General features: G+C 33.0%; 10 protein-coding genes and 4 long non-coding RNA genes across 28 annotated transcripts; 9 read left to right on the top strand and 5 right to left on the bottom strand.

Annotated features, from left to right (window-relative positions):
• Positions 1-18,846: 18,846 nt before the first annotated feature.
• On the top strand, positions 18,847-21,916 carry LOC146907316 (transcription factor PRE6-like). Its single transcript, XM_085725252.1, has 2 exons — positions 18,847-19,035; positions 21,581-21,916. The coding sequence occupies exons 1-2, from the start codon at positions 18,922-18,924 to the stop codon at positions 21,734-21,736; spliced, it is 270 nt and encodes an 89-aa protein (XP_085581378.1). The 5' UTR covers positions 18,847-18,921; the 3' UTR covers positions 21,737-21,916.
• Positions 21,917-36,834: 14,918 nt separating this feature from the next.
• On the bottom strand, positions 36,835-42,669 carry LOC146907315 (Pectin lyase-like superfamily protein). Its single transcript, XM_085724105.1, has 7 exons — positions 42,481-42,669; positions 42,268-42,330; positions 41,933-42,001; positions 38,462-39,104; positions 38,198-38,301; positions 37,758-37,896; positions 36,835-37,657 (listed from the first exon to the last, which is right to left on the bottom strand). The coding sequence occupies exons 1-7, from the start codon at positions 42,573-42,575 to the stop codon at positions 37,436-37,438; spliced, it is 1,335 nt and encodes a 444-aa protein (XP_085580231.1). The 5' UTR covers positions 42,576-42,669; the 3' UTR covers positions 36,835-37,435.
• Positions 42,670-62,612: 19,943 nt separating this feature from the next.
• Positions 62,613-63,425, top strand: LOC146907314 (uncharacterized). Its single transcript, XM_085729075.1, has one exon. The coding sequence runs from the start codon at positions 62,613-62,615 to the stop codon at positions 63,423-63,425; it is 813 nt and encodes a 270-aa protein (XP_085585201.1).
• Positions 63,426-64,395: 970 nt separating this feature from the next.
• Positions 64,396-65,606, top strand: LOC146907313 (uncharacterized). Its single transcript, XM_085726537.1, has one exon. It carries the CDS (start codon positions 64,627-64,629, stop codon positions 65,578-65,580), a length of 954 nt encoding a protein of 317 aa, XP_085582663.1. The 5' UTR covers positions 64,396-64,626; the 3' UTR covers positions 65,581-65,606.
• A 10,876-nt stretch (positions 65,607-76,482) lies between these two features.
• Positions 76,483-81,765, bottom strand: LOC146907312 (uncharacterized). Of its 3 annotated transcripts, XR_015017931.1 has the most exons (10): positions 81,237-81,765; positions 80,935-81,114; positions 80,680-80,812; positions 79,056-79,165; positions 78,804-78,969; positions 78,627-78,682; positions 78,282-78,440; positions 76,986-78,200; positions 76,837-76,876; positions 76,483-76,750 (listed from the first exon to the last, which is right to left on the bottom strand). It is a non-coding gene; the product is annotated as an uncharacterized LOC146907312 (long non-coding RNA). The 3 variants fall into 3 exon arrangements; XR_015017929.1 differs by having other exon boundaries at positions 76,986-78,440; XR_015017930.1 differs by lacking the exon at positions 78,627-78,682 and having other exon boundaries at positions 76,986-78,440.
• Positions 81,766-82,531: 766 nt separating this feature from the next.
• Positions 82,532-87,356, top strand: LOC146907311 (uncharacterized). The gene is made up of 6 exons (XM_085724104.1): positions 82,532-82,920; positions 84,123-84,302; positions 84,557-84,683; positions 85,185-85,298; positions 86,065-86,308; positions 87,017-87,356. The coding sequence occupies exons 1-5, from the start codon at positions 82,633-82,635 to the stop codon at positions 86,178-86,180; spliced, it is 825 nt and encodes a 274-aa protein (XP_085580230.1). The 5' UTR covers positions 82,532-82,632; the 3' UTR covers positions 86,181-86,308; positions 87,017-87,356.
• A 1,553-nt stretch (positions 87,357-88,909) lies between these two features.
• On the top strand, positions 88,910-97,379 carry LOC146907310 (uncharacterized). 5 transcript variants are annotated; one of them, XM_085724099.1, is made up of 16 exons: positions 88,910-88,965; positions 89,163-89,437; positions 90,714-90,860; positions 90,955-91,246; positions 91,360-91,452; positions 91,536-91,626; positions 92,110-92,176; positions 92,348-92,394; positions 93,029-93,199; positions 93,295-93,393; positions 94,398-94,466; positions 94,754-94,892; positions 95,271-95,469; positions 95,798-95,898; positions 96,011-96,047; positions 96,882-97,379. In XM_085724099.1, the coding sequence occupies exons 3-16, from the start codon at positions 90,726-90,728 to the stop codon at positions 97,025-97,027; spliced, it is 1,686 nt and encodes a 561-aa protein (XP_085580225.1). In that variant the 5' UTR covers positions 88,910-88,965; positions 89,163-89,437; positions 90,714-90,725; the 3' UTR covers positions 97,028-97,379. The 5 variants fall into 5 exon arrangements, with proteins under 5 accessions (XP_085580225.1, XP_085580224.1, XP_085580229.1 ...); XM_085724098.1 differs by lacking the exon at positions 89,163-89,437; XM_085724103.1 differs by lacking the exon at positions 89,163-89,437 and having other exon boundaries at positions 92,348-92,397; positions 93,032-93,199.
• Positions 97,380-98,799: 1,420 nt separating this feature from the next.
• LOC146907309 (large ribosomal subunit protein uL30z-like) lies at positions 98,800-101,833 on the top strand. The gene is made up of 6 exons (XM_085724097.1): positions 98,800-98,843; positions 99,644-99,844; positions 99,989-100,086; positions 100,175-100,312; positions 101,147-101,249; positions 101,341-101,833. The coding sequence occupies exons 2-6, from the start codon at positions 99,659-99,661 to the stop codon at positions 101,554-101,556; spliced, it is 741 nt and encodes a 246-aa protein (XP_085580223.1). The 5' UTR covers positions 98,800-98,843; positions 99,644-99,658; the 3' UTR covers positions 101,557-101,833.
• Positions 101,834-108,703: 6,870 nt separating this feature from the next.
• On the top strand, positions 108,704-113,084 carry LOC146907308 (cellulose synthase, putative (DUF1644)). Of its 6 annotated transcripts, none has more exons than XM_085724096.1 (5): positions 108,704-108,781; positions 109,843-110,061; positions 111,386-111,675; positions 111,787-112,603; positions 112,692-113,084. In XM_085724096.1, the coding sequence occupies exons 3-4, from the start codon at positions 111,405-111,407 to the stop codon at positions 112,581-112,583; spliced, it is 1,068 nt and encodes a 355-aa protein (XP_085580222.1). In that variant the 5' UTR covers positions 108,704-108,781; positions 109,843-110,061; positions 111,386-111,404; the 3' UTR covers positions 112,584-112,603; positions 112,692-113,084. The 6 variants fall into 6 exon arrangements, with proteins under 6 accessions (XP_085580222.1, XP_085580221.1, XP_085580218.1 ...); XM_085724095.1 differs by having other exon boundaries at positions 108,704-108,826; XM_085724092.1 differs by having other exon boundaries at positions 111,386-112,603.
• Positions 113,085-117,879: 4,795 nt separating this feature from the next.
• Positions 117,880-119,369, bottom strand: LOC146907307 (uncharacterized). The gene is made up of 2 exons (XR_015017928.1): positions 118,631-119,369; positions 117,880-118,544 (listed from the first exon to the last, which is right to left on the bottom strand). It is a non-coding gene; the product is annotated as an uncharacterized LOC146907307 (long non-coding RNA).
• A 150-nt stretch (positions 119,370-119,519) lies between these two features.
• LOC146907306 (uncharacterized) lies at positions 119,520-126,252 on the top strand. Of its 3 annotated transcripts, none has more exons than XR_015017925.1 (7): positions 119,520-119,858; positions 120,226-120,324; positions 121,051-121,128; positions 122,388-123,528; positions 124,072-124,154; positions 124,559-124,639; positions 125,909-126,252. It is a non-coding gene; the product is annotated as an uncharacterized LOC146907306 (long non-coding RNA). The 3 variants fall into 3 exon arrangements; XR_015017926.1 differs by having other exon boundaries at positions 119,558-119,858; positions 120,301-120,324; XR_015017924.1 differs by lacking the exon at positions 120,226-120,324 and having other exon boundaries at positions 119,558-119,858.
• LOC146907305 (uncharacterized) lies at positions 124,866-126,407 on the bottom strand. Its single transcript, XR_015017927.1, has 3 exons — positions 126,340-126,407; positions 125,748-125,902; positions 124,866-125,003 (listed from the first exon to the last, which is right to left on the bottom strand). It is a non-coding gene; the product is annotated as an uncharacterized LOC146907305 (long non-coding RNA).
• A 3,712-nt stretch (positions 126,408-130,119) lies between these two features.
• LOC146907304 (uncharacterized) lies at positions 130,120-135,234 on the top strand. 2 transcript variants are annotated; one of them, XM_085724088.1, is made up of 5 exons: positions 130,120-130,366; positions 130,501-130,588; positions 130,844-131,316; positions 132,061-132,322; positions 132,839-133,243. In XM_085724088.1, the coding sequence occupies exons 1-5, from the start codon at positions 130,361-130,363 to the stop codon at positions 132,856-132,858; spliced, it is 849 nt and encodes a 282-aa protein (XP_085580214.1). In that variant the 5' UTR covers positions 130,120-130,360; the 3' UTR covers positions 132,859-133,243. The 2 variants fall into 2 exon arrangements, with proteins under 2 accessions (XP_085580214.1, XP_085580213.1); XM_085724087.1 differs by lacking the exon at positions 132,839-133,243 and adding an exon at positions 134,015-135,234 and having other exon boundaries at positions 130,123-130,366.
• Positions 135,235-138,830: 3,596 nt separating this feature from the next.
• Positions 138,831-139,575, bottom strand: LOC146907303 (histone H3.2). Its single transcript, XM_085724090.1, has one exon. It carries the CDS (start codon positions 139,477-139,479, stop codon positions 139,069-139,071), a length of 411 nt encoding a protein of 136 aa, XP_085580216.1. The 5' UTR covers positions 139,480-139,575; the 3' UTR covers positions 138,831-139,068.
• Between the last annotated feature and the right edge of the window lie 4,604 nt (positions 139,576-144,179).

Raw genomic sequence — 144,179 nt, 5'->3', positions numbered from 1 at the left:
CTTGAAGAAAAGCAGCAAAAGAGCCTCTGGAGGGTGGCACGGCCGTGCCAATGTTGGCACTGCCCGTGCCAAGCTTCTGACTTGTGGGAGACATAATTTTGTCTCCGTATCTTCGTATTTTTGCACCGTATTTGCTCCAGTCCTCTTTCTTTTGCTCCAAGACACCTTCCACCATATATTCATTCCTGAAATAAAATAAAATGCAATTTAAAGTAAAAGATTCAAAAAGGAAATAAATTTGCAATAAAATAAAATAAAATCTAAATAAAACTAAACTAAATAATGCATTAAAATAGACTAATTTATGACTCATCATTTATCTTAATTTCGTTATGAATTTATTTTATAAATTTGATTATCATGTTAGATTATTTTATAATGTTTTAGATTTATTGAATATTTAACTCGAATAATTAATCTTGTGTATTATTTATTTTGTTGCAGGGATGGATTTTGGAGCATTTGCCAGGTCCTTACCCAAGGAAGCCTAACCCGGGGTGGGAGCCTCAGAGACCATGTGCTGGGAAATGGCTTACTAGCAGAGGGCATAAAGATGTGCACCATTACCGCCTGCACCTGGATCGCTTGGAGATGGATGACGTCCGGTTTTCTACTTATGGTGATCACAGAGACGTGCACCCATTTCAGCTCATGTGCACTTACTCGGGATGGCTCATGTGCGGGAAGGAGAGGGTGTACCGTCATTTACCTGAGCGGCTAAAGAGGCAGTTATTCTTTGTACAGGACGTTCCCAGACATCTGTCAGATGTCCCTCAGGTGCCTACGCAGTTGCTGACTGTAACACCCCGTTTTCCAACATAAATAAATATAATGAATATCAGAGTTTATCATCATAAACGGAGCATCACATTCATCTTTGATCATTTTCCACAATCGAAATAGAACAAAATATTATTTATTAAACAAACAGTCGTTATAAAAATCCAACACGGAATTAGTTTTACATCATCTTATAAAAATCCTTGGCACTGAAAAGCCACAACATTAACATCTTAAATAATCCTCTTGAAAATAGTTCAACAATAATGAAAGAAAATACATAACAAGGAAAACATGCATCAGACAATCCCCATCCCGTTACGTATCAGAGCATCCTAGACGACACGATGGAGATTACTCACAACTGCACTATTCTTGGTTACCTGCAAGTTACTCATATGGAGAGCAACATTTTCAAGCAGAAGGGGTGAGATTTAACATTCATTAATAGCAAATAACAATTCATAAAGAGTAATCAACCTATATATGTTCAACATTAAATAAACATCAGTTAACATCATCTATTAATGTCAGAACAACATTATCATCATCAAGAGCAACAAAAACATCTCAATCATCATTTATATCATGTTATGATGACTCTACAATGTAACAACGACTCCTCATCCTAAACAACAACATCTTAGACAACTTCAACATGCATGTGGTACCACCAGGGCATTAATCCCCCATCTCTAAGGTCAAAAGTGGACCTATCGAATATTAAGCCCCCATCTCTAAGGTGATAAAGGACCTGTCGGGCATTAAGCCCCCATCTCTGACTATGCAACGACACAACTCTAATGCAACAACTTCATCTTTAATGTTAATTTCATAATAAATTATTCACAAGATGTCATCATATCAAACAGCACTACGGGAACATCAATCTAATCAGCAACATCTTTCATATATACAACAAAACCTAACTCAACATGGAAACAGGTGAAAGACACGAATTCACGAAACAGCAGGTCTGTACTGCACTAACTCGCGAGGCGAGCCATACAACTCGCAATGGCGAGCTCAACTGGGAAACTCACAAGGCGCACAAGGGTACTCGCAATGGCGAGCGGGAAGTTTGCTCGCGAGGCGAGTGGATTCACTCGCAATGGCGAGCGATGACAGAACAGTCTGTCGCAGCCTCTCTGTTCTCACTCACAGGCATCCAAATTCACTACCCAAGTCCCAAATTCGACAGGAAATCAACATCTTAATGTTTTCTATGACTGATTGACATGTTCCTATAACAACTTATGCAAATTTTCACTTAAATCCTTCTTTTTCAATGATTCTTTACCTAATTCTCAAGTCCCTAAAACTACAACAATTGATTAAATTTCATGAATTGAAACTTGATACTAATGAGAGTCAGTCTCACCCTTACCTTAGATTATTTTTCTGAAAATCCGAAGCTGCGTTCTTCGTTCTTAGGGTTCTCTCTGGTTTCTCTTCTTTCTCCTCATTTCTCCTCATTTTTCTGAAAATCCGAAGTTGCGTTCTTCCTTCTTGCTGACTCTTAACCTTTTTATAAATGCTCTTCTCACCACAAACTGCTCTCTTCCCTTATATCTTATTTATTTCCAATAATTATGTTCCTCTCCTACATAATAATAATATTTATACATATAATATCAAATAATAATATATAATCTATTTATTATATATTATAATAAATCACATAATATACTACTAAAATGCAACAAATCAACTAAATAAATAATATTAAAAGTAGGGCGTTATAACTCTCCCCCACTTAGAATATTTACGTCCTCGTAAATGTACCTTATTCAAACAATTCTGGGTAAGATTCCCGCATCTTACTCTCCAACTCCCACGTCAAACTTTCACCAGCTGCTCCTTCCCAAACGACATTCACAAGGGGTATTTCTTTGCCTCTAAGCCTCTTCACTTCACGACCTTCTATTCTCACCGGTAAGGTCTCGATCGTAAGGTTGTCCCTTACTTGCACATCATCTCTTGGGATCACATGGGATGGATCCGTCACGTACTTCATGCAAGTTCAAAAGATGTGGTGGCAAACCCACCCTATAAGCAACCGTCCCAATCCTTTCTGAAATCTGATATGGGCCAATAAACCTCGGAGTCAACTTCTTTGACTTCAATGCACGTCCAACACCTGTCACATGAGTGACTCTCAAAAACACATGGTCTCCTTCTTGAAACTCAAGATCTTTCCTGCGCTTATCATGATAGCTCTTCTGCCTATCTTGCGACTCCTTCATCTTTTCTCTAATTAGTTTCACCTTCTCGGTAGTCTGTTGAACAATTTCTGGTCCCAACACCACACTCTCACCGGACTCAAACCGACACAACGGAGTTCTGCATCTCCGACCATACAATGCTTCGAAAGGTGCCATTCCAATGCTAGAATGGTAGCTGTTGTTGTACGTGAACTCTATCAGCGGTAGATGACTATCCCAAGTTCCACCTTGCTCAAGTACACAAACTCTCAATAAATCCTCCAGCGACTGAATTGTTCTCTCCGACTGCCCATCTGTCTGCGGATGGTATGTTGAACTCAACTTCAAATTAGTACCCAAGGCCTCATGCAAGCTCTTCCAGAACCTAGACGTGAACCTCGGATCTCTGTCCGACACAATACTTGAAGGGACACCGTGTAGCTTCACAACATCTCTAATATAAATCTCTGCTAACTGGGACACAGGAAAAGTAATATTAATCAGAATGAAGTGAGCTGACTTCGTCAATCTGTCAACAATCACCCAAATTGCATCATGTCCTCTTGGAGTATTCGGCAGACTTGTCACAAAGTCCATGGATATACTATCCCACTTCCACTCTAGAATATCTAGCGGTGTCAACAACCCAGCAGGTTTTTGATGCTCAACCTTCGACTTCTGACAAGTCAAACATGCATACACAAATTGTGCCACGTAGCGTTTCAAACCAGACCACCAAAACATCTTCTTCAAATCCTGATACATTTTCGTAGCTCCTGGATGAATACTCAAACTACTTCTATGGCCTTCTTCAAGGATCATCTTTTTCATCTCATCATTATCAGGAATACAGATTCTTCCTCGAAACCTCAACACACCTTGATCATCAACCTTAAAGTCACTGTCTACAGCAGGATCGTTTGCAACCATTAAATCTACCAACTTCACATCTAATTTCTGAGCCTCTCTGATACTATTTAGAAATTCACTATCGATTTTCAACATCCCCAACTTCACACTCTGAGGCGACACTTCACAAACCAAACTCAAGTCTCTGAACTGTTCAAGCAATTCCATCTCTTTAACCATTAATGCCGACAAGTGTAAAGTCTTTCTACTCAAAGCATCTGCAACAACATTAGCCTTCCCCGGATGATAATTCAACCCAAAATCATAGTCCTTTAGTAACTCAAGCCATCTTCTCTGCCTCATGTTCAACTCCTTCTGATCAAACAAATATTTTAAACTCTTATGATCACTAAACACCTCGAATCTAGCACCATACAGGTAATGCCTCCAAATTTTAAGTACAAAAACAACTGCAGCCAACTCAAGATCATGAGTAGGGTAATTACGTTCATGAATCTTCAACTGCCTTGATGCATACGCTACTACCTTACCATCTTGCATAAGTACACCACCTAAACCCAGCTTGGATGCATCGCAATAAATAACAAAAGGTTTGTCGGACTTTGGCAAGATCAAAACTGGAGCCGTCGTCAATTTCCGCTTTAATTCATTAAAGCTACTTTCACACTGACCATCCCACACAAAAGCTCTACCCTTACAGGTCAACCGAGTTAACGGAAGTGCTAACTTGGAAAACCCCTCAATAAACCTTTGATAGTAACCTGCTAAACCCAAAAAGCTCCTAACTTCGGTAACTGACTTTGGAGTCTCCCATCGTGATACTGCATCAACTTTAGATGGATCCACTGCAATACCACTACTAGAGATAATATGACCAAGAAAACTTACTTCTTTCAACCAGAATTCACACTTAGACAACTTGGCATATAACTTCTTTTCTTTCAATACTTGCAAGACAATCTTCAAATGCTCAGCATGTTCTTCTTCAGACTTTGAATATATCAAAATATCATCTATAAATACAACCACAAAACGATCCAAATAGTCTTAAAAGATACGATTCATGTACTCCATAAACACACCCGGTGCGTTAGAAACTCCGAAAGGCATTATAGAATATTCATAATGTCCGTATTGTGTTCTAAAGGCCGTCTTCTGAATATCTTCGTCTTTCACTTTAATCTGGTGATAACCTAACCTCAGATCAATCTTGCTAAATACACGTGCACCTACTAGCTGATCCATCAAATCATCAATTCTTGGGAGGGGATACTTATTCTTTATTGTTACTTTATTCAACTGACGATAGTCAATACACAATCTCATGCTTCCGTCTTTCTTCTTAACTAGCAACACCGGCGCTCCCCAAGGTGACACACTTGGCCTTATAAACTTCTTATCAAGCAAATCTTTTAACTGCTTCTTTAACTCTGCTAACTCCGAAGCTGACATACGATAAGGCGTCATAGACACAGGCTTCGTTCCTAGAACAAGATCAATGGAAAACTCGACCTCTCTCTCCGGTGGCATGTCAGGAATATCATCAGGAAAAACTTCTGGAAACTCACACACAACTTGCAACTTATCAATCTTTGCCTGGTTCTCAACGGACAAGGACGCCATCAAGGAAAACAATTGACTTTCGTCAAGCATCATCTGCTTCAACTACTTAGTAGTTACGAATTCAGTCTCTGCTTCTTCTTCTGGAGAAGAAAATCGCACCGTCTTGTTGAAACAATTTATGTGAGCGTAATTATACTCCAACCAGTTCATACTAAGAATCACATCCATTCCTCTCAATGGTAAACAAATTAGATCCATAGCAAAATCTCTATCGTACATAGACAAAGGACAACTCAAACACACTCGAGAGGTAGTTACCGATCCATTAGATGGGGTTTCGACAACCCTCTCTCCATTCATTGGTGACATATCAAGACTCAACCTCAAGGCACAATCAGCATCAATAAAACAATGTGTAGCACCAGTATCTATGATAGCAATTAAAGGAATAATATTAATGAAACAAGTACCTTGGATCAAACGGTCCTCACTAGCTGTCTGAGTACCAGCTAAAGCAAACACCTTACCCCTAGCCGGGGCCTTCTTTGGTTCTGTACACTGAGCAATAACATGGCCCTTTCCACCGCAATTAAAACAAATAATGTCGTCATGCTTGCATTCCGAAATTGTATGCCTTTTGACGCCACAACGGAAACACCGCTTCACTTCATTCTCACCACAAGCATTACTCTTGTGACCTTTTTCTCCACATTTGAAGCAAACAATCTCAGCAGGAGTCTCATTCTTCTTAGGCCTTCTCTCATCATTCATCCTTTGCTTGCCCTTATCAGTTGGAGCACTATAAGGTTTCCCACGATTTTGTTTTTGCTTGCTTCTCCTCTCATTCATAATCTTATAGTGAGCCTTTGAATCATCTTCATATATCCTACAGCTACTCACCAATAAAGAAAAATTACGGATCCTCTGATAACCAATAGCCTTCTTGATCTCGCGACGCAGACCATTCTCAAACTTGATGCATTTAGAAAACTCAGCATTCTCAGCAGTGTAGTGTGGATAGAATTTAGCTAGCTCTACGAACTTAGCAGCATACTCAGTCACAGACATATCACCCTGCTTCAGCTCTAAAAACTCAATTTCCTTCTTTCCGCGAACATCTTCTGGAAAGTATCGGTTCAGGAATTCTCTCCTAAACACAGCCCAAGTAATAGCAACACCTCCATCCTCTAACACAGGTCGAACACTCTCCCACCAGTCATCAGCTTCTTCTGTCAGCATGTGAGTACCAAAACGCACCATCTGAATGTCCGTACATTGCATGACTTTGAAAATCCTCTCAACCTCCTTGAGCCACGTCTGAGCTCCATCAGGGTCATACCTTCCCTTGAAGGTAGGTGGATGATTCCTCAGAAAGGTCTCCAGCATCCTTACTCCGTCATTACCACCAGCCTGTTGTTGTTGGTTCCCCACAACTTGAGCCATTGCTTGCAATGCAGCAGCAAGAGCAGCATCATTCCTTCCAGCCATCTTAGTTCTCTTCACAACACACAACAATCAGAATACACAATAATGATATTCCAACTGTTAGACGACACTACTGGACTCAACTACTTGGCCGGACGGACCGACCTGCTCTGATACCAATTGTAACACCCCGTTTTCCCAACATAAATAAATATAAAGAATATCAGAGTTTATCATCATAAACGGAGCATCACATTCATCTTTGATCATTTTCCACAATCGAAATAGAACAAAATATTATTTATTAAACAACCAGTCATTATAAGAATCCAACAATCATGCAGCGGAATTAGTTTTACATCATCTTATAAAAATCCTTGGCACTGAAAAGCCACAACATTAACATCTTAAATAATCCTCTTGTAAATAGTTCAACAGTAATGAAAGAAAATACGTAACAAGGAAATCATGCATCAGACAATCCCCATCTCGTTACGTATCAGAGCATCCTAGACGACACGGCAGAGATTACTCACAACTGCACTATTCTTGGTTACCTACAAGTTACTCATACGAAGAGCAACATTTTCAAGCAGAAGAGGTAAGATTTCACATTCATTAATAGAAAATAAAAATTCATAAAGAGTAATCAACCTATATATGTTCAACATTAAATAAACATCAGTTAATATCATCTATTAATGTCAGAACATCATTATCATCATCAAGAGCAGCAACAACATCTCAATTAATCATCATTTATATCATGTTATGACGACTCTACAATGCAACAACGACTCCTCATCCTAAACAACAACATCTTAGACAACTTCAACATGCATGTGGTACCACCAGGGCATTAACCCCCCATCTCTAAGGTCAAAAGTGGACCTGTCGGGCATTAAGCCCCCATCTCTGACTATGCAACGACACAACTCTAATGCAAAAACTTCATCTTTAATGTTAATTTCATAATAAATTATTCACAAGATGTCATCATATCAAACAGCACTACGGGAACATCAATCTAATCAGCAACATCTTTCATATATACAACAGAACCTAACTCAACATGGAAACAGGTGAAAGTCACGAATTCACAAAACAGCAGGTCTGTACTGCACTAACTCGCGAGGCGAGCCATACAACTCGCAATGGCGAGCTCAACTGGGAAGCTCGCGAGGCGCACAAGGGTACTCGCAATGGCGAGCGGGAAGTTTGCTCGCGAGGCGAGTGGATTCACTCGCAATGGCGAGCGATGACAGAACAGTCTGTCGCAGCCTCTCTGTTCTCACTCACAGGCATCCAAATTCACTACCCAAGTCCCAAATTCGACAGGAAATCAACATCTTAACGTTTTCTATGACTGATTGTCATGTTCCTATAACAACTTATGCAAATTTTCACTTAGATCCTTCTTTTTCAATGATTCTTTACCTAATTCCCAAATCCCTAAAACTACAACAATTGATTAAATTTCATGATTCGAAACTTGATACTAATGAGAGTTAGTCTTACCCTTACCTTAGATTATTTTTCTGAAAATCTGAAGTTGCGTTCTTCGTTCTTAGGGTTCTCTCTTGTTTCTCTTCTTTCTCCTCTTTTCTCCCAATTGTACGTATTCTGTTTTCTTTCTCAACTCTTGCTGACTTTTAACCTATTTTATAAATGCTCTTCTCACCACAAACTACTCTCTTCCCTTATATCTTATTTATTTCCAATAATTATGTTCCTCTCCCACATAATAATAATAATATTTATACATATAATATCAAATAATAATATATATTCTATTTATTATATATTATAATAAATCACATAATATACTACTAAAATGCAACAAATCAACTAAATAAATAATATTAAAAGTAGGGCGTTACACTGACCACTATGTTGATGGATGCTCAGGCGTGGTTATTCACTGCTTGGGGAGATGGGTGTGAGAGACCATGATCATGCTCCTGGCTACATGGCTTGGTATGCCAAAGTCTCTCACCCTCGTATTCTCCCACCTGATGAAGGATCTCCTCTCAGGCCGGCGAATGTGGAGCAGATCATAGAGGAGGAGCATGACAGGGAGATGCCTGACACACTGACAATCGTCCGGGATGTGCTGCATATAGCTGATGATATTGTGGCCAGGCAAGCCGAGATGACTAAAGAGGAGATTGTCCAGGAGATGATGTGGATAGCTAGTACTAGTCGTCATGCCCCTACTTATCAGATTACCAGGCGGCGCAGGGGCAGAGGCAGGGTAGGCAGCAGGGCTGATTATTATTAGGCTTTTTTTATGTATTTTTTGACTATGATGATGATGATGTATTATTATGACATGTTCCGTACATTTTCGTATTTCTATGACATTTACGTACGTACGTTTTATATTATTTCTTGCGTTTTAATTTTACCATGTTCCTGTTAAATATTGGATGAATATGTTTAGGTATCAATTGGTTATTAGATGAAAATTTGATGACATTTACGTACGTACGTTTTAGATGAATTTTCAATTGGTTATTTGATGAAAATCTTAGATGAATTTGTTTAGGTACCAAAGGATTTGGTTAGGAAAGACACCAGAAAATGAAAATGAGTCTCTGGAAAATGATCCAGACACGTAGCGGCAGTTAACAACCGCTGGCTTCAGCTTCAGCGGCTGTTAACTACCGGCGTATCATGGAGCAGTTGTTAACTGCCGCTGGGGGCATTTAGGTATTTTACTTGTGTCAATGTGAACTTATCAATGTCAGAAAAGCAATTTTCATACAAATATTGTAGTTTATTGGACTCTTTTTCAACATTATCATGAATACAATAAGATCCAACAGCAGCCTCCAGTTCCATCCAAACACGGTAGCCATGTTCGGCCGGTGGACGGTTCAACCATCAATCGATTCAACTTATGGAAATAATACTTATACTTCAACTGTATATGGCCAATACTTAGGGATGACAATTGGACCCAGACCCGAAGGGTAGCCGCAAAAAATACCCACAATGGGTAGGGTGAAACCCCACTTTCATGGGTCCGAGTAATACCCACAAATTTAAATGGGTATGGACACGGGTAAGGGTATTGTACTGCGCAGCCCCGCAACCCCGTATATACGTATTTATATAATATCATAAATAATTTATTTATTTATGGTGTATAATTAATTTATTTATTTAGCTATTTAAGCTTAAACCTAAACCTAAACCAAAAAACTACTTATAACAAAAAAAAAAACCAAAAACTACTTAATACAATAACGGCTCCATAGTGCCGGTGTACAATTTTTTAAGGATATTTTGGATGTTCTTTATTTGACTAAGTATTACGATTCGTACTATTTTATTAGTTAATTTTAAAAAAATTGGATCATAGTTTTATTTCAATTGTGATATTTTTATTGTCTTTGCAAGTTAAAGTACAGGTAATGAGTGCAGGTATTAGCACTTAGGTACCCACAGGGATATGAGGAATGATACTAAAGTTGTTGCCTACAAGGATAAGAACACGTGTACAAGTATTTTTTACAAATACGGGTATGTGGAAGGGCACTGTAGTACCCTACCTATAGGTACCCATTGCCATCCTACCGATACTGATCGTACCATCTTTTTTTATTTTTATTCAAAGAGACTCGCATGGATTTATAATAATCTTTTCGTATGAAATCTTGAAAACATTAGTTCATTGAGTGAAAAAAAAATTGATGAAAAATTACATTCAGTGTATCAAGGTAACCAACATTATGTTGGTTTGAGTGGAAATAAATTTTATTTCATTTGTCTTCATGAGTTTAGCTCAGTTGATAGGAACAATGTATAATATATGCAAGGTCCAAGGTTCAAACTATCTCATTGTCGAACCATGTCAAGGAAAAAAACATGTGGTCGAGAGAAAAGACTCACTAAAAGTGACTAGCAAAGGTTCTCCAACAGAAATTAATCATAAAAAAAAAAATTAATGAAAACATCACAGCAATACCATAAAAAGTAATGTCAATATAAAAGTATAAAAGTGCACGGGGCTATCATTCTTTCCGTTAATCGTCTAATTTATATTACTCCCTCCGTCCCAATTTATTTGACCCCTTGGCTCATTTCACACAGATTAAGAAAAATGTATAAATAAAGGGGAAAGTGGAATATATTGTATTGGGAATGATAAAAGTAGTATTATTTAGTGTTATATTGTATTGGGAATGATGAAAGTTGTATTGAAAATTGAAATGGGTCAGTTATTTTGGGACACTTTTTTTTAGAAAATGGGTCAGTTATTCCGGAACGGAGGGAGGACATGAAAAGTGCATGACTATTAGCTTGAGTTGGCTCTCACTTATGTCTCAGCTAACGTTGGCAATGAATGTTTATCATGTGATCGAGTGACTTGATTGTAAAGATTACGATAATGTGATGTGATGTGATGTGATGTGATGTATCAATTTATGCAATTGAAACAGTGTACCAATTAATATTGTCAATTGTGATACTTGGAGGATTAAAATTACAATTAAGCGTTTTTTAGAGTAATGATATTTTGACATCCATTTGATGAAAACTTTATTGACAATCTTGTTTTTCTTACTTCTTATTGGTCAAAAACAATGGAGAGAGAAAAAGGAAGAGAGAGGATAACAACATCATGTGAGTATGAGAGTGAAAGTTGTCCAAAAATTGTCAAAAAGTGGTTGTCAAAATATCATTTCTCTTTTTTTTAACTAAGCTTTTCCTATATTGACAATAAATTCTTCCTTTTTTTGTCATAGTCCTCCAATCTTATCCGCGAAAGGTCGTAGTACGTTTTATATGTGTATTGAGAACAACTCACGTTCAACAATGAAAATAGATATGCATAATATATATATATATATATATATATATATATATATATATATATATATATATATATATATATATATATATATATATATATATATATATATAAAGTGGTTTTGTAAAATTGAGTTAGATAATATATAAAAGTCTAATGTGATATTTAAGTCTATGTAAAGAGTACTACCCTCACTTGATTATTTAAGGATCAACTAGATAAATATATAAAGGGATTTGCTAGAACACACTCCCTAATTATTATTTGAGAGTGTTTTAGCAAACTACACCTTAGAGTGTATTTAAACACTTTTTAGCTATTACTTGCTAAAATACTCATTCTAAAAAATAAGTGAGTGTATTCTAACAAATGCATATAGGAGTTGCTAACATACACTCACTTATTATTTTTTCTAAGACGTGTTATATTAATATACACATCAAGGTGTATTTATCAACTTTTTAGTTATAACTTGCTAAAACACTCCCACATAAAAATTAGTGGGTGTGTTATAACAAACCCCATATATAAAAACCTTTGTATAAGCCTTTTCTGCGAGTGAAATTCAAACTCATTTACTTCTTCCGTATTTTATTATAAGATACGTCATTCGTATTTTGTTATAAGTCGTTTAGCTATTAAATTAGAAAATGTAGTTAAATTTATGCTTGAAAGAGAAATTATGAGTGATTTTACAATATTATCTCTTATTATATACATGGAAAAAGAGATTAAAAGAATAGAAAGAAGCTAATACATGATAATGGGATCGGGTAGAAAAAAAAAATCATTGATGATGCATTTCTCTTGTAAAGTGACATATAACAACATGCAAATATTTCTTTTCAAAGTGGCATATAATAAAATGATAGATTAAAAGTGGCATATAATAAAATGATAGATTTTTAGATACCTTGAAGTTTGGGTGAGTATTGTTTTCCTTTAAAAATATTTGTTTAACATTAGTATTTATTTTAAAAATAAATTAATATAAAATTATGATTTTTTATTTAATGATTGGATGATGAATACATACCTAAAAATATTTTCATTTACCCAAGTGCGTTTAAATGAGATGACACATGTCTCTTCTAGCTTAACCAAGGTCCTGGTTCGAATTCAGATTTGGGCATGCAACAACGTTAAAACTTTTAGGGAGAGTTTGCCGTCAGTTTGAGTCTCACAAGGCTCGAGGGATTAGCATCCACAATTGCGCCCCCTGAGAATTCCCAATTAACCAAAAAAAAAAAAAGAGGGATATTATTATTTTCATCATATAAAATTAGGAAATGCTAACAACTAACAAATGTCTCTGGAACACTCTTTAAGAACCATAAATGGTAAGTATAAATAAAAATGTATGTATTTAATATATTAAAAATTGAAATAAAAATTGTATAAATTGGAATATATTAAATATTCCAATGTTTGGCATAAGCTAGTCCCTTCTAAAGTTTCTATTTTTGCTTGGCGACTACTTCAAGATAGAGTTCCAACCAGAGTTAATTTGGTAAGAAGACATGCTTTACACCCAAACGGCAACCTGTGTATCGGTGGGTGTGGAAACTCAGAGACGGCGGATCATCTTTTCATCGGCTGCAATATTTTTGGGAGTGCTTGGTACTTAATTTGTAATTGGCTTGCCATTTCTTATGTTCCCGCAGGTTTGGTAACCATTTTCTACAGTTTACGAATTTGGCGGGTATGTCGAGATCTTCCCATATTTACTTTAAGGTAATTTGGCTCGCTACTGCTTGGGCAATTTGGAAAGAACGAAACAACTGTGTCTTCAAAAATGCGGTATTAGATCCCCAAAGCATCCTTGATAAAGTGAAGTTTAATTCCTTTCTTTGGCTATCTTCGAATCGCATTCCGTTAGCTTTTACTTTTCATGATTGGTGGAGGCATCCGCTCCTTCGTATGGATGTCATGTAGTTTTTGTCTTTTTGTTTTGAGTTGGTGGCGGCATTCCTTTTGCTAGGGGCCTTGTATTTGTAACAGATTGTGTGATTCATTACTTTTAGTACACCTTATGCGGGGTGAATCACTCCTCGTTTGAGCAATATAATCCATTTTGATTTGTTCAAAAAAAATTGAAATATTTAACTTCTTGAAAAAGCAAATGTATATTGTAGAATGATGAAAGAACGTCCCAAAACACATGTTGGACAGACACAAATACGAAGAGTATTAAATTCATGTTTGTGCGAATCTCAAGTCGTGTATCACATACCCTTGCAGTTTGGTCAATCATCAAAGGCCACGTATAAATTGCTACCGGAAAATTAGGGGCCAAATAGATGTTTGGTAAATGATGCCAAAACTCCAATAATTGGTTTTTGTCTTTCCCATTTTAGTCATCTAACATGACTCAACCAGAACCCTTGTTGTCACATTCATACACATGTTTGAGTAGTTTAGTCATTCATCTTGTTCTACATGGTTCGTCACATCAACCTTCCATCCTCAGATTTTTCATAAAATAAATTAAAAAGACAGGAAATAATTTCATGCGACAGTGTTACAGTTTCTCGATCGTTTGTCCATTGAAATTTAGCCCCCATAACGGAATAGGATGTCTCCATGGAAAACAACAACATTAAAAAAATGCCAAGTTGAGAAAAGGAACTTACCACGCAATGTGTGTGAAAATTGTAGGGAAATTAGGGGTGTCAAACCGGCTGTCTTGCCTCTATTTAAGTAGTATATTAAAGTTCCACATCGTCTAAGATTCTCAGGTTGTTGGATGTATGTATACGTGGAATTGAGTCCAAAATTTACACTAAACATGAGGTTGAATATTGAATTTATATTGACTTTTAGGTACTCTCATCCTTTGAGATGGCTTTTGAGAGTGAGATTCAAATTAATTTAAAATGGTATTAGAGTCGAATTAAGGATGACAATATGAAAATATGACCTAGGTTCAACATGAGAGTGAGTATAGAAATTTTATTTGAGTCTCACGTCGTTAACTTCCGAGCTGTTATTTATCTTAATTTGAATCAAGACCCACATCATTGATCATTTGAACTAGTTTTTTTTATCAAGCCCTATAAATAAAGAGCATTGCTATTTATCTAGAGAATTTTTATCAAGAATTTATCAAGAAAAGATCTCAACCAATTAAATTTATTATTTGGCAGAAATAAACCACTCCTGAAAAATTTATTTTAAAAGTGGAGAGTGGTTAAATGGTGTGTTTCATTGACGTATAGTGATAACCGAGATGCAAGTGCGTGATGATGAAAAATTTTGTTTGAAGGAGAACATACCTAAATGAATGGATGAATCCACACTAGAGAAGATTGTTGGTACATCGTTTGTGAGTAGGAGTCTCACATTGAATAAAAAATGGACATTGAATAATATATGTATCTATATAAATGAAATAATTGATATATTTAGTGCCTTACAATTTTCAGTTGAAAAAATATTTATAAACTTAACATCTATCGCAAGTACTTTTCAATTCAAAGATTAAGTTTATAAATATTTTACAAATGAAAAACTAACTGAAATTTTTTAACAGATAATATACATTTGAAATGAATTTAAATATCAAATATTTGATATATGTCCAATTATTTAAATTTTACATAAAGAATAATATGACATAAGCCAATGATTGAATTTCTTGATTAATAACACATTCATTCCTTTTTAAATGTCCCTTTAGTTGAATAAAAAAAAATGTTCATGTTTATTTTTCGTTTTCAATGTTTAATGCAACACTGGTTATTGTTACGCCAACAATACTCTTAGGGTACGTTTGATTTGCTAAACAGTATGTATTGATCATAACAACAAAAGCCAGAACCAACACAACATTAGGCAGAATAACACATAACAAACTTTTATAATATTGAATAGTTTTTGATCTTATACGATTTTTAGTAGACAAAAAGCTATTTTTGTATTTTGAATACTTGTACATGAGACAAAAAGTTGTGTTGTGATTTAGTATTTTGAATAACTTGTTCCTGAGACACAAAATTGTGTTGTGGTTTAGTGAAGTACAAAAATTTATGTTTGTGTCATGTCCCTTGCCTCCAGCTTATGTTGTCTCATAAACAGTTTTACAAATCAAACATTGTACAACTGAATTTGTCATGTCATGTCCTTGATTTTTTAGCAGATCAAATGCACCTTTAGGGAGTGTGTGATATGTTAAACACTAATTACTTGACAAAACAACACAAGACAAAACATGACAACAACATATGATAAACTTTTATGATATTGAATAATTTTTGTCTTACACGATTTTTGTTAGACAAAAGGTTATTTTCGTATTTTAATCAACTTGTACGTAGGGCAAAAAGTTGTGTCGCAATTTAACAATAAATATTTATATACAATTCTTTACTTTTTGAAAGGAACCGCCGATATAGTACAAACCAAATTAAGGTGATAACCATATATTAAAATTTATTAAAATTATTTTCAATAGGTAATGGTATTACTTGTTTGTTCCCTGCCTATGTATCCACTGACAATTCTTTTAGATTTTGTGTGTTCCCACCAATGCGATTAAGATTGCATCAAAATTGCTATGTGGCCACTTAATGCTTGAATAATGCCAAAACTAGAAAAATATTTTAAGCTAAAAGAAGGAAAGCTTCTTTGTTGTTTGTTCGAGTTACAATTTTACATTAATTAAAACATAGCAAACGTGGGCCATGTATTCTTTAATCATGTTAACTCCTATACATTGGGTTAGATTTTGATAGCTCAACCAAAGAAAATATCAAACATTAAGAATTGTGAGGAGTACTTCTCAACCAACTATGTCAAAGAATATAATGAGCATGCAATATCAAATAACAAAGATATTTGTTTAACAAAGTCGGTGAATATTTCACAATGATAATATGGTTACAAAAAAACACACACACACCTCGAAGCTGGATTTTATTACAAAACAAATAATAAACTACGTCTTGGTATGGACTTCGATGCCTCACATTGAATTCGAAATAGAGATTATTTCGAAGATCTCAACAGTAAAATTTATTGAGATCTTCATTATAACCTTGCATATAATAAATCTCAAACATTAGAGTGCTCTCCTTTTATATGTACTAAAATAAGTGTTTAATGTTTAGTTTTAGGTGAAGGTAAATCAGAAAAGTTTCCTCTGCACTACACATTTCTGTTTTGGTGATTCTTTTATTTATTTGTAGGTTCCGTTTCTGTCATTTACTGTTGGAATCTAGTTGTTGCTACATATCTTACTGTCATTGTGCAGTTGTTTTCATGTTATGTTTGCTATACTTTTTTAATAGAGTTTTTTTATTATGAAAAATATATGAGAACCTCTTGAGTGTTTTTGCATGACGTAGTCATCATGTCTAGGCTATGTCAAATTTATTTATTAACCAAATTAAGATAAAAAAAACTTCAAATCAACTAAAAGCCTATAGACCTTTCTCATATATACTAATCGATTTATTTAATTGCATATAAATAATATACTAATATGATGTTTCTAAAGTATTCTATACAAATAAATAGTATACTTTAAACATATCAGCTTTCCCCTTGAAAAAAATAATAAATATATCATCTTTCAAAAGACCTTATTACATATTTGAATTAGACTTTATAGGGCATTTTCTTTCCAAAAAAATAAAAAAAAAATACTTTAGGGCATTTGGGCTTTTAAAAATAAGTAGCCAAATCTTAAAAATAAGTAGCCAAATCTTAAAAGAAAATGTCTATACTGCTAAGTAAAGAAAAGTATCATCAATTTTAAACCTTGATTTCGTAATAGGGTAGAACGTAACTCTTTGTTTGGTTGTTTAGTGTTTCCGCCAATTCTAGTCTTGTGTCAGAGAAATCAAGACTAAATGTAGAGATGAAAATAGGATCCATATTTCATGGGTACGTGCAAAAAATATCCATTATGGGTAGGGTAAAAATCCACATAATAGATATGGAGATGGGTTCCTTTAAAAAAATATATATAAAGATGGGTATGGATGTAGATACGAAGACCTTAGTAGCCACCATGCCCCATACATACATATTTGTATTGTTATATAAAAATATATGTATACCAATTTTGAAAAGAATACATCCTCTAAACAAACAATTTTTTAAAATATATACATGTTAAACTATGATATATTAAAAATGTTTATTTATAATATAATACAAACGCAATGTTAATATATCAACAAAGATATGAAATCATGTATGGTGAATACATCCGTTTTTTACTTGATAAAAATATTTCATAACTAAGTTATAATCTTTGAAAAAAAATTAATTATGTTAATATGATATGATAATTTAGTAAAAATGTGGGTAATAGGAATGAGTACTTAGATACCTGGAGGGCACAGGAAAGGATCCACGTGAGTATGAGTCCGTATACGAGTATTTTTTTTTAAGTGCAGGTATGGGACGGGTATTATAATACTATCCCTAGACCCTACCCATTGTCATCCCTAACTAAATAGATGAATTGCATTTTCCTTATTTTACCTATGCATTTTCATATATCAAGAAGGGTAACATGTGTACTGATAAGCTTTCTAATGTTGATTTTTTCCGTTTAGCGTTATGCTTGATGTGATCTTTCACCTCATGCTTGAGATGATTTTTGCCTTAACCGGTTTAATCTCCTTTTCTTTTGTTTTTGTTGATGTTTTCCTTGAATTTTGGCGTCGTCAACCCATGTTGCATTTTTTTCTATTTATAATAATAGTTTGACATTGTCTCACTAAAGTGGCAAAGTAGTTGGAATGTCATTAACGCCGTTGCATTTCTAATTTTGTGAGAAAAAAAGGCAAATTTTTTTTTATAAAAGTACAACTCAAACATATAAGACACAAATAAGACACATACCAAATAACACATCATAACTTGTTAAAATGTTTAAGCCAAAACAATATTAATGTTTTCCTTAAGGATGCATGCATCAAGAAATAAGTTAAGCTCATAGTATCATATTCCAAAGGTTTTTGTTAGGCAACAACTATAAAATCCACAGTAATAGTGGGCCATATATGTGTACTACAGAAATGTGTGATAAAGAGAGCTTGATTCAAACAACTCAAAATTCAAATTAATAATGTTTGTCAGTAGTGTCTTATTCCAACTAATCAGTGCCTTCATTCCAAACAGTAACCTCCCACTCACAAATCTTCCTCTATTTAAACCCCACCTCCTTTTGGTGCAACACAACACACTACAAAAAATATTATAAAAGGCCAAATATTGTAAGCAAAAGAAAATTAAGAAAAGAGAGTCATGTCTAGCCAGAGAAACTCAAGAGATTCAAAGTTGAAAGAGAAACAGATTAATGATCTTGTGTCAAGGTTACAACTACTATTGCCTCAGCTGAACCAAAGAAACAACTCAAGGGTATGATTAATTTGATCATGTCCAAGAAACTAGTGAATTTCAAATTTGCATGCTCTACATAATTACATACATTGTTTCCAATAGTTAATTCCATAACCAATTTTACTTTGTATATATAGCTAGATTATAGACATATGGTGGTTGCAATAGTAATGACATATTTATCTTAATTTATTTTAAAAAAATACTTAGGTTATTTTCACCAGCTTAAAGTTTATTTTTCATCCTATATATGTTACTATAATATGATTTTTTTTTTTGGCTCTATGTTTTAATGTGTGTGTGTGTGTCTATATATATATATATATATATATATATATATATATATATATATATATATATATATATATATATATATATATATATATATATATAAGAAAATAAATTTACCTTTGGTTTGTATTACATGACAAAGTTGGAAGTAAAAGACGACAATTTGCACCTGCACTAAAGTTTTGGCTTGGAACCATGAATGTTACAAAACCATAAATTGTATGATTCATATATATGAGTAATTACTTCATATTCCACAATTTACAACCTATTTATCACGTTTATCACCTTTGAATTGTGTTCTAATTAAAGACAAGTTTAGATTGCAATTGGATTTCGCTTGCAAGTTAGTACGTAATTAGCTTATAATTGATAAAGAGATTGTTTCTACAAACTGATTTTGGAAGCATTTGAAAATGTTGACCAATTTTTTTCACAATGCTACCAATTGTTTGGCTTATACGACTTCTTTCACATGAAAAAATCAAAGTAGTATATAGTTAACTTGTGTTTGATAAAATCAAATATTTATGGCTTAATTAATGATTTGGTCCCTTAAGTTATTTGTTGGTTACATTTTGGTCCCATAAGTTATTAACGTTACAATTTGGTCCATTAAGTTACTTTTTGGTTTCGTTTTGGTCCCTTAACTATTAAAAGTTTCGTTTTGGTCCCTTAACTTATTTTTTGGTTTCGTTCTGGTCCCTTAACTTATTTTTTGCTTTCGTTTTGGTCCCTTAACTCTTCCTCCGTCAACCACTTTGGTCCTTTACGTTAGGATGAATGTATTAGAGTTAAGGGACCAAAACGAAACCAAAAAATAAGTTAAGGGGACCAAAACAAAACCAAAAAATAAGTTAAGGGACCAAATCAAAACAAAAAAAATAAGTTAAGGGACCAAAACGAAACTTTTAATAGTTAAGGGACCAAAACGAAACCAAAAAGTAAGTTAAGGGACCAAATTGTAACGTTAATAACTTAAGGGACCAAAACGAAACCAAAAAATAAGTTAAGGTACCAAAAGAGTAATTAAGCCAATATTTATTAGGGTTAATTATGTTTCTAGTCCCTATAAAATAGCGACCTTTGTAAGTTTAGTCCCTACTTAATTTTAATAGCATTTTTAGTCCCTAATTTTGTTTTTCTGCACTGAGTATTAGTCCCTACTCAATTCAAATTTGTTTAATTTATGCTTAAACTCTTAAATTTTTGAAAATTTTTTTGCAGACATGTTTAGAACATTACTAAAAGTTCGTCCGCAAAAAATTATTGCAAAGTTTGATTTCTACATCCAGATTTTATTACTTTTTATCTTTAACTTTTGTCGTTTTAAAAAATTCATATTTAATTCATTTCATGTCAGAAAATTCTAAATTTTAGTAAACGAACCTTTCATAGTGTTCTAATCTTGTCTCAAAAAAATCGTTCAAAAATTTAAGAGTTTAAGGATAATTAATCAAACTAATTTGTTTTAGCAGGGACTAAAATTATAAGTAAATTTTTTTTTATAGGGACTAAAAATGCTATTAAAATTAAGTAGGGACTAAACTTACAAGGTCGCTATTTTATAGGGACTAGAAACATAATTAACCCTATTTATTAAGCACCAAAGAAGACCTCTCTAGAGACGGAAGAATTACGCTAACAACACACTATATATCAGACTCTTTTTTACACTATTATTAGTTGAAATTTGTATGCATTTTAATAAATCTATGTGTGGAATGCATAATTTACTAAATTATGTTTAAATTTCAACCAATAAAAAGATATGTTTCGAAAAAGTGCGTTATTAACACTCTTCATAGAACGAAAACAACAAAAAATAGACCTTTTCCTTCAAAAAAAACACAAAAACATAGACCCGAAAGTATAAAGGGTACTGAGTTGAAATCGTCTCTCAAATTGATAAACAATATAAAGTTTTATCTTAAAAAAAAAAATCAAGTTTTTAAATAAAACTTTTTAAAAATATATTTAACTTAGATACACTACTATAAGCAACATTCTTACATTACGTTCATCTCACAAAGAGATAATTTTTGTTCATATCCCTTTAAAATTGTTAGTGTGACCTATACTATATATCTTTTTCTGTCAAAGATATAGTAGGAACAGTACCTATATAATAGCACTTTATCTATATTTTATCTTTCTTTGTTTTTTTAAATGCCAAATTTTAATCTAAACATAGATAAACTACCCTTTTTTCTAGAGTTATATACTTGTCTTTTTTTTTTCTTTTCAACAAGTAGTTTTTGTTGTGTTGCAGCAATCAGCCTCCAAGATCTTGCAGGAAACATTGGATCATATTAGGAGGCTTCAGAAAGAGGTGGAAGATCTCAGTGAGAGGCTAACACAATTGATGGATTCTGCAGATATCAATGATAATGACAGAAGAACTTTAGAGAACTTTTTTCAATATTAATAACAAATTAGTCCTTTTAATTCTACAATCTATTGTCTACCTATTGCTTTTTGTCCCTTATGTTTCCTTCCCTTATTGATTGTGATGTGGCTACACACCCATCATGTATATGTATGTATATTGTTCAATAATATTTAATAATTAAGAACAAGGATTTAGTTTATCCTTTAAAAAAAACAAGGATTTAGTTTATATGCATTGTGATAGTAAAAAAATACATTCATTCAATGGTATCTCATCATATAAATTATATCAAAAATATGTGTTTAAAGAACATTGATTATAAATGAATCTTTTACAATAAAAAATGCAAGAAGAAAGTTATTCAAATAATTAAAAAGGCACAATCTTATGAACTCGCCTAGGGCACTAAAAATCTTAAGACCAATCATGCATGAAATGATCTTCTAGTATTTATGAAAAGTCGTTCTTTTTTAGGCTATGGAAATTAAGGACAAGACTCTCTAAAATGAACAATTATGGTTTGTATTTGATCTTATAGTATTTGATTTTCATTTTAAAGAGTAGTTAATTGTTGATAAATAAATTAATGGTTTCCCCTAAAAAAAAAAAATTAATGGTTTGTATCATACATAATGAATTATGCCCGGTTAAAATATCGACTCTTAATTTATTTTTCACTTTAAAGAAGTCGAATCCAGAAAATAAGTTTTTCCTACGTGAGTTAACTTTTAAAAGAATAAAAAAAATATAGAAGTATGTAGTGTATATTTTTTTCCTATAAGATATATGGAATTAACAGAAGTGCAAGGGGGGGTACTTTCAACCTTTTATACTCCCTAAAAAAAAAAAAAAACCTTTTATATAACGGTTTAGCTAATCAATTTGTAAAAATGTCAAAGGACTTTATTTTTTGTGAGGAATGTCAAATGACTATTCCACCTATTCGGAAAAAAGAAAAAAAAAAGTAAAATGGTTCATATTTTCTTGCTAACGAAACAAGACCAAGAAATGGTTTTTTTTGCTAGTGACATCTTTTTTTTTTGGTAGTGAGACCAAGAAATGGTTTTGATATTGTTCACCACCATCTTAATATTATGAACTTCTCCTTTAAAAAATAACATTGTTCCTCAGGTTCCATATACTCCAAGTAGAAGCTACCAAATCAAATCCTTCACTCTCAGTTTTTTTTTTTGGGTGGTGTTACTTGTTGGAACAAAATGTGTTTAACAATGAACCTTAAAGAGTTTTGATGATAACAAGGTATTAAAAATTGTAAATTGGACTAGCTAATATTTGTTCAAGTGTACATGACCATAGTTAAAAATTTACATCATAAAAAGGTTCTGAAGAACAAAAAGAGAGCTAAGGTATCAAGAAAAAGAAGCTTGAAAGCATCTAAAGAGTGCATCTGAAGGGAAGTGCTCCTGAAGAATGATGACGTCATCAGAAGCTGAAAGTCATCAGAAGCTGAAAGTCATCAGAAGCTGATAGTCATCAGAAGTGGATAGTTCATAAGCGACTTCATCAGAAGCTGAAGCTCATCAGAAGCTGATTATCACCACAAGCTGAAGATTCAAGGATCAACACTTCAAAAGCTGTCTATTGGATTCGAAAACACTGCAGAAGACTAGTGGAAATTTGCAACGGTCATTTTGGTGAAGATTTGAAGGCAGTGGAAGCTTATCTTCAAAAAGCGTTGACATTGTACCTTGTACGAACTGTACAACCACCTTCTCCACTACTCTGTTTTGTGTCCACGCTACAAGACAAGAAAACAACTCCAAAATAATAGCTATGCCTGCAAAGATGTTCCTTCACAATGGGAATGGATTTCAAATTGGTTCTTCATAGGACAACAACCAAATCAGGCAAAAGATCATTGGTGAAAGATCAAGCTTCAACAACGACTCTTTTGATGTGCTGGCAATTTCACAACGTCTCTTTCACACCTCTATATAAAGGAGTGAAGACTTAGAGATTTGGCAATGTTGAACGAAAGACTCTCAACATTTTTACAAGTGCCAAACCTCTGCTGAAATTGTTCTGCATTCACTTAGAATTTTTGTTTCTCAAGTTTTATCTTAGAAATTCTTAAGTCTTAGAGTCTGTATCTGATTTGTTTTGTGAGCACCTCTGATTGTATATCAAGTGTTCAATCTCAAACATTATTCTTTGTAATCTTTTTTGTTTAGAAGTCTCTTGCAGTTGTGCTTGAGCATAGAAGTCTCTTGATTGTGTTCTTGAGCATAGGAAGACTCTTGCAAAGTGTGCTTGAGCAAAGGAAGTCTCTTGCTGTGTGCTTGAGCAATTGTAATCAGATATTACATTCTACTGAAATCTCCTTGGAAGTGCAAGGGGGACTGGACTACTTCCGGATTGTGGAAGGAACCAGTATAATTGCTTTGTGTCTTTCTTCTTCTCTCTCTGTTTTATTCCGCATCGTTTAGATTCTGTTTATCACTTCAGAAGTTGTATCACTTAGCTTCTGACCAGTGTGTTCAGTTTTTAGGAGAAACGAAGAACTTTTCAAAACACAATTCAACCCCCTTCTTGTGTTTTTCTCACCTTCAATTGGTATCAGAGTCTTGGTTCTGTTGATAACACCTAACAGTGTAACAGTCCAAGATCTGAGAAAAACATGTCTGGTGAATCTCCTATTCCTACTACTGGTCATACTAGCTATAATAATGTCGCACATGATTATAGTGATAGTAAGAAATCCAGTGTTGGAAAGATTCCAAAGTTCAACGGAGACCCTGAAGAATTCTCTTGGTGGAAAACCAACTTTTATAGTTATGTCATGAGTTTAGACGAAGAACTCTGGGACATACTAGAAGAAGGTGTTGGTGATGACTTGGTTCTTGATGAAGAATGAGTTGTTATTGATAGAAAGAAACATACTCCTGCTTAGAAGAAGATCTACAAGAAGCATCATATCATCAGAGGAGCACTTGTCACTGCTATTCCTAAAGCAGAGTACATGAAGATGAGTGACAAGTCAACTGCTAAAGCAATGTTTGCTTCTCTTTGTGCTAACTATGAAGGCAGCAAGAAGGTCAGAGAAGCAAAGGCTCTTATGCTTGTACATCAGTATGAGTTGTTCAAGATGAAGGATGATGAAACTATTGAGGAGATGTACTCAAGGTTTCAAACCTTAGTCTCTAGACTGCAGATATTGAAAAAGAGTTATGTTGCTTCTGATCATGTGAGCAAGATACTCAGAAGTTTGCCTGCTAGATGGAGACCAAAGGTGACTGCCATTGAGGAAGCTAAAGATTTAAACACTTTAAGTGTCGAAGATCTTGTTAGTTCTCTCAAAGTTCATGAGTTAAGTCTTAATGAACATGAGTCTACTAAGAAGAGTAAATCAATAGCTCTTCCATCCAAAGGCAAGTCATCAAAAGCTCTCAAAGTGGTTGAATCTGAAGAAGAAGAACCATCATGTTCAGATTCTGAACCAGATGTTGCTGAGATGGCTATGCTCTCCAACAGACTTCAGTATCTGGCTAAGAAGAATAGGAAGTTTCTGACCAGAAGGAGTAACTCCAGAAGCTCAAGGAAAGAAGATCAGAAGGGATGCTTCAACTGTAAGAAGCCTGGACATTTCATTGTTGATTGCGATGATCTTCAGAAGGAAAAGTCAAAGGACAAGTCAAAGAAGTCATCATTCAAACCAAGCAAATTCAAGAAGCAGATTAAGCAGAGTTTAATGGCAACCTGGGATGATTTGGGAAGTGAATCTGGATCTGATAAAGAGGAAGCTAATGAAGATGCAAAGATAGTTGTTGGGTTACTAGCAACAGAAACTTCAGAAGCTGGATCAGATTCAGACTCTGAAGATGAAAACGAGGTATATTCCAAAATTCCCAGAAATGAACTTGTTGAGTCACTTAAAGAACTTCTTACACATTTTGAAGTAAGAACCAATGAGTTGAAGGATTTAAAAGAAAAATATGTTGATTTAATGAAACAACAAAAATCAACTCTATTGGATCTAAAAGCTTCTGAAGAGGACTTAGGGGCTTTGACTTCATTTGTAAAACGTATGAAGACAAGATCAGTTTCTTATGTCAGAAGCTACAAGAAAAGTGTAATGAAAAACCTTTAAGCAACCATGAAATTGCTCTTGAGGATTTTATCATGTCTGGTATTGACAGAAGCAGAGTTGCTTCAATGATATACAACATTTACAGAAACAATGGCAAAGGGATTGGCTTTTCAGGAGGGAAACCTAATGAAATCAGTCTCAAAGCATGTTGTGAATGCATCAAGGAAGGATTGAAAACCTTCTTTGTACATGAAGGTGTTGAGCTGGAAACTGTTGTTCAATCAGAACCTGGAGCTTATAGCTCTAAGGCTAAGATTACTTCAAAGCCAAAGAACTCCAAGCTAAAGGCTATGATCAACTCTGATTCCAAGACTTCAAAGATCAGAATTCTGAAGAGATCAGAACCTGTTCATCAGAGTCTGGTGAAACCAAAATCTGAGGGTCTGAAGTCTAAGTCTCAGAAGAAGACAGTTACTGCTCCTAAAATACCAAAACCAAAGGTGGTAAAATCTAAGGTGATGGTTAATCAGAAGCAACCCAACACACAACACAAGGTGCAAGAAGTGAAGAGTAAAACTTCTAGTACTAACCTGAGAGGACCCATAAGACAATGGGTACCTAAATCTGAAAATGTCAATGTTGCAGATATGTCTAAGAGCAAAGGAGAAACAAAGATCATGGTACCTAGACAGCGGTTGCTCAAGACACATGACAGGAGAGAAGTCAATGTTCCTCAACCTAACAATGAAAGAAGGAGGAAGTGTGAGATTTGGAGGCAACCAGTCTGGCAAGATCATAGGTACATGAACTATTGGTAATTCCTCTACCTCAATTAATAATGTATGGTTGGTAGATGGTCTTGAACATAACCTTTTGAGCATTAGTCAATTGTGACAATGGTTATGATGTGTTATTTGAGAAAGCCAACTGTACTGTAATCAACAAGGAAGACAAATCCATTGTGTTCAAGGGAAATAGGGTAGAAAATATCTACAAAATCAATTTTTCTGAACTGGCTGACCAAAAGGTGATTTGCCTTCTATCAGTGAATGATAAGAAATGGATGTGGCACAGAAGGTTGGGACATGCTAACTGGAGATTAATCTCTAAGCTTAGTAAGTTACAACTTGTCAAAGGCCTTCCAGACATTGACTATCATTCAGATGCACTTTGTGGTGCCTGTCAGAAAGGGAAAATTGTGAAATCATCTTTTAAAACAAAGGACATTGTCTCAACCTCCAGACCCTTAGAACTACTCCATATTGATTTATTTGGACCAGTCAGTACTGCATCCTTATATGGAAGTAAATATGGATTAGTCATTGTTGATGATTACAGCAGATGAACTTGGGTAAAATTCCTAAAGAGTAAAGATGTTGCTTGTGATGTATTCAGTAGTTTCTGCACTCAAATTCAATCTGAAAAAGAAACAAAGATTTTGAAAATCAGAAGTGATCATGGTGGAGAGTTTGAAAATGAGCCATTTGAAGCTTTTTGTGAAAAACATGGAATTGACCATGAATTCTCTTCTCCTAGAACTCCACAACAAAATGGGGTTGTAGAAAGAAAGAATAGAACTTTACAAGAAATGGCCAGAACCATGATCCATGAAAACAATTTAGCAAAACATTTTTGCGCAGAAGCAGTGAATACAGCATGTTATGTCCAAAACAGGATCTATATCAGACCTATTTTGGAGAAAACAGCATATGAACTCTTTAAAGGAAGAAAACCCAATATCTCTTACTTTCATCAATTTGGATGTACATGTTACATTCTGAATAACAAGCTCTACCTAAAGAAATTTGATGCCAAGGCCCAAAGAGGAATCTTCTTAGGTTACTCTGAAAGGTCAAAGGCATACAGAGTGTATAATTCAGAAACACTTTGTGTTGAAGAATCTATGCACGTTAAATTTGATGACAAAGAGCTTGAAGATAAAACTTCAAAGCAAGGTGAAAGTTATGCAGAGATACAGGTTCCTGAAGATACTCCAGAACCTGATCAGATAGCTGAATCTGAAGAAAGTCCAGAAGCTGAACCCACATCAGAAGCACAAGATGAAGCCGCTTCTGATGAAGCACAAGACGGCTCACATTAAGCAGATCCTCCCAGAAACACATTCAAGCACAAGTCTTCACATCCAGAGGAGTTAATCATTGGAAACAAAGATAGTCCAAGAAGAATAAGATCATACTTCAGACAAGAAGGTTCAATGATTGGACTGATCTCAATGATTGAACCTACAACAGTTGATGAAGCACTTTCAGATGATGGATGGATCTTAGCTATGCAAGAAGAGTTGAATCAATTTCAAAGAAATGATGTGTGGGATCTGGTACCCAAACCTCAGCATAAGAACATTATTGGAACAAAATGGGTATTCAGAAACAAGTTAAATGAGCAAGGAGAAGTAACAAGAAACAAAGCAAGACTTGTTGCACAAGCGTATAGTCAAGAAGAAGGCATTGATTACACTGAAACATTTGCTCCAGTTGCAAGATTGGAAGCAATCAGGTTACTTCTTTCCTGTGCAGTTAATCATGGCATAATATTATATCAAATGGATGTCAAGAGTGTATTTCTTAATGGTGTCATAGAAGAAGAAGTGTATGTCAAGCAACCTCCTGGTTTTGAGGATATTAAATATCCTGATCATGTTTTTAAACTGAAGAAATCACTATATGGCTTGAAACAAACTCCCAGTGATTGGTATGATAGACTAAGTAATTTCTTAATCAGAAATGATTTTAAAAGAGGACAGGTTGACAAAACACTCTTCAGAAGGACCCTTGAGAAAGATATTCTTGTTGTGCAGATATATGTTGATGATATAATATTTGGTTTTACTAATGCATCTCTTTGCAAGGAATTCTCTAAGTTAATGCAGGATGAATTTGAAATGAGCATGATGGGAGAGCTGAAGTTCTTCCTGGCCATTTAAATCAAGGGTCATGTTAACTTGTGCCCTTAGGGCACAAGATAAGAAACTTAAAATAGAATTAAATAATAAATTTTTCATTGAGAAGATAACCTTTTAAACTTTTAAGGTATTGAATGCACAATTTTCAAGAAAAAATTTCCACATTTGGTTTCTTAACTTATGCCCCAAGGGCACAAGTTAACATTTCCCTTAAATCAATCAATGTAAAGATGGAGTCTATGTTCATCAATCAAAATATACAAAGGACCTTCTGAAGAAGTTCAAGCTTGAAGATTGTAAAGTGATGAACACTCCAATGCATCCTACGTGCACCTTAAGCAAAGAAGATGAAGGAGCTAAAGTAGATCAGAAGCTGTACAGAGGTATGATTGGTTCTTTGTTATACCTCACTGCATCTAGGCCAGATATTTTATTCAGTGTATGCTTGTGTGCAAGGTTCCAATCATATCCTAGAGAATCTCATATGACTGCTGTCAAGAGAATCTTCAGGTATTTGAAGGGAACAACTAATCTTGGACTCCTTTATAGGAAATCCTTAGATTATAAGCTAATTGGATTCTGTGATGCTGATTATGCTGGTGATAGGATTGAAAGAAAGTCAACCAGTGGCAATTGTCAATTTCTGGGTGATAATCTTATATATTGGGCTAGCAAAAGACAAACAACTATTGCTATGTCTACAGCAGAAGCAGAATACATTTCAGCTGCAAGTTGTTGTACACAACTACTTTGGATGAAACATCAGTTGGAAGACTATCAGATTATTGCTAACAGTATTCCCATTTATTGTGATAATACTGCTGTTATTTGTTTGTCTAAAAATATAATTTTGCATTCAAGAGCTAAGCATATTGAAATCAAACACCATTTTATCAAAGACTATGTTCAAAAAGGAATTTTAGATATACAATTCATTGATACAGAGAATCAATGGGCTGATATATTTACTAAACCTTTAACTGTTGAAAGATTTGATTTTATAAAGAAAAATTTGAACATGCACTTTGTGTCTGATTAAAAGCTTGCTTGCTCCTGAATAGGATTTTAGGTTCTGAAGTTAGTTCAGAAGCTATGGTCCATCAGAAGCTCTTTATTGAGGTTCTGAGGAAAATAAGCTTCTGATGATGACGTCAGCATCTGAAGTCCAAAAGCTGGATTTTATGCTTCTGAATAGTTGAGTTAGTGGAAACGTTGGAAGTTACTTTTTATGGTAATTTCTGGCCCACTAACTTGGTAGTTACTCTGAGAAATTCTGACGTGGCTTATCTGTATTGGTGTATAACTTAAAAGGGCAATGATGATTTAAAAGCTTTGAAAGTACTTTCACGCGCCCCCAATGTCATTAATGTTATGTTTGTTTGTCTCTTTTGAATTGCAATCGTTTTTACTTTTAACACTTTGTCAATTCACACATTACTCAATTCATAACAAACACTTTGCTTTCAAACCTCTTGCGAAGTAAGCGCAATTTCAACCCTAGAAACTCTTCTTCATCATCATCAAATGGCATCATCAAGCTCACATCAGAACATTCCAGAATTCTCTGCACAAGAGGTCCCTGCCTATGATATCAAAGAAAGAACCATGAAACTTGAAGAATGGGAGTTAATGGTTCAAATAGAGAATCATGTGGATTTTGAATCTTTAGCTTTCCATGGATGTTGGATCAGAAGCTACTATGAAGCGCAAGGTCTCGAACCATACTTCAGAATGTTGAATGGACCAACATACGAAGCTTTGGTTAGTCACTTCTGGGTAAGAGCATCAATTTATGCCTAAGCTGCGTCATTAGCTAAAGAAAGGGAGAAGGTTTTGCTTTATCCAAGTCTGAAGGGGAAGACTAGAAAAGAAATGGGACTTGAACCATTTACTTGCACAGAAATCAGGTCAAGTATCTGTGGAATTCCAGTTGTCATTATTGAATGGCAGATAGCTTCTGTTCTCGGAATAGAAGCTTCAGGGAAATATTCTGGGATTGATATTTCAAGTTCTGAAGAAGGCTTCTGGAAAGAAAAAGTGAACATGGTTATGTACAACTCAACACAGGCAGGAAAGTATGCTGACTTAAGCATTGATAAGAAGCTGCTTCTGAAGATTCAGAATGAGAATTTGCTTCCAAAAGGTGGAGGTGATAAACCTACATTGGCTAAGAAAGTTCTTCTTCAGCACTTCATCAAGGGAGAAAAGGTGAATGTGCCCAAATACATGTTCAAGCATTTTATTGACAACCTGAGAAAGAGCCAATTGGAAAATAGACCCTGGGTACCTTATGGAAGGCTCTTATCAGAGATTTTCTATCAAGGAGATATTTTGGATCGTCTCAGTAGTGTTGGAACCTACTCAGATGAGCTACTTGACACTAAAACTGGAAAGTTCATTAATGCTCATACACTCAAGCAGATGAAGCTGATCAGATCTATCACCAAGCTTGATACTGATTTGAGTGAATCCAGAGCTAAGTCTGATCTTATGAAAGACTTTTCACCCATCTGCAAGAAAGATCCTCTTGATGTGCAGATGTATTTCATCAAGGATCACTTTGAGGCAACTAACAAGGTCATCAGGTTGCAGGATGTACCTGAAGAAATGTATGGTGGTGCTCTGCCACTTGCTAAAGGCAGAAAATCAAAGAGGAAGTTGATTGCAGAAGAGTACTTGGAAGCTGAAAAACCTACAAAGAAAGCAAAAGTCGCTTCTGACAAGCTTAAGATTGGTGGGTCTGTAATGCCATCAATTAAAGAAGTTGCTACTTCTTTGGTTGCTCCTGATCAACCTACAATACCAAAGAAGAAGAGGAAGCCAGCAAAAAGGAGGATTTTTAAGGAAGCAGAAGCTACTGCTGCTGCACAGGTTCTTCAGCAGGCTCTTAAGCTATCAAAAGAGATTGAAGTTCCAGCTCAGTAAAGATGATGCTGTTGTTGCTACAAAAGCCATTCAAGCTGCTAAGGATCTTCAAAATCAAGTCATCTCAAAAGCAGAGGATTTATTGCTAATTGCAAACTGTGCTGAAGGTATTCAGAAGGACTCGGATGATAAGCCAGCAGATGTAGTCAATGTATCCTCAGATTCCTCATCCTTATCCTTATCATTAACCTTATCATCATCCTCTGATTCTGATGATGATAAACCCTTAGGACAACGCTACCCAAAACTAGTAAAAAGCCATCCAACATCAACCAAAACATACAAAAAGCCCTCTCAGACAAGCTCTTATGAGCCTGTTGGTCATGTGATTGATCAAAAGATAGAAGAAATGTCTGAAAGAAGAAACCAATACTTTGAAAGAATCCTCATCCATCACCCTCATCCTCTTAACATCAAACCTCTCAACACGATTGTACCTGATGAGGCTAACCTTAACTCAGAAAAAGCCTTTGAAACAGCTTCTGAAGCAGTTGCTTCTGATAAAGTTGTTTCAGAAAGCCCCCAACAACATACACCAGAACCACAACAGACTTCATCACCCCAACAACAACCAACCAACACGCATATTGACCCTCATCCAGAGCAAACATCACCCCAACCTACAGATGTCATCAAACCAACTTCCCCAAACAACCCCCCTACTGTCACTTTAATGGATGTTGACAATGATCCTTTAGTCAATTCCCAAGCCTCAACTTCAACTGCACAAATTAACCCTGACTAACCATCCTCATCAACTCAACCTGATCAAAATCTCACCATTCCAAAGTCTGAACCTGTTCAAGACCTTTCCATTAGTGTTTCTGACCAACCCTCAGACCTAGAAATCCTTGAACAACCACCCCAAGACATCTTGGAATCTGAATACATTGAATCTGAGCTACTCAAAATCAGTTCAGAGATGCAAAATTTGGTTCAACTCAGAAGATTGATTGACCTGCCTATTGCTTATGTGGAACAATGGTCATCCTTGAAGAAGAAAGTTACTGATCTGATAGAAGTTGTGAGCAGAAAGTGCATCAAGATTAAAGCTGCTACTGTTAGAAGATTTTTGGAGAATCTGACATCAGATGAGCAACCTAATACACCAATGCTGCTTCTGACAAATGTTCCCTTCTACTCAGAATCTGAATATACTTCAAGGGATGAAAAGATCTTTAAGAAGCTGAAACAGAAGCTGGCAAGGCAGCAAGAGGAATCCAAAGCAAGGGAAGATGCTCTTCTTCAGAGACAACTAGCTCTTGAATAAGTGGTGAAGAAGCAAGCTGAGCAGATGGAGAAAATGATGGCTTTGATTCAACAACAACAACAACAATCCAAACCTTAGTTGCACACCCTAGTGTTTATCTTTGATTGTTTTGAGTTGTTTGAGTTTTTGCTTCTGAACATCTTTTGTCCTGCTTCTATTACTGCTTCTGAATGTTGTTGAACTGATATTTTTCTCTGATATACTTTGCTCTGATTTCCTCTATTATTTGTGCTTTGATAAGTTTATAGGTTCTGATTATATTTATACTCTCTCCATATTTGAGTTTTTCTCAATATCTTTTTGTCTTTAATGCTTGATTTGTTTTTGCTAATGACAAAAGGGGGAGTATATGTGATAGTATTTAAAGGCTCTGAGCCCCATTAATGATATTTGAAAAATATTTTGAAAAACTTCTATCATTTTTACCTGAGAGGTAAAAGCTATGAAGGAAAGAAGGAGTATCAAATTTCAAATAAAATTAAATGGACCATTCTTCTTATCTATAATCTACTTCTTTTCATTTTATTTAAGCTCTGATATTACTATTGCGCGCTCAATAAATTTAATTAACCTGGATAGAACTTAGGGGGAGCTTACAAACCTCACCTTAAAGACTATCAAACTCAGGGGGAGTTAGAGCTTACAAACCTCAGACTTTGAGCTTACAAACCTCAGAACCCCAAAGTCAACTTGTTAATTAGATTAACAACAATTGATCAATTTTAAATACTATTGTTTGTCATCATCAAAAAGGGGGAGATTGTTGGAACAAAATGTGTTTAACAATGAACCTTAAAGAGTTTTGATGATAACAAGGTATTAAAAATTGTAAATTGGACTAGCTAATATTTGTTCACGTGTACAGGACCATAGTTAAAAATTTACATCATAAAAAGGTTCTGAAGAACAAAAAGAGAGCTAAGGTATCAAGAAAAATAAGCTTGAAAGCATCTGAAGAGTGCATCTGAAGGGAAGTGCTCCTGAAGAATATGACATCATCAGAAGCTGAAAGTCATCAGAAGTGGATAGTTCAGAAGCGACTTCATCAGAAGCTGAAGCTCATCAGAAGCTGATTATCACCACATGCTGAAGATTCAAGGATCAACACTTCAAAAGCTGTTTATTGGATTCGAAAACACTATAGAAGACTAGTGGAAATTTGCAACGGTCATTTTGGTGAAGATTTGAAGGCAATGGAAGCTTATCTTCAAAAAGCGTTGACATTGTACCTTGTACGAACTGTACAACCACCTTCTCCACTACTCTGTTTTGTGTCCACGCTAGAAGACAAGAAAACAACTCCAGAATAACAGTTATGCCTGCAAAGATGTTCCTTCACAATGGAAATGGATTTCAAATTGGTTCTTCATAGGACAATAACCAAATCAGGCAAAAGATCATTGGAGAAAGATCAAGCTTCAACAACGACTCTTTTGATATGCTGGCAATTTCACAACGTCTCTTTCACACCTCTATATAAAGGAGTGAAGACTTAGAGATTTGGCAATGATGAACGAAAGACTCTCAACATTTTTACAAGTGTCAAACCTCTGCTGAAATTGTTCTGCATTCACTTAGAATTTCTGTTTCTCAAGTTTTATCTTAGAAATTCTTAAGTCTTAGAGTCTGTATCTGATTTGTTTTGTGAGCACCTCTGATTGTATATCAAGTGTTCAATCTCAAACATTATTCTTTGTAATCTTGTTTGTTTAGAAGTCTCTTGCAGTTGTGCTTGAGCATAGAAGTCTCTTGATTGTGTTCTTGAGCATATGAAGACTCTTGCAAAGTGTGCTTGAGCAAAGGAAGTCTCTTGCTGTGTGCTTGAGCAATTGTAATCAGATATTACATTCTAGTGAAATCTCCTTGGAAGTGCAAGGGGGACTGGACTACTTCCGGGTTGTGGAAAGAACCAGTATAATTGTTTTGTGTCTTTCTTCCTCTCTCTCTGTTTTATTCCGCTACGTTCAGATTCTGTTTATCACTTCAGAAGCTGTATCACTTAGCTTCTGACCAGTGTGTTCAGTTTTAGGAGAAACGAAGAATTTTTCAAAACACAATTCAACCCCCCCCCCCCCCCCCCTCCCCCCCCCCCCTCTTGTGTTTTTCTCACCTTCATCACTTTCTTAGTTTTCTTTCCTCTAACCAATTTCTAAAAAATTAAGAACCCACTCAAAAATATGTTTCCAAATCAAAATAACAAATGATTGCATATCTTATCCTTCTAAAACAGAGGATACAAGCATAGTTGTATTGGTCTAACAAACCACCTCTCTTAATCAAGAACCCAACGTCAATAGTTAGATAAAAATTAAAATGAGAGGAATTACTTGTTTCTAATCAACATGTTTTATAATGCTTAGCTATCATGTAATTAAATCAACATAAACATGTTATCAAAACCAAAATACTTACTCCCTTAAAAACAAAATACTTGTTGTATCATACCATGTTAATGCAAGATGATGAATGCAGAAGCGTATGTGAAGAATCCACGAAGTCTTGATTAAAATGATATTCCAAATTATGAAGTTGTGATCTTCCAATTGTAGATTCATTAGTTTTGTCTCATTTTCTTTTCTAATAAGACTTTACAATATTAGTAGATTCATTAGTTTTGTCATAGTATTGTGAAGCCATATGGTGAATTCGAAGAAATATCATAATGAAGATTTTAATATATTGTTTCTTAATGGTTTGAACGATGATTATACAATGAAGAGATCCACAATCTTGATGATGGGGTCATTTCCAGATAGAAATCAAGCCTTGTCGCTCATTATCCAGCATGAAATTCAAAACATGTTGGAAAAACTGGTAATTGCTGGAGAACTTTCTCCAATCTCTACAAATGTTGTTGATCATAGAAAATTGAGGGTGGATATAGACCTGGAAAGGGTCCTTACAAAAGCATAGTTTGTACTTTGTGTGGAAAACTAGGTCACATTGTTGAAGTGTGCTACAAGAAACATAGTTACCCTCCAGGGCTCAGGACCAATTCAGTCAACTTCACAATAATCTGCTGATCATAAGCAACTAGCAACATTCGGTCTTGAGGAATATAAAGCTCTCAGTGCAATCCTAAGGAAAACCAATGTCAAGAACTCTGTAGATAAGAGTGTGAATCAAGCTACTAATTTCCGAGTTCATTAATCTTGATATATGAACACTTGACAGTGGGGCAACATATCACATATGTTTTTATATGGATGTGTTTCATTCTTACAAAAGAATTAAAGGAACACAAGTTAAGTTGCCTAATGGTAGTTATGCAATAGCAGAAATTGTTGGAATTGTGCATATCATTAGCTCCATAGTTCTACATGATGACTTGCCATTTTTTAATGTCAATTTGATGTCCATCGACAAGGTAGCAAAGGAACTGTCTTGTTCTCTGATGCAACTTGTTTGATACAGATCACCAAGCACTTGAAGATAATTGGTTTGGGTAGATTACACAATGTGCTTTACTACTTGGAAGATGGTAGAGATGTAAATAACCATGCATGCAGTTACATGTACAACTAAAAATGGAGTTCTAAATAAACCTGCTACTATATGCATAACTATAGTTGTAATCTGCTTTCTATTTCTGATTCTTCTCTATGGCACTTTCGTTTTGGACATGCCTCATTAGCTCGTTTGGAAGTCGCAAATAAGATGTATCTTGTTATTACTTTTACTTAGATTTTTTTGTGTGATGTATGTCATATGGCCAAGCAAAGGAAAATTACTTATCATTCTAACACCAGCTTCAAAATGGTCTAGAAACTTATATTGGAAGATTGGTGTTTCATGTTTGATTGGTTTGGTAGGTTCGAAGGATTAAATCTTTTGTTTCTTGGCCATTGCCATGATCGAAAGCAGATTAAAAAAGTATAAGTAATTTGATATCATCTTATCCACACATTAAATGGAAAAGCATAATTTGCATAAGAAAAAAAAAAGGAAAAGCATAAACAAGGAAGGAGTATAAGATGATAAATTCTGATTTGAACACCAACTATTTGATCAATACATTCCTATTGCCCATTTCATTTGGGACAGATCAAGTGTTTTCTAAATAAATGGCACACATACACAATCGAGATTCGAGAGGGGTACACTATTCCACAGGGTCAAAAGACCATACAGCAGAGGATACATATAGGAAGACAAAAAGAAACTAAGGGGAAGGGAGTAAAATAAATTTTGAATCCCTTGGAAAATTAGAGGGAAATCTATTGCAATAACCAATAATCTCCAAAAGTGAGAGATGGCTTCTAAGTAATCATTGTTATCAATCCAATAACAACAACAGTTCTCATAAATGTACAATTTTTACGCCCAAAATCTAACTGTTGACAAGATAAACAGTGGGTGTAATAACAGTTGCTTCAACTGCAAGTGCATACTCATCCAATCCAAATCTACTATAACAATGCAATAATAAGAGGAAAAAGAATGAAAACTTTTCTTTCTTCCATTCCTTTATGCTTTTCTTTCTCTCCTCTTCTTTTCTTTTTTAATTCTTTTTTTCAGTTTGCTTGGGTTCTTTCCCTTTACTCGTTTGGTTGTTGATACTGTTTTGTATTAACACATGCCACCCCGGCGACATTTAATAACACCAGCACCTGCAGTTAAAGTACCAACTAAAGAAGATGATTTGGCCCCTAAACTTGAGGCTCTAGCATAGCTTGCTGCAGCTCCTCTTCCTGATGGAGTGAAAAAAGCTCCATTTAGCAAAAGGTCTCCCTCGGACCTCCAATTCCAACCCTTCCATACTCCGGACCCTGTATCCACCCTCTTTGTCACCTGTCCACATCAAATTTTCCAATATTTAGTAAAGTTCATCATTGTCAACATTAATCACATATTTCATTAGCTAAGAGCATTAGACTCGTAAGAATGTTACCTCTTTGGCAAAAGGGTTCTGAGGGGCAAGGTATCTGTTGCCTTGGCTGTTAATTGTGGGTTCAGCGCTGCCTCCAATAGCATACATCACCCAGTGTGTATAGTCATTGTTTACCACGTGGAAATACCCGTGTCTACATCTGCAATATTCGTAAACAATCCATTGTTAGTGCAAGAAATAGACAGAGAATTTATGGAGCAATATATTTCTAACACTCTTTAGAAGAACAGAGGTCCCTCTGAGACACTAGGAAGTTGGAATGGACCATAGAGAGGTCTAGTTGTCATTTTTACCCAATTTTAGTAGACTTCTCATGTCAAATAGAGAGGCTCAGCTTAGGAGATCATGTACTGATGTACCCAAAATAAATACTAGTACTAAAACTGGACGCTCCTTCAAAAAGGAAAAAAAATAAACTAAACAATGTTACTGCTAGTTACCTTGGCATCCTTTGGATAAGACCCTCCCCAAAATGGTTGTATGCAATGGTTACTTGCATCTGCTTGTCACGTACATATGAGTCACTGTGACCCAATAGCATAACCTGTATCATTTTGAACTCAATTAATATCAAGACTTTAATTATCTATTTAATCTTATCACTTGATATAAAATTAATTAAAAAGGTAGTATTAGAAAAGGCAAAAGTATATAGAATTAATGTTGTTACTTAAGATAATGAAGGAGGGATAGTCTCAATTTACCTCGTTGTGGTGGGTGAAGTAGTTATTGGAAACGGTAATGGCGGTGGATCCCATAATAGCATCAACAAGACCATCAGCGCAATTAGACAGAGAGTTGTGATCAATCCAAATATGACTGGAACCAAAGATGGAAATGCCATCACCATCAGCCATTGTCCTCCATCCAAAATGGGAAGGGGAGCTACGAACCATAGCATTCCCAGTCGGCTTACAATCATGGATATGGACACCATGGATGATGACATTGGTGATAAATTGAATAGTAATGCATGCTCCAAAGGCAATATGAACATTGGCACCACGACCATCTATGGTCTTGAAACTGTTCATGATCAATTCTTGCTTCAGGGTGATCACCATGTCTCTCTTGAACACAATCCACAATGGCCTATCTTGAATGACGGCGTGACGGAGAGTGCCAGGTCTTGGGTTCACGGGGTCGTCGTCTCTTGGGTTATTCACAACGTAGTACCTTCCGTCACGGCCACCGATAGCATTGCGACCAAAACCAATGGCACAATCAGCCAACCGCTTTCTGCGGCGGTACCAAAGCTTGTCACAGCGCCAGCAGTCATCCATTGGATTTCCAGTCCCACATGAGAAAAAACTCAGACTCCTTCTCTCCGTGTGATTGCGTATAGTCCTGTTTAAAATTTAACAAGTATTTTCTATTCAATTCAACATTGATAGAATTTGATGATCATAAAACACTACAGTACATTAATGTAAATAATTCGTACCAATAATTTTAGGGACAATTTTACTTTATTTCTTTGACTTCTACTGTTAAATTACCCGTTTGTCTTAAAGGACTGAATTAAAACTTGAACGTAATCAATGATAAACAGTTTGATATGTAAGACAATGTGAAATTATTATTGATGTCTGTTGAGGGATGAGACTGGTGGGTCGGTCATGTGGGTCAACAATTAAGGATACGGATAGAATGATACGGTGTATACGGAATAACGAGGGTTGGCATCATCCATCATATTTCAATTTTCTCTACTACAATAAATGCCAAGTTAGGGGAGAGCTAGTTTTGGGGTGTCGGTGGTGAATGCGTTATTATTGTCATTCATAATTATTAACTTCCTGAATCTTGGTCATTTAATAAGTTCATGGGGGTCTCATAGATGTGTCAGATAGCAGCTGCTATACCAGCCAAAATATATCTAGAAAATGTTATGGTTAAACCAGAGATGCATTGTGCTTGTAGACAGGCTGTAGAAACTACAAAGGTAGCACATTCATGTGGCTTACCCCACCTTGTTGGGTGATGTAGGACAGAGAACTGCATGAATTCCTAATAGTCTGGGTTTATGAACTCTGTTTTTGGTTCTTTCAGGTAAGTGATTCAAGAGACCCAAAGTAATCAGTAACACACAATTTTGTTTTTCACCTACTAAAAATTTTAGAAGTTATACTTCTAATGAAAATATTTATTGTACGTCTTTAACTATTACTCTTAAATTGCCCTTTTGACTACTGAAGAGTGATTTACTAATTTTGGTTTTCATCAAGCAGTAAACACCCTCTAACGTGTAACGGTGTAAGATTTATGGATGCAATTGAAATGAAGTTAAAGTCTAATCAGAAATTTATGTGGGAGGTATAAAAAGACAAACAAGGGATAACCAGCATAATTCTAAAAACATCATGAGGATCTTGAAGTTCATGCAAAAACAACTACCCTGAATACTGAAATGTGTCCCCTAGCCATAATTAAGTTTAGATTGAGTAGAAAGGGTAGCTCATATTAAAAAATTAGAAAAGGTGATACTCCATAAACAAAGACCCAATAATTATAATTTATTGTATAAATTTCGTAAACCAGAGAGACCTAGGAGAAAGTAACTTTCACCAAATCTCCGCCAAGACATGTGTTTAAGAGGGGACCACTATACAAGAAACGAAAGGGAAGAAGTTTAAATCAAACTATACATAAAACAATCTAAATCTATCAATAAAAAGTAAAAAACGTATACATAAAACAAAATAACGTGATTGAAGTCATGAAGATTGGATTTTAGGCACATAAAGATAAAGATGTTTGTACTTGTAAAAGCAATTTTTTCAGATAAGGAAAATCAAATAATAAAGACAAGAAATTTATTATGGCCGAAATGGTCGGATCTCAGAACATTAGCATGTGGTTAAGCTGGCAAATAAAATATTCTGGCTTCAATATTTAAATGATCCCATATGCAAAGAACATGGCGATTGATTCATTAAGCACCATGGAAGGAAACTTCAGAACGTGAAGAATTAATTGAAGCATGATTATATTTATTAATTATATAAAACCAGAGGAGAATTAAATTATTCTGAAGATTTAAAATGACTCTAGTAAAAGGAATACAAATGCATCAGAGTGTGAAAAGCATCAAAGAATATAAAGGTCATCAAATAGGGAATTTTAAATACTACTGCAGTCTGGTAATAAATGGTGGGTCCTACCCATGCAATTACTCATACAATTTCTAACTTTCTTGACGGTGCCGTTTTTCCATGGTGATATTTATTTTGAAAAGAAATTTTCCTATAAATGTCATTAATTATAATTTTAATGAAATGGATCTATCAGTCAGTCATATCTGATCCTTGTATCAAGGATGCATAAATTTTGGTGTAAGCTCTGCTCAACAATAGAAAGACTTAATGCATGTACTACAGTACTAATATGAAAGTAATTGAGATAAAATCACAATAAAACAGTAATTTTTATTCAAGTTAGTACTGTGATTTTGATACTGTGATTGTCCAACTCATTTTTTCATCAAAATTAATCAGGCAAACACAAGAACAGTGGCATTGTTATTTTTGATAAAACTCAAATAATTAACCACTTTCACCATAAAAAAACATTTGGAAATGGCATCTAATATATCATTCCAAAAAGAGGATTCACAACAAATTATAAATGGTGTTTTCTCTCTTTTGTCACAGTGATCACAATGCAACCGCTAATGGGACCATATTAAGCACATCTAATTGTGATTTTTCGCAACATTAAAAATCTTAATTATTCCTACTATTTAAAACTTGTTTACTACAAATACAAACTAAAGCCAAGTGGGTCAGACTGTGCTGAATCTACTGATCTAGATATAATGTTCATGATCATGTGACTCCTCTTCTCAAAAGCCAAAAACAGAGGAAGAAAATACTATAAACTAATCTACCATGCACATGATCAATTAAATGAGATCACATTATAACTATTAATACATCACTAAAAAACAAACCAAAAAAATAATCCAACTCAATTTTTTTTATTTGTAATAAGATAAATCGATAAATATCATCTGCAACTCACATACACAAACAACTTTAACGTTCCAGATTCAAATCCGGATAAAAATATGCAGCTTAACAATATCGACATTGTTTGATGAAATAGGTTTATAGATAAAATTAACACAATTTTAATAAATAATTAAATTAAAGGAGGAGAGATAGAATTATTACGTATCAACCATGGAAGCAATCTCCTCTGGATTATCAACTGCATGCTCGTTGATAGCACCATTACTTAAGCTGAAAATGCATACACAAAATCAAAATTAACTGAACGGCTCAGATTTTTCAGATCCGATCTGACCGACGGCAAATAGTACTGTTTGCACTTTGCAACATTATTCAGTTTTCATTCTGAGCTATCTCATGCAGATAATTCTAATCCAACGGTTATCAACACCTTTATGCCACGTGTACGCTCCGATTTTAATCATTACAAAATACTACAAAAATCGCACTCGTAAAAAAGAACAGTAGTAGTAGTTTAAGCAATAATTAACACTAACCTTTCCGCCATTGATGAATTATTCAAGCTCTGCATCTTCAACTTCTCTTCTCCATTCACAACACTATCATCATGTTACAAACACATTCTCAAAGTCACATTCTAATTATGAAAAATCATATAAAAACTGAAATCTTAAAAAATATTTGAAAATTGAGTGAATTTTCTAGCACGTGAAACAGAGATGAAGAAGCTAGAAGCTTCGAAAAATCACCTTGAGTCGTTATGATCAATAGCATTGGTGAAAGCAAAAAGAAGCGTGATAGCGAGAATGGTGAAAACGAACTGTGATGAAAACCGTAACTCCATTGTTGCTTAACTCTGTTTTCTTTCGTTTTCTGTGTTTTGGTGTCGTGTGAGAAAAGGAGAAGAAGATGAGAAGAAAATGGAGCGAAAGAGAAATGGGAGAGAAATGAGAGGGAGAGGGGGTTTAAATAGGAAAAAGAAAGATGAAATTGGAGAGAAGTTAACCATGGTTAAGTTAATAAGTGACCGTGTTTAACTAACTCATCACCGCTCTAACTGCCATTAACTGCTTCTTCTTTGATTTTCTTCTTTTCTTCTCTGTTTTTCCACGTGGCGGTATGGTGGGCATTCTCTTTTTCTGCAAAAATTCTTTTGTTTTATAGTTTCTAGGCAAAATGGGTCAAAATGACTTCTTGTTCTTTTTTTCAAATTTTCGTTTGATTTTACTCCCTCCGTTTCAAAATGAGTGTCGCTTTAGCCAAAAAAATTTGTTTCAAAATGAGTGTCGCTTTCAGTTTCCAATGCAATAATAACTTTTTCTTTTCAATTGTACCCTCCAATTAATATTCTGCACACTACTTCCAAAGTATTACTTTTAAAACTAACCAATAGTTAATAAGGATAATTTGGTAAAATAACCATTCTCTTTCTCTTAATCATTGTATTTCTTAATATGTGTGTAAACACCTAAAACGACACTCATTTTGAAACGGAGGGAGTACTTCTTTATCAATAATTTGTTTTCAAGAGCACAATTAAAAGATGGAAAATGCTACTAATGGACATTAGTTAAGAAAGTAAGTATAATAATGGTATATTGGAATTTGTGCGGTCAAACTCTTAAAAAGAAATACACAAATTAATCTACTCCCTCCGGTCACTATTATAAGCAAATTTCTACTATTAATCTACATCTTCCAATAAATGATGTATGTAGTCTACAATATAGACCACATACATCATTTATTGAATGAACCTAAAAAGTCAAAATTTGCTTATAATAGTGACCGGGTGGAGTATTTATGTTAAATTATACTCTCTCCGTCTCATATTATAAGCAACAAAAAAAAATCACACTTATTAAGAAAACTATAACATAGTAATTTGTAACATAGTTTTTTGTGTTATCTTTGAAATAAGTTTTATAGGAAGATGTAAAAACAATTTTCATTGATTGTTGATTATAGAGAAAATGAAAGGGAGAGCAAATTGAATGCATTTTGCATTTAATTTTCCTTTGGAAAAGATGATTTTTTGAAATAACATAATTAAATATGATAAAAGTTGGTTTTTTTTCTTATAATTTGAGATAAAGAATATGAGTTTTTTTTGCTTATAATTTAGGACGAATGAAGTACTATAATTACTAGTTTTGTATATGAAAAAGATATTATGAGTTGTTTTACAAAATTATCTTTAATAAATGTTATAAAAATGATAAATTTAAGAATCGAAAAAAGAAAGTGTGATAAATAAAATAGTTAAAGGTACAACAAAAAATGTAACATTTTATAAAACGACTTATAATTTGGGACAAATTTTTTTCCAAAATGATTTATAATCTTGGACGAAGGAAATGTTAATATGCCATTATTTTTAAACAATTACATCTGGTTATTATTATAAGCAAAAAATTTGAATAATTTATTATCGTCTATAATATTGATCTAATACATTAATTAATCAATGAATCTAATAAAAATATATAATAATAATAATAATAATAATAATAATAACAACAACAACAACAACAACAACAACAACAACAACAACAACAACAACAACAACAACAACAACCAGAAGGTATTATTTTACAAATGTGACACTTCAGTAAAATAATAGTATCAATTCAGTAGAATATGACTGAATCGGACATATGAACATTAATGCTATAAATCACAATACGATGTATCTTGAGTAATGTAGTATAAGGTTTATTGTTCTCAGATGGTATGGTGTAAGGTGTATCCCATTAAGAAGGTACATGATGTAATTGAATGATATGGATATATAAATGTATGCTTTTATGTGAAATATAAATGTATGATTTTTTTCATAATCATATCATAAATATAAAGTATGGAAAATGTTAACCGAGTTGTTTGGGCTTCAGTGGCAAGGAGTTCCTTCCAAGGACGTACCTGGAGAATACCCGGTTCGATTTCTAGGGGGAACAACAATTGGCCAGTGCGCATGCTTCCACACATGAGCCGGATTAGTCGCTCACCTTTAATAGGTTGGAAACCGGTGCGAAAGCCAAAAAAAAGTATGGGCAATGTTTGTGCCAAAAAAATATGAAAAATGCTAGCATTTGTCCTTGTGACCTTAAAAACATGTGTTAACATGACCCATAAAGTATTCACTATGGTTTAAGAGTGATAAATTTATGTTGAAAAACTTAATGGACACATGAGATTGAATTCTCTCATCCCAATGAACAGGTTGTTTTCCATACGACCATATACATAAGTTAAAGATCAAATTTATAACCACATGTTTAAGATGTTTAAGTAATTTCTTGCCATTTGGACCAACCTCATGTTTATGGTGATATAAATCTATGATTTTGTGACATTTTTTTTACAAGGTGACTTATAGTTTGGGATTAATGAAGAATTATTACATTTAGAGATGGCAAAAATACTCTTATATGTGGATATTTCGCAAATAAAATCAGCCATGGATATTAGTGGGGTAGCTTAACGATTATCCACATGTATAAAAATGAAAATTTCAACTAATTAATGGATACAAGTATGGATTTAATGGTATTTGTGCCCTGCAACGACAGCTGTTATGATCAGGTCTTCGTTGCTAGTCCATTCGGAGCACACTCTAGATGTTTAGTCCTTGCTAGTCCACTCAGAGCACACTCTAGATGTATATATAAGTGGAGGCAATTCTCCCTTAAAACCATTATTTTAAAGTTGAGTTGGTCTCGTGTAAAATAAAACGTTGAATGTGAGTTTGGAGGCTGAGACGCAAAACCAAACACATACTTAATTGTTTTGAATTAATGTACATCTAAGTAACTAAGCCAACTTAAACTAAGATCAAATGGGAAAAGAATGAGATTGCGGTTTTTCCGTACTGTGATTGAACCAAGTTGGCACATGGATTGCGCGAGAAGAAAATGGTGTCTAAAATTTTTAGGTAAGTGTACGAAATATCCCATTATTAAGCAACGTGCAATGTTCCATTTTTATTTCAAAAAATATTAATTAATAAAGTCAAATAACAATCTGTCACCGACACGTGTCCTTTATTGCAGTACGGTGATTCTCTTATGCGTTGGTTCTCCTTTCTTTCCGGTAGCTTACAAAATTCTTTTTCCTAAATAATAGAATCGAAAGAACAATAAAAATAATATTTTGATGTTAGTTTTCTAACATCATTCAAAGTCTTCTTTGTTTAAAAAATAAGTGCAACTGTTTTTTGTTTTAAATATCTGTTGGTAACATTGATATGTTTTTTACTCAAAACTTTCATTGATATTTGTTCTAACTCATTGTCCACTTTTGATTTGAATCCTCACTATTTTGATTTTATTTAAGGAAATTCTCATTTGCGCTTTTATAATGTGTCTCGTATGGTAAAGAAATACTAACTTGTGAGTGTTATTTGTAAACTATATTTAAGCTCAATTTCCAAACAACTAGAGACTTTATAATGTATTGAAACCGTAGCTCATCAATCGAAGGTTGAAGGGCTAAAACCTAAACGATATGTCACTTACATCACTACTTTTTGAGTTGATACTCAAATCTCAAGTTTGTTGCACGATATTTTTAAGGTTATTAGAAACATTGTTATAATGCGTGTTGTAAGATTGCCGACGTTCTCAAGATTCATATTTATAGTAAAGCTTTTGAAATTAAATAATATAATTAGGGTTTGGCAACAAGACCCAAATAACATAATTATATGTTCATGTGGCGCACAGACTCAATTTAATCGATCAAACCACCGGCTTAAATCAATTAACATATAAAAAAAACTGAAGGAAACTAAGTGGATACGATTGAGTTGATTAACTAATGACTTCTTAATCGATTAACATATATCAAGATACATTATCATATCTAAGAATTGGATCCATGCGGTCACACACATCTCGATCGTTAGATCAAGATCAGACAGTCAAGATTTTAAACTCGATATCTTATGGTAAAGAAATCAAAATTTGCTTCAAAATCTTGGTCGTTCGATCTTAATTTGACGGCTTAAATGTGTGAACTTAATACAAATCCCTAAACATATAGCTATCTAGGGAACGAACTTAATCCAAATCCCTAAACATATAGATATCTAACCAACAACAAATTCTGGTGTGATGGAGAACCATCGTACGTGTTACACGAGTTTGGCGACTGAAATCTTATAATCAAAGATACACAAAACATGTTTGCTACACAAGCTACTAAAAGGAACATGCTCAACAAAGGTAATCCAAATTTACTTCCATTAAAGATCAGTGACAGCTAGCACTACATGTATGAGTAAACACAATCAGGACAAAGACAATGGCTAGTGACTACACGGTTTTGGTAAATTATAAAATATATTGAACTTTTTTATTTTTAGAGGAAAATGTTGAAAATTGTTATGGTATAATTAATTAACTTCAAAATCAACTGAATACATATCACATGCATTCTTTTTTATAGTTGTCCATAGGGGTGGATCTAGGATTTTATCTCGATAGCGTGAGTGTGAGAGAGAGAGTAATTAAACGAGTAATTTCATATAAAGTTATTTTTTTGGTTTTAGAAGATAATTCTTTATTGAATTTTACTTACAACCGATCAAACTCTGAACCGTTAGGATTTCATTCTCCTAAAAACCGAAGCGTTAATAAAAAAAAAACAATCTTGATGGTTTGATGCATGCATCTTAATCCTTCCTTACAGGGTTCAAAACTTGGCATCATGAAGAAACATGATAATACAAGTCATTATGAATAGTTAATTTTTAGTATTGTTTCTTAATCATATTTTAAGTAGGTTTTTTAATCATGTCATTTGAAGTGGAGTATCACTAATTTTGTTGATGATCACTAGTCTCCATTCATTGGAAATTTGGTTGGTTGGGCAACTTTAATCAGACCCCTCATCTTAACTATAAATTTTCATCCACAAGGTTTGATTAGTGTATCATTGAAATTAAAACCATTCAATCATATTAGGCCTTCTGATACTATCATTTTTTTTTTTGCATGGAATAATATAATGAGTTAGCGTAAGTTGGTCCAGTTTGTAAGGTTTCAATTCAGATCTTACAAGGATTTAAATTCAAATTTTATTGTTGATGTGAGTACTGGTTGGTGGATATAATATGTATAATAAGTACCTACGTCTGATTCTAAAATGAGCTTCGAAACTTAACTCGCCAAAAATAATCTCATATAATAACTAATAATATATGTTCAAAAACTTTAAATTTCACAAATCATTTAAACTTTTTTTGGTCAAAAAATATAAAAAATGAAAATTAGACATAAATTGTTTGTTTCCAAAATTAGATAGACAAAGTTAATAAATATTAGTCTTAAGACTAATATCAAAAAAAGAAATTGTAGAAGTCAATGTCATTGTCTAACCTTTGTCAAAAAAAAAAAAATGTCATTGTAACCATCGATGTGAAAATGTTCTTATTGCTTTGTGTTAGGTAATAAAGAAACATATAATTTAAGCTGACTTTTAATAAGTACAAGAAAAGCATCATGTTAAAGGAGTCATGATCACGATCATACAAAGTTTAAAAAGTACTATTAATTAGAAAAACTTACATCCTTCGTAAAACCTTCATACCCATAATTATATAAAAATTTGCAGCAAATTTATACCTTACAAATAGAATAAAGTATTATTTTGATGTCTCGCAATTTTTTTGTCAAATTTAGCCTCTAACAAAACTAATATTCAAATTAGTCCTTGAAGTTTTCATAAGAGGCTAAATTCAATCATTGCCTCATTGTAACAAATAAACTAATTTGTCCATTGTATAAAAACGTCTTAAAATAATTGGTACTATTTTCTGTTAAATGAGTCGTTGGTCTTACAAATATATATAGGAAAATGTTAATAAGATCCATATATATATATATATATATATATATATATATATATATATATATATATATATATATATATATATATAAGTTTGTGTTTGTTATAGCATTAAATTGGACGTAGTCGTGCGTTTGAAGAAAAGCTTGAATTTCTAGCTTCACAAAATCGTGATAATAGTTGCATTGGGACGCAGGAATGTTAACTTGAACGCAACCAAACAAGTCATAAGTCTTTCTCACTTAAAAAAGAAAAGTACATTACAAAATAAGGTAATTTCTACTGAGGCTGACCTAAAGTAAAGTCACTATGACAAGCGTCTTAGATCTCAACAAATATATATTGTTTAGTTTTTATAGAACTAAAATTAGCGACTTTAATTTTTCACTTTTGATTTTTGCTAGCTTGCAATTCATATCAAGGGGAAGGAGGTAGGCCATCCACATCTCCTTTGCATAGTATCTATTTCAGTCCCACAAAATGGTTAATGTTGCAAGTTACTTTTGTATTAGTTACATTAAGAATGATGAGATAATAATGCAGGAGTATTAATCCAACGTTGCAATTTATATTTATGCTTATCCTTACCAGTTCATTTTTTAAAGACAAATGCAATATACTGAAAAAACGAGTCCCAATCAAGCACAAGATGTGTTTAAAAGAAAAACAAGGTCACAATACACCAAATCTAAAAATAAAATAAAAAATCAAACGCCACATTACATGGTGACATAAACAATACAAATCGAATGGTTATTCCACTAAGAATGGAGATCATTAAAAGATAGTGGTTTTTGGGATTTCAGTCACAACCAAGAGACAAGTTTATGTGATCTGATAATTGATCAAGATTCTGCTCCTATTACAAAAAAATTGCGAGTTATGCACCTTTCAAATGACTCATAAAGAAGTCAACCAAATCACTTAAAAGCGATAACGAATATCCTTCTGATACAACGAGGATTGCTCCGGGGAAGAGGATCAAAGGGAGTTCTCTTACGATGTCTTAGTTGGAGTGGCGCGACTCCGAGAAAGACGGCACCAAACATCAGAGAAAGGATGTACGGTGGAGAATATTTAGATAGATGGTGGTCGGGGTTTAACTCACGAGGAAGATGAAGAAGTGAGAGAAAAAAACAAAACTACATTTTTACCCCCAAATTTATTTATTTATAATTTAAAAACAATGGTGTTTTTGTCCAACTAAAAAAGGTGCACCTTGTAAATGCACACCTTCATAAAAATGAGTACGTGTGTATTAGCAAAACATATTATATATATATATATATATATATATATATATATATATATATATATATATGTATGTATGTATGTATGTGTGTGTGTGTGTGTCTATATATATAAGTCTTACAATGACGGTGCATGAAAATTATGCCAATGAAAAAGTAGAATACGTTCAATATATAAATTTCAAATGAAAGAGCCAAACTTGGCCTCTTTTTCTGCTTATACCTTTCCACGATTGACGCCATGTGTTTGTGAGTTCATTGTTTAAATCCAAATCTCTATGTTATATATTCTCATGCCATATTTTTTAGAAGCACATGCATGATTTCATCCACGACAACGATGCGAACAATATATACGTGTCCGGTATGTAATTTGTTTATGCAATGTTGAACTTAAGATTGCTTAATTAAGATGATTTTTTTGGTGGTGATCATTGTCTGAGTGGAGCATTTTGATGTAAATGGTGCATATAATGCATTGAATTAGTTGCCAAATTTCGGTTCTCCACGAGTGAGAAGATGCATCATCAAGTATTGATCAAAGTTGTGATTTCAAATGTAACCAAGTACATTGTGGTTTAAACTTTAAAAGTCTTAAAAATATCCCTTCAAAAAATATAATTTAGAATAAATAAGTAATTTGATCCTCAAAAATGCGATTGAGGATCATCATAATATAATTTACAAATCGACTCATATAATTAACTTTGAAATTGCAACACGATAACCAAAATATACGACACTACAAATTTACTCTAATATTAATAATAACTTTAATTTATAATTATAATTGATTTACAATGTAAAAAGTTTTCACTCAAACCAATTAAATATATTTAATATATATTAAAATTTTAGTTTCATATGCAACTTTATCATCTATTTTGTCTAAAAACAAGTCTCTTTACATTAGTGAAGGTTGACTTGATAGTTACAACACTTAAATAAGGACAAGATATCATTTGAAAATACTAATAGATGAGAAAGTGATGTTCTCATTCTTATATTGACCTTGAATGTAGGTAGCATCCAGTTCCATCTTCACAAATGTATCATGTAGTGGTCCACTATAGCACACTTCAATGGGTTAGAAAAGAGAAATGATATTCTAACAACCATTTTGTGACAACCTATGTGACAACTTTATCTCTCATACTCACATTATCTTTTTACTTTCTCTCTCTATTGCTTTGGTTTCCGTGTCACTATCTACTTTTCCTTTGAAAATTGGTGGTTGTCACAAAAGTTGTTGATTTTTGGTTGTTAGAATATCATTGCTCGTTAGAAAATGGTGTTTGACTCCTTTACCGTGATTGTTGTTTGCATCAATTAGGTTTTAGACATTGCGTAGGCATTAGAAATCTCAAGAAAATTGACTTTTCGTACCGTATTGTTGAATGTTGGGTTATCCTTTGGGACGAGTTAAAATTAATTTTAGAAGAATATAATTGGTTTTGATATATTTAATTGGTTTTTTGGAGTGGAATGTCTTCATAATTGATTTTACATGAAACTAAACATTGTAGTTTTTTATTTTACAATTGACTTTAGCAGATAAATTTATCATATCAGTCTGAAGTGGTCAACTGACTCAGTTAAACTGAGACGGAGGGAGTACTTTAAGAAAAAATCAGCACATACTTGATTGTAAAGTGAGTTATTGTAAGAAAAAAGGCAGCACATTACTTGAGAATGTTGTTTCTCTTCTGGAAAAGAGAGAATGTTACTTCTCATCCTCGTAACAAAATATATCAGAAGAGCTAACTCTAATTTAGAATACAACAATTTAGAGATTTTAGAGGTTCGAATCCGAAAGTGAAAGGGGCCATACATGGCATTAAACCTCTTCTTTTTCTAATACCCTAAGATAGGATGTTTTCTTTTCGTGGGGTGAATACCCCTTATACTTTTCCCGGGGGGAAAGTACACTTCATACTTCTCTCTTTTCCATTAATAAGTTTGGCTGCAAAAATAATAGGGTTAATATGTCTTTACCCCCAGTAATTTGGGCGAGTTCCGGTTTTCCCCCCTGTAAAAAAGATTCTTTCGATTCCAACCCTAAAATATGAAGATTCCGTCGAAAACCCCCCTGATCCCAAAATATTAAAAAATTCTGGAAAAAATATAAAATATTATTAAAAAAAATTTAAAAACGAAAATCATTTTAAAAAAACATTAAAAACTGAAAATCTTTTAAAAATAACAAAAAATTAGATTATTTTTTAAAAAAATAAAAGATTGTTTTTTTTAATTTTAAAAATAACAAAAAATAAGATTATTTTTTTCGAATAATAAAAGAAAAAAGCAGAAAAGACATTTAGATTTTTTTCGAAATTTTAAAAATTAGAAAAAAGTTCGGATTTTTTTCGAAATTTAGAAGATATTTAAAAATACTGGAATTTAATTTCAAAATACTGAATTAAATGCCAGTGGAAAAAAATCTGAATTAAATTAAAATTATAAAAAATTGAAAATATATTATTATATAATTATTTTGATTTTGAAAATTAATTTCTAGAATTTTATTTTATTCAAAAATATAATCTAGATGAATAACAGGATACAATGGATATTGATTGACACCAGTATATAAGTCATGTTATACAATGGATATTGATTGACACCGGTATACAATTAATTTCATGATCTAATGTTATGTTTTTTTAATTATGAAAATACTTTCCAATATTTTGATTTTTTGTATAAAAAATAAAAAAAACAAACTTTTAAATTTCGAAAGAAAAATCTGAACTTTCATTTTTAATTATATTCTTATTATATATATAAATTTCAAAATATTTTAAGTTCCTGCATTTTTCATTTTTTTATAAAATAAAACTTCTTACTTTCGAAAAAAAATATATGAATTTTTTTCATTTTTCCAGAATTTTTTAATTATTCCGCTATTGAAAATAATATGGAAATATGAATTTTTTGAAATATATTAATTTTTAAGTTTTTTTAATTTTTCCAGATTTTATTTTATTAAATTTTCTAGATTTTTTTTCATTTTATCAGATTTTTTTCATTTTTCCAGATTTTTTTACTAAATTTTCTAGATTTTTTCATTTTTTATTAATTTTTCCATAATTATTTTCGTTTTTTTAATCATTTTTATTAATATTTTTATTTTTCAAGAATTTATTTCATTTTTTTTGTAATATTTTTTCCAGTTTTAAATTTTTTTTAATATTTTTTCATTATTTTTCATTTTTCCAGATTTTTTTAATATTTTTATAAAAAAAAAATCATAAATGCACACGTGGCAGGCAAAAAAAAATTAAAAAAATAAATACACAGTGGCGCGCCACGTCATCAGCTGAGTACACAGTGGCGCGTCACGTCATGCCACGTCATCAGCTGGAGTGTGTCAAATGGGATCAGGGGGTTTTCGACAGAATCTTCATATTTAAGGGTTGGAATCGAAAGAATCTTTTTTACAGGGGGGAAAACCGGAACTCGCCCAAATTACAGGAGGGTAAAGACGTATTAACCCAAAATAATATTTAAGTGTAAAGAATTAATCAAGTTTTATAAATAAATAAATAAATAAATAAAAAATTAGTAACCAAAAAAAAAAATTAATCAAGGTTTTAAAATTATAACCTTAATATTGTTTTACAGTTACAAAATTGGTATTGTTTACTAAAACAAAAATAATATTTAAGTGTAAAGAATTTATCAAGTTTTATAAATAAATAAATAAAAAATTAACCAAGGTTTTAAAATTATAACCTTAATATTGTTTTACAGTTACAAAATTGGTATTGTTTACTAAAACAAAAATAATATTTAAGTGTAAAGAATTAATCAAGTTTTATAAATAAATAAATAAAAAATTAATCAAGGTTTTAAAATTATAACCTTAATATGTTTTAATAGTTTTATAGTTACAAAATTGTTGTTTACTAAAACACACACAACAGAACCCCTAATTTATTTTGGCTACGTTGAACCCCCAATTTTAAACTTACTTTATGGCCCTAAGCGATTGTTTCATCGCTCCCTCTTAGATACGGTTTTAAGATTTTCATCTTAAAAAGAACTTATAACACATACACCCTCCGTTTCAAAATGAGTGTCGTTTTAGTCAAAAAAAAATTGTTTCAAAATGAATGTCACTTTCAGTTTCCAATGCAATAATAACTTTTTCTTTTCAATTGTACCTTCTAATTAATACTTTGTACACTATTTCCAAAGTATTACTTTTAAAACTAACCAATAGTTAATAAGAATAATTTGGTAAAATAACCATTCTTTTTCTTTTAATCATTGCATTTCTTAATATGTGTGTAAACACCTAAAACGACAATCATTTTAAAACGGAGGGAGTAATATTCTATTGCATCAATGGAGCTCTAGCAAGGGGATGCCGACAATGGGTCAACCATATAAAGGGATCTTGGGCTTAGCAAACGAAATACTCCCTCCGGTCACTATTATAAGCAAAATTTCACTTTTTAGATACATTGAATAACTAATGTATCTAGTCTATAATAAAGGCTAGATACATTAATTATTCAATGTATCTAAAAAGTGGAATTTTGCTTATAATAGTGACCGGAGGGAGTACTAGTCAATATTTAATACTAATATTTTTTTTAAAATTAACTTATGATATGAATAAATTCTCTAAATAAACCCCTAAAAAATCTCTAAATAAATTTTCCTTTGAAAAACATAATAAATTGGTTAATATTTTAATTTATGAATTTTATTCATGCTATAGAAAATAAAATCTAATATGGTAATTTAAGAAATTTGAATTATATTGTAAAAGTTATGTACTTTGAATATTTAACTAATATGTGTTAATTTTGTAATAAAAATAGAGCTTTTATAGAAAAAAAAAATCAAACAGCTTTCAAATTTTTAAGGAAAAAAATATAGTTTTTTTAAAATAAAATTATATACCAAAAAAAATATATCTTGATATTTCAATCTCTTAATTTTATCTTTACTTTAAAAAAAATTGGACCAAATCCCTAAAAAGAAAAATTGTAGAAGCCATTCAACTTTCTCCATGAAATTAACATAATTCCAAATGTAATTTTTTAAATTAATTATTCTATTTAATTATATTAATTTGTCTGAAACAATTTTAGACACACTAAGTTGAAGAGTACAAATATATTCGGTGTAGCGGAGTTAGGGGTATAAACGGTTTGGACAAGGCCAACGAAATCGAAAATTCAAACCGAACTAAATTGAAAAAGTATTCGACCATGTTTAGTTTGGTTTGATTCAAAACCAAACCGAATCAACCTAAATTGACCTAGTTTGGTTCGGTTCTCAGTTTTGAGAGTCAAAGAACCGATGAACCGAATCGATGATGACCACGTTGTTCATTTTATTAATAGCATCCATCCTCACCCACATTTACGTTTAGGCCTAAAATTAAAGTCCAACATAAAATAATTTTTAGTCCATTTACATTCTCCGATCATCATCTCATTTCATCTCATCATTCAAACTTTATTTTATTTGTACTAAAAAAGAGACACCCTAACCGCCACCTACCCTCAATCCATTGTTAATTTCCTCACTACTGCTGAGATTGTCTATCTCTTTATTAGTTTTTTCATGTTTATACCTTGAAACTTTTGGAAAGTATCTTATTATGCGTTGATTTATACAGATTACATGCCTTAATTTTATGTTTGTTTCCTACCTTTTTTTTAAGCCAAATAGAAAATATAATAAATAAAACAAACAGATACAGAGACTGCGAGGGCCCAGGAATAACCCAAAGGGGGATACATCGTGATAAATATATCCAAGTGGTACAACTCTAATCTATCCTAACAAAAATACACTAAACACTGACGCAACCCAGCGAACCCGCGTACGGGCGCGAAACCAGGTTACAAAAAAGCGTGAAAAGTGGACATCCGCATAGAACAGTTAGAGTTTCGAAATAGGCGAATGGATTGGCCGTCAACACGGAACCAATCCAAGTGCCAACAACCCCCTGAATCTACAGCAGACATAAATGCTCTTTCGAGCAAACAACGCGTAAAAACTCAGATCAAGGGATGAGTTCAATACGTCAGTAACCAGACCTTACGGGTTAATCGAACCGGACCCTTTCGGGTTAAACGAACAGACCCTTTCGGGTTTTTGAAACTCAACCACTGCAAAAAGAGTCCAGATCTGCAACCACCCCATCCTCTGCTGAAAGAGAGCTAAGAAAACACAAACCATACTCACAAAGCCCAAACAGCAAAAACAAAACACACTAAAACCTCAGAGGGAATCTGCCACCACAACAAGCAAAACAGCGAAACAGGATCTGAAAAGCAACCCGGCTACCGGCAAACCACACCCACCGGCACAACCACAAACCGCCACAATCCATACGACACGAACGATCCGGAAGTTGCGAGAAGGAGGATTAATTGTGAAATCTGCAGCCGCTGGTAACCGAGCAGCCACGACTGAGCTTCGCCGTCAAAACCAGTTAGCCATCGCCTATCTGGAAAACAGAAGCCCAAAGAGGAACTTCGCCGATCCGGCAACACAACACAACACACAACGACGAACAACCACGAACACAGCACAACACAGCCGACGAAACAACAAAAAACTCAGTGACACCGAAACCGTAACATCTCTTGGACAAGCAACGCCGAACCGATCCGTCACAGCGAGGCAGAGCAACAACCCACGACGACCTCTGACAGACCAGAACAACGCCGGATCTGGACGAAATCACCGTGACAAAGCTCCACCACCAGACTAAATCGAGAACGTTGAAACCACCAGATTAGAACGAACGGACAGGAGAGGCTGAGAAGAAGGGCGGTGTGGATGGAAGAACCACCATCACACTGCCACCACCACCATCTACATGTTAAGGTGCGGTGGTTTGGATTAAGAGGGAAGGCGGTTGGGAAGTTCTGTAGAGAGGGCAGAGAAAAAAATTAGAGAGAGAAGTAGTGGGTAGTCGGTGTCACTAAAAATATCGTTTTATTTTGGTTCAGTAACATAATAAATGTACTGAGGAAATGAAACTAATAAAATAAAGGGTTAATTAAGTGAATGATCCCTATAAATATTCATAGTTTTGTTTTTAGTCCCTACAAAATAAAATCACACTTTTTAGTCCTTGTGACATTTTCCTTTAGCATTTTAGGGACCGAAAATGCTGACGTAAAATTTTTACAGGGACCAAAAATGCTGATGAAAAATTTTACAGGGACTAAAAATGCTGACGAAATTTTTTACAGGGACTAAAAAGTGTGATTTTATTTTGTGGGGACTAAAAATGAAATTCTGAATATTTATAGGGACCATTTACTTAATTAACCCTAAAATAAAGGTATATTTGGATTAACTTGTGTATATCTATATGAATATTGATTTTTTTTATAATTGTGTTTTTAAATAAACCGATCAACCGAACAGAATAAACCCAATTAGTTTAGTTTGGTTTATTTTTTTAAAAATAGTGAAAACCGAACTGTTACACCATTAATGGTTAAGTGAGTTCGAACATGCATTCTAACACGTCTCATAAACAATTTGTATTTAGATCTCAAGTCTATTGGGCTTAATAGTTTGAGATAGGACTGATCTGGTGTGATCAAGAATTGTGACTAGACTGATCTGGTGTGATCAAGAACTGTAGTGCTACTAAGAACATTTTGGTGGCTTGAAACTATAGTGGAAAAATCTCACACTAAAAGTGTGGGGACTAGACGTAGCCCACATTGGGTGAACTAGGATAAACATCATGTGTCATCTTCTCTCATCTCTTAATTTCTGGCCGTCATATATAACTATAACTAAAATGATATTTTGACAACCACTTTTTGACAACTTTTGGACAACTTTCTCTCTCATACTCACATGATGTTGTTATCCTCTCTCTTCATTTTTCTCTCTCCATTGTTTTTGACCAATAAGAAGTGAGAAAAACAAGATTGTCAACAAAATTGTCATCAAATGGATGTCAAAATATCATTACTCTAACAAATATTAGTAAATCACTCGTCAAGAAGAGTCGGCAATTGCCATGTGCTAATGATTATAAATAACTTATTTATCAATACATTGTGAACATTTTAGATGGATAAGCTATTAAGCTACACACAATGTTTTGAGGATACGAGAAGGCTTTTAGTTGGATCCACGATATTTAGAGATGACTTTGTATTGATTCAATTATTTTCCAAATATGATTAATGCACGTAGAGAGAGATTCAATAATTGAAGTTTATAGATAGATATTTGCATCGCATTGCATTGTTTACGTTTCTAAGGAAGCAAAGCAATGATACTCTGGTGCTCCCTAGCTACCCAATCATGCACGATTTCTAACATGAATAAGCTAAGATTCTCAAATTCTATATATCGAACTATACCTAGAAAATGCATGGGTGACTAGTTTATAACTTTTAAATTCATTTGTTTATTTAAGCATAGACAAAAGGATAAAGTTTTTAAATGAAAGTGTCAGAAAGTTTTCTTAAAAAAATTTAATGATTTAAAAATTAGTTGATTTTTGTCATCAAGTAGTTTTGTATTCACTTAAGCATATTCGTTCTCTCTATTCCAAATCATTGCACCGAGCACTTATCATCATTTAGAAGTCATAATATATAAAGTTTCATTAAAATTGACTTCAAAATTTAGCTAAGCTATCATATAATAAAAAATAAAAAAAATCAACTAAGCCATGTTAAGGCAAAGTGTTGGCTCACAACTAATGAACAACTACTACCTCACTTTTATATTATAGCTCTTTAAGTTTTAGCACATAAAATTATAGCTCTTTAAGTTTTAGCACATAAATTAAGAAATGAATGAACATTATAGATTTTAATCTAAATAATATGATATATTTTTCTAAATTACTTTGAGTTTTTAAATGAACAACAAAAAATTAAAAAGGGAATATTAATAATGGTTGTGAATATAATAAAAAAAATTGATACTCCGTAAATAATACTATATAACAACATATAAAATGAGACCAATTTATATTACTAAAACGACTTAAAATATGAAAAATTGTGAGTATATAAACAATTCAATATGGATTTTCCTCTCAAAAAAATTCAATATGGATTTTTGAAACAAATAAAAAATTCAATATAACTCCAACTTACATGTGATGTTGGATCAACCAACTGCAGTACCCTTGACGGACTGACACCTGCAATCAATACATGTCCTTTAAAAAAATATTACCACTAGTTTCGTCCAAAAAATAAAACAATACCACTAATGTATTTTTTTTAAAAATAAAAAACACACTAGTTATGGAGAAACACTTCGTTATTATATGTCAAATATACTAAGGAATCATGTATTGACTTGAGATTTAAACTGATTTAAAAATATTTTTTATGATAATTTTTTTGCAGTATTAGGAAAATTATATTTTTGGTGTTTTGTTTAAAAAATACTTCCTCCCAAATGAGATATAAGAAAAATGGTTGTTAAAAAATTGATGTATGTAGTTAAAAATTTAGTCTCTATGGATCAACTTTTCAACTACTCATTATACTTATATTCATTTTGTTGGTTTTTTTAAATAAATGTTTAGCATTAAAAAGTCTTTCTCCAATGTTATATCCAAATTTGATTAAATATTTTAAGTCAACTGATTGTATCTCTAAAGTAACATGTTAAGTAGAGAAACGACGAGAAAAAGATCATTTAATTCTTTGCTCGAAATTCAATATTTGAAGCATATGTGTCCTATTATTAGTACAAGAATTCGAAAAACTTCTTCGAGGATTAGTATAGGCCAACTCGAAGAGAAATGTTTGCAAAATTATTCAAAGATATAAATAATAAAAAGTCTTGCAAAGGAGTTCATTTTAGTTTTGTAAATTACCCTACTAGATTACACATCTCCTAGGATAAAACATCTTAATGGTCGTTGAGCAAAAGATATATGCAACTCAACTTTATTCGATATAATACCACTTCCTTTATCTTTCTTTCTTGATTTGTATACTTTTATATGTTTGCATTTTCTTTTTCTTATCTTTTTTACTTCGTTTATTAACAATTATGTGTTTCTTGTGTCATAAACTAAGATTTGTAACGTTAAACTTGTCAATTAATAACCCCATTATCAATCTAAATTCAGACTTATATAGATTTTCGAGTTCATTTATTGAAAGGATGATTTTTTTTTCATCAACAAATTGGCACATCTGGTGGTACATTATTTTAAGATGGCACATCTGGTGGTACATTATTTTAAGATAGTTAGTGTAAAGTTTCTAAGTTGTTTAAGAAAACATATCTATAAAAAAAATGGTTGAAGAAGAAATACCAACCAAAATAATAATGACGAAAATAACAATTTGAATGAAGACGACACAAGATAAATATGTCTGAAAATGTTGATTCACTTCCCTAGGGTGAATTACCTTCGAACCTTGTGATCAATCAGATTAGTAATGATTCAGTGGTAAGTGCAATTGAAGGACAAATGTTACTATATATCCTTATGGACTACTATCAGGTTATGTCCCTTATATCATGGGAACTAGTATTCCATGATCATTTTCCATAAGAGACTATAGAATTCGAATATACCATATAAGAACAAGTAATGGTGGTTATCTACATTGATTCATGGGGAATAGTATTCCTTCCTATGTTACTAACGGTGCCTTGCAGTCTTTCAACAATAAGTGGAAGGTGTAATATATGTAAGGGAGGAATTAGTCACTTTAGTCCCTGAATGGGAAATGAGTAGTCACTTTAGTCTCTGAGTGCAAAAAAATTGCAAAACAACCCCTGAATGTAAACTCTGTTGGTCAATTTCAGGGACTAAAGTGACGAACGGAGTCTACATTTAGGGACTAAATTGACTAACGAAGTCTGCATTTAGGGAGTAAATTGACTAACAGAGTCTACATTCATGGACTATTTTGCAATTTATCTGCATTCGGGGACTAAAGTGACAACTCCTTTCCTATTCAGGGACTAAAGTGACTGATCTCCCAATATATGTATAATAGAAATTGAAAGAATTTGAAAGGTGTAAAATAAGTTTGTTTTTTTTTGCTTGGGAAATTTTCCTTGGTAATTGATTGAAATTGTCCTTGATAATTAATTGAAATTGTAGTTGATAGGTTCATTGAGTTGAAATCTTCTTCATTTATCAAAGAAAATGAAACACTCAATTACTACACTTTGTGTGTATAACATGAATGCTTATTACATGTTATATATTTTAGAAATATGTTCTATTATACACACAAAACTATAGTAATTGAAATTTTCATTTCTTTTAAGAAATGGAGAGGATCCTTATTCAGATTGATGGTGGTGGTTATTAGTTACTACATAATTGTCGAAAACTGAACTTTTTTATTGATGTGTGAATTGTGCAAAATCCACCACGGACAATAGGTTCTGCAAATGACAGAAAGTAGAGCATCTAATAGGGAACAAGAATGCTTAGAAATACTTTAAGAGAAAAAGGCCAGATGACCTTGAAAAACAATATAATCATGACAATAATAAAACCCCTGTTAATAAGTTGAACCAAAGTTTGCTAGTCAACGAGTCTACGAAATTGCGAAACCTCGTTAAATATGTATATCAATGAGGGTGAGGAAGCATTCCAAACTTAGATAAAATTGCTAACCACCAAAGAATCAACTTAACTTCAAAGATAAGATTTGTGTGGGAAAGATCTTTTGAAAGTTGCTAGAGTTGATTTTAACATAAAAAAATTATAACTTTGCTACAACCTTTGTTTAGATGAAATTTACCATGGAAAGAGTGAATCTTTTCCCACTATGGGAAAGGTGACTTTCAAACAAGTTGTTTTTTATTTATTGGTTTTGACAAAAATAATTGAATGCAGTATTAAATTAAAGGCAAATGTTAACTTGTGCCCTCAAGGGCACATGTTAAGGAACTTATTATAGAAATATATGTATTAAAAGTCGTGCAGTCAACTTCTTAAAAGTTAAATTATCATGTTTTCCAATGCAAAATTTCTCATTTTAGGTTCCTTAACATGTGCCCTTAGGGCACAAGTTAACATGATCCTAAATTAAAATTTGATTTACACCTACAAATCCTACTATGTACACCTCCTTATCTATAACACTTCTTGACAATCACGTGTGAAAAGAAAAATCTAAATCTCACGAACAAACATCCAAGTACAAACTGAAAATTGAGGTCCTTCGAAGAACTCAGTGTTGGGAAGAAAGATAGAGGTCAGATCCAGGGGCGGTTTCACCGTCCGGGCTCAATCAAAATATTTTGCATACTAGGCCCAACAAAAAAGCCCATTAACACACTTCAAAAAAATTATTGGGCAAATTCTTTAAGTTCACAAACAATGTAACAAGCGTGCGCTTACACAGGAAAATAAAGGAACAAGTCGCTCTCTCACTCTCCCGTTCTCAGCTATCGCTCTCTGCCTCTCTGTTTGTCTCTTTCTTCTTCAATAGCTATGATTGATGATCTCTTCTCTGATTGCTAATCTCTTCTCATTCACTCTAAAGGTAATCTCTTCTTCTCCTTCCTTCCTTGTTTATTTGTTTTAGGGTTTTAGAAAAATTGATTATTTGTGATTTTGTAATTGAAAAATTGATTAATGGTGGATGAATTGGTGTTAATGGTTGATGAATTGGGTGTTAATGAATTGATTAATTGAAAAATTGTGATTTTGCAAAAATTGGTGTTAAAAAATGTTGGCCTCTCTCTGCTTATGCTCTGTTTTAATGTCTGGCTTTTCAAAAGTCCTGTATTTTGATAATTTTTGTTTATTTGTAGAGTTTTAGTCTGCAAAGATGAAGAGGTTTTTGGTAGATAGAACAATTATTGAGAATGTGAATGTTGTCCAACCGGAAGCCGAAGTAGAAGAACCACCGCCTAATGTTGCCAATGAGTTTAATTCAAATGAGATTGTGCGTGATCCAGGTCTTAGGAAAAATATTCATTTGTATGCTCCGGATATTCAAGACGATGTGAGGAGGGCATATGTATTGAAGGGTCCAATGCAACCAAAATTAATAAGTTTTCCTCGTACTCCATTTGGGAGTGATAGAAGAGCATTTTCTAAATCATGGTATAACAAGTATACATGGATTGAATATAGCGAGTTAAAGGATGCAGCTTATTGTTTTTATTGTTTTCTCTTTAAGCAACCTGGGAGGGCTGAGCACTTTGGTTATGAAGTTTTCACCAAAGACGGATTTAAAGATTGGAAGCATGCATCTCAAGCCTTGAAAGATCATATTGGTGGGCATGATAGTATGCACAACAGATGTATCAAGCACTATGATGATTATAAGAATCAAAGACAAAGTGTGACAAGTAAGTTTGCTAGAGCAACTAGGGAATCAGAAGAATTGTATAAGATTCGTTTGACTTGTGCTCTAGATTGTACTAGATATCTCGTATCACAAGGCATTGCTTTCCGGGGCCATGAAGAAAAGTCTAATTCTCTAAACAAGGGCAATTTTAGAGAGATGATAGATTGGGTAAAATCAAATAATGAACAAGTGAGAGATGCTTTTGATCGTGGTGGAAAAAATTGCAAAATGACTTCTTGTGATATTCAAAAGGAGCTTGCAATGTGTTGTGCACGTGAAGTTATGTAGGTGATTATGGAAGAGCTTGGTGATAGACAATTCTCTGTGCTTATTGATGAGTCACGTGATATATCTGTCAAAGAGCAAATGGAGGTAATGTTAAGGTTAGTTAGTAATAGTAGTTGTATTTTTCTCATTTTGTTTTGTGTTTCAGTAGCTTAAATGTATGGTTATATGATTTCCTGATAGTAACGGATTTGGTTATATAGCTTCCTGATATGGTTATATAGCTTCTTGATAGTAACTATTTGGTTATATAGATTCCTGATATGTTTTTTTTTTTAAAGTAAGCTTCCTGATATGGTTATATAGTAACTGATATCTATTGACATTAGTAATAATAAAATAGAAGCAATGGAATTTGTAATAATAAAATAGAAGCAATGACATTAGTAATTGATATCTATTGATATCTGTTTTCCAATTCTTTGTGCACAATTTAATAATAAAATACACAATGGCAGTAGTTGATATCTATTGTTTTGAGTTGATATCATGACGAGAAATAGTACTACCTAGAAGCTATTACTAGTTGATACACAATGGCAGAATCCATCACAGAAAATAATTGCAATGACACTAGTTGATGCCATGATCTGAAATAGAAGCCATTGAATTTGTTGACTATCACAGAAAATGATTGCAGCCACTATCTATCTCCATACCTTAGTATAACCTTGTTGAATTTGTTTTCTAGGTTCTTGAACGACAAAGGGGAAGTTGTGGAACAATTTATTGCTTTACATCATGTCAAAGATACTACTTCCGAGGCACTAAAAAATGCTCTTTATGATATTCTTGATCGTTACAAATTATCCATTTCAAGGATACGAGGGCAAGAATATGACGGGGCATCAAATATGAGAGGTGAATTTAATGGTTTGCAAAGAAAGATCCTAGATGAAAACCCTTATGCTTTCTATGTCCATTGTTATGCCCACCGTTTGCAATTGGTGATTGTGTCTGTTTCTAGTAGTTGCTCATCTATTAATGATTTCTTTGAGTACATCTCCTTGATTGTAACAACATCTAGTACATCTTGCAAGAGAAGGGATGCTTTGATGGAGGCACAACACAAAGATATTTTGCATAGACTTGAGAGTGGTGAGATATATCTACGGGAAGGGGCTCGCACCAATCATCTACTCTCGCTAGACCCGGGGATACTAGATGGGGTTCACATCATACTACCTTGCTTCGTTTGGATCAAATGTGGTCCTCTGTGTTAGTGGTGCTTAGTATGGTAAATGAAGATGGACGTGGACCATCTCAAGCGGCGGGTTTGATAGAAAAAATGGAGAGCTTTAAATTTGCTTTCATTTTGAAGTTAATGTTAAAGTTGTTTGGTATCACAAACGAGCTTTCAAAAATCTTGCAAAGAAAAGATCTTAATATTTTGTTTGCCATGGAATTAATTAATGTCGTCAAAACTCGGTTGGCCACATTGAGAGATAGTGGTTGGGATAATTTATTTATTGACGTACAAGAATTTTGTGTTGCTAAAGGTATTCCGGTGTCAAATATGGATGAAGAAATACCGGTTTGGGGTCGTTCAAGACTAGAAGGGAGGACGGTCACTAATCTTCACCATTACCGGGCTGAGATTTTTTATGTTGCTATTGACAAAATATGTGTGGAGATGGATCATAGCTTTAGTGAAAGAAGTAACATTGTGCTTAATTGCTTCTCATGTCTTGACCCCAAGAACTCTTTCTTCAAGTTTGATGTTGATAAGCTTGCTCGTCTTGTTGATATTTATCATGCAGACTTTTCTGATGATGATCGTGGAACAATAAGGGAGCAACTTGACACTTACGTACTTCAAGTGAAAAGGCATGCTTCCTTTTCTTCTTGGGAAGATGTTCAAAGTTTGGCTATGAAGATGGTTCAAACTGAGAAACGTTTGGTATTTCCATTGGTCTACAAACTCATTGAGTTGGCTTTGATATTGCCGGTGTCGACAAAATCCGTTGAAAGAGCCTTTTCAGCAATGAAGATTATCAAGACTAAATTGTGCAACAAGATCAACAATGTGTGGTTAAATGACTTGATGATATGTTACACTGAGCAGGAGATATTCAAGTCACTTGATGATGTTGATATTATTCGAACATTCACCAGAAAGAGGTCTCGGAAAGGGCATTTACCTCCTAATTATATTTAGCACGCTATTGACAGGTTATATTTCATCTCTCTTATTTCAACATGTACTTTTGTAGAAAAAATGACGATCCTATTTTATTTTGATATATAACTATTTATATATATTATGTCACGTGTGAATTTGCAATAAATTTTTCGCCCAGGCTCGGTAAATTTCCTGGCTCCGCCACTGGTCAGATCTCTATAGCTCAAGCATTTTCTTTGCTGAAGGTAAAAAACACCATCTTGTGAAATATTGTATAGATATGCTTAATGATTTTGAAGGTGTAAAAGTTTTAAAAAAAGTATTGATTTTGATCTGGGTGTGTTGATTTTTGTGAGCTTGACTAAGTTAGATATGATATTACATATAGATTTAAGAGTAGAAGTTTTGTTTTCCTGTTAGATATGAGATTTCTAGTGTTTGAATATTAAAAAGTCACTTTTGAACAAATCAATGAGAAAGATTATTGGGTGTTTGGTGATCTCAATGTTTTTTTTTTTTCAAATTAGACCGCAAATCAACGAATTAGATATGAGATTTTTGTGATCTTAGCGTTTTGTTTTCCAAATTAGACAACAAACTTACTATGTGTTTTCCAACTAAGTAGTAGCATAAATTCTTACATGTATTTTTAATGCGTAATAAAGTCTACAAATTTGATTTGTGGGTATAATTTGCTTCTTAACACTGCTACTTAATTGATATTGTACAAGGTTTATTGCATGTTTTTATTGAATTCATTCTATATAATTTTAATCGCAATAATTTTGATTTTTTTCCCATATAATTTCCATATGTTTTAACTAATATGTTATGATTGTTCGAATCAAAATTGAATTCTCATTTTCATTTGTTTTTTTGTTATTTGATTAGAAACAACATTATGGATATCGATGAAATCCTTGGTATTTTCCACGTACCATGCCACACTGAATCTGTTGGGAGTGTATTTGAGGTCTGTGTGTATTAAGTATAATTTTTCCGACATATTAGATATTTGAAAACGTTAAAGTGGTAACAAACATTATATCATATTGTATGTGTATATGGTGTGGGTAATTGTTCTTTATCGGAGAGTGGTGTTTGATCTTCTGAAGAAGATTTTGAAGACACTAAGGAAGAGGGTGCAAGATGCAATTTTGAAGATTGGATTGATGTGGACTCGGTTACTGATTTAGAGAAAATTAACTTAAAAGAAATCACTATTGAGGAAGTAATGGGATATCATTTTCCAGATCATAAAGTCACCTTTATGTTCTATAACTGGTATAAGTTATTAGAAATTTTAAAGGTGAAATAGATCAACAAACATTTATTTGTTATAGGGAAGTCATTAGGGAGGAAAAATACATCAATTCAACATCTAGCAAGAGAGAACACAAACTATTTAATAGGTGTGGATGTCAAGCTAAAGTTGTCGTTCACATTAATACAAGTTTCCAAAGTTGGTACATTAAACTTTTTGATGATAACCATAATCATACCTTTGTCAAAGAAAAGTTTGAGAGGATGCTTCCTGCACATAGAAAGATGAGTGAGTATGAAAAATACCAGATGAACACAATGAGGAAATCTGGAATTGCAATGACACAAATTTATTATTATTTTGCGTCTTTAGTTGGTGGGTGTAAAAAATTTGGTTACTCAAAAAGATACATGTATAACTCGCAATTCAAGAGAAAATGGTATATAAATTATGATGTTGAAGAAGCTGCAGAGTTTTTCAAGGATATGTCAATGAAGGACGATATGTTGTTCAAGTATGCAGGACCATAGACAAAAATACAATGTCTTATTAAAGTATTGGTTCTAAAAGAACAAATTTAGAGCAAAGAATTTTCAAGAGAAGCTAAGTTGCAAGTTAGAATCTGAAGAAGTCAGACTCTGATGACTACCCAGACTCTGGAAGTACTCAGACTTTGAAGATCAACCAGAAGCTGGATCTCTGACTCTGAAAGTCAGACTTTAGATAGCTGAAGAAGAAAGGAGCAGAAGCATTGGATGTCAAGCTTTGATAGTTCTGAAGATCAAGCATAATGGTTCTGGAAGTGTCAGAATGTCAATGGATGTCACTTTCATTAAAGGACAAAGTGTACGACCGCTACCTCCAACATTCCCAAGTGCATTGTATGAAGCTACAACTGTGTCTATATTGGAAAAGAACGGTTAATTCCTTATCAAGGAATGGGTTCAAAATCATTTCTTCATAGTACATTAACCAAATCAAGCAACAAATCAATGATGATTGATCAAGCTTCTAAAATGACTATATTGATGCACTGGAACTCTCCATCGTCTCTTTTCAACTTCTATATAAATGATTAAAGACTTAAAGAAACTACAAGACTCTACAACATTTTTACAAGTGTTATAACTCTGTCAAAATTATTACTCATCAAACACTTAGAATTTCTTATAAACTTTCATATCATAGAAATTCTTAATTCTGGAGTCTGAACTGCATTGTATTTTGTGAACACCTCTGATTGTATATCAAGTGTTCAACTAAACAATATTCTATATAATCATTGTTTGTTAGAAGTATCTTGCTTGTGTGCTAGTGCAATTGTAATCTTGTGTGATTATAGTGAAAAATCTCTTGTAAGTGACAAGGGGACTGGGCTACTTCCGGATTATGGAAGGAACCAGGATAAATTATTTTGTGTCTTTCTCTTCTCTCTCTATCTCTTTTATATCCGCTGCAATTAACTCTGAACATTGCTTCAGGTTCTTAACTCTATCAGAAGCTGAACTTTGACTTAGTTAAAAACAAAAAAAAAAACTAACACAATTACCCCCTTCTTGTGTTTTTCTCACCTTCAGATGCAACATATAGGAAAAAAAATACAATAAATCATTAGTCGTATTTTCTAAAGTAAATCATCATAATCAGAGCATTATTTTTAGCAGTGTCATTGCGGGTGATGAAACTGAAGACATGTATGTTGGCTTTTGGAGAATTTTGTTGAAGCGATGGGAGGGAAACTTCCGGTCTCAGTCATTACTGATGGAGATTTGGCGATATAGGAAAAAAAATACAATAAATCATTAGTCGTATTTTCTAAAGTAAATCATCATAATCAGAGCATTATTTTTAGCAGTGTCATTGCGGGTGATGAAACTGAAGACATGTATGTTGGCTTTTGGAGAATTTTGTTGAAGCGATGGGAGGGAAACTTCCGGTCTCAGTCATTACTGATGGAGATTTGGCGATGAGAAATGCAATAAGAAGAATTTTTCCAAAATCTCATCATCGTCTTTGTGTTTGACATCGGATACAAAATGCCACTAGGAACATAAAAAATTCCCACTTTGTTTCAAAATTTAAACATTTCATGTTAGATGATGTGGATGTTGATGTCTTTGAGCGTAAGTGGGATGAGCTAGTTAGAGAGTTTGCATTGGAAGAAAATGTGTGGATGTTGGATATTTATCAAAAGCGGAAGATGTGGGCTACTACTCATATTCGGGGGAAATGTTTTGCGGGTCTTAGAACTACATCTCAATGTGAGGTTTGCATTATGAATTTGGAAAATATGTATCAGTTCTTTCCAACTTGCTTATTTTTTACAAAAATATTTTTGTTGGTTGAATTACATGAGATAGAGAGAGAGAGAGAGAGAGAGAGAGAGATAGAGGTTGATTTTTCATTTTCTCATGGTGAGGTCGTCCTTCAAACTCAACACCTACATCTAGAAAGATCTGCTTTTAAGTTGTACACAAAGGCAACATTTAGGATAGTCAGAGCCATATTAGATAGATATTGTCATTGTAAGGTAGAAAGTGTATCACAAAGTGGTTTCATTTTTAATGACACTATGTGTAGATATCCAAGACAAGACATAAAATGGGTTGTTTCGTTTTGTCAACATAGATTATTATTTTAATGTACATGTAAGCGACTTGAGACATTAGGCATTTCGTGTGAACATGTGATGTTTGTTTTGATATTTTTGAACATTCTGAACCTTCCTGCTTATCTCATGTTAGATAGAATGACCAAATCTGCTAAGGATATAGTTAATGCGCAAAATGCAAATAGTTCAAGTCAGCGAACCCCGACTTTAATAACTACACTCATTACATTTGTTGAGGAATGCAAGCGGATGGTTAATGCAACCTTCAGAGTTGGTAACCCAGATTTTTTGTGTGGTTGTAAAGAAATGGTTGAGGCACAAACTAAAATGTTGGAAGCAACGGCTAGGTCTGAAGATGTTACCCCATCAGAATTGGGTACACAAACTGAAGGTTTATTAGAAAAATCCACCAGGTGAGGAGAAAAGGTGGTGGTGGTGCATCATCATTAGTGTTAGGAACTAGTAAACCAAGACAGAGAACAAATAAGTGTGGAATTTGTGGTGTTTTGGGTCACAACCGAAAATCATGTCGTGTTTGGGGTGAAGGACTCCTTCAATCTCAATCATTGTATATGGAGTCTTCTTTTGCTGATTATTTGAAATTATTGATTTTGATACACTTATAACTTACATGCATGATGTATACTGAAAATGAAGATTAAACCATATTGGATGAGTGGTAGATAGTTATACCTACCTCAAACTTAATTAAGCCTTTTGAGTGTGGATTTGATGTTTGGTTGGTTTTATGTGTGGATTATGTTTTGAATGTTACATGCTTGAATTACCATTGAAGAAGGAAAAAGATAAATCAACATGCTTGTCGTTTTGATATATTTAGTATTTTATTTTAATTTAGTTGTATGAATGTGTTGTATCAGCTTAATATTATGAATTAAGACTTAAGAAGTGACTAAACTATGCTTCAAGTGTAGAAGACATAAACTTCAAACTTCAAATGTGTGTCATTCAGAAATTTAAATCTCAATTTGTACAAGACATACATTCTTTGCTTCTTTAATTAATTATGCCTTGTAGGTTTTGTGTGTGAATTATGTGTCATTCTTTCAATCTTTCTTTGAACATTCTCTCATTTTAGCACATACATCCCCCAATTCTCATCAGCAAATGATGATTGTGTTTTGGACTGTTGTTAACTTTCAAAAACTATTAAGATTATTTTAACTTAGGGGTGCATGGTCGTGCGTGTTGGTACGACATATGTAAGCACAACCATAATTTTGATGGAGCACGACCAGTGCTAAGTTGAGCACGACCTTGCTTGGTTTTTCTTCTTCTTCTTGTATTCACTTGTTTTTCTACTAAAAACAACATAAACTACAACTTATCATATGCTAAGGATGTAGGTAAATCTGCTAAGGATGATTTTCTTTGATCAAATTTTTGACAACTAATCTAAAGTCACATATATTAAAATGCAAATGATTCGTATAGTAAGTAAAACAAATGAGCTCTTGTAACAGTAATGTTACCCACATTTACCATGTTTTCAATCAGGTGGCATTTAGGGTGGGTAGAAGGAATTCTTTCCCTCCATGGGAAAGTTTGCTTTTTATCCATTGATATATTAATATTTAATTTGAATTATTGAGATGCACTTTTAGATACTTACAAGCAACTTGTTGGTGAGAATTTGACAACAAAAAAAGATACCCCATATTGTACTTGTTTATTATAGAATATAGGCTAAAATGCACTTTTGGTCCCCCAAGTTTCACAAACTTGCGATTTTGGTCCCCCAAGTTTAAAAATAGCACTTTTGGTCCCTAAGCAGATGACGTGAAAGAAAAAAAAATCTCACATGACCGTTCTATGCAACGGATCTATTTCTCATCTTTCTTATCTTCTTCTCCATAAATACCCAAAAACCTCCATTGCTCTTCTTCTACCACACCCATATCTCCATTGTTATTCTTTCTTCTTCTCCATAAACCATCTCTGTTTCCAGTTTTGAACCAATTCCTTGTCTTTGTTTAACAATGAATGAAAATTAATGAATTAAGTATTATGACTATGTTTAACAATGACTTTGTTTAGCAAAATAAACCAATCTTTCAACCTTTGTACCTTAAAAAAATACCTTACAACCTGTAAAATTATGCAGGTCCAATTTTGGTACGTCCACATGGTCAGAACATAAACACAACCCACACCAAAAATGATGAAATAGATTGCAATATGATTAGGCAACATAAAATAAATGGCCGTTCCATAAGTGCTTATAAATTAAGTTGATTACAACCAGATTAACAACAAAAAATAAAGGGCTTGCAGCATAAGTGTTTGGAAGACAAATTTAGATAACAAAAGCTAATTAAGTCGTAAGAATGCTTTAAAATCCAAAAAAAGATAGCATATTACATAATTTTGAAATCCTACAATCTAAGGCTTTTTGACAGATTGTTGAGTCCCACGTGCCTCAAACTCATCCATTTTCCTCTTCATAGCACTCCTCATTGGTGATGGAACATTAGCAGATTGTTTTTGAGACTGCACCTACTGAGAATCTACAATCTAATCTCTACGTTTTTTATTTTTGATTGAGATGAAAATGAGACTTATGAGTTCTGATTTGGAAATGGAATTATCAGAGCTCACTTGACCTTTCATTGTTTTATGTTTTTTTTCTTTTATTATAAATTTCAATTACCAGAGCTGGATTTAATTTATTTTTAATAATATCCACATCAACAAAAAATATAAAAAAAATAGCGTCATGTCAGCTTTGACTGAGTCAAAATCAAGGGGGACCATTGATTTGAAAAAAGGGGTAAAACTTGAGGTACCAAAAGTGCTATTTTTAAACTTAGGGGACCAAAATCGCAAGTTTGTGAAACTTGGGGGGACCAAAAGTGCATTTTAGCCAAGAATATATTAGTATTTCATTTAATAAAAATTGGGTCAGGTGTTGCTGTAATGGGTGAGTGTTGGGCTTGCATTGAATTAACGAGACGGTTCAGATTTTTTCCTCGTGAAATAGTTTTTTTTTTGTGACCATGAAACTAATATATATATATATATATATATATATATATATATATATATATGACTTAGGCTCTGTTTGGTAAAAATAAGGGATAGATGATAAGCTAACTTATAGCTGATGGCTGATAGCTTATAGCGGATAGCTTTTGACTAATAATTGATTGCTGATAAGTTAATTAAAGTGTTTGGTAAAATCAGCGGTTAAACTAACTGATAAATATAAAATGACATAAAACGACATTCTTAATTCATAATAAAATGTGTATAAATTAATATTTTAAATTAACCAATCAAATATATATTATACATACATATAAAGTAGTATTTTATTTTTTTACTTTATTAATTTTTGTAATTAAATTTTATTTTCAATTTAATTCATTTCATTTTTTTTCATTTCAGTTTCAATTAAATATATTATTTTCAATTTTTCATTAAAATTTACTTTTAAATTTAATTTTATGTGTATTAGATTTTTTTTCATTAATATTTAAGTATAAAATTTTATTTTAAAAACAAAACAAAAAATAATGAATCCATAAGATTAAAAACAAAAATGTTAAAAAACAACAATAACAAAAAAATCAAAAATAGGTTATCTAATAGCACATGCAACATCTTTCGTCAAAAAGAAACCAACTGAATATTTATTTAATTCATGTTATTTTTTTCTTAAAAAATTTAGTTCATGCTACTTAAAACTCTTTGCTTATGGAGGTAGAGCAGATGAACATGACTTCATATAAAAACTCGAAACGTGTCTCAATGACGTGTCTTTCAAAATTTAAAAGTAAAATAATTTGAACAAACGAAAACTCAAAATGTGGCAAGTCTGTAATTTTCTGCATACCATACCAGTATTGTTCTGCTAAATCTATCACTTGGTAGCTATTCTGCTGAAACCTAAGACTAGTAAGCATGTGGAATTTACCAACAATAAAATTAATAATTTAATCACGTGGAAGTTTATTTTTTTTTTGGTAGAAATCACGTGGAAGATTATGGAATAATATGTGTGACTGCAAGTTGAAGCAAGTGTTCAACTTGCAAAAATTGAAATGTTTGAATTTTAAAACTTTTTTAAAAAAGTTTTAACATCTTTTAAAAAATAATTATAAAAAAGTTTTAAAATTTAGTTAGCCCTATTTTACTATGATATTATGTTTAATATTACTGAGATATAATATTTATGCAAGAATTAAATAACAAGAGGGCAGTTCATGTCTTCCCGTATTTATGTTAGTAATTAGTAACTCAAAGGGACAGTTGTGGCTGTTGCGGCTTTTTTCTATTTCGATAAACTATTCGGATTGAAAAATATATATAGAGTAGAATTCCATCATAAACATTCACCTTTATTTCTTAGAATTTATTAGTGACAATTATTTTAATAAAGTTCTTTTATTTCTTTACTTTCTTTCTTGCAATTTATTTATGCTTTCTCTCTTCTTCCCCATGTCTACAATGAACATGAGTAAGTAGACCTCTTTGTCTTGGGATTATTGCGAAAGTATAATGACGTAATCCTAATCGAACCAAGCATTAACCCTAATTTCATGTAACTCTAATTTCTAATCAAATTCACTGTTTTAACATGAATTAACCATTATCAGACTGTAGAAGCGAAAGTGGAGGGTTTGATAATTGTTAATCCATCATCTCAAACATCAATTCATAATGCGAAAGCGGAGCCTTGATGTTGGAACAAGTGAATTTAGACAAGAATTGCAAAGGCAGTGAAATAGTCTTTGCAATTCTTGAGACATGTGTAGTTTCAATCCTTATAAGCATCTTCTAGTAATCAAGTCAGCGAAATAGGCTTGGTTGCTAGGGGTAAACTCTCACCGGACTTGATTAGAAAGGTGAGGGGCTAAAGGGAAACCGGTCTTTAGAAATTAGGTATAAAACATGGAATTAGAAGTTAAGGTTTTTGCTAGTAAAGGATTCGTCATTACGATAAACCAATAATCCCAAGGCTCTTTTTATTATTGTTATTTAATTTCAATCAACTAAACCTCCTCTTTTTAATCTCTTTTCTCCTCTAATCATTTTCTAAAAGTTAACTAGATTGAACAACTCCCTAGCGGAACGATACTCTTTTACTACTATTACTTCGATAGACCGTGCACTTGCGGTTTGGCCTATCAATTATACTCTTCTTTGACTATCTGTTTAATGTTAATTAGATTTATGTACCCCTTAAGATCGTTCATGGTCATTGGTACCTGGTGATTACTCACATGGAACGTGGAGTTATTTACCACTTAGATTCTTTTCTAATTGTGGATTTTATGGAAGTGAGAAGATGTTGTATTGGAAGAATTGTAAGTTTTGTTCAAGTGTACCAATCATGCTATTGTTGAATTTTGTTACAATGTGTAATAACAAAAATATATACTTATAAATGATTTTGTGATGAGTAGACTGACATGATACATGGTGTTGGATCCCATGTATTCAAGTTTGTTTCATAACAAGCGTATTGATTTTATGAATATGAGCATAATTGAGGCTAGAGGAATCCTGAATACGGGAAGCGGGTAAATAAATGGCATGACAGTATCATTTTATCTTGTTATTGGTTGATTTTTTTTTATAACTAAATTGTATGGACTTGTAGTGATAATTCAAGTGTGTGGGTACTAGATTGGAGTGAAAGTGCACATTGTATTGATCTAAAAAACCTTTATGGCACGATTGATATTTAATAATGTTGTGACATTTTGATACTCATCACAATTTAATTACCATTTATAATTAATTATTTCTCTATTATGTGTATTTGAATGAGAATGAAGTGAGGATGAAAACAGCTGCAAAGTTAATGCTTGGAAAATATAACGAGCTAAAGGCAAAGGTGGAACACAACACATTGATGTATATCAATAGCTTTCCAAGTGACACTCCAATTAATTTAGATGCCTAGTTTTTGTTGTATTGTTGAGTCTTTGGTGATATTAGAGGAACTCAATTGAACTTGAATGATATTTTGTTTTGTAACGGGTCGTCATATTTTTTGGGTGGTTATCAACCATGTATGTCTTTTGGTACATGGTCTATGAACAATGACGGATCTTGAGTTCTTTTTTCGGGGGTGCAAAATATTTGTGGAATATATATTTAAAAGTTTAAAAAAATATTCAATATTGTAAATTGGTGTGGTGGTATAATTGCTTGAATGTATTATGAGGGATGCTGGTTCAAATTCCACGGGACTTTTTTTTGTATAAAATATGAAGAATTCGTTAAGAAATAAAAAAAGAGGGTGTCACGTGAATTAAACAATTCCACGGGACTTTTTTTTGTATAAAATATGAAGAATTCGCTAAGAAATAAAAAGAGGGTGTCACGTGAATTAAACATGTGACCTTTAATTTGGTTTATAGACTGCAAAACCGCTGCAACACCAACATAATACTTGTAATATCATGCATAATATGATATTTATATAAAAGCTGCGGGACTCTAAAGAGATCTGTTTGTCTATGAATCACGTACGTAGTCATGTTTCATGAATCATATACGAACACTTTTAACTAAAGTTTATCTGGATTATTATTATGAAATCACCTGAATGTGTCTGTTTCGCATTTTGTGATAAATATGTATTTGGAATTGAAGCAATTGTTGTTGTTATCTATGTAAAGAAAATTGGCATATTGCATTAAGTAAATGAATTGATAGAACGCAGATGTTATCATGTATGTTGGAATTAAATGTAGCTTCCACAACTATGCCTAAATTTTTCTTCGAATATATGTCACACGTCAAAATGAAGATGTACTTTTATTTTTTTGAAGCAAGTTGATCATTAATAGCCACACACCAGTAGTGTGTAAGACAAGTTAAATACAACGTCTTAGTAAAATCTGAACAGAGTTTACATACATGATGTAAATTCATAAGGCAAATTCCACCATAATTTATGGGCAGAGTAGAACTTAACAAAGTCATCAATACCACAAGAAAAATAATCCATATTGTAGTCTGGATAGAGTTTGAATGCATAAGCTTCACATCAGCTTATGTATTCAATATTCAAGGAAACTCATCCATATTCATGAAACCTTAGCAAATTTTATTCAAACAACTAGTCAAATTACATATAACATGTTCATTGACAACACTACAAATATTCTTTAACAACTTTAATACAAACTAAGTACGCACGAATGTAATAACTTAACAGAACTTCAATATTACAACAACATATATTCGATTTATTTTAAATAACGCAACAACAAAATTCTTTACAACGAAGAAGTTTCAGAAGGTAGGTACACCGAGTCCACACCATAACAGACTTCAACATTCCACACATGAACCTGTAGTTTAGATTAATTAGATACATCTATAATTAAAATTAACCAAAAAAACCGTGAGTAATAAAATTACTAACTGATCAACAAACCTGGTCACAATCCAACTTTTAGGCAACTTTAGTCTACATCCTATAAATAAATAGATCACAACCACCATTAGATATTTTTTGAAAAATTCAGGTAATGTGTTTAATTGTTTGTTAGTGAATAAAGACAAAAAACCTATAAACAAACGTACCATAAACATATTGTATTCATCGTTTTCTTCCATAAAGTCATCATCATTGTTGTCCGAGTTATCTACAGTTTGAGACTGTGATAACGTATTGGATTGTCCATGGAAACGACGCGATTTGCGGTTGTGGCTTTTATTTTCAAAAATTCCATATCTTGGTGTGCTGCATTTTGTTCTTTTAATTGTCTTTAATAAAGATGCAGCTATTCCCCCTTTTCGCCTAACCTGTGGTGGATTACCTACACTGCCACCAGTTTGACTACCCATCATTGACAAATCAACATCTTCACCCCTTGCAACGACTTCCAACGATTATGTTTGTGTTTCTATAATGTCAATCGTGTGACGTATGATTTCTGGATTCCCACACTCAAAAGCACCATTGACCATCCTTTTACAACGCTCTGCAAATGTCACTAACCAGTTATAAATGCTAGATTACGTTGACTTGAACTGTTAGCACTGACAACATTGATTGAATCTTTTGCATGTTTGGTCCATCTATCCAAGACAATACATCCAGGCATCACCATAACATTCAAATTAATCAAAACTGCACAACTTGTTCACAAGCAATCCCCGTAGTCTCAAATCTCTTACAAGAACATTCAAATTTAATATTATCTTGGCAAAATAACACATTCCATTTAATATCTTTTTTGGGATACATATAAACACGGTAAGTAAAATTAGAACCAATTTTAACATCCCTTTCAACTTTGCAACGACATGCCCTCTCCAACATAGGCCTGAATAGCCTAAAAACAAACCTCGTATACAATTTTAAAGCAGATTTTTTAGACATTTGAGTGATGTTTGTAGAACGGTTTCTCCATAAGAATATTCATAATTAGATTCTATTTCTCTAAACCTCATACAACTCAACCACCGAAAAAATTGTTGCAAAAATTCATGCAAATTTGATAAAAACTGTGACATACTTACGTAACTATGAGTGCAACTCTTCACACCTTGAAGTCCTAAATCCAGCAAAAAACTTTCCCCGAATATGACCGGTAGCCCAGATTTTACGCTTCCCGTACATCTCCAAAACCCAATTAGAGTATTAACATTCAGATTAATAAAAATGTTATTCTCCAAACATTTTACGCATATGTCAGTGCATATTTTGAACCTTGTCCAAGTGTACCCTTAAGAGATGGTGTCTGAAACAGCTTCTTAGACACATGTTTTAGCTCAGCAAGCATAACCTTCATTCTGTTTCAATATTGTACTTGAAATCAGAGTATTAACATTCAGATCAATAAAAATATCATTCATTAATAAAAAAAAACATACCAACAACTTAGTTGTCCTCTTCACCCGACTCTAGTAATTTGTTTCATTCGAAAGTCTGATAGAGTTGTAAGCCTTCAAATTCATCCGGGATGAAGGGCTTGTGTTGCATCATATGTTGGTTTGCTTCAGTCTGGTTGTCAAACGAAGCCATGTCAACATCTGCATAAAGGACACCTTTACTTTTTAATCCAACTTCACCATAAACTTCAACAACCTTAAGTATTTCCACCCAAAAAAGAGTTTGTTCAACCGTCATAGATGTGTCTTTTATAGTCTGTTCTTTTTCAATGTTAGAATTAGAATTAGTTTTCAACTTTGAGACAACCATCAATTCAAGATTTTTACCAGAATCTTCAACGGACACAGGTACACTTCATAGATCTTAGTTCATTGGTTGTTCCCTATATATAAACCATATAAATTATATACATAAATGACAGGTTGTTTCATATAAATCAGTTTAAAGATATACTTTAACCATTCATATATATGTGGTTTATAGCTCCATAATATACTAATTACCTCTTTCATATCATGAATAAGCTGTTTCAAAGTGATCAATTCCTTCATGACACTTTCCAATGTCAAAACTCCACAAACAGGATTTGGAGCAACAACCTAATCGTGTGTCATCTTTATCATATAACACTCACCATTAGCACCATCTGAGTCGACGTGAACATTCATGCTAACAAAAAAATAAATAAAACTTTAGAAGCTAAGACAAACAATGTTAAACAAAACTAACATAATCTATTTATGGATCAAACTAACCTGTTGTTTTCATCCAAGAGTCGTCGATATTAATTGAATGATAAATACACTATGTTTGGATCTATTTAGCCACTCAATGTCTTAAGTTCTTTCTCCAAGTGTTGTTATACCTAAGTAAGTAAGTAAGATGTGGACATGTAATATGACAAAAAGGTTAGTTAGCATTCTATTATAGATCAGATGAGGTGTCACTCAGTGATAGGTTGCAAGTACAATTAGTATAAAAATCACCATTCGCATGTTTCCAAGGACAATAAAAGGGTAAAAGTGTGCAATTTTTTAGTAAGGATAACATATTTAAGACAATATAATATGAAGATAAACATTACTTCGGATAAGTAAGATTAAAATCACTTTTTTTTTATGCATAGTTTACATAATAAAAAAATTACTGAAACTCCATCTAGTTGAATCGGAATCAGCCATTTTCTACATTGTACCAAAAGTCAAGAGATGTTGTATAAATGTAAATATTTTAATATTAATGTTTGCAAAGACTATTTATTTTATTTTATTTATGGAGATATTTTATTTCTTTATCTAATACGTGTATCTACATTAAAAATAAGACTCTAAGTTTTTTCTCTAATTTGTGAGATATAAATATAATAATAGCGAAAATTTTTTTAGAGTGATAACCAACATTTTCATTACTAGAGTTGCAAAGAATAACATTGCGTCAGTCTTCTAAATATTTCTCTAATCTATGAGATATAAATGATGATGTCATCGTATACCACCACCAAGATCTTCCTCTCATTCCAAACCATGCCTAAGCATGAAGTTATTTGAAACAAATCAAACTTTCGAGTGTTGCATATTATTTATATAAGAGATACACCATTTAATTTTATTAACTACCATTCATGCATATTTAATGACAGTGGTTAACTATTTAATTGTTTGAACTTTGGTATCATACTAACATCGATATGGAAGACTTGTAAAGGACATCTAATTGACAAAGTTGAAATATAAATGTACTAGAGCTCTAGACAAATCATCTACATACTACATCCTTTGACAATGCATATGTACAAAAATGTCTGAAGCAGATAAGACTAGGCATAATAAAATGTCAGAATTACTGTACACTTTTTTGGTGTGTCACATAGTGCCACACAACTATCCAAAACTTATCCACAATTCATAAGAAATAAATTTATGTTTTTTTTACTGAGATAAAAATAAGGAACCCTGAAAATAAAATGATCCATTTCAAATATTTAATTTAATTACGATGAATTGTTCTTCAGTTACCCAAAAGTTTTTGCAACAAGTGCATACATAATCTTGTTCTTTTCCATATTTAGAACAAGAACATCAAACATTTTCTAGCAATTTTCCATATTTAAGACAACAACACGAAGCCATTTTCAACCTTAATTGTTCTATTTCAGATAAAACGTTCAACTTAACCAATAGAAATAACTTGAATCCTTTGATAAAACATTACATAACATCACAACATCAACAATTTAGCCTAGAAAAAGAAACTGAATACCACGAACAAGGAAAATGCATTAAAACCAGCAACTCTTGACAAACCTTAGATTAGCAATTACACAACCATAACTATTTTTTTCCTCAGACTTCTCTGCAATTAACTTCAGCTTAAGCTTACCATTCCTCTTCTTCAAGCCTTCTACAACTTCAACTGTGAGTGCACCAGCAACATCAAATTCAGACTTATTCTCATGTTCTTTAAAGGCTTTTGCTTCATCTTCCCAGATGAACATCCCATAGTCGGTTGGCGTCTGCAGAATTTTTGAAAAAAATGTATCAATTTCATGTATCATATAGTATACAATCGATTAATCAAAACAAATAAAATCAATTAAAACTAAGGATTGATATAAAATCGATTAAAGCAAAGTACCATCCAAGATGGACATCTAAAAAATTTGGGCCATTCCTACACGTTAAAGGAACTGTCTGCGATCCACACCAACACTTCCAAACAATTTCCTGCGGCAGATATAGAACTCGAAGCCCTCCGACGTTCTTTAAAGTCTTTTGCTTCATCTTCCCAGATGAACATCCCATAGTCGGTTGGCGTCTGCAGAATTTTTGAAAAAAATGTATCAATTTCATGTATCATATGGTATACAATCGATTAATCAAAACAAATAAAATTAATTAAAACTAAGGATTGATATAAAATCGATTAAAGCAAAGTACCATCCATGATGGACATCTAAAAAATTTGGGCCATTCCTACACGTTAAAGGAACTGTTTGCGATCCACACCAACACTTCCGGCCCCTCGGATGAGACAAACAATTTCCTGCGGCAGATATAGAACTCGAAGCCCTCCCATAGGAGATTTCATTGCTGGTAGTTCTATGTTGGCGCTCGTTCACTCGATCTGTCATAAATATACTCAGATTTGCAATTTTTGGAAAAAAAAACATCTCTGGTAGTTCGATGATACAAAACAATACGAGTTGGGGGATCTAGAAGGGAGTTAGGGATCAAATCAAATTGAAATTTATGAGTATAAATTGAAAGAACAAAACAAATTGAAGAATTATAATTTCTAAGAAGGGGACCTGGGAAATTCGATTTTATGAGGGATTTAGGGAACAAATCGAATTGAAATTTCCGAGAAGGGGATTTAGAAAATTCAATTAATTAAAACAAAGTTTGTGGCGGTGGTGTCGCTTATGCTCGCGAGAGGGGAGGGTGGGGACAATTTGAAAATTTTGGAAAAATTGAGGACCAAAATGCAAAATTTGAAAAATTATAGAAATGAAGAAATTTGAAATTCTTAGCTTTTAGGTGTCATTTGAAATTCTCTAAATTTAATTTGAACAAAATACTTCATAAATTTCCATCATTTTGAAAATTCTTCAAATTATTATCCAAACAGTGGAATTCACATTAAAGTATTTCAATTCCCTCAAAACATTACATTACCTCAAAACATTCTCTCATCCAAATATACGCTGGGTAAAAAAGAAAATGTCTATAACACTCCACTAAGTAACAAACATCATTTTACTAGCTTCATTCATACAACTAATTAAGTGTTAAATATGTTTTTAGTCCTTACAAACTTACAAGTTTTTAAGTTTAGTTCTTACAAAAAATTTATTCACTTTTAGTGCATATTTGCATTTTATAGAGACAATTTTGGAGGACTAAAATTATTCATTTTTTATAAAAAGTTTTTAAAATAGGGATTATTCTTACAAACTATAATATTATGGAAGACTAAAATTACCATTAAATTTTTATAGAGACTAAACTTGAAAACTCATGATTTTGCAGGGGCTAAACCCATTAATTTTTTTTTTTCACAAAATATTTAACCCATTAATTAATAATCAAGTTGTATTTATTCCCCTTTTCAAGCAAAATATTATTTCAAAATTGATAACATTTATTTATAAAATAAAAAAAAGAGTAACAAAACGATGCCGTTTTACATCCACTGGTCTAAGATATTACACTCCAGAAGAACCTCGAAGCTTAAAACCTCAAACACACGAAATAAAAATTTCTTCTGCAAACGATAATCACTTTTTTCTTTTTTCACATCCAAACAAGTCTCTGACACCGAACCTTCTCGAAGATGGTAGTGATAGAGCAAGAGAACACCGACGATCGAAACGCGATTCCATCCAACGCCACTGCCGCCGGCAACGACGCTTCCGACGGTTTCGAAACAGCCAGCGAAGCTGATCTCGATAGCGACGGCGATGACGGTGGAGATATCAGCCGAGAAAAACAAGAGATTCTTGAGCAACCGAAGGAGCAAGAGGGAGAACAGGAGCAAGATGTTGCTCAGAGAAGTGTTTCGTCTGAGGATGCTTTGATCAATGAAGAGAATGCTTTGATCAATGAATCGGAATTGAAACAGGTTCGATTTCCAAATTTAGGGTTTCGTTTATAGCAATAGTTCCCCTTTTTTTTTGAAGTTTCTTCAGTAATGTTAGTTTCTTATGTGTTAGTTTTTGTTAATGGATTAGTTATATTCATAATTCTAATTCTATCGCATTGTACGTATCTAAAGTGACGTGAGAGAAGAGTAATGTGCAATACATGAAGAAAATTTCTGGTTTAGTGAGTGTTAAGTTTGGATTAATTTTTGGGATTCTATTCATGTAAATTGATTTTGACATGTTTGGACGATTAGAGAGAATTTATATCTATGTAGCACTGACACTTTTGATGGAATGCATGTCCGGTGTTCAACACTGACACGACATCAACTGACACGATATCAACACATGCAATTACATTTAATTAATAATTTTTTCAAATTTTTGTCAATGTCGATGTGTTAGTGTTGTGTTTGGTGTCCGTGTTTGTGCTAGACTTCATTGATTGATATTGTTTGAAGTAATGATTTGAACTTAATTTTGAGATCTCGAGCTTTTGCCTTGAAACGTGAATTTTTGCCTTAAATTTATTGTTCGATTAACTTTGAAATTAAAATTAATTTTATTAATTTTTGTCAATGTATAACTAAACACACTCTAAAGCAGAAGAGTTTTGTTTAGGTAGCCCTAGTTGAAGCAAGGTCAATAACCCAGGCTTATTTATTTATTTATTTATTTTTGCATTGAAGGGTTCAAGTTAAATCAATTCACTTGAAATCAATTTTCGTCACTATAGAACTTAATACACACTAAAGCACAAGAGTTTTTTTTTCTTTTCTGATAGTTCTAGTTGGTGGGAGTTGAATATCACAAAAGAGTTTTTTTCGAATAGAAGGGTTTTCTATTCATGGCCTAAGTTGGAGGGATGCTCATTGCATTTTGAGCTGGAAAAATTTAAAAACAAAACCCTCTTGTTATAATCTAGTATAGGTGTGTTTGGGTGGGATTTTAAAAAAGCTGAAGCACTAAAAAATAGCTTATTTTCTTTTTTTTTTCTTTTCAATCTCCGCTAGCTAGAGTAATGATAATCTCTCTCTCTCTCTATAGTGGAGAAAAAGAAAGCTATTCACGTAGCTTGTGCAACTAGTAATTTGGTAGCCTTTTTCTGATTTTGGATTTGATCTGATAGTCTTTCTTTATGATGTGAAACGTGATCGAGTTCAATGATTTTTTGTAACAGAAAGCATTGAGTGAAGCAAATGAAGCAAAAGTAGAAGGTAACAAACTTTTTGTAGATGGGAAGTATGAGGAGGCTTTATCGCAATATCAACATGCTTTACAAGTTGCACTAGACATGCCTTCATCTGTGGAAATACGCTCAATATGCCATGCAAACCGTGCTGTGTGCTTTTTGAAACTGGTATGGCCTTCTTCGTTTATACTGTAATTAGAATTGCATGTTTCAACATGTACCTGTATTTTGCTTTACCGCATATGTCAACTAGTTGAACTATCAACAGTACAATATTGATATTTATTATTTAATCATTTGTATTCCAGATTAAGCTGCTACAAGGTCTAACATCATCTTTGTGTCCCTTATGTTATGCTTATTGTTGTAATTGATTGAGTTTAATGCTTGATTTTCTTTAACATATGTCAAATATACCTCAGGGAAAATATGAAAATACAATTAAAGAATGCACAAAAGCATTGGAACTGAATCCTGCATATGTTAAAGCTTTGGTGAGAAGAGGAGAGGCTCATGAAAAGCTTGAACATTTTGAAGAGGCAATTGCCGGTAAGTTCAAGCTTAAAATAAGGCAAGGCATAATTATGCCAACTCATCTGAAGTTTGCACTAATTGCACTTGATACTTCTTCTGTTTGAAAAATAATATTTACATCAAGGGTGTGGTTCGTCTTATGCCTGACACTCTTCCTTGGTTGAGGAATCGCATGTACCTTCCCTACTTATATAAGGTTCCTATTCTATTTCCCTTCAAGACCGATAGCATGGCTACGAGATCTTTCCTTACTCAGACAGACCCCAACCCCAAGCAAGTTGTAAATAACATAGTAAGGGAGGTTTGATTTCTCAAACAAGAAGGGTGTGTGGTGTGTAATAAGTACTCCAGTTATCTGTTTGTTTTGGCTCTTGATGCATTTCTGTTGACAATATGTTTGTCACACTAATGTCTAATAGCATTCAGTTCATTGCAATTTTCTTTTCTGTTCATAACCCCATATCTTTTCGTTTCACCAGTTTTTTTTTTTTTTTCTTTTCAAAATATAATTGGCAGATATGAAAAAGATCTTAGAAATTGATCCCTCAAATGGTCAAGCTGGGAAATCCATTCGCCGACTAGAGCCCCTTGCTACTGTAAAACGGGAAAAAATGAAAGAAGAAATGATTGGCAAGTCATTTTTGTCTTTCTCTTGGTTCCTTTTAATATTTGTTTGTATATTTATTATATTGTCTTTGTAGGATGGTGCGTTGGCATGTTGAGTGCATTAATTGTCCTTCATTTATATTTTATACCATTAGAGTATTCCTAATTTCCCCCCAATTGAGTATATTCCTGATTATTGACTTGTCCTCAAGTGGTTCAGAGTAACATAGCTGAAGCAAATTTAAAGTTATGTGTGAGATAGAACATTAGGAAATGCTTCTTGTTAGGGGAGACGAAGACCTAGAAGAACTATATGAGAAATTATTAGGAAAATGTTAGATGTCAATGGTTTAAATAGAGATATGACGTATAATCGAACATTATGGTATCGTCGGATACACGTAGTCAACCCCACCTAGTAGTATAAGACTTGGTTTTTGTTGTAGTCAAGTAACTTTTTAACAAGCCTGAAAATGTTTGTTTTATGCATATATTTTGGAAATCTGTCCTTGCACATGTAATTTGTTGGCTAGGAATGACTTTTCTTAGTTGCACTTGGGATGAATCACTATGTAAACATCATAGTTTTTTTTTTTTTGAAAGGGCGTAAACATCATAGGTTATTACCTACCATTTAATTTTTGGCCATTGCCTACATATGACATTCTGTTATATGAAAGCAAAATTTTATCTTAGACGGAAAATAGTCCGTAACCAAGTTTGTCTATTTACTTCATTTTTCGTTTCACTGCCATCATTTGCTTTGACAGATGAATGTTTCTTGATGCAGAAAAATTGAAAGAAATGGGCAATTCTGTATTGGGACGCTTTGGGATGAGCCTTGACAACTTCAAAGCAGTCCAAGATCCAAACACTGGTTCCTATTCTATCTCAATGGAACGCTAAGTTTTGTTGAGCAAAGTCGTGCTAAGTTTTGTTGAGCAAAGTCATAATTGCACTAAGCAAGAAAGGCAGTCTAAAATTATAATAGTTTGAGACTTCAATGGAATGCTAGTCATTATGAGAAAACAAAGGTTAGTGATGTATCTTCAAAAAAGCATTTTGTGATTGATTCCATGCGAAGGAGATTGATAATTCCTTCTTACAGTTAACGTGCTTTAAGGTTTCATAGCAAGAGAATTGTTTTCATCAAGTTGAATAGTTTATGTGATTTCATTGTTATTGAGACATGCAAGGAACACATTCTTTGACAGTCTTCTCAACACTATTATTTGGTAAAAACTCCACGCCATTCTCACTAATAGAGTGGTCTCAGGTCATCTAATGGGACCAAAATGGGAAAGTGTTGAAAAGAGTGTTAAAGAGTATTTTATGATGTTCCTTGTGGCTTAAGGCTCTCTAAATTAACTGTTCCTTCATGAAGGGTGCGCTTGTTTAAGAAGTTAGATATTTGAAACGTGAAGTTACTTCACACTTGTTTGTTAGAGCGTAAATGAAGTAGTAGAAAGTATACTTCAAATTTGTATCTATTATGGCACACAAGTTAGGTGGAACAATTTTTCCCTTTATTAAACCTTTGCTTAACTAAAAAATCGTTTTTTCCCCTTAAAAAAAGCAAAACTTGTTCACCTCATTTGTCTTTCCCTCAATTTTTCATCTATTCAAACGTGCACGTTTTGAATAGTTTTTCTTATGTTTTACCATGTGCTGAGTGAGCCTACTTCACGTCACTGCTTGTAAAATATTGGATCTAATTCACTGTCATGTGGTTTGTGTTATAGGTAATCTTGGAATTCCGTGTAAATAAAGTAGAAAGTGAGTTGAACATTGTTGGAACGACGTCAGGGTGTATTAATCATGTGAACATTCACTATGAAAGCTGATATTGGAATTGTTAACGTTTTGAATTGTACTTGGACATGCTATTTTAATGTATGCCGCTTTTAATATAGTAATGTAGTCCATGTGTTACTGATATTGGTTGGTAATGTTTTGAAACTACATACAACTTGTGGTTAACATCAACACGTCTATGGCATTTATATATTTGACGTGAGTTAACATTGTACGTGGAATTGGTCTTGCCAAAACTTGATTGTTAATGAGGTTAGAATTTGTTTATATTTCATCATAAAACTAACTTAACTCATTTAATCCCTTTGCTCAAATCAACAATTAACTTAACTCATCAACGGGTTTTTTCACGTTACCCCTTGATAAATTGGGGATAATTTACCTTTATCAAATAAAAATCTTGTTTTTTTCATCTTTATTCTTACAATCAGCTACCATTTTCATCTTAAGAACATCAAACTTCTTTATTTTTTTATATAACATGTGATTTACATCTCTTTTGTTCTGAAAGCGAATCGTATTTGTCATTGGGGGTAAATTACTCCCAATTCATCAAGGGAAAATGTAGTCTCACTGATATGTTTTTTATTACCTTCTTTATTACTTTCAGTTATCATTTTCATATCAAGAACATCAAACTTCTTCATCTTCATTTCCTACTTTCAATTACCATTTTCAATGAATTACTCCTAATTCATCAAGGGTTAATGTAGACCTCACCAATCTGAACACATTCAGTGGGAAAAGTAATAGTCTTGTTTGTATGCATTGATGTGAATTTATGGTTAAGTTTATGCCCAAAGCAAATACATGTTTAGTGATGAAGAGAGCGGAGATAGAAATGGTCACCCCTCTCCTATACTTTTGAAGTTTAATTATTTTTAATCAATTCATTCAAACAAATCAAGTGACGGGATATTTTGCTTTGAAAAGTGAGGTACAGAATATTAATCTAAAAAACAGAAAATCATTATCCTAAACCAAGACAACACTTTGCCTACCAGGTGCTCCAAAAAAACCAGTCTTGCAGCACAACTCGTAAAATTGCATTTCATCATACAAAGTCTACAAATGAAAAGACAAATCAAGCTTTTGATCTCTATCTATACTATTATTCCAAATTGCAATAATTTTATTGTTACTTATCAGTGATTTATGTTGAGATGCATTCCCAGTTGCTCAAACTAATTCCATCTTCATCACTAGATGGACTTTGCCAAAAAAAAAAAAAAATCACTACATGTACTTTTTGAGGTTCCTCCACAAAACTGAGCATCGCCAATTCTAGCTATTTGATCCGAATTTTTGTGAAATTTGATGGCTTGGAAGACTAGGGAAATATGCTGCATGTACAATGATGAGCATTGAAGGGTTTAAAATACCTAATAGATTGGTCGTTGCAAACACCATGAGACACAAAAAGCAATTAAGACAAGAAAAAACAAAATTACACATTAGAGTTTGAACATTCTTGATTAAAAAAGTGGGTACGTTACAAGGTTTGAATAATAATTTGGAAAAATGCATCCATATTTGTAGATGTTATGAGAAAAAATGACATTTATGAATAAAATAATGTAAATAAAAATATTGTTTTAAAGAAAAAACGTTAAAATAAAAATGTGATTTTATTTATATATCAATTTTTTCAAAAGGAAAGTTATTTTAACTCTGGTTACACCCCATAAATGACAAAAACACCCATTATAACTCTGGTTACACCCCATAAATGACAAAAACACCCTTAAATAAAATTTAATTCCCAATTCACCCAAAATCTTTGCAATCCTTATGTCCTTCCAGCTGAAAACCCTTCCTTCATTGTTATCTTCTCTTCCAAAACAGTTCCTCTCGAAGCAATTTTGAAACAACCAAGGTTAGAAAATTGTGTTTTGATTTGTTTTTTTTTTTCCCTCATTTCAATTGATGCAATTGTTGTGTGTTTTGCGTTTAATTTATGCTTTCAATTTGGTATGCATGTTTCTGCGTTTTCCAATTTCTACATCGTGGGTTTTGTGGGTGCTACAATTTGGTATGCTTTCAAATTCTTCCTAATCTCTCACGTGAATTCAGATTACGTGAACATCAGTTTTATTTATTTATTTATTTATTTTTGTGTGTGTGTGTATGGGTTCTTTGATAAACCGTGAACCAATTCAGCCTGATCATCAATTAGATTACATTTCTCTTTTGAAAGGAAATTCTGATTACATGTTTATCTTCTACTACCATCAATTTAGAGTTTAGAGTGTTAGCCCAAAACCCTGACCAACGAATTCTGCATTTTTAATCGCTAGAAGCTCAAATCTTGTACCAAATCCATCAATTAAGCTTAAAAGGAACAAAAAGTAAGTGAGAAATTATTTCCTCTCTCTTTCCATGTTCTGGCCGAAAATTGCAGTAGAATTAGTGTATGGAAAATTGACCATGAAATTGGAATACTTACTCATTAGTGTGACTTCATTCTTAGTTAAATGTTTAATGAATTCACATTTCTAAAGGTAGAAATGGTCAGTCAGTTGTTATTAAACAAAATAATGACATGATTATGTTGATGGTTTGGGTAATCAGTTTATCAGTGTAGTTATTGTGAGGCAGTTCAGGTAAAGTATATATAATGCTTTACCGGCAGGTGGATATTATTGGGCACACTCAGGCTCGATAATATTCACATCAGCTAAAATGACCTAGATTAAATAGTGTGATCCACCTTAATGTTTGTTTATTCAAAACTTATATGTAATAAATTGTAGATTCTGTTTAATCATGATTATACTTGACAGTTCAGTGTCACGAGGATTAGTAGATATTAAGGGACACTATTGATTCTGATGCTAACTGTTATAGGGACATGATAAATATTTAGTGGCTAACTCTATGGCTGTAGTGAGGGAATCCACTGAGACGTAGTCTCTTCCCATTCCATTTTTTTTTTTTTCAGTTGCTGCTGGTTCAAGATTATGCTCTTCAATAATAGACTTCATAACTTTTATGAAATTATATATGTAAATGAATGAATTTTGAATTCATGTATTACCCTGAGAATTGTATGTTGTCCGTATGTAAAGCAAGAATTTAAATTACCCATGTAATTCGACTCAATTATCTTAGATATCCAGCATCAGATTTTAATATTCTGTATAATATTCTAGAAAATTATACGGGATGTTGTACATAATCTCATTATTTAAGTGCTTCATGGGTGAGACGTCTATTATCATACCTCACCCTAGACTACACCACTTTTACTTCGAAAACAAAAGTACACACATACACGAGAATGAATCCTTTCCATTTCTTATTATGTTTATTTGCTTCATTACTATAGTTTAGAAATTATAAACACAATATTTTTATTTATGATATTAGGTGGAGGCAAGATATCCTTTATACACCACAAATCACCCCAAAACTTTAGTAATAGGTAGGAGATATTGAGAGGGGAATGAAGAGGATCCATTTCCTACAATCACACATGCACACACTGACATTGGTCGGAAGTAGAACGGACCAGTAGTATTTTGAGATTTACATCATTACTCTTGTCTCCCTTTTATGATATTATTCGACAATTATATGTTTCTTAAAAATAAAAAATAAGTATTGAAGTCTTGATGATGGCAGGGCTAGAAGTTAATGGGAGTGATCAAGGATGGCACAATCTCTGGGGTTCTACCGGAGCCTCAGGGATTTCTGGTGCACTATCCTGGTTATCCATCTTCAACCTCTCGTGCTGTTGACACGCTAGGTGGAAGTCAAGGCATCCTTAAGGTACTTTGCAAGTTTTGTTAAAAATTATTTTGATTCGCATTTTTTTCTCCATGCTAATTACAATTACAATTATGGCCTTGCTCGTAATCCGTAGGCTCGCAGTTCACAATCAAACAAATTAGAGCTTCGATTTCGCCCAGAAGATCCTTACTGTCATCCTGCATTTGGGGAGCGTCGTCCCACCAATGCTTTGCTTCTGAAAATATCCAAGAGAAAACTGCCTGATGATGATGGTGCCACAACTTCTAACAGCATGTGTGGAATGGAGCATGGGATGCAAGCAGATAGTGTTGAAAGCGAGCATGGAGCTGCTGATAAAGTAGATGAAGAGGCAAATCTCTGTGCTGATATTGTTGCTCGTGTTCCCGAGGCTTATTTTTTTGAAGGTTAGAATTTAGAAACTTGAAATGGAATTGATTTTTGTGATTTGATGTAGATCGATTATCTTTGTCCAACGTCTGGACTGAATTGCATGTTTTCTTTTTTGCAAATCATGAAGGAATGGCAGACTACCAATATGTTGTTCCTGTCCATGCGGATGTTGCCAAAAGGAAGAAGAGAAATTGGTCAGAACCAGAAGAAACACATTTAGGTGATTTTTTTTTTTTCAATGTTTGAAGTGTGTTTAATGGAAATGTTACTAAGTTAGTGATTTGTGTTTGTATTCTCTCATAGCTAAGAGCGGTCGCATTGATGTGGATCATGAAGATATTATGATCATAGTGCCTCCAATTTTTGCTCCAAAAGATATGCCAGAAGATTTACTGTACGTTTATCAAACTGTACTTTTGCCCTAAAAATAAAAATAAAATCTAACTGTACTTTTATTAGCGATAACTCATTTGTTATAAGAAAAGTCATGGATTGTCCTATACAGTGCACAATTGCATATGACCATTCAAATATTTAAATGATGGAAGGGTCCGTCTTATGTACATTTATCGTGCCATCTACCAAACCTTTATGCTACCTGGTAGAGAGGCTTAGGGAATTTAGATGGTTATGCTAGATTCATAATTAGCGTATTGTGATCTTCATTCCTTGTTTCTCTACCATTGGGTGGTTGGTGGCGACAGTTTTTAGTCGTACTATATTATGTAAAGTTATGTTGTATTATTTTACTTAGCTATCTGCTTTCAAAGCTTTTTATTGTAACACTTTTGCTGTGGTTATTTGTAAAATTTTGACTGGAAAATTTCATCTTGCTTTAACTTCATTTTTCAGCGATTTATTCTTTTTCTTATTTCAGCTTACGACCACCTACCGTATCAAATTCAAAAAAGAAAGAAGAGGAAATTGTACATCCCCATTTTGAGGTAAATTTAGTTCAAATTAATATTTTAATAGGGTGTATTGTTGGCAAAATATTCAATCCTTTGAATAGTATTCGTCAAATATACTAGTGGGATAAGGTGTGGCTGTTGTTGTGGCATCAGTCATGCAATATTCATAGCAAGAAAACTTACACGTTGCAATATTTTTTGCAGATCGACATGGAGCCTGTTCTTGCCCTTGATTTTTTTCAAATTAAAGATATCCTTCACTCAATTAGTAGAATAATCATATTTAAAACTTACTGCGGTTGAAAAGTTGTATTTGATTATAATATGCCAATTTTTTTTATTTCCCCATGTGAATGTGAGATCTTTTTGTTAAATTCACTCATTTTGTATATCTGAATCCATGATTAAACATATTGTGAGGTTTTTTTATATATAATATAATAGCTTTGCAGTTGCCCTGCAGTTTTCCATTAAAAAGCATTTGAATCACATGTGTACAAAATAGATATGATCAATTATCAATTTGGGGGTATTAAAGTATCAGTGAATAAAGAAGAGATCTATTTTTCTCATCACAAGGTGTCCTGTTGTGAAATGTTCTATTTACTATTTTCTGAACGGGAAAGATATGGAAGTAAGCATAAATTTCACTTCTTGAAATCTTAGTAATTCATTGTTAAACAGTGGTTTATTGATACATTAAAATCATTACTTGACATGTTTTGACAAAAGATGTTGGAGTGCTACATTGCTAATAATTTTTTCATTTTCATTTCTATAAACTGTCATAAGTTTTATGTGTTGATGTGTATTTCACTTTAGAAAGGAAAATATCTTGAAACATATTGCACTTTTGTGGTTTTCGTTTGACTTAGCTGTCTTACAAATTCCTAAAAAAGTGAATTGGGAGGAATACATTCCACAAGGCTCAGAGCAGTGGGAGTCACAAATGGCCGTATCTAGAATGTTTGATGAGAAGCCTATATGGTCTAAAAACTCACTTACTGAACGCTTGCTCGATAAGGGCTTAAGCTTTTCACATGGCATGTTCAGAAGGTGAGTTATGCAAATTCAGCTGATTGGGTTTCAAATTTTCAATAATTTAATTGCCTGGCCTTGATAATACGGTGACTTTTCAATCCATCTTGCAGGCTTCTATCTAGAATTGCTTACTACTTTTCAAGTGGACCATTTCAAAGGTTCTGGATAAAGAAAGGATACGATCCACGCAAAGATCCTGGTTCTCGCATGTAAGACTTATTCCTTATTTGTAAACAACTATTGGATTTCAACTCAATCATACATTTGCATTCAAAGTGTTTGGGTCAGATAATAAACAAAATACATTTTTAATTAGATGATGATATGCATGACCAGCCCATGGATTTGGGCTGGGCTATGAGCCTATGATAGTAGGCCAAAGGAATTGAGGTTTTATTATCTAAGGAGAAAGAAAAATGATATTCCAGAGAGTGCCACATCACTCAATATAAAAAGGGAAATGCTAATGAGCGGAGTGCCCTAAGGACATAGTAAGTTTTTATGAAATTGTGTGTATTTGATGCATTGGAAATCGAAATACTAAACTTTTTCAAAAAATATTTTCTTCATTTGGAGTCCTTATAAATGCCCTTAGGGCACTCGTTAGCAAAACCTAAAAAAAGTGCCACATCAGCAAGTTAGTTACTAGGTTGGATATTTTTTTTATTCTGGAGGGGGCTTTATCAGGAATATTTTCTATTAGTAGGATTGGGGCCGTTCCCTTGGTGAGGAAGCTGTTGCTGTGTGATTACCTATTTTCCATTCTATAATCCAGTAGTAGGAGTCTTCTTCTATACGTCATACGCGATTGTTTCAACTTCCTTGATTGCTAATAGTGTCAGTGTTTTGTATTTTTGTGTTGCTATTATGTTTTGTTTTGTATGAGATCGCTGGTGTTCTGAGTTAAAATGTTATTCCTGTGCACCTTTCAATACATTGGTAACAAAATAAAAATAATAGAGCTAGATCAATGACGGGGGTCTCAAATGATATTAGAATCACACACATGCTTCTCATGCTTATTGTTAACATGGTATATCTTCTCGTAGTTGATAGGTATTGTGTGTAATATTAGGAAGTTGTGTCTGTAATTAGTGTTAAAATTTCTATACTCATGTACCATCGAATACTAATCCTACTTGGCCACGACCCAGAGATCTCTCATCATATTGTCTTTAATCTATCAGACTTGTTTAAATTTTTGGTTTTGCAGTTATCAAAGAATTGATTATCGAGTACCAGTCCCATTACGAAGTTTTTGTGATACTTACTCAGCCGATAAGTAAGTCATTTTGTTCGATCTATCTTGTGCTTTACAGTGCAAAGTAGTGAACTGTATTTTGGAAGTAACTTTATACACGTTTATATGCGAACGAAAGGAAATAGAGAATAGAAATGTAATCACACACAAGTGAAGAGAAAAATATAATGGAATCCATTACAATCTCAGTTAAATTTCTTTGCAAACTTCCAAGTTAATCTAAACATAATAACTAGTTATCGTTACTTTGATTACTATCGTACATTTTGTGTTGTGTTCTCAGTTTTTAGCGCTATTGTTTCATGCAGATTGAAACATAAATGGGGGGATATATGTGCCTTTCGTGCTTTCCCTTACAAGTTCCAGACATCTTTACAGTTCGTTGAGCTTGTTGATGATTATATTCAATCTGAAATAAATAAGCCTCCAATGCAGGACACTTGCACAGTAAGGTTTTCATATGAAGTTATATCTCTCGTTTTTGTTGGCGCAGTTGACATTGTTACACATTAAAGAGACATACATGCTTTACTCGTTTTGACTTCTTATTTTTCTTGTCCCCTGGCATGAAGGTAGAGCCTTATATGGTTACACATGAGGTGATGTAAAAGTGGTCATTTTCCTTTTTGCATGAACAAACAACAGATCCAATGAAGTTGCTGATTTATTTTATCAATTCTGGAATCTGTCGTATTGGGTTGCATTAATTTATGGCACAACAAATAAAAAATGACAAAATTTGCTTGATTTTATCTTCCATGCATGAAGTTACCGCAAGAAATTCCGTTAATTATCTAAGTTGCATCTTAAATTCTATTTTTGCAGTTTGAATCTGGGTGGTTCTCACTCAACAAGATCAACTGTCTTAGACAACGTCTCATGGTGAGGTACCTATCAATATTTCCCAAACCAGGTGCAGAGAGTTTACTCAGGGTTGCTGCTTCCAAGTTTGAAAAATTGAAGAGAGAGTGCAATAGGGAAGCCATGAAGCTTTGTGTAGAGGAACGCCAGCAAGCTAATACAGGTTAGGTCTACTAGTAAGCATCTTTCATGATTCTTCATAATGATATTGCTTTAGGATATAATTGAGGTAAGGGAGAATTCTATCTCGGTTCCTGTGCGAAAACTTTTAGTTTGTTTGCTTCAGTGGTTATTTGTGGCAGAATTTGGTAATGAGTTATAACTTTCCTAATTAATGGTTAACCATTATAACTACGAACCAAGTTGGAAGGATTTTTTTTACAAAATCAAAATTTATTTTATTTTCTTAATTAAAATTACTATATATTGGTATGGTAAATGAAGTTTTTGTTGAACAATGAATGATAATACAATTTTTATCTGGAACAAAGGCTTGGAAGAAAGTGAAGAGCCTGAAAATGTTGAAGATGATGACGGGGAGGCAGCTGAGGCTAATAATAGCGACGAGGAGTCAGAAGAAGAACTTGATCTGGTAATTCTTATCTATGTTTTTTCAGATTTTTTGTTTTTTTTTTCATTAGTTTGTGTTAGCAATTATGGTTTTTCAATCGGATAGTTTCTAATTTATGTTGTTGCTCGTGTAGACAGGAGATACTGAAATGCCACTGCCGTCTCCTTCTCGTATCCTTTTCTATTTGAACCTAGTTTAATATTGTTTTACGTTTGGACCCTCATTATTATCATGTCCGAGTTTTGTTTATGTGTATGTACTAGAAGATTCTGAATCCTGTAATTGAAGCTACCTTGCTGCTTCACATTTCAAATTTTTCATGCTGAAATTAACGTTTCTCATTGTTCGGCTACCAGACAAGGCATTGAATATGCTTGTCTTGTAAGTTATGTCTCCCTGGAGTGTATGTCCTTGAACCAAAACTCATCTTTAGTGTTTCCACCTTTCCCTTGAGCAGTTCCAATCTTTACCACAAGTTGGTAGTATGATACTGGTCTTTGCAGCATTCATGAAAAGGAAATTATTATTGTAGATTAGAAAGTTCTTTCTTTGACCTTTTAGGTGTGACTCACATGGTTAGACAGGTAGTGGTGGTAGTGACTTTTATTTTGACCATGAAACTAACTTTGAACTCTGGATAAATTAAGAGGCTCCTTCAACAAGAGTTATTAATATTTTTGGATTTGGCTTTGGATTAGATGTGGTTAGAATATATTGCAGTCACTGCAGCTAGTACATCTCGACTGTTTCAGAATATGAACTATCTGATTAATTCAACAGTTGAGATTTCTGACTGCAGTGTCCACAGTGTATTTTGACGGCATGCAAATCTGATCCAGAAGAAATTTGAAAACCTACTTTAATCACATTCACTTTAACAATCACAATGAGGTCTATAATATTCTTGTATCTTCATGACATTTTAATGACCAAGTTTATTGTTAAGTTTTATCAAATATGATGGAAAGGCCTGCTGGCACTTTGAATTCCTTGATGATTTTCAGATCCCAATATTTCAATGACCCACCTACAGGAGCTTTTTGGTAGCTTTCCATCTGATGAAATTGATGGCGACAAAGCGCAAGAAAATGGTAGTGAAGAAGAATACCGTATATACGAGGAAGATAGTGACAACTACTCTGAAGAATGATTGCTGACTTTTAGAAGTATCAGACACAGATTCCTTCTAGAATTGTAATTGCAAATTTTTCTGTTCAGTTTAGAGGAGCATTAACATCTACAATGACCAATATGTACCTAAAGCATTAGACGGTTGGTTTTCTTTCTAGAAAAAGTTTAGACGGTTGAATTAGATTGAGGTGTTTCAGTGAAAGTTATAGTATGGATGTTAGTGTCTTTTTTAGTGAGTATATTCAGATTAGTCTTTAGATACTTGTAGTTCCAAATACTGTATCAAAATGTACATCGGTTTAACTTAACTGTGACCTGTGGGGAACAACCTAACCATCTTTGGTCTTGCAATGATAATTTTTATGTTGAAAGTGTTTCGTTTATATACCAAATTTTCCCAAAAGTTGTAGATTTCATTCTGAGAAAATATCAAATATCAATAGTCTCCAACATTATCATAATTTTAAATGCATTTTAAAATTACAAAATATTATTGAAGTTAGTCCCTTTGTTTGAATTTGTTATCAAATAACATTATCTACTTAGTTTTAGATGCATCCACGGTATTACCAACTTAATGAGTATCACTCAAGTTCTTGTAAATACCAAAAGAGGGACGAATCTGATAGGCATTTTACAATTTTAAAATAATTTTAGACTAATGTTAATATAGGAAGCAAAATTGATGCAATTTCAGGCACCAAATTAGATTCACCAATTTCATTCTTAACTTTTTAAGGTAGATGTAAACTATTTTGTTTTTAGGAGTGTAGTGGACTGAAACATGTCCATAAATCTTAACCACTGATAAAAATATCGAAATTGTTAGGCTGAACATCGTGACTGAGATTTGAACCCTGATTCTTTAACTTGTGCGTGTGAATTTTCAATGATTGTTGTCATCTCGTCTATCTAAAAAAAGAACTGAAACGCAAAATATACCATCGAACCAAACGAGGAGTCAAGACTTTAACAATATCAATCAATGTCTAGTATATGCCTAATATGAGACGAAAAATGTTCAATTGTGCAACTCTATACTGAGATTACAACCATCATTTGCTAGAGCAAAATATAAACTATAATGAGAACAATATTTATATTTATAAACTTGTATCAAATATGAGACATTCAAACCTCACTTTCATGGTAACCTTGCAACAAACACATCCTTGATTAGGTGCCTATGGCTAATACTTCTACTGCTTTACCTTACAATATAAACTAAACGATAATTCAAGAATATCCATTCATAAAATAAACGCACAAGAGTTTGACCTCTTACGGCATGTGTTTATGTACACATCCGTAACATGCTGAACTTGGATCAAATAGTTAAGAGATGCAATCATTTACAATTTATGTCACACAATACTATTATGTTTTATTTTTAGAGGAATACTATATTTTTGTAAACACACAATGATTTTTGAGAGCGACACACCGTGTATTTTTTCGAAGGAAGGCGACCCACCATGTTGGTAAGTAGAAGAAAATAGAGATATATTCTTGGGAAAAAATAATTTGTCACAATTTTGTGTGAAAATTGCTCTTTTCATTTTTTATTTTGGTCATTTCCTTAATTTAGTGTGACGCTCTGCATTTTTCAACGTGAGCGTCACATTATATTAAGGGAATGAGCAAAATCAAAAGTGAGAAGAGCAATTTTCATTGTGTGTTAAATTTCTGGACTTGATGTTAAGCAGCCCAAGAAACCAGCCCAAATCCAAATAAAAAACCGACCCAACAATAAAAACCCTAAAACCCTCTCTTTCTTCCTTTCTCTTTCTCATTCGCTTTCTGCTTCCGTTTCTGCCTCTACAGACCAAATTCAGGTTCGTTTTTTCATCACTTCGATTAACCCTAGCTTCTCCTTCTATTCTTCTTTATTTTTTTCGATGATGTTATTTTTTAATAACCCATATGCTTATAATTTTGCTTTTGTAACGGTGGTGACCTTGTTAACAGAGATTAAAAAAAAAAAAATCATTTTTTTATTTGTTTTAACTTGATGATTTTTTCTGTGTTAGTCTCTGTGATTTTCTGCTGGTTTTGGCTACTTGTTTTGCCTGTCAGTAGGGATTGGTTTTTCGGCTACTCGGTGTTGCTGTGATTTTTTTTTTTTTGTTGCAACAGTTTCTTCATTTGTTGTTGTTTAATAACCCTCTTTGATTTTTGGGTGGCTAGGAAGCACCGTCATGTCGACATTTAGAAGGGTCGGTGCTACATAGGTTGCCACCAACAATTTTGCTTTGTGATTACCCCTTTGTGAAAGAGTGGATGATTGTGTATTTCTATTGGACTGTTGTTTTGGACTTTGGTATTGATTTTTATGAAGTTTTGTCCGTTTTAAATTCTTTATTGTGATCTCAATTGAATTTTGAGGAAGGCATGTAGAAATTGTTTTTTGTCTGTTCAAAATACCGTATAATAAAATATGAACTTGGAAGTTATATTTGAGTGTGTAGGGTAGGGAAGGTGAACACTTGCCTCACCTTTCTGATTTCTAAGTCTATTTTGCTCTTCATGGTATTAACCTATTAAGTATTAACTCTACCAAGTAACTTTCTTGTTGCTATATTTTATTTCCTACTGTCTGAGTCTAACTAAGAAATTGTGTGTGAAATGAATGCAGTGAAAACTTGAGAAGATGGCTGAAGAGGAACAACCAAAGGATCTCAACTATATTCCAGAGGTTATATTGAAGAAGAGGAAACACAGTGAAGCATGGGCCTTGAGTAAAAAGGCGCAACTCCAGAAAAAAAGTTTCCAGCTCAGGAAGAGCAAGGACTTCATAAAAAAGCCCGAGGATTTCATTTTTGAATACCGCAACAGGGTAGCTTTTCTTAACCTTATATCCCTCATTTTATTTTGTTATATTCGATTTAGGAATTTTTCAACATTTTATTGCTTGTGTTGTGATGTTTGTGATATCACTAAAATAAATACATTTTATGTATGACTTCTATCACTTGTGTAGGAGATTGACCTTATTAGAATGAAACGAAGGGTCAAGTGGAGACGGGGAGATAAATCGAGGCCAAGCAACAAGCCCATAATAGTCATTCGTATACAGGGGTAGTGTCTTTGTTTCTCTCCTTGATGTTTTGTTTTTTTGTCTCTGTGAACAGTCATAACATATTTATATTTCTCTGTTTGTTTTTAGGAAACAAGACATGCATGCTACTACCAGAAAGCACTTGTTCAGTTTGGGATTGAGAAGAATATTCAGTGCTGTCTTTGTGAAGCCAACTGATGGAGTGATGGCCAAGCTGGCGAGAGTTGAACCATATGTCACCTATGGGTAAGCGATTGATTGATGTTCATGATTTTATAGCAGTTGCGTATGAGATGATTATGAGTTTATGTTATGATATGTAATTGGAAGGGTAGATTTGTTGAACTTTCATATATTTTTAGGTAGTGTTGTCAAATAAAAAGTGTCTGTAGCTGTACTATTGTGCTATAGCGTAGAGGAATATGAACAAATCACTGTTGTTTTGTGATACACTATTTAGTACAGATAGAGGCACTATAGCCATGTGGGTAGCGGAATTTGAACAAACTGATATATTCCTCGATTGACAAACACTATTTTTAGGTTAAAAGAGAGATGAATGAGTTGTATAAATATCAAGGATGTTTCTCTTATGGTCCCCTGTAACTAAATTTACTCCAATAGCATAGCTGCCTCTCCTATCCTTAGAGTTTGAACTGAAACTTCTGTCCATAAAGTTAACTTCATAAATTCTTCCTTTTCAAAAAAACATCATAAATTGTTTTTGGAATGTTTGAAGTCTACTATCTATAAATACTTTTTGGTTTATAATATTCACGGAAGATTGGGTTATTTGGAGATCAAAGGATATTATTATTATAGCAGATGCTTGCAACTATGTTAGGAAAGGAAAATGCTAAACCTTATGTGTACTAATAGTAGAGTGTTCCTATGCATGTCACACATGATGCATCAGCAACTATGTAAAGTAGTGCACATATGGTCAATCACACCACTTTATTAGAAAAACTGGTTTTGCTATTTCCTTGCATCTTTACTTTCCTGTGTATATGCATTATCGCCAAATTTCAGTTTGCTGAGGATTATTCCTAATTTTGTGAAAATCTGTTTCTTTTGAAGATATGCAAATCTTAAAACCATAAAGGAGCTGATTTACAAGAAGGGACATGCAAAAATAGACAAGCGAAAAGTTCCTTTGACAGACAATAACCTTATTGAGCAGGTAATACATACACGGTGTTCCTAGATTCCTAGTTTTCCTTTGACCCACTCACTGAATTGTTTTTGTAACTGTTCCACTTTTTACCTTGTAGGAATTGGGAAAGTTTGGTATTGTATGCATAGAAGACATTGTGCATCAAATTGACAATGTTGGTCCACACTTCAAGGAAGTTGTCCGATTTATGTGGCCCTTTGAACTGAACAAGCCAGCAGAGGGATTAAAAGGATTGAAAAACCGATACAAGGATGGTGGAGATTCAGGGGACCGTGAGGATCTCATCAACGAGCTCATCAACAAAATGAATTGATGTAGGTCACAGCCACAGTATACTATTAATATAATCACTGTTAATGGTTTGTGGTGTCCTCACATGGATTTTGATGATTTTGTCACAAAACTAATATGTAATATCTTTGTGCCTTCATTTATTGCTTTTAGCTGTTTTTGTTTTCTTTTTTATTTGGGTTAGTATGTAGGGGGTTGACAATGAGAGGAAGGAGAAAGGGATTGGTCAAATGTATTTGATGTACTTGAAACCATGCTGTAGTTGCTCCCTTTTCAATAACCATGTTTATGTCCTGAAATGAAGTTTCCTTTTTAAGTTGAACATAACTGATCTTCAAAAAAAGATGTTGAACATAACTGATTAAGTGATATTATATGAACTAATATTGAGGCAATTGATGCCAAACAATTTTATGACAATCAGTTGGCAGAAGAGAATCAATAGATGACTACTGATTTTGTCAATTATTATTTATTAATACTTCTTTTGCAGGGTTTATTAATACTTAATCTTTGTAACACTAAAACCATGTAAATGCAGTTTTTCAAGGTTTGAAGAAACTTTCTTGCCCTTGTGCTTCAAGTAATGTTTAAAGAACAATGGGTTAGAGTGTGGAAGATTTGAATTGTCAATTCACTATAATACGACCCCATGATTGAACAATTAAAATAACCAAACCATAGATGGTTCCACTCATTGATTTGTTTTTCCTTTCAGCTTTGATCTGTTTATAATCCTCCTCTATCCTGCATCGATTTTGTTCCAAAATCTTGAAAGCATTTTGAGTGTATTTAACAAAAACACAAAAAGTGGCAAAGCATTTTGAGTGTATTTAACAAAAACACAAAAAGTGGCAAATTGAAATCCCAGTAAAATGCAAATTGATGAGAATTCATTAATTATATCGTAGTTAATTTTTCAAAAGAAAGACATAATAGTAAACCCATCATCTTTTAAGCAAGAATGTTATATGTGCGGTGAATACAGTCCCGTATACACATCAACAATGATGATGCACTATCTATACATTCCCTGGTTATGCCCAAAAGAATAATGCATTGGCTTTAAAGTTTAACCTACCAAAAGTTTGTATAGGATATAGACATCTCGTATCTCAAGGTTCACTGTTGCTTCCATTTCTTGAGCTTTTGGCGCGCAAGAAATTCATTTAAGCAAGAATGTTATATGTGCGGTGAATACAGTCCCGTATACACATCAACAATGATGATGCACTATCTATACATTCCCTGATTATGCCCAAAAGAATAATGCATTGGCTTTAAAGTTTAACCTACCAAAAGTTTGTATAGGATATAGACATCTCGTATCTCAAGGTTCACTGTTGCTTCCATTTCTTGAGCTTTTTGCGCGCAAGAAATTCATATTTAGTCTGTCCCTCATCGAAAAATACCAAAATTTCGTGGTGGAGGTGCTTATGATGTCCTAAACGTGCTTGAATATTTTAGGATCAAAATTTGACATGTGGGTGGACGCGCACTTGAGAAAAAATTATGATTTTACAAGTTTCGGTTGAAAAATCAAAATAAATCAAAGATGCATAAAAGAAGAACCAGGAAGGATGGCAAGTAACAATCAAGCATAGCAGAACACACTTTGCTCATTAGTGTTAATGTTACAACTTACACAACATGCAAAAAGAACTAGTGTTCATCTGGTGTCCACATGCAATGTTGAAAATTTCTATGGCTTTAAAATATCGGATATAGTATTAAACTCCTAATTAACACCATGAATAGAGAGGAATCAGGCTTCTCTTAAACGAAGTTGTATTTGTGTCCCATATTGTTAAGATTTTTAGGTTGTTCTCGAACAGCTTCATCCTCTGAGGTAGCTTTTAAAGGTGAGCTTCATAAACTTCTAAACTCTAAAACCATAGATATATTCTATATAGCATGTGAAGTTATGGATGACAAATGAACTCCAGTTCTTTTCACTTGTTCTGTTACTTTTAACACACTGATAAATGAAAATGTGCTTTTATGTTTTTTTTTTTTTTTTTTTTTTTTTGCGTTTTTAGGTTTTTCGGTTACTTTTAACACACTGATAATTTTATTCTCACGGGCAAACAGAAAATATTACAAAGGCACCGAAATACCGGAAAACCTAATATCCCAACACACCATAGTGCCTCACAGAATACCCTTAACAGCTATGAAAACAATAAAACAACCCTACGACTAAAAACAATAACGAGGTTGTTATATACTTCCCAAAAAATTGCCACATCACCATTCCATTTGTTATATTGTTAGTAGAGAGTTGAACTCAACCCTCCTTTTTACTCAAACTCGTATGTTCCTTCCATGCAATAGTAAGTCATCTTGTGTTGTTTTGAATTGTATTTTGATATAGATTAATAATTTTTATTATGGTGGAGTTATGTGGTTGGAATTCCTTAAGACTTTGTAATATATATTTTGTTTGGCTATTTATACTCCTTAATTTTTTATATGTTTTTGAAAAATATATAGGTATACATATAGAGAACATACGAAAATGAGTTATATTTGAAAATGAAGAGGAAATCACATGGAGGAAAACAAGTAGCCGAATTGTTTTTTTGAAAGTGAATGTTAGCATTAGGCATTAGCATTGAAATGAAAGAAAAATTCAACCAATTATAACACCACAAATAAAGAAAAAGGCAAGACAATAATCAATGATGAAGATCACTTGGATTATTTTAATGAGTATTGGATATGATGTAACAAACGAGGAACATCTTTAACATATTTTTCTACTTTTGACATATGAGATAACCAATGGAAAACAAGCTTTGATGTGTTTACCTTTTACAAACTTTGACGTATTTTTCTTTTATCGTAAAAGGAAAACACATCAAAGCTTGTTCTCCATTGGTTATCTCATATGATAAAATAAGAAAAATGTTAAAGAGTATTCTTCATTGGTTACCTCATACGCAACTTCTTGGATGAACCATGCTTCTCATCCCATTAAAATGGTCCAAGTCATCCTCGTCATTGTCTTGTCTTTTTATTTGTTTGTGGTGTTAGGATTGTTGATTTATTTTTTCTTTCTTTCCAATGCTAATGCTAACTTTCTTTTCTAAACAATTCGGCTACTCGTTTTCATGTTTGTGATTTCTTCTTCATATTTAAATAAATCTAACTCTTTTCCTTACCATCTCTATATATATACATAATACATTTTCCGAAGAAAAAAAATAAAAACAGAATTTTTTTAAGAAAAGAGTATTTTACCAAACAAAATATACAATAAAAGGCTTAAAGAACTCCAACCACAAACCTCACTAAAATAAAAAATACTACTCCCTCAAAATACATTTCAATAACACAAGGTGACTTACTTGATTTGTGAGAGGAACATACAGGTTTGAGTGAAAAAGAGGTGGCAAATTCAAATCTCTACTAACAATATAAGAGATGAACCGCATTATTGTTGTCACGAAATATCAAAGAACAATTGAATAAATAAAAAATATAAGAAACATATGTATTGAGAATGTTATGAAAAAGTAAATGAATTAAATCAAATGACAGATGAAGAGTTCTTCAACCTACCTAAAAAAGTTCAATTTACGTGAGAAATATATGCAAATGTTATATTTTTATTTAGACAATAATATGACGAATATATATAACCAACATCAAAATAAACTTAATTAAAATATGGCGTATATAGGGATCTGAAATCATACTAAAGGATGATGAGAAAGGCATGCCTGATTTCTTTTTAATCGGCTCATCAATTTGTATCTCCTTGAGCCTACATCATTGAGTATAGTTATACATCATTTTAAAAGGGACTCTCATACAATAAATGGAAAACACGTCAAAACTCGCATCCTATTGGATACCTCGTGACCAAATGGGAAAACACGCCAAGCTTATTTTTAATTGGTTATCTCATATTTTAGAATTGGAAAATATGTTTAGGATTGTTCCTGATTGGTTACCTCGTGTCCAAATGTACGATATATATATATATATATATATATATATATATATATATATATATATATATATATATATTATCTCTATTAATAAATGAATACCATTTTAGAAAAATATAGAAAATGAATTAATTGTATATTTGTATTTTTATAAGACACAATTCATTATTGTTTTTCCTCAAATTTTACCCCAATTGTTTACGTTTCTGTATGCAGAGTGTGGTTTACCTCATGAGTAGGATGTGTGTTTCCTTTGTTGGTTGGATCTTCTGTGACTGGTTGTGCTCTCTTTCTCCAAAGAGGAGAGGTACGCCTGCAAATGACACTCTAACGTCCAAGTTAGATTTGCTACTAGTAGATAGCAAAGTGGTTATCCAATGAGTATAAGTGAGGTAGCATGATCATACCTGGGGGGAGAGACTCCCTATATATAGTGGTGGATCTGGTGATAATCTATTCGTTGCTTGCTATCTTCTCTCGTTAGCTTTAGTTTAGTTTGTTATGAGGTTAATTCAGATATCAGAGTACCATCCCCCTGATAGGCGGGGATGCCTATCTGGTTTAAGTTAGTCTCATGTAAGTAGGAATAACTCGTGCATATATGAGGATATGTTAATGTAACTAATGGCGAGATAGGTAGATATGCCTAACAAGTTTAAATGAGGTCCTAGCGCATAGGAACGACATGGTAGCTATAAAGAAGTTGATTACGCTTTGAGACAAAAGAACACGTAGGAGCTCAATTGATATATAAGGTGGAACGATGTGGCTCTAGTATATTATTATAGCCATTATCCTATCTTGCAAATCACCTTGAGGTGCTGCTTTAGATAATGTGGTTTAAGAGGTCGACTCATATGCCTATCCATGTTTCCAATTGAGGTGGTCACCTCGATGGACCATACATTGCCCTGTTTGTTAGGCCTTCTTGTCTTGGTCCTTATGGGATTTTGTTGAAATATGCCTTGAATTATTGTTGGGAAAAAGCCTCACATTAGAGAATAAGAAGAAATATGCAAAGACTTGGTCATATAAATAAAAGCATTGTGTGTTAGTATTTCTTGCACCAATAGTTCGTAGGTTTTGCTATAGCTGGTATTACCTCTACTATTTAGTATATGTAATCATTGAGTATAGTGGAATTCTTTTCAGTGGCTCTGCCTGTGGATTAGTCAGCACATTACTGGATACCACATTAAATCTTGTGTCGTTTTCATTATGTCTTTTACTATTATTGTCATTACTCTCGCGTCCCGTTATAACAAACTGGTATCAAGAGCTGGTTCAAATCTGTTCAGGCGGGAACGATGGGTGGAGATAAAAGTTTGAAAGTTGACAAGTTCACTAGGAGGAATAATTTTAGTTTGTGGCAGATCAAGAACCGGGCATTACTTAAACATCAGGATCTATGGACACCTTTGTTAAAGCCTACGCCAAATCCTGTACCTGCTGATATCGCCACTTTGGAGGAGAAGACACATTCTACGTTGATCCTTGCTTTTGAAAATCATATCATCACTGAGGTTGTCGAAGAGGATACCAGGTCTGTGGTGTAAGCTAGAGAGTCCATACATGACGAAGAGCTTAACCACCAAGTTGCTCTTGAAGCAACGTTTGTTCAATTTGTGTATGCAGGAAGGTATGTCCTTGAGAGAACATCTAGGATCATGCCGTTTATTTGTTTTTATGTGTTATTCAACATGAAAACCTTCCAAAGACCATGCTTAAACATAGTCTAGGACAATTCATATTATATAATCCAATTTGTTTCAAAAGTGTTCGGCTTATAAAATCCGAACTGTCTCAGATTGTGGACGGTAGCGTTACACTAAAGGTTTGGACGATTTGTGCTGGTATAAATGAGTTTTAAATGGTAAACTTGTTTCCTTTGAATCAATTTACAATCTTGTGACATTTATGCTATAAATAGGCATGCATCCTTCAACATTTACATTCATTTTTCACTTCTCATCCATTCTCAATTTTTTATTTTTAGTTTTGAGTGGTCTATAATATCATGGTGATTGTTTTCCATTCATACAATCTCGGCAATTGTTTTGCAGTTTACGTGAGGATTGTATGTTGGTCAGCAAGAACCTTTGATATCAATTTTTTTTTGGAGAGGCTAAAATGATATATATTACCACAACAAAAGGTCCTCTCTAGCACAAGGTATGCGAGGGAAAAAACATCAGAGTCAAATCAATATTTACAAAGGAAAACAAAAAAGCAGCGCTTAAAGAAAGCAAAACATATGCCCAAAATGGTGAATGGACTAAGCCACCAACTATGATAATTGAAGGGAAGAGAAGGAAATTTCGCCTTCAACCACATGAAGGTAAGCGACTTAATTTTATCAACCACCTGCATAATTGAGCATTCTTTGCCGTTGTAAATCCTGTTATTTCTTTCTTTCCAAATTTTCCACGCAGATGCAAACCAAAGAACCTATAAAATTGATCGGCGTGCCTTAGTGACACCACCAACAAAAGTGAACTGATTGAAGTTGTCCTCCACACAAAAGGGAATTACCGCCGACATGCCCGTCCACCTGGAAATATAGTGCCAAACCGATCCAAAAATATTACAATGTAAAAATAAATGTGAAGAAGTCTCCTCTGAGCCACAACCGACAACACACATCCGGGAATCATTAGGAATCACCCCACGACGAAGAAGGTTATCCTTTGTTGGCAACCTATCACAAAACAGACGCCTAGCAAACAAAACGACCTTCAGAGGGACATCTTTATTCCAAAGAGATGACACAACCATCGTAGAGACAATAGGAGGTTGAAAAGTTAGCAAGTTATAAGCACTACGGACTGAAAAGATATGAGATGTTTCAAAGTTTCATCTCCACCTGTTATCTTTGATATCAATTACATAACCATTTTTTAGGTTTCAATGGTTTTCAGATTGTATAATCCAAAATTCTCTAAAAAAGAGTTCAGGTTATATTTTTATCAAGCAAAAAATATTATGGAAAAAAAAATAATAGCCAATTTTTTTTTTTTAAGAAATAATAGCCAATATTTAGTTAGCCCATTTTGTTTGGACCCGAAAATCATGATCCTACTTGATAGGTTCACATTGCATTTTCATCTTACCATAATAAAAATAAAATAATAAAAACCAACATGCGTTATTTATCTTTCTGTTTATTCTCCATTTTCTACCATATATATAAATAAATTATAAACCGTTCATTTTGGAATTTCATTGTTTCTTCTCTACATCTTTGGGATCTTCCGCAGAAACCAACCAACCAACCCAGAAGAAAGAACAAAGGCAAAATTTAATATTGAAAAAAAAAAAATTAAATTCATCCCCTTTGTAAATCCCTTCTTTCAGTTCTGATTTTAATTTATTTATTATGCAATTTGTTTTTCTGGATTTTAATTGGGTTTTGATCTTGATTTTTCAATTGGGTGCTTTTTTTCCTAATTTTTCCAAGAAAAGTTATGATTTTTTTCTTCTGACGATGGATTTTGTATAGGGTTTGGTTTGAGGGTTCAATTTAGGGTTTGATTTTGAATTGGGGTTGTGATTGGATGTTGATCTTGTGATTGGTGCCATGCATGAAGTTTCTGTGATTTAATTGGATTTTTGAAATTGAATCTGATTTGGGATTCTTTTTCATTTCTTGATTCTGATTGGTTCTAAGTTTTGTGATTAATTGGTGATGAATAAGATAGGGTGTAATTGGAATATTCCACAATTGAAAAATTGGTTAAAAAATGTTTTATTATATATTGATGTATTGCTTAGACAAATTAGTTACCCCCAATTTGTTCTGTGGGTTTTCAGAACAAGTTTTCGGGGCTTTTCCCCTAAAATTTAGGCTAGAAATCTTCGATGTGTGGAAATTATTGATCCTTTGTGATGGTGTTGGACAGGAAGGAATCCTGCCTACCTTGATAACCCTACATTTTTGTGGCTATCATCATTGCCGTAATTTTTGTTGCCTTGACTTTCAAAACTTACGAATCCACCCTGATAAATTTGTCTTTCCCTGTTGTATGCCAACTAAACTGAGATGATGGACTAGACATCTTTTGAGAGTTGTTTCTGTAACATTAACACATCAAAGTTCTTGTGTTTATTATTTTCTTGCTGTAAGCGACAGTTTGATTCGTATTTTCTCAATGGCTGTAGTCGAAAAAACAGTTTTAAGTTTATGGATCAGATTGGTTGAAGTGTCCTTATTGCTGTCTTTCTATTGTTTTACCTCTAACTGCTATTTTAAGTTTAAATCTCTAACTGCTATTTTAAGTTTAATTGATAGATTTTTTTGAAATCTTGTTTTATTTGACATGGTTTTTTCTTCCTTTTTGGTGGTATAACTGCAGACTTTGTGGCTTGTTGGTGATTCTATTGTACAAAAGTGTTCGGTAAAATTACATGTCCAAGATTGTAGTGCACATTGATTCATTATTTATAACGTACTTTGGAGCATTGCATGAGTGGTTTCCCTGTGATTCTTTTGTGAAGTCAAGTAACGATCCTATAGTTACAAACTAACATTCAGAATCTTCTGGTAGGGAATATAGCTAGAGATTATTGTCTTGGTAAGTTTATTAGCAAACGACGCAGCATATTGCTACTATTTCACTTTTGCATTGCAAGCACTGAATCTTGGTTTGAATTACTCAAATTCTCTTTTTTGCATGATATATTATCATTTTAAACATTTTTCTTTTATATATCTGTAATGTTATATTTGTGGTTAGAGGGCGAGCCTTGGCACAGTTGGTTGGACAATGCATAAAATATGCAAGGTCCGGGGTTCAAACCCCGGCCACTACCAAAAAAACGAGGGTGAGCCTTGGCACAACGTTGAGGTTGTTGCCTTGCGAGTTGGAGACCACAGGTTCAAATCCATGAAACAACCTCTTCGCTTACAAGGCGTGACTGTGTGTCTGCCCTCCCTAGAGCCCACCTAGTGGGAGCCTCATGAATCAGACCACCCTTTTTAATAGGAAGTTGATTTTTACCATGTGTTAGAAAGCCTTCTTTTTTCATAAACGTAATTGTATACTGGTTTTGAATCTAAGATGATGTTATATATGTCTGTTAGCAAGTATTTAAGAGCATTTATTATGTTAATTTATAATTTCAATTGATGTAATTACTAAATGGACAACCTAATATTTTAGTTAGTCTTTTATTTTCTGTTGTCAACAATTTGTTTAGCTAATCAGTAGATTTTTGTCCTTTTAGTCGTCCTCTATATTGATGTTCTTGTAATCAAGGAAGTGATTTTTTTTGTGTGAGGGAAGAATGAGCATCTGAGGAGAGGACAGTACTTCATTTTAGTTTATAAATGAATAGATCTTGCAGATTCGAGTTCAACACATAAAATCCCTTGATCAGGATTATCATGTAGTACATTGGAGATCACTAGGACCATGGTCTATATTTGTGATGATATGTTCTGTGTCGAATCGTGATGTCACTCAAATCTCAAAATCACAGATAGGAACCGAACTATATATTTTTGTTTAATCATGTTGTAGGGTAAGAATGGTTTGTGGTGTCTTCTCTTTTTATGGAGAAAGGGAAAACATTATCCACGATCGAGTCTGAAGTCTAATTTTCTCATCATACCTTTAATTCCCTTTTAATTGGAAGGGCAGAAGAAGGGAAAATATAAATTATATTTAGAGTAAAACAGGGAAAATCGAGGAAGGAAAACAACTAGAAATTTGCATAGTAGTGTTGATGAAATTAATCTTATCGCCTTCCTTTGCTTTTTCTTAGACATATATAGAAGAATTGTTCTTCTGCATACTGTTTACCATGTTTTTTGTTTTTATGTCGGAAATTTTGTGTGCATGTTGTTGTCATGTTATGAAAAAAATAGTTTTCTAATGAGTTGAATATGTTGAGTAGTTAACACGGTGCGAGGAAGATGGCTGGTTTTAAGCGAAGATTATGTAATGATTCAGATATGCATGCTCTTCACAGAGAATTGGATGAAGTTTCATGTCCTATCTGCATGGACCATCCACATAATGCTGTTCTCCTACTTTGCAGCTCTCATGATAAGGGCTGCAGATCTTACATTTGTGATACAAGTTATAGGCATTCAAATTGTCTGGACCGATTTAAAAAATTGAGAGACAACTCTACGGAGAACCCAAATTTACAAAGTTCTTTAATAAACACTAACAACTCTTCCGGTAATAGTTTTGATATTAACTTTACTGTGCAATCTGACATGCATAATGTTGATGAATTATTACTCTACCAAAATGAAATTAATACTCTATTGTCTGTTGGAATTCCACAAGGATCGAGACAGGGTGATGCCCAAGATCCAAGTAGACATTTAGACCAACATGATGAAGGCATTTTAGAAACTGCTGATTCTGAGAACTTGCAGGACAGGGCTGTTCTTGAGGAGGAATTAGATGTAGATAATTCATCCGAGGACTCAAAGTCGAGTTTGCATTGTCCTCTATGTAGGGGCACAGTATTAGGCTGGGAGGTTGTTGAAGAAGCTAGAAATTATCTGAATAATAAGAAGAGAAGTTGCTCAAGGGATTCGTGCTCATTTGCTGGAGATTATCTGGAATTGCGTAGGCATGCTAGGAGAGTTCATCCTACTTCTCGTCCCTCTGATGTTGATCCAACTAGAGAACAAGCATGGCAACAATTTGAGCGCCAAAGAGAATATGGTGATATTGTAAGTGCTATTCAGTCTGCCATACCAGGAGCTGTGGTAGTTGGGGATTACGTTCTCGAAAATGGAGATGGTATTGGTAGGTTACCAGGTGGTGGTAGGGAGGGGAGCAATGGCAATGGTAATGTACCTTGGTTAACCACCACTACCATCTTGTTCCAAATGATGGATAACACCATTGAAATTGTTAGGGAACCAAGAGCTCGTTCTTCAAATGGATGGTCAAGGCATCGTCGTTCCTCTGACCGTCGTCGCTATCTTTGGGGTGAGAATTTGTTGGGTCTTCAAGATAATGAAGTCGAAGAAGATCTACGAATATTTAATGAACTGGTTGAAGATGTGTCTCATGTCCCAAGGAGGCGCCGTCGTTTGAACAGGACGAGGTCCAACGAAGATCATTCATGATTGTTGCCATCATTTATCTGGTAAAATTCATACTTGAGTTTTTTCGGCTGAAATTTTTGAACTGTTTCTTATTTGTCATCAGTTAACCCCACTTGGTTTCTTCAATAGAATTGTTTGAGCAAGCATGCTGAACATGGTCAAGTTGTATCTGGCAAATCATGATTTCAGACCTATGCATCAACTTTGGACCCTTAGAGTGTGCTGAAACATCAAAGTTCAGAGTAAATTATGATCAAATCCTTATCTAAAAGTTTCGATGAAACAAAGAATTTCTAGAATGAATGTTTTTCTTTAAGTTTGCTTTTATATGTAACAACATTAGCCTTGGGAACACTAAACTTCTGGGTGGTTTGGCAGATTGTTGCATGGTATGTAAATTAAATTGTTCAGTCTTTACATCTATTAAATTGTTTGTTTTCAGCTTGTAAATATTGTGTAATCCTTATGAAGCACATTGTATCATTGATTAGTGCCTTCAACTGAATATTTTTTTTATGCTTATGAGGCACATTGTATAGTTCTAATTAAGTGCACATATTTTTTAAATCCATTGAAAGAAAGGGTAAAAAAGGTGAAAAAAAATAGGTAAAGTTGAAAAGTAACTGAACTTGTCTGTGTTGTTAGGAACATGTGAATATTTAATTTAGTTATATATAAAATGAATTTTTAAAAATAACTTTGAAAACTTGATACAATATTTTATAGTGAAAACATGAATATATCATTGCTCAACCAGATCTCAGAATGTAGATGCTTTTATGAACTAACATAGTTAAGTGATTAATTGCTATCTTAGTGGTCAAGCAATTGTTTGCATATATAAATGGCACTTCACGAAAGGTGGCAGAACTTACGTGTACGTTTACATGTGCATACATATTTTTATAGCTTGATAAATGTTTTTTTTTTTTTTGAGAGAAAGCTTGATAAATGTATGACGAATGACTGAAAACAAGCATAAATAGATTGCTTAGACGGAACTAATTGTATGCTTATTGACTATTGTTGTATACTAGGATATCGTTACCCGTGCGTTGCACGGCTTTTGTCCCTATTGATTGGATTACACGAACCAACGCCAAAATAAAAAAAATTATGTAATATTTTAATTTATTAATACAGGAATAAGAAAAAGATTATGATGCATCAAGGTTTCAGAAATAAAACAGAGACATATCACGTGATGAAATTATATAACAAATAGAAATCAAGATTTAAAAAAGACGACCTCTAAAGTCTTAGTTACGAAAAATTCATAAGAATTACATGGAACACAGCGTTGATCCACCTAATGAGCAGATGCGGATCACATAATCTAAAATGACAGATCCAAAATTAAAAATACTGAATAGATGCACTAACTCATAACATTACAAGGTGTGAAATGACACCAAGGTACAATACAACAGTATTAGGCAAAAGCCTTACAAAGGAATAAGTGCACAAGCAGGTACAAATACAAACAGGCGCGAGCTAACAGTAAAAGGAAGGAAAAAACTGTAACGCCCTATTTTATTAATTATTTATTTTATCGAGTTTAGTGTCTTTTATATAATTCATTTGAATAAATGTTATGTGTTATATGTGATTAATTGTCTGTGTGTATGTTTGGTTGGGATTATTAGAATTCGGTCCGGTAATAATTAGATATTTTACTAAGTTGAGTGAGTAGTAATATTTTTAATTAGTTGCGGTCGTGAGTGGACTCCTCACAAGTGTGTGTCTTAGGTGCTCTGATACGTAACGGGATGGGAATTTAGTTGTTGCTTTCTATTCCTTACGTATTATTTTTGAAGTTTTCAAGAATTATTGTTGAACTAAGATTTTATGAGATTTTCTGTTGAGGCCCTTGTGCCAAATATTATTTAAGATGTTGAAACTATTCCGCTGCGAAGATTTTAAATATTACGTTGTTGGATTTTTGAAGGATTAATATTTATTATTCCGTTTACGATTTTAAGAAAAGAATGTGACATTCCGTTTACGTTGAATTACTCTGATTTTTATTAAGAAATTTTTATGTCGGGAAAACGGGGTGTTACAAAAACCAATGACACGATCCAACCAAAAACCTTAGCTGCCTAAAAAACAAATGACAAAAAAAGAAACCAAAGAATTCGTGGAATTATACGAACGTAGTTTTAGTCGTTACCCACGCGATGCACGGCTAAAACTACGTTTGATTGAATTATACGAAACATTGCCAAAATCAAATATATTTATGTAATATTTATTTTTATTAATTTAACGAAATTATTCATCACTTCAAATAATATGAAGAATGAAAATAAGATTTAGATGCATTAAAGTTTGGGTGATTGGTTGACCAAAATAAAAGTTGGATGATTGGACAAAAGCATATCATTTGATCAAATAATATCCTTTGCATAAGTGGTACACTAATTTTGCACGTCCTCGAAGATAAATACTCCCTCCGGTCCTAAATATAAGAGAAGAATCTTTTTTTAGGTTCATTGAATAATTAATGTATCTGGACTACAATGTAGACTAAATACATCATTTATTCAATGAATCTAAAAAAGGAATCTTCTCTTATATTAAGGACCGGAGGGAGTACATTCTAATGCTAAGTAGGAATATGATGCAAACTATGAGAGATTACATTGGCAATCTAAAGGGCATAACTATCTCAAATACATAGGAAAATATCATATCATATAAAAAATACCCAATTGTCATCGGAAGATCTACAAAGGCATGTCCTTCCATCAAACAATATTTTTTACATTCATATGACATTCCACAAAATATATTACACAATTATATTTTAATTAATTGATTCGTGAATGACAATTATTTAAAAGTGGTACACTAATTTCACACATCATGCAAGATATCCACATGTTAAATATGAATAGGATGCAATTAATATGAGATTACACCGTGTCTTCAAGATATCCACATTCATAACAAATATTTTTACATGCCCCATTTTGAGAGCTCTAGTTGTGTGTGGTTGGTTGCATTGGATTATGATTTGTGGATTTTGTACACTCTCGAAGGTTTTTTTTTTATCCATTTTGGCTATTTTTTCTTTTGTCTATATGGGTTAGGTTTTACATACCCCAGTTGTTTGTACTATTTATCGATTTTAATCTACTTAAGGTGACGTATATTTAACATATGTTTGGTTATGATTATGTTCAATGCCACCGCAAGTATCATACCATGAAGATGTTGGAGTCTGTTTTGCCAGTGATCTCACAATTGGTCAGTACTATCATATTGTGTTTCCTTTTGCATTGAATTAATTATGATATTGTGATTTAGTGATTATTTTAAAAAATATCCAACATTCCATGATAATATCTTGAGTTTGATCTTATGTTTTAACTTTTGTATGATTTGGCAAAAAAGTAATCAAGCTTTACATGATAGATAACATAGACTAAGATGTTTTTTCTGATTTCAAGCATCAATTTCAAACATGTGTCTATTTTCTTCTTTTTGTTCATGGCTTTCAATTGTTTTTCAATGTTTGGATTCAACGCTCAATTGTTACCACAAGATGAAGGTACCCTTCATTTCTTTTTCAAATGCCTCTAAAGGTCAATAGATGCAAAGTAGCAGCACTGAAGAAAAACGCACGGAAAAAATTCGACTTCACTTACGTAATTTAAGCACAAAGAATGAGGTTTAACATGTATGAAGAACAAAACGTATCCTATGTAAATAAGAAACTCATAGTTTTTGCATTGAAATTACTCTATACAATTTAATGAAATGAATAAACCAACTTTTTATTGTTTAAAGAATAACAATAAGTTAGGCGGGCTGGCCTGTTAGCCAGAGAACCCATATAGAGCCGGGTTCAGGCTCGATTATTCCAGCACATATTTAAATAGGGCTTTTTAGCCCAGCGCTAAAAAGCATGTTACCCACTTGGCTAGCCCGAAACGGGACGAATAACCTGTTCTGACAACTTTAGTTGTGTGTGGTTGGTTTATTTAGATCATGATTTGTGGATTTTGTATACTCTCGAAGGTTGTTGTTTTTTTTTTATCCATTTTGGCTATTTTTTTCTTTTGTTTATATGGGTTAGGTTTTACATACCCCAGTTGTTTGTACGATTTCTCGATTTTAATCTACCTACGGTGTCGTAATATATGTTTGGTTATGATTATGTTCAATGCCACCGTAAGTATCATACCATGAAGATGTTGGAGTCTGTTTTGGCAGTGATCTCACAGTTGGTCAGTTCTATCATATCGTGTTTCCCTTTGCATTGAATTAATTATGATATTGTGATTTATTGATTATTTTAAAAAATATCCAACACTCCATGATAATATCTTGAGTTTGATCTTAAGTTTTAACTTTTGTATGATTTGGCGAAGAAAAAAATCAAGCTTTACATGATAGATAACATAGACTAAGATGTTTTTTCTGATTTCAAGCATCAATTTCAAACATATATCTATTTTCTTCTTTTTGTTCATGGCTCTCAATTGTTTTTCAATGTTTGGATCCAACGCTCAATTGTTACCACAAGATGAAGGTACCGTTCATTTCTTTTTCAAACGCCTCTAAAGGTCAATAAATGCAAAGTAGCAGCACCGAAGAAAAACGCACGGAAAAAATTCGACTTCACTTACGTAATTTAAGCACAAAGAATGAGGTTTAACTTGTATGAAGAACAAAATCTATCTTATGTAAATAAGAAACTCATAGTTTTTGCATTGAAATTACTCTATACAATTTAATGAAATGAATAAACCAACTTTTTATTGTTTGAAGAATAACAATAAGTTAGGCGGGCTGGCCTATTAGCCCGGAAGCCCATATAGAGCCAAGTTCAGGCTCTATTATTCCAGCACATATTTAAACAAGGCTTTTCAGCCCGACCCTAAAAATCATGTTACCCGCTTGGCTAGCCCGAAACGGGCCGGATAACCTGTATTGACAACCTTAATTGTATACGGTTGGTTACTTTGGATTAGGATTTGTGGGTTTTATATACCCTCGAAGGTTTTTTTTTATCCATTTTGATTGGCTATTATCTACAACATTTGGCTATTTTGTCCATTTTAATAAAACAAAGGCATATCATTTGATGAAATTATACGAAGATTGAAAATAAGATTTAGAAGAATTGAAGTTTGAATGATTGGACAAAAGATGAAAAAGATGCATATTAGTTATTAAGATGAAAAAGATGCCCTCTAAAGTCGTAATTATGAAAAATACATAAGAAATACATGGAATACGGCGCTGATCCACTTGATGAAAAGATGCAGATCACATAGTCAAAAATGGCTAAATCCGGAGTCGAAAATACTAAATAGGTGCACTTACCTCTAATGTCACACAGATAATATTGAATTGTTAAAGGAAATAAGTTAATAAGTAAAGCAACATTTGTCCTTAATACAATAACTCAATACCCGCAACACAGCAAAAGAACCAATACAACAATACCTCTTTTTTTTTCTTCTTCCAATCTAAACAACTTGGAAGAAATTCCATCATTAGAATAATCAAGATCTTCAAAAACATCCAACAAGTTTCTTTTAGAATTACTTGTCCTTTCACTTAAACTACTCAAATTTTTTCCATGAATAGAGGCACCCGAACAAATAATCTCATTACCAAGTATATCAACAGGAGATTTAAAACTATTATCAAAGTCAGCAGGTAGGTTAAAAACATCATTCTTAATGACATACATAGAAGCTTAAGAAATGGATGAAATAAAATTAAAATAACCAAAAAAATAAAGTAAACTTCAATTACCAAAAGGAACTACCTTAGTAGAAGTAAAGTTCTTTCCAAAATCTAAAAATGCCCTGATAATGTCCACCTCTTTGCATATTCTCATCACATTAAAAAATGGATCAATGGAAGAGTTGTAGTTAGCCTTTCGTTCAACCCTGAAAAGGATTTTTTTTACCTACCAACCAATGCTTCGAGCTCAGGAGGATAACCAACGCAACTGTCTACCTAAAGTATACAAACGACGATAGGTCATTTCATAATAGAGTAAAGGATCCGAACAAAAAACTGATAACCATAGTGTAGTAAAAAACCTTGGAATCTTTAATTAGCCGAGCAAATGTCTTTCCAAGAAGATAACGAACATCATGATCAAACAAAATAAATAGACCTTCCTCACAATCATCTAAATTCTAACCTTCACCTCAAACCTAACGTTAATTTACACATTTAAAATTAAACTTCAAGCAATATAGACAATTTTAAATAATATGATGGAATTATCGGTGATAAACACTTGTCCCGTGCGTTTTTATACCTTTTTTTGGTACAAACTTATTATTGACACATAATTATTTCATTCTATAAGCGACAAATACTTGTCTTGATATATATATATATATATATATATATATATATATATATATATATATATATTGTTAAATATTTATCCCATATTTTTTACTATATTTATCAATGACAAATATTTATCCTGTGTATTTTTTTTATACTTACCGTATATACAAATTTGTCCTATGTTATTTTATTATATTTCTCATCCATAAAATGTTATACCTTTTATTTATGAAGGATTTTTTTCCTATAAATTTTTGTATTTTAAGTGTTTGAGTAATATATAAGGAATTGTTTCCTCAAAAATTGTAGTTTGGCTGAAGCCGATCATTTTTTTTGGGTTCACATATGTTCCCTTTAATCTGAGGATTGTATCAGAGGCTCTCTAGTTTTTTTCTTTGTCAAAATAATTATGAATATACCTGAATCAATTTAACCTATTTTAAGTAATATGATTATAATTTGAGTAAATAAAAAGATTTATGTTTTTTGATAATTTATATAAACTATTATAATCCAAACCATTTTTTTGTTTGGATTATATAAACAATTGAGGGTATTTTAGTCAAAAGTCGAAGGGGTGTGAAAAGAGAAGAGGGTGGGGGAAAAAACAGCTTAATTCTTTAATGTAAAAAAGGAAGAAGAAAAAAACCCAAATTTTCTACGGATCATTTCTATCCACATCCCAGTAAGTCAATGAGAAACTTTCATCTCTCTCCCCTCGAAAACCCTAACGGCAGCCACCTCCCTCTTCCTTTGTCGTGCCACACTGTAAAAAGTCATCGTCAATGTTCAAACCAAAACCCCAATCTCGTCCTTTGCCTTTGACACGAATTTGATGTCCGATCTCCGCCACCAAAAGCTTTGTTTCCGGTCACCCTCATGCTCATCCACGAAGTTAGCAGCAGCTCTGTTACATGCAGCCACAACAACGAAGTCAGTGTTTGAATTCGTTATTCTATAGACACGGTACTGTAATTATATCGTCTTAAATGTATGGTTTGAATGTTTATTTATCAACTGCCTTCTGTTTTAGATTTTAGAGATGGTTTTTGTGGATTTTTTTTTTTGGTTACAGATGGTTTTTGTGGATTAGTGTAATTTTGTAGAGATGGTTCCTGTTATAATTTTTTTTGCCGGTTCCTACTAAAAGAATTTGGTAAATAAAAAGATTTATGTTTCTTGATAATTTTGAAGAAGTGTTAGTTATGTTCATTTTTTTTTTGTATTTTTTAAATCCATGTATTTTTACAAATATATTTTCGTTTTTTTTAATTAAGTTTTTTTTTTTTTAACAATTTATTCTGCTATTTATCTTCATTTTACCATTTTTTAGATTCCCTTTTTTTTACAACCTATTCTCTCTCCCTCTTGACCTACTTACACAATCTTTGTAAACCATGGAGTTTAGCGGCAGATCTACAACCTTCATCATGTAAGTTCCCTTTTGACCTACTTACACAATCTTTGTAACAAACCGTGTGACTTATCCTCACCCACAAGGATCTCACACATGCAACAACAACACCAAAAAATCAAAGATTATATTTTGGATCTCAACTTATCGGACCATTAATCTTATTTTTTCTTCAAAATCTATGCATTGAAACTCTCCAATATTTGTTTATGATATGTATATCTTGAGGAATTTGTTTTCGATATTTTTTCAAATGTTTTATTCAGTTCTAGTAGAACCACTTGATAAACCAAATTAGAGGTCTAAATCAAATTAAGACATTTATGATCTTCTTGAATAAGTATTATTTAATTATGATTTGATGATGTAGTAATTATTTGAAAATAAAACAACTTTGCTTGCTAATATCTTGGGTTTAAGTTAAAGTTTAACTTGTATGGTTCAGTGAAATAAAAATTCATCTTTACATGATATTAAAATTTATAACAATTTTGAGATGTACGGCTTACAGTTGCAGCATCCGATATAACCTTCTTTGAATGTACTCCCTCCGGTCACTATTATAAGCAAATTTTGACTTTTTAGATTCATTCAATAAATGATGTATGTGGTCTACATTGTAGACCACATACAACATTTATTGAATGAACCTAAAAAGTCAAAATTTGCTTATAATAGTGACCGGAGGGAGTATGGTTTGTTATTGTCTTATATTTTCCCACTTCAATTCGTTTTACTTTTCAGGACAAGTAGTACAGAGAAAGAAAGAAAAATCTCATCCTGAATTTACTTATTTTGGAGATTACCACTTACAAAATCAAGGTAATCATACTCATCCAACATACCATATTTACTCGTTTTCAATGCATAGGATAATGCAAAAAAGAGGCCTACCAATTCTGTCAAATTTTTTGTTGAACTATATTCACATGTTAGACATATTGCATGAAAAATTCAAAGATTCAACTTTTCTTTTACACTCCAATCATATTACCATTAAAGATGAAAACGCAAGTGTCTTTCATATTTGCTCACGAATAGGGGGGGGGGGGGGGGGGCAATGCTTTCCTAAACAGTTTCTTTTGTGCACACTCTTTAGATTGGATCTAAACTTGTTAAAGTGCAGGGTAACTTAAAAATGGTAACTTTTTTTTCTCTGTGTTTTTGGTCCCAACCATCCCAATCATCTTGAATCGTATATATGAACACTATCATAATTATTTGAAGTGTTGACAAGACTTGTGAAACATCGTTCAAATTTAACATATTATTCTAATTCACCAAATTGATTTTTTTTCTTCTTCTGATGCCTTATTGAGTTTTCTATATCTTTAATTTCTAAATGTTGATTACTCTATAACAATGTTTGTGATTAACTATATACATTTTTCCTTCAACCAATAGGGTTTTAAAGATGATATTTTGTTAAAGTTAATATAATAACGGGGAAAGGGATGTGTTTTATAATGAAATTTTGTTCAAATTCACTGGTAAAAAAAATCTGTTAGAAAACTGTAAAAGATCAAACCTTTTAGTGGCTGCTTAGTTCTCTAGAATAGGTTCCTGTCCTACTCCTTTCTGGGTTTGTTGTGGGCAATTTTGTGTATAGTATAATTTATTATATAATGAATGAAAATGGTAGTAATTATATGTTCATTGAGACATTTTTGTTCTCTAGAAATAGGTTCCTGTCCTACTCCTTTCTGGGTTTGTTGTGGGCAATTTTGTGTATAGTATAATTTATTATATAATGAATGAAAATGGTAGTAATTATATGTTCATTGAGACATTTTTGTTATAGGTGTTATGTGTCTCCATCTTTTTCTTCAAAAAAGAAAATGTATCTCTATCATTAACTACTTAAATTTCCTTTCACCCAAAACTATTCAACTGTATTCCTGCAAACATTTTTGACTGAATTGCAAAAATAATTAAAAACCATTAAACTTGCTTTATTCTAATAAATCTCTTGAATAAAATAATCAAGTTAATTATAGGTTATATTTTTATTATATGGAATAATTGTTGATGTCTTGCTTATGATGTCTTGTTGATGTCTTGTATTCTTGCTTATGATGCAGGGAGGTCAATGACTCAATGTATAAAATCTCCTTAGAAAACAGAAGTCACCCTTAAATGGAACTCAAAAATGAAAGCTTGCTATCTGCCTCCATGTGGGTATGAACTTTCTGATAACCTTCATCCGTGTTAGTTTGTATTGTGTGTAGAATAAACTCTTACCCAAACACATTTTCAGTTTTTTTCTTGTTTGCTGTTGAGGAAATTTACGTGGTTTTGTACGCATTTTCCATTAAGATGAATACACAAGTATTGTCCACTTTTGATCCTGATTTGTAAGTAAGAACAATTACAAGTAAATTTAAACTTGTTTGCATTAAATAATATAAGTCGAAATAACAGAAGAAATACCTTTTAAACATACACCTGATGCATTTGATTATTATGAGGAACATACTTTTAAATACCTTTCTTGGACTTTTGGTGTGTTGTAAATCAACGATTCTTGAATGGAATGCAAGCACTGCTCATAAAATGTGTTAGTTTTCTTTCTAAATGCATGTGTAGAAAAGTTGCATTTTTGGATATAACTTGCTGGTGTGGGTGCTTCAAGCACTGTTTAGAATATAAATCAACAACTTGAATATAACAAGCAAGCACTGCTCAATAATAGATAAACTACATTCTTTAATATAACATGAGAACCTTTTTGTTAAATTATACTTACACCTTGGACATATTGCATAAAAAATAATCCTATGTGCTTCAAAAATTTAAAATAATTTGTGTTAGATTCGAACATACTCTATGACAAAAATTTAAAATAATTTGTGTTAGATTCAAACATACTTTATGACTTGGCTGTACATGAGGTAAATTTGTGTTGTTTATCATGTATTTTCTTTTGTTGGTGGTAAATAAGTCTAAATGGTTGAATATTCTTGCATATGTTGAAAGAGAAATAACAATCTATGACACTGCACTCTAACATATTGTCTTATGTTCCTGCACTTTCTATTAACATTTTTATTTCGTGCACTGATAACTTTGTTTCTTCTTGGTTTTGGATTGGGGGGGAGATGAACCTGACATCATTGCGACTTTCAAAGGCATTGATGGTGCCTGAAACATCAACGGTCTATGAAGTTTTTCGTCGAATGGCTATTTGCAGAGTAGATGCTCTATTTCTAACTGATTCAAATGGTAATTTATGAACTTCTTCACTATGGAATTGATTACTTAATTATGATTTGGTGATATAGTGATCATTTAAAAAAAATCATAGATCGTTGATGTCTTGGGTTTGAGTTAAAGTTAACTTGTATGATTCAGTAAAAATCATCTTCACATGATACAGTCATCTTGAATCATACATTTGAACACTATCATAATTATTTCATACATTCAAACAAAGCAAGTATATAATGTTAGCATCCTGAATTTAGTAACAATATCAAATAAACAAATTTCCCTTTGTTGACTTTTAAATTAACAAATAACTTTACATTTAGAAAGCAATTAATGATGATTAATTCTATCAGTTTGGAAATATCTGCTGGGAATCTTTCAAGCAAAAGTTCTATTAATTTATGGTAGTTTAGCCTCTTAAAAGGAATGCTTCCATGAAAAGAATCAAATTAAATTTAAACTTGTGAATTGAGAGTTTTTCTTCAAAATTAGGATACATCATACATATTTTTTTTCTAGTCTCTTATGCGTTCAACTGATTGGTCTTGTTTTTTGCAGTTGATATGCACATTTCCAGTGCATTGACCATGAGGGTGATGAGAGACAGAGACAACCACTTCCCTCACCTAGATTCACCTAATGTACGTTTTTTCTCTCCATTTTAATTATGTTTCTTCGCTAATCAATTTACACGGTTTTGTATTTATAGCCCAAGCATTTCGAATAGATGTGATGGGACAAAAGGCTTATTAAGTTATTAGCATAGTGGAATGACAATTTTTGTATCAGCTGGACAACACTAAAATAAAAGGTTCCTAATTTTAAATAATATTTATAATTAGGACATTAAAGTAATCTTGTCCCTTATGCCAATTGTCATAGAATAAGCTATCCTTTATCAAGCTTGATATGTACTTCTTCAATAATTAATTAATTTCTCCTTTTACTGTTTTATTGTATCTTGCTTGTTTAATTTCATTTTTGTTTTGTTTTAATATTTAATATGTTTTGTTCCTTGTTTCTTTGTTTGTTTGTTTGTTAACAGTATTGGATGTGGTTGAGTTTGGGGAGCTGCTAGAAGCAAGAGTTCTGCAAGGAGTCAATAGTTAGACATGATGAAAACCATGTAAGTTTTCCTTTTCTACCGAATTTCTAAATGAAAAACATAAAGTCCTAATGTGATTACTAATATCATGACAAATTTTGGTTTTTCGGTAAAAGTAATATGACAAATATGACACTTTGAAAAAGCTCTGGCAATTCAAAGTATCATATTTACAGAAAAACCTAAAGTCTTAATCGTTTTGAAACCCATATGTTTTTTTACTTCAAAACCTGAATTTAATTTTTAACTCTACATAAGATAATTCAACAAAGAAGCCTTTAACTCTAAATTACATGTACCTTTTTTGGACTCTTGGTGTGATGTAAATCTTTAGTCATTCTTGATTATTATGCAAGCATCCCTTAAATATAACAAATCAGCCCAGCTGAATACAAAAAATACTATAGATTACTTTTTAGTGTTAAAAGTGTATCAACTTACGGATTGAATTACAATTAGAGCCTTCAAAACTTTTTTGATGAACAAACATTATCTTCACATCAGCAAAACAGTTCTTTTCATTTAGCTCCATTTATACAAGGGTTTTGATTTCTCGAGTTTGAGTTGAAGTATCACTTTTGTATGATTTAGTGATATATAGATAAAAAATCCAACTTTACATGATAATTTTTTTAAATTGAGTTTAACTTTTAAGATTTACAATCACGAGACTTCTGATACTCATCTTTTTTTTTCTTATCTCCGCATTCTTAATCGTCATGTTTCTTGAAGTGAAGATTCACATTGTCTTTATTTCTCATGTCTTTTTTGTTGTATACAGATGAAAAGAAGTTAAACCTATTAGTTATAAAAAAAAATTTAACTTTTTTTTTCTGCAGTAGACCAGAAGAATATTATTTTTATAATAAAAAGAAGTAAAAAAAAAAATTCAATTTCTCTTTGGTTATAATAAAAAATAATCCTAGGTGTGCTTCAAATATTTAAAATAATTTGAGTTAGATTCTAACATACTTTATGACTTAATGAATGTGTCTTAATTTTGGTTGTTTATATTTGTGTCTTAGATCTTAATACTCTTTTTGTATGATTTAGTGAAAAAAATAATCCAGCTTCATTTATGATTAAATGAAAACCATAAAATGATGTATAGCATAAATTTGATGAATACCTTTGCATATGTGAAAAATAAAAGAATTAAGAGGTTGAAGTAGTGTGGTTGGCAGCAGTAATCAATTTCTTGTATTCCTTCATATCTGTTGTTTGTCTTCAATCACTTTCTCTTGTAATAGCTTTTCTAATAACCCCCAATTTCATCACAATATTCTGCAGGGAAAGAAAACATAAGAGAACTCCAAAGAAATATGTTGAATATGCAGGAAAAGAGATCTGGCAAAACAATGAAAACAAAGGGGAAGGAAATGGAATACTATATATATATATATATATATATATATATATATATATATATTATAGGGTGGAGCGTCGGGATATTGTTCATATTATTTTTTGTGTGTATCCTGTAGACATCGTTACTTTTTCACAGAAAATGACAGTTATCAGTCCAAAACTGTAGCTAAACCACAATGGCAATAACGAGGGCGGCGCCTCTGACATGCAATCAAAGATACAGTTCACATAGTCTATATAAGCCAAATCCGGTATTAGTAGGTGTACTTTCCTATTCTTAGCAACAATAATGAGTTATTAAGCGGGCCACTCCCTATTAAAAACTTTAATAAAAAAAATTAACTCTAAATTACCCAGATAATGCCACATCAGCGAAACAGTTGCCTTGAAATAGCTCCATTTATATAAGGGTTTTGATGCAATAAGTTTGATTTAGAAAAAACTACTAAATTCAAAATTGAGAAAAGTCATTATTATAAAATAAATACTAGTAGAATATTTCTATAAAACTAGGGGTGTTCGCGGTGCGGTTTGGTTCGGTTTTGAGCAAAAAAGTCATCCAAACTGCGAGATAAAAAAGCATGCGGTTTGGTTTGGTTCGGTTGATTTTTAAAAAGTCATTCAAACCAAACCAAACCAAACCAATGCGGTTTGGATTGGTTCGGTTTGTGCGGTTTATCGCGAGATAAAAAAAATATTACATTAACTCTAATATTGCCAACTTGTTACAAAATAAACATAGGACATTTTATTTTGATGTTTATATGATAAAATATTAGGTAAAACTTATATCAAAATAGGTAAAATTAAGAAGAAACATAAGCATGAAACAAATTATTGGGAAGTAAAGAAAACAAATTCATCACCGGAAATGAATTGAAAGAGATGGAAAGGAATTATAATCAAACCTGATGGTGCAACGATGGAAAAATCGAATCAAAAGAGATTATTCTTGAGCTATGTAATTAGGCTAGTACATATTTAAGTAATATTCATTATTCTTGCGGTTTGGTTTGGTTTGGTTTGGTTTCTGAGATGCAAACCGTAAACCGAACCGAACCGCGCGGTTCAGTGCAAAAGTCATCCGAATTCATCCGAACCAAGTGCGGTTTTTTGCGGTTTCGGTTTGGATTGGTTTGATTTGCGGTTTTTCTATTGGGTTGGTTCGGTTTTGAACACCCCTATATAAAACCATGTATTAAATCATTTAAGTGCAAATTTCATATATAATATAAGAGAAATGCTAACTTGTACCCTTGAGGTATAAGTTAAGAAACTAAATATAGAAGTTTTTTTTTTCTTGGAATTATAAAATATGATAAGATTTAATTAACTTAGATAGCTTGTTTCATTCTTCTCCTTCACTTTATTACAAAACATCTATGAGATAAAAAATAATAATAAATAATTACTACTTTTCAAGACATTCCAAAGTTCAAATTGAAAATTTTCCAAAAATGAAAAACCGGTAAACTCGACGAGCTATCAACATGGTAATACATTCTTTGATATGTGTATTTAAGAATATATGAATGTCATCCTTATGTGAGGAAATAGATCATCGGGAAAAAATGAGGCAATAATATGGTTATCTTGACCATTGATCTCTGCGTTATCAATGATAAAGATTAATGGTAGATCTTATCTATTGATAATGTGGAGGTCAATGGTCAAGATCTCCGCATTATTTCTTCAAATTCTTTTGAATTTACTCCCTTTATGTGAGAATCTTTTAATTTATTTTTATTTTTCTTGTTTTTTCTTATTCTACTAGGTCCAGTTTATGTCCTCTAGACTTTTATTTTTCTATTTTCATAAATGAATTCTCGCACTTGGTTAAAAAAATTAATAATAAATTGATGATTTAGTTTAGTTACTAAAGCAATTAATTGGTTTTACCTCATTTTTATATACGATTATTTATGTCTTTTACTAAACATGTCTCTTTTTTTACCTCACTTTCATATTCTTTCCTTTTTTTAGTGACAAATGTTAGTATGTTAATATTTTTTACTTACGGGGACTTAAACTAGGTTGAGATGTCCAACCCTATTCTTTCCTCTTTCTTAGTTTCTTTCATTTAATTTTCTTTTCTCATCCAAATATAGTGTAAATGAATGGTATGAACAAAATGGGTTTTCTAGATCCTTGAGGTGAGTATATTATGTGGTTATTCCCGAATACAAGTTTTAAATTCTGGTGTCAAGCTCACCCATGTGACATTGATAGTTCCCCAATTTGCACCCACAAAAATTCACCACTTAAATATCTTATGCAAGCCCCACATGCTCTCTCAACTACTACATATATTCAGGTATCTTTTTAGTTCATATGTCACACACACATACACGATGCTAAAAAGGTGCACCTACTCACGACGCATCATGTACCAACAAATTTCATTTCTTAATCCTAATCGATATAACATTTAAATGAGATAATACGAGTATCTTTCAATTTATGTCTCAAATTTAAATCTAAGAATTAAAATCAAAGTAGCATTAATAGTATTGACAATAAGCTCCACTTTCGTTAACTCAAGAGATTAGTTTTGCAGTTATGCATAAAGATATCTATTTTAAAGAAATAAAAAGTTATGTTGAAGTTCATGTGCCCCTTAAATTTTTGGGTATTTTCTTTGTAAAATATTGAATATATAAGATGTTGTGTTTGTGTATTCAATTACCTTTAGTTATATTAATTGAATTTTTGACATTTAAAAAAAAAAACTTTAGTTTTATCAATATCTTATCCACTTTAATTGTTTATCCATGTTATGGAACATGTTATTTGTTGAGACCAATTTCCGTGACAGCATATAATTATTTTCCATGTTCTTTGTGCTACATTGTGAAGCAGAATTCACGAACAAAGATTCCTACCCCTTAAAAGCTCAAACTTCAATGCCATTTTGAAACATCATGGGCATAGCTCAAAAAGACAACAACATGATGAGATGAGATTATAATTGAGATCCATACTTGGGATTGGTTTTCCAATTTAAGTAAGGAATGTGTTTGAGTTAAGCCAAAATGATGAGTCAACCGAAATTGAATGATTGTTTGTTTCTAAGTTTCATCCATTTTCTTTTTTGCCATATTTTATGTAGTCTTTTTTAATCAACATGAATGATAGGATTACTCTATCATCAGTCTTACCATATTTACTATTATAAGCTAAGAGTAAATATGCAGATCCATAGTTTTTTATTACTTTCTTAGAGCTTTCAAGTATATGAGTTAGAAGTTTTACATTGGATTATAACGTGAGATTGTTGAGCCACGTATAAAATGTGTTAGTCAAAATCATTTATAGGTAGTTGTTCTTAGTTAATGAACATTTGTTCTTTAGGGGAGAGAATCAAAAACATATTGTGATCTAATGAATTGGAAAGTGTTCCAGAATGAGCCGAGGCCCAATCCTCGGACTCAAGGTCGACTAATAAAACTAAGGTTCAATAATAAGGCACCCAAAACCATCTACATACCTACAAAGGGACGCAAGACACTAGATAAGGCGTTCATAGTCAATGTGAGCCCTCTAAAAATCAAGTGGTCACCCGACCTTTACGCCATAAGTGCACAAGTGTTAAAGTATGTATATTTATGTTTCTTCTGAAAATATATTAATAGATCGACTCACTGCAAAACCATGCACACTATCGTATCTGAGAAATCCTCTAAAACACTTTGAGACCTCACATGCTTCCATTATCTTTGACAATATAGTAATCCACTTTAGTCTTATCTTAGATTTAATTGTAGCTTAATGACTCACTATATTAAAATTGTCATCACAATATGAACAAAGTAATAATTGAAAATATAAACTTCCAAGAACCACTAGATTAGAGCATTATGCTTCAAATATCTTCATTGAATCCACACAACTTATACTTAATTCTTCATCTTGATTTGAAACTATCATATGCAAATCTCAAAAATTGGTTATACATCAAGCTGGGGTCCATACATATATCGTATCGACTTATATAAACACATACAAGTGTATGGCTAAAAACAGTGCCATAGAGGCTAAAACATAAATTAAATTTTTAAGTGATATTTATCTTATTAACATCAACCACTTGATCATGTTATATATACCAAGTCCCATGTTACTAAGAATAATAAGCCAACTATTCCATTATCACCGCCTAGTTGTCTCTTCAACTTCCTTAGATTCACTGCAATTTCCTTTGTCTTCATCTCACCATTAGCCTAAACACTAGACAGGAATCTTTTAACATTAAGACAGCACAGATAGATCTGCAGTGCTGTTCTCATTTGACTAATACAGTCATCAAACACACACACACACAAATATTATTATAATAATTATATAAAAGTGTGAACAAAAGTTTCCACTGTAGGCATGCAGGTAATGCTTCCTTATGTGTCATTATAATATATATATATATATATATATATATATATATATATATATATATAGTTGAATATGTATCATGCATTATTCACATCAAAGCTAATAGCCCTTTTGGTCTATAATATCAGATTCTTCAATGGCTCTTTAAAAGGGCACAAGAACAAGAAAGGAAGAGAAGCATTTTTAATATCCTTCACCAAAAGGAAGATATCAATGGTAAGATTGATTTTTTCAACAAATTTCTCAACTCTTGTTAAACTTCTTTTCTAATTTTTGGTATGCAATATGAAGATTTTTTTTTAGACAAATGTTAATAAGTTAGTAGTTTGTGTTAGTTTTTAAAATTGAACTCCGGACCTCCTATTTATTACTTCTTCGTTGTCGACCCTTAACTCAGCAACTGAGCTACCTATACCTCGGACACAAAATAAGAATCTTAATGCTAATATATTTTCTAATTTTTTTTTTCAGAACAAAATGGTAAAGGGAATATAAGCGGACTAAAGCATGATGGATCATATAAAAGGACAAAGAGATTTTTATGGAGCAAAGATGGTTACAAGAATTTGAAGATATTCTCTTTACTATATAGAAAGGACATTCCAAAGGCTTGTTTTTTCAGAACCCTTAGCTTAAAGAGAATAGGCATTAGTAGAAGACATTTTGTGTACTCTATGAAAATGAAGAAAGAAGAATCATCTAGAGATGAAGAGATTGTTAACAAGACAGACTCAACAACTCATGGAGGAAACAAGGTTTTGCCTATAACTCAAGAAGCACCATTATCAGCTTCAGCTGAAAGAAATGACCAATGTGATAATACAATACCTAAAGATCAAGTTAAGGGTGATAGAAAGAAGCCTATGTCTAGAATGAAAGAGTTACTTAGATGGGCTGCTGCCTCTGCCAAGACAGATAAAGGAGGAAAATTCTATGGAAGAAAGGTAATTCTTTTTCAACATTTTTACTTGATTAGCATGAGTTTTGGTTTTGTACTCCTATATTTTTGCTCTTTTATTTTTACCTTTTGCTTATGTTATTTTATTTTATTTTTGTTGCATGATAAAAATATTAGTTTCAACTCTATGCTTTAGATATGTGAACACTACGTATAGGGAGATAATTTGTTTGTCCTTATATTATTGTTATGTGTCAATATTGTAGCCAAGTTAAAATGTCAAATGGTCCCCTAGCTTAACTAGTAACGACGATTTTGTTAGATTGGACACTTTCATTCATATTTGAACATCCGTGAGTTTTAAGTGGTGTTTGCCACTTCTTCTAGGGATCCAAAATAATATGCCAAATGATCAACAAGCTAACATACAATAATTAGCCAAAAAGGAATTGAAAAATGGAGAAGATGCCACCCTCTTAATCCTCAACTAGTTTTTAAAAAGTGTGTTCATTTGGCCTCGGGGATCGCCTCACAATCTTTGATATTAAAGAAAAGTACAGTCACATACAACTATTATTTTTTCCTCCTCACCATGGTTTAAACCCAATTCCTTAACCATTAGTTCAAACCTGCTGAATTATCCGATCTTTAGTCTAATCAGATACTAACACTACCTCGATCTTGATTGCATTGAGGTGGCGTAAACATCAAAAACCTTGATATTGCGGCTCAAATCGCAGAACTTTGTTTAAAACCCTTACCTAAATAGTTTCTCATCTTGATTTATCAGGTTTTAATGTTCCGGAGACGTGGAAATCTGAAAGCAGTTCAAGATGATGATCAAGTTTCAACTGAGTCACCAAAGATCAGTTTCAGATGGGATATGGAAAGCTGCTCCACTACATCCTCTGCCTACTCAGCTTTCTCAATGGCCTCCTCAACAAGAAATGGACAAAACCAAATTGCAACTTCCACCATATCCATCCCTTCTTCACAAAGTGGCCACACCACTTGTAGAAGAAAAGCAAACTGGATCACAACAGACTCTGAATGTATGTCACTTTTTGCATGTGCACCTCCTTTTATATATAATTACTGCCTTTATGATATAGTTTAAGGTTTTTTACACTCATTAAAAAATTATTAGTCAGATTTTATTTATCTCTCGAATGAACTCCAAATTTACATAATCTCTTTTTTCTAGAAACCGAAACGGAGGGTTGAGAAAAAAAAATATCATTCTTTTAATGTTAAGACTAAAATACTTCAATAATAACAATCTTGTAAAGCAGATCATTATACTTGGATTTCAAAAATACCAATTGTTTTTTTAACAAAATTGAAAAGCTAAAAACACCATGTTGGAGGGAGTATTTTATTTTGTTCATTTTTATTTTAAGATAAAAAATGTTACTTCCTCCAATCACTATTATAAATAAATATTTATTTTTTAAAATCATGAAATAATTGATGTATACGATTATAATATAATTTAGATATATCAGTTATTCAATAAACAGTAGTGGTGCTTGACTAATTTATTTGCCATATTTTTGTTGGATAAACAGTTGTGGTGCTTGAACTATGAAATAAATGTGACAGCAGCAGATGTATCACATGTGTGGTGAAGGGGTAGCAGGCAATCTATGTCACAAGTTAATGTTCAAGATTAATTTCTATCAGATATTTAGAAAAGATTTTACGTAACTTAGCTAAAGATAGAGATATTGAGAGGCACAAAGAAAGAGATGGGATATCTATTGTTAATGATCTTAATGTACTAGATGAGAATGAGAATGTTTGGCATGTATATTATTAGAGGTATAAATTAATTAAGTATTTGATAATGACCTAATAATGTAATAGATGAGTTTAGAGTCAATGGGACCACTTCCTTTTAATCTCTACTTTATTTTTGGTGCAGAGTTACACATCTTTTCATTTGCAAGTTAAAATAAACATATATTAGAAAATATTTCACATTTTTTACACTCCCAGTCCTAGACTATATTTGGTAAGACTAATTTTAGCGAATAATTTACTCCTTTTTCCAAGATGTTAAAATGGAATTTATTAAAAACGCAATGAATCCTACCTAGCGACAAAACTTGGAAACAAACGGACACCAAATTGTTATTTGTAAAAAGGCGCATGATGCGTGTTTAATCTGTTCAACAGATTATGCCTTGGTCACTACCTGCTAAAGCAGCCAACTCTTGAGATATTGAATTGTTTGAGTTTTAACCACTTAGCTAGTCCACAGCAACAATTACCAATAAATGTTTTTAATGAAACTGTGGACAAGTGAAATATAATTTGGATAAAAATTTCTCAGGCCTTGATATATACAATGAGGTACACAACCACTGTTTGCATGAAAATACAGGTGCACACAGTCTTTTTTTTTTATCAAGGCAATGAAAATAAAATGCAAATCAGGATTAAGGCCTGAACCTGTTTACACAAGAGAGAGAAAGGAAGCCAAAGGCTATCCTACAGCAACAAAAACAAAGAGTAGCCTGCCATGAAAAGCAAAGGGCTACATATACCCCTAAAGAATTCTAATCAGACATAGCATCTGTTATGCAAAATATATGAGTATCAAACCATCATAATCCTCTAATCACAATATTTGGGATTGCTTTTGATAACACCCTTTTTGGAACGAGTTTGTATGTACTCACTACTTGTGCTTTTTGGTGAAACTTGTCTATTTGTCTGCTTCTTTTGCTTTTTGTTTCTAGCTGCTGATGCACAAACAAGGCTAGACTCATGCTCCTCATTGAATCCCCCCAAAACTTCTGTAAAATGTCCACACTTCTCTGAGCTTCAGAAGAACAAACAACTGCAGTATGCATTGGAGGCTTCAAAATAGGAAGCTTGTCTGCTGATAGGGAGGTGTGGTAAGTGGTGATAGGCCGAGGCATAGCACAACCAGAGACAAGGTTCAGCACAGATTTGTTAGAAACAAAAGGAAAAGGCTGAGAGGGCCTGGATTCCGAGGGAGTAGGAGCCTCTTGCACTTTGCCTGGCTCTGAAATTGAATCTGCAGTGTTAGCTTGGGAGCTTTGATTTGTCTGCTTCTTGGTAACCAAAACAGTGTTAGGAGTTTTCTGCCTTCTTGACATAAAAGGAGTGAATATACCTCCCTCTTCAAGATCTCCTTCGAGGTTCTGCTCTTGCTCATCATCACTCATATCAGTCTCTTCATCAACCAAGTCTCCCCACGGAGTTTTTAATATACTTACACTCTACATTGCATCAGAGGTAGCTCTGTTTCCATCTTTGGAGGCTGGTTGAGAAATAGGGATTTCAATAGCTGTGTTATTATCATTCTCCTTGCCTTGTATACTTTGATCAGCTATTGATTTAGTAAGAGCCACAGATTCCTCTGCAACATTGTTTCCTGCACGCTGCAAGTTCTGAAGATCAAGTGCTCGGCCCTTCTCTTTATCGGATGCATCAACAGATCCTAAGACACCCTTTTGCTCAAGTCAAGTAAACAGAAGTGTGAGAATGAGCAATTTGGTTTCAATGCAACGGACATTGAGCTCGAAGGAAACTATTCAAGTCCTCAAAACTATTACAAAGTTACTATCCTTGAAACAGACATCAAAGGGAATATCAAAACTTACTGATAGTTTGAGAATACTGTCTTCACTCTTCACCATATCCTCTTATTCTTTAAAATATGTCGAGAAACCGAGAATCCATTTCAGTCGAAGTTTCACAGCAAATTGAGCACTACTAGTTAGGCCATTTTTTACAGAAAGAAAGAGTCCACAAGCAGTTGCTGCAACCAAGTTTCAGAATATTTATGACATGTCTTGAGAGGATGTCGCTGACAAGAAGCCAAACATCGACACAATTTTCATTGAAAATCAAAGTTGTGCATAAATATTATAAAACGTTTTGTATTCACATCAGCATTTTGAAAATCAAACCAAACATCAAATCGACAAAACTCCTATCATGGTTCAGCTACTTCAAAGTTCAAACCACTAAAATAACTAAACCATGGTTTACACAGTTCAACAAACTGCCACACTGACATTTTAAAACACTGAAAGTAGCGTGAGACGATTCAAGAGCATGATGCCCCAAAAATCAAATTGTTACCAGCAAAATAAAAGATAGACAGTACCATGTAATCAACTTCTAAAGTAGCACAGGTTTATATTTGAAACCAAAAAACATTCAAGAGTTATCATACACTAATGAGTATATTCAATTTCAGAAATAACACAGCAGATCAGACCATTGTGACCATTGACTAATAGACTAACCTTCAAATTTCAAAACATAACAAAAAAGGCACATTCAAATAAAGAACATAATGCTGATAATAAAACACCTATGGAATAAAGATCTTTTTAATCAAATCTAAGCCCTCTCCCTTCTGATTCTGCAAGCAAGTTGAATATCCTTAACTCATAACTTACTGTGTTTACAAGTCATTTTAACACATACTTAGAGACTAACCGGCCCGTGCCATCATACAGGTTAATAGTTATTCAAAACAGGTGTATAATGTGTCAATAATATGCTGACGGCAATCAAATATTCACATGTCGGTCAAGACTATTAGCTTATAACTGAATCCTGTTTATTCAGTTGATTACTGGTTAGTTATGTTAGTTGGTTTAGCTCTGTTAGTTATTTTAGCTCCCATTTCCTTCCTACATATTTTTATTCAGATCAATTGGAAAGTAGGTCTGACAGTCCTATGTTTGCACAATCACAATTTTATGTAATACAAACTGAGCTAATTTTACCAAATGTATATATTTGTAGACAATAAAACTGGTACTCATTTGAAACCTTAACTGGAGTCTGGAAATTGTAAACTAAAATCTGAATCACCTATAAGAACTCTAAAACAATTGGAATAGTTATTAGGCTTTCATATTCTGCTACCCTTCTCTATAATGAAAAGCCCTTATGGCTCATTGACACAATCCTCATGGCATAAATATGATAATCCATTTTCTAAATTTCAAATTTACATAAAACAGTTTAAAACTCTAACCAAATATCAGACAGACAAAATATCTACGTTTTGGTTCAACTACTCCTAAACACTTGAATTATAATAAACAGTAATTGAACCACACTACCAAAAAAAACAGTAATTGAACCAATTAATTCGCTAAATCATAGATAGTATGCAATTTTGAGAAAATGAAGACACAAACAAATCATTGCCAGGATATTAAAGATAAAATAATAAACCGATTCTTCAAACTAAATTTTAAGGAACGTACTGTGTCTGACACGTGTTAGTGTCCAACACCGACATATCTAATTACATTGAATGATGTGATTTTCTTAAATGATTTTTTTGAATAAGCAAATGAAGTTATTGAAGCTAGCCCAATCACGAGGTGTGTTAAGGTTGCAATGCAAGTGTACAATATAACCGAGTACAAGCACCAGATCAAATAGTACAACATCAACTCCCTATCTCAAAGATCCAAGCTAAAATAAAATACAAATGACATTAGTCAGAGCTAGTAAACAAAAACAACGATGTGATGACACTTAAATCTTGAAGCTAGGCTCCGGAACAGAAATTAACAGTGCTCAATCAAAATTGCCAACCAAATATCCCTTGGTGACAATCAAAGCTGACACCAGAGCCCTTAAGAAAAAAGAAAAAAAAAATCATATTTTCAAGTAAATTGCAGCTCAAAACCATATCAGAAGAACAAATACCTCCATCAATTATTCAGAGTCTTATCCAAAATCTCAGTAGCTATACCTGACAACTTTCAAATTACTCCCCCAACTGCACGGACTGAAGTAGCAAAAACAGTACACGCCAGAAAGATTTATAAAGAAAAAAGAAGTGCAAAAATATTAGAAATCACTAGCCTAAACCAGATAGAAATCTTCTCTATTTTGACATTAAATCCCTAACAGAAGAAACCAGGGCAATAACACCATTGGGCTATGTGACTAAACAAATAGATGAGACAGCGTTTCTTCTCCTCCACAATCTCCAACACAGTTAAGCATCCCTTGAATAATCACTCCTCTCCTATACAAATTATCTTTTGTATCTATCCAAATTTGAAGCATTCTCCATACCAACATAGATATCTTTGACGGGATCGATTTATTCCAAACCCATCTGCCTTCCTCTAAATCATTAAATTCCACCATTTCTAAATCTCTCTTTAACTCTTCTCAAGACCTTTTCCTTCTTCATCATTTAAGCTCCCTATTTCAACTTAACACCCACCTACTCTCAATTTAGATATAAGATTGATGACCAAGTTTCCCTATTTCATAGCTGAATCAAAAACATTCAAGATTTATCTTACAAAAGCAAGTAGATTGATTCGCTTTCTGAATTCTTGACAAACACATAGTTGATCAGAACATCGTTACAAGAGCATAATAGGTTATGATTCAAAACATATAATTACAAAAAGAAATCAAAATGAACCAAACCTTAACAGAGCAAGACCTATGGAATAAAGCCTTGAGAATGCACAGAAGTTGAATATCCATGGGCATAATAGTAACTCTCTAAGCATCAAATACACAGAAGTTAGTAACTTTAAAAGCTTTGAGAATGACAAACTAATGAATAGATGATAAGGAGCAACAATGTGTAATTAACAAATTAAGAAGACAGTCGAGATAATCTTGTTGATTGCCACTTCCCAAAATACAATTTTACTATCAAACCTGTGCAGATTACAACGGTACCAAACAGTATTAATCACAATAAGGATGGCAGCCAAAAATCTATATATCTACAAAAAAAATTTAATGTCCATATATATCTACATTGAGAGGACCAAACTGAGCCAATTCCACAAACATCCAATTCCAAAAACACCTTATGAGGTTTAAATCAGTGACCATCCAAAGACTCCAGCACAGGCTTAACAACTCAGCTGTCAAAACATCAAATTCTAGGGTGTATCACTTTGTTGCTGCATAAGTCACTTCTGCCATGAGGTTTCATATAACCAGACCCCAAACCTCACTCCTGCCATTGAATTGGAATAGACTCTAAATTTCATTTTAATATAGCCATAATTTTGATTGAAACAAATGAATTGATAAAAATCACTTTTCTCGTAAGTTTTCCAAACATAAATCATGTCATGTTTAACTCACATTTCACCCCAAAGCTATTTTACAAATTTACAAAATGCACACTGTGGACTTTTGGCACGCCATTAAAAGCAATTTTGAATTGATTTAGTTGGAAACTTTGTATGTTTAGTTCCACTCCTAGAGGGAGCAAAATTGATTCTAGACATATTTGGTTTCTTCCTAACATAATTGATTGTCTTCAAAATTGATTCATTCTTTTTTTTTTGAAGGAAAAATTGATTCATTCTTATCACCTTAACCAAACATATACTTATTAAAATCAGTAAATTTAATAGTGATAACTTTTAATCAAATTTAAACTGTTAATTTCATTAAGATTGAAGAATAAGTTTAGAGCTAAATACCAACATAATCTAATATCTCATTCTCATCAAATAAAAAATTCTCAAGTAAATTAGGAGCAAAAAACTAAATGCAATCAACTCATGATTCCAAAACATTAAAGATTTATCTTACAAAACCAAGTAGATACATACTGAATTCTGAAATTGAAAACACATAATAGTTCATAACATTGTTATAAGAAAATCATAACTAAAGATTCATAACAGATGAACCAAACCCTAACAGAATAATAGACTAATAGTTTAACCCTTCAAAACACAAAAATAACCCTAATTATTATGAAAACATGGAAGATAATAGCAAACCCTAACAACAAATTCTAAGCCCTTTCGCCACGAATTCTTCTTGCAAGTTGAATATCCTTAGGCATAATAGTAACTCTCTTAGCATGAATAGCGCAAAGATTCGTATCTTCAAACAAACCAACAAGATAAGCTTCAGCAGCTTCTTGAAGAGCAGAAACAGCACTGCTCTGGAATCTGAGATCAGTTTTGAAATCCTGTGCGATTTCACGAACAAGACGTTGGAATGGAAGTTTCCTTATCAGAAGTTCAGTGCTCTTCTGATACTTGCGGATTTCACGAAGCGCAACGGTTCCGGGACGGAAACGGTGTGGCTTCTTCACTCCTCCGGTCGCCGGAGCTGATTTCCGTGCGGCTTTGGTGGCGAGTTGTTTGCGTGGCGCTTTTCCGCCGGTGGATTTGCGTGCTGTTTGTTTGGTTCGTGCCATTTTGATTGGAAAGAAAATGGAGAGAAAGAAATTGAAGAGAAGGAAAATAATTGAGATTGTATTGCGATGATGGTTGAAGAAGTGTTTTGGGTTTTTTATAGGGTGGAGAAAGATTGAAGAAAAAATGCGGGAATTGTGAAAATTTAGAGAAGATTTGAGAAGATGAAAGGGGGAGATTGTGACCGTTGATGGGAATTGTTATCAACGGTTGTGCGTCTTTACAGGAAGGGTGATAGGATCACGATCCGTGGCATGTGAAATCAACCAATAGGATTATTTCTTTTGTTTTTTTATTGCTTCCTTTTTTAAAATAAAAAAATTTCCTCATCCCACGCTTCTCTAAAAATTTTAAAAATACTCTATTTTTAAATTTAAAAATAAAAATTAGAACGTGTTTTTTTCTTTTTTTCCTTTTCACATTCAAATCATTTTTAGGCAAAAGTGTATGTTTTACCCATTCATATTGTATAATTCAGATGCATTAAAAAACCAAAAAAACACAGAAGTATAAAATGATTGAACCCAATGATAGGCATAAAAAAGTTTATCGAAATATTTCTGCATATATAAAATGTATTCAGAGTATCTTCAACAGGGTTTCCTTTACATAACAATAATCTCTCTCTCTCTTTCTCTGTTAAAATTGTCATTGGAGGAAGAAAAAATAGGTGTCTATTAGGTAACATGCAACTATATAAGGGTTCTCTTTCCTGAACAACTAACGGGTCTCACGTTTAAAAGAAGTAATAAAATATGTACAAGTTTATCCCAATTTTAAAAAAAGTAATATTTTATGAGTTAATTTTTCTAAGATAATGATCCTAAACTAATTTTTCTTCCCTAAATGAGTCCCTAAAGTTAAGATAATGATCCTAAACTATTATACAAAGAGTAGGAAGCATAATTAGACATAATTGAATGTGATTAACTCAAATCAATAGAGAAACTAAAGCAAGAACCAGAGAATGGTGGATAAGAGAAGTAAAGGGGGTTGTTAGTTCTTAAACCAACAAAAGGGATAATAGGAGGACCATAGGATAAAGAATAAGTTTCATATTATAAGTTAAGTTAAAGAGTACAATCCCGAGTAAGACGAGTGTATGATGCTAGTGTCTAAGGTGATAGACGATAGTAACGACGAAATAATATGTGAGGATAGAATCTTAAACTTAATGAGCTTAATTGGATATGAAGAAAGATAATATGAGGAATGAGGACGGAGTAGTGGGAATCTTAAATTGACAGCGAAAAATAAGAAATATCACTAGGGTAAAAGGTGTAGGGAATGGAGATAAGGTTAATGATGGGAGTGGGATGTAAATATGGTATTGACTTAACGAAGAGATGAATTACATATATAAATATGTACCTATGATGTTAATTAACGATGTCATGCTAACATTGTAATAAGATGATCTATGATGATGATATGATTTATTATAGGACGGTGATGGATGATGAAGTAAATGATGTATATGAATGACGAATAAATGACGAACGACGTATCTTGTTTAGGATGACGAGTAAATGTTTAAATGGATTATGTGGTAAGTAGGAATTAAAGTAATGGGTAAGGTCAGAGATGATGCGAACAATGAGGGAAGATATTAAGTTAATTAAGGTTAATAAGATGAGACATTAATAGTGTAGATGGTGTGGTTATGCGGTGAGTTTAAAACATGAATTGGTTAATACGGTGAACGACGATTATACAAAGAGATACAAAGTGATGGTTTAGAATGATGGAGGACGATGTAGGTAGATTCCTTAAAATAGTAATGAATTTAAGATAGTGGTAAATAGAATAGTGTAGAGGCAAAATGAACAATTAAAATGGTGAAGTGGTTTAAGGTAATGAAGATGCTAGGTGCAGAAAATAAGATGAAGGTAATTGGGAATAGAAATGTGTAAGTTAATGTAAGAGATATATTAGAAATAATGACAATGATGAAGTAACGGCCTTAAGTTATAATGAATAGAGTGTGGTCTGACTTGTCGTCTCTTTCTGACCTTCTCAATCTACAACATGCATCGTACACTTGTTTTATATTCGTCAAACTTTCTTTATTTTTAGCCTTCAAATCCATCAGAATATGTCTAGGTTGCACCAAACTCTTTGTTTGGTCAGTAACTTTATTATTGTCTTTCATTATTAGTATACCCACAAGAAGGAGACCGTCTAACTTTGTATCCATCTTATGGTTGTGAACTCTATTAAGAATAGTCGACCATCACTCATTTATTTTCTTGTTTAAATGGTGGTGTTTAGCCTGGGAATGGGAAGTTTTTTCCCACCATGGGAAAACTCCCTTTTCCAGGACAGGTGTCAGTGGACAATCTGTTTGAGAAAAAAAACTGAAATCTGTTTTTTAATGTTGTTTGTTTTTTCTAGTGTACCTCCTCTGTTTACAACTGCATCACTTCAATTCTTTCCAGAACATAAGTAATGTATTAGCTCATTTCCTTCCACCTTCTTTCCAATAGCTAAACACGAAGCTTAACAAATCCATGGATAAATGCCATCTTCATCGTCGAACGACCTATTTTCAAACAACAACCAATATTCTCCCTTGACAATGTTCTCTGTCGACAAATCCATGGATAAACGCCACTGATTTAAAGTTTGTTGTTTAATCAAGCAAAATCCATCAGATCTTTCATCGATCTAGTTCCTTACACAATCGAAGATATGATCTTACACTGATATGATCTTTTACACTATTTATTTTAGTCAAATTTCTCAATTAAGTCCATATTTTGCATAGAATATGAAGTTTTTTTTCTCTTCAATGTATCAAAGATTTTGCTTGATCAATTGAACTAGTTTCACTATTTTTTAGGGAATGGTTGTAGTTAGTTAGTATTTACTTGTAGTTAATTGTTAGTTAATGTAATAATTTTTGAGACTGTCGACTGATAAATAGGATTTAGAATCTTAAATAACTTTCATGAATCTTTTTAAAAAAATTAGAATTAACATTTTACAGAGGCACATAATTAGACTTGGTTGTGTTTTCTTATTTGACAGAACTATTCTTTATTTTTTTTACTTGAGCTTCATTAATAACTTTGTGAACTAGTAGTGGGGAATTTTATCATGTCATTCGAAAGTTTTAGGATGTTTGTGCGTATGAATATGATTTTTTTCCTTCAATTTTTCAAAATATTGTAGTTTAATTAATTGGTGAGTGGTAGGGCTGGACAAACTGATCCGACCCGCCCGAAATCGGCTGACCCCACGAGAAAATAAAGGGAAACGGGCGGGTCAAAACCGGGCTGGACGGGTGGATAATCCGGTTTGTGCTGGTTAGTAGTGGACGGTTGCGGGGGGTGTGTATAGCACCGTGTATAACCGAAACCGAACCGTTACCCATAAGTCCATTACATATTATTACTCCGCTCACTTGTCTAGCCCAAATAATTTCCTCAACCCAACCCAAAACCCTTCATATAAATACTGAGATTTGTCTCCAAACCCTAATTTCCTAAGACACTTGCTGCGCTGTTTCATCCCTTTCTTTCTCTGGTAAGTATCTCCTTCAAATCTTCAACTACAGTTCATCATGTTCTTAAATTTTATTGTTCTACTTCATCATTTTCCATCTATTTTCATTGTGCTCTGGTAAGTATCTCCTTCAAATCTTCAACTACAGTTCATCATGTTCTTAAATTTTATTGTTCTACTTCATCATTTTCCATCTATTTTCATTGTGCTGCACGTTTATTACAACATCATTTTTGATATGTTCTTAAATTCTTAATATCATCATTTTCGATCTGCACATTTTACTTCATCATGTTCTTAACACCATTTTATATATGTTTCAGGGTTGTCATATTCATCTTCTACAACGTTTATTGGTTATAAGGTTAGTTTTATGTGTTAGATTTTTATATCTTCAACTTTTTCATTTCCTCATTATTTATTTTGATTTTTTTTCTCTGTTTGTGTTATAATTTTTTTATATATGTACTAACAAGTTTTTTTTTTTTGAACGAGCATCTTGAAGATCTAACAAGTGCATTTTCTCTATTTATTGCTTATAAGGTTAGTAATTTTAATTTTTCCCGTTGAATCAGTTTTTTTTTCCATTGGTGGGGTATGAGAATTTTAATAAGAAAAAGACCCGAATAACCCGCCCCATCTGCCCGCCTAACCCAAAAACCCGTTAACCGTTTGAACCGAATCTAAATCCGGACGAGTTTGGGGCTGGGTTTCTCACCCGCTGATTGTGACGGTTTTGGGTTTTGGACCCGAACCCCGCCCGGACGCGACCGCTGTCCAGCCCTAGTGAGTGATACTGTGGTAGTAGTGCAGAGGTACTTGTTTGGACATAATGTGAGATGGATGTGATTTATTTGGACAGAATTAGGAAAACATCTATTTCACAAGTATTTGGCAGTTATTTTGATTATTGGTTTTGTTATGTGTTACAATATGCAGAATGGACATAGATGACATTATGGAAATTTTTCAAGCACATCCACCTACTGAATTCGTGGAGGGTGATACAAAGGTAATTTTTTTTTTGAAAGCAAAAATTGTAGTGTATTAAGTGATGTTGGCTGCATATTATGTTACTAATTTGATGTTGTAACCATTTTATTTATACGGCTTGGACATCAGTTGTGGTTCTGGTTCAGAGGTTGGCAACACTTCAACCGATGAAGATGTAGGTGAATCAAACAACAAAAGAATT

The sequence above is a fragment of the Medicago sativa genome, chromosome 7, assembly GCF_051527215.1.
Source record: "Medicago sativa cultivar Bolivia chromosome 7, Bolivia_mono, whole genome shotgun sequence".
Classification (NCBI taxonomy): Eukaryota; Viridiplantae; Streptophyta; class Magnoliopsida; order Fabales; family Fabaceae; genus Medicago; species Medicago sativa.
Note: the sequence above shows the minus strand (reverse complement) of the source record. Positions and strands in the feature narration are given on the sequence as shown.

Coding starts and splice junctions, on each gene's coding strand:
- LOC146907310 (XM_085724098.1), top strand. CDS start 90,726: ATGGGAGTGATCAAGGATGGCACAATCTCTGGGGTTCTACCGGAGCCT. Junction 93,200..93,294: donor TCACATGGCATGTTCAGAAG/GTGAGTTATGCA, acceptor TCCATCTTGCAG/GCTTCTATCTAGAATTGCTT. Junction 95,899..96,010: donor CAGAAGAAGAACTTGATCTG/GTAATTCTTATC, acceptor TTGCTCGTGTAG/ACAGGAGATACTGAAATGCC.
- LOC146907309 (XM_085724097.1), top strand. CDS start 99,659: ATGGCTGAAGAGGAACAACCAAAGGATCTCAACTATATTCCAGAGGTT. Junction 100,087..100,174: donor ATAGTCATTCGTATACAGGG/GTAGTGTCTTTG, acceptor GTTTGTTTTTAG/GAAACAAGACATGCATGCTA. Junction 100,313..101,146: donor GAACCATATGTCACCTATGG/GTAAGCGATTGA, acceptor TTTCTTTTGAAG/ATATGCAAATCTTAAAACCA.
- LOC146907316 (XM_085725252.1), top strand. CDS start 18,922: ATGTCTAGCCAGAGAAACTCAAGAGATTCAAAGTTGAAAGAGAAACAG. Junction 19,036..21,580: donor ACCAAAGAAACAACTCAAGG/GTATGATTAATT, acceptor GTTGTGTTGCAG/CAATCAGCCTCCAAGATCTT.
- LOC146907303 (XM_085724090.1), bottom strand. CDS start 139,479: ATGGCACGAACCAAACAAACAGCACGCAAATCCACCGGCGGAAAAGCG.
- LOC146907311 (XM_085724104.1), top strand. CDS start 82,633: ATGGTAGTGATAGAGCAAGAGAACACCGACGATCGAAACGCGATTCCA. Junction 82,921..84,122: donor ATGAATCGGAATTGAAACAG/GTTCGATTTCCA, acceptor TTTTTGTAACAG/AAAGCATTGAGTGAAGCAAA. Junction 84,303..84,556: donor CTGTGTGCTTTTTGAAACTG/GTATGGCCTTCT, acceptor AATATACCTCAG/GGAAAATATGAAAATACAAT.
- LOC146907314 (XM_085729075.1), top strand. CDS start 62,613: ATGAAGAGGTTTTTGGTAGATAGAACAATTATTGAGAATGTGAATGTT.
- LOC146907313 (XM_085726537.1), top strand. CDS start 64,627: ATGTGGTCCTCTGTGTTAGTGGTGCTTAGTATGGTAAATGAAGATGGA.
- LOC146907304 (XM_085724087.1), top strand. Junction 130,589..130,843: donor CCAAAAGGAAGATATCAATG/GTAAGATTGATT, acceptor TTTTTTTTTCAG/AACAAAATGGTAAAGGGAAT. Junction 131,317..132,060: donor GAAAATTCTATGGAAGAAAG/GTAATTCTTTTT, acceptor TTGATTTATCAG/GTTTTAATGTTCCGGAGACG.
- LOC146907308 (XM_085724092.1), top strand. CDS start 111,405: ATGGCTGGTTTTAAGCGAAGATTATGTAATGATTCAGATATGCATGCT.
- LOC146907315 (XM_085724105.1), bottom strand. CDS start 42,575: ATGGAGTTACGGTTTTCATCACAGTTCGTTTTCACCATTCTCGCTATC. Junction 39,105..41,932: donor ATTGCTTCCATGGTTGATAC/GTAATAATTCTA, acceptor AATTTTAAACAG/GACTATACGCAATCACACGG. Junction 37,897..38,197: donor CTTATCCAAAGGATGCCAAG/GTAACTAGCAGT, acceptor CGAATATTGCAG/ATGTAGACACGGGTATTTCC.